Source organism: Dromiciops gliroides, chromosome 5 (genome assembly GCF_019393635.1).
Source record: "Dromiciops gliroides isolate mDroGli1 chromosome 5, mDroGli1.pri, whole genome shotgun sequence".
Lineage (NCBI taxonomy): Eukaryota > Metazoa > Chordata > Mammalia > Microbiotheria > Microbiotheriidae > Dromiciops > Dromiciops gliroides.
The window spans coordinates 291,346,019-291,448,289 of NC_057865.1; the positions used below are offsets into that span (position 1 = coordinate 291,346,019).

At 46.7% G+C, this 102,271-nt stretch overlaps 1 protein-coding gene across 2 annotated transcripts; it reads left to right on the forward strand.

The window, feature by feature from the left end:
• Positions 1 to 5,993: 5,993 nt before the first annotated feature.
• Positions 5,994 to 99,086, forward strand: GRAP2 (GRB2 related adaptor protein 2). 2 transcript variants are annotated; one of them, XM_043968205.1, is made up of 9 exons: positions 5,994 to 6,129; positions 61,432 to 61,538; positions 70,793 to 70,876; positions 81,785 to 81,876; positions 84,426 to 84,545; positions 92,650 to 92,818; positions 95,091 to 95,303; positions 95,825 to 95,938; positions 98,330 to 99,086. In XM_043968205.1, the coding sequence occupies exons 3-9, from the start codon at positions 70,799 to 70,801 to the stop codon at positions 98,507 to 98,509; spliced, it is 966 nt and encodes a 321-aa protein (XP_043824140.1). In that variant the 5' UTR covers positions 5,994 to 6,129; positions 61,432 to 61,538; positions 70,793 to 70,798; the 3' UTR covers positions 98,510 to 99,086. The 2 variants fall into 2 exon arrangements, with proteins under 2 accessions (XP_043824140.1, XP_043824141.1); XM_043968206.1 differs by lacking the exons at positions 5,994 to 6,129; positions 61,432 to 61,538 and having other exon boundaries at positions 70,631 to 70,876.
• The last annotated feature ends 3,185 nt before the right edge of the window (positions 99,087 to 102,271 follow it).

Below are 102,271 nucleotides of genomic sequence, written 5' to 3' on the forward strand. Positions count from 1 at the left end.
CCCTGTTCTTCCAGTCCAGACCTTTGCTCAGACCTCACTTCCCTACCTTCACAGCTCTGACCTCTAGTTAACCAGTATCTTCCACATATTATCAGTGACCTTGGGACCCCCTTGCCCGACCCAGGTTTACTCTTCCCCTTCACATTTTCCATTCTGTCTTGCATCATGCTGAAGGGAACTGGAGGGAGTCCATATGCATGTTATGTAATCTCATCTAGGCTTTCCCTGTCTTGCAGGAATCCTTTTCTCTTGCCCTGACTGACCTTCACGCTCCCCACAGCGATTATTCCAAGCTTTCTCTTCTCCCCTCACACCTCCCTCACCCCCTTCACGCTCCTTCTCGGGAGAAGAACCTTGCTTCCTATTTGACCAAGCCAATCAATCGAGGTCCTCTTGTGAGGTCATTTTTCTCCCTCTTCCCAACTTTAAATTCTAGCCTCTCCTTCGTTCTTTGTTGACCTTTCACCAGCCAAGGTCAATTCTTCTTATGCCCTTGTTCCCATTTCCTCAGAGAGCAGGGTTTCTTCAACTTTTCCTGTGTGCTGGGCTCCTTGGGCACTTTGGTGACACCTAGAGACCCTTCTCGAAAGAATGTTTTTCCATGTGTAACGTGGTGGCTCTGGTCTTATTCTCTCAGAACCTGTTACACCTCCCTTCCCACAGAGTTCTGCAGAACCCTGAAGAGTTTGGGAAGTCTAGTAAAATAAAATACATAGGATTATTTTTAAATGATCATCGTACATGTATAACATATATCTGATTGCTTACCACCTCAGGGAATAGGGAAGGGAGGGAGGGAATGAGGCATAAAAATTGGAACCCAAAACCATAAAAAAATTCATTACTTTAAATACATGAATGAATAAGAATTTATTTTTAAAAGCAATTCTATTAAATTATATAAAATTGAATTATCAAAATATTAGCTGAATTAAAATAAATTTAAATTAATTTATCAAAAATAATTTTAAAAAACAAATGCATGTATCCCCTGAAATCTGTGCAATGACCTTTCTGTGGACCCCTGTCTTAGACTTAGTCCCTCCAATGAAAGGGTCCCTGAGGCTCCTGGAAACCAATGATCCCTCTCCTCCATCTTCAATCTCTCCTTAACTAATGGCTCTTCTCATCACCCAGGTCCCATCCAACCTTAAAAAATCCTCCCGTGACCCTGGAGTTCCCACAAACTGTCGATCTATATCTTTGCTCCATTTCAGACAAATTTCTAGAGAAAGACTGAGGGCTTGTAGCATCCTCTCCTAGGCCACACTCTCACTTCTCAGTCCCTCCAGTCTGCCTTCTGCCCTACCTCCACGGCTCCCTCCGGGATTAACCAGCCATCTCTAAAGCATTAAATCCAGTGGCTCTTAGTCCCCATCTTCCTGGGCCCTTCTACAGCCCTTGATGCCGATGGCTGCCCCCTCCCCCTACAGAGCACAGCGATTCCTCCCTTCCCTCATCACTCTCTGTCTCAGCCCTCCTCCTACCCTTCTCTGCTTCCTTCCCCTCCCCGACCCCTCCACCTCTTTCTCAGGAACTGTGAAGGGCCTGGCAAGCTACTGACTGAAGTTCCACTGAGAGTCTCTGCCTAGGCCAAGAGTCCCTTTCCTAACCAAAACTCCTTTTCCATCCACCCAGGTCAGCCCCATCCCTCTGGTGACCCTATCCCCACAACCCTACCCCATGTCCCCTAGAATTTTGTTCTGTTATAAACAAACTACTCTTGGATCACATCAGATCTGCGCTTAGCCCCCTCCCCGAGTTGTTTTGTGTTTGATGTTCTTCCCACGTGTTCAGGAGTAATCCCCTGGTGAATGTAAGCTCCCTGTGGGCAGGGGCTGTTTCTGTTTTTATCTTTGTGCAAAGTGGTGGCTCTGACCTTACTTTCAGGTCTCTCACATCTCCCTTCCCACAGAGTTCTGCAGAACCCTGAAGGGTTTGGCAAGTCTAGCTATCTACTATCCAGGGGGTACAGATTAGGGCTCACAATTTTAGCTCAGCCCCTATAGTCCAAAACCCAGGTGACCCAGCGTCCCCAGACCCATCCTCCTTAGGGCTTTGCTACTGGGTTGGCTACAACACCCAGCCTGGATTCCTGGATTCAGACAACTGTGGCTCAAGATCCTGGACCAGAACCAAAGCTCCATTCCGCCTGGCATGGGGTGGGGAGAAGCACTCTCTCCTCTGCTGGGTCATCTTCCACATCATGCTCTAATATCACGGGTGTCCCCCCAGCCCCGGCCCTCTGGATGAGCTCAGCAGTGTCCACAGCTTCATTTATCACCATTGTCCAAATGGTGGACTTGGAGTCTGAAGGCCAGGGTTCAAATCCTGTGTCTGCCACTTACTCCATGTGTGGAGTAAGTGTTTGGGCAGGCATTGAACTTCTCTGGCTTTCAGTTCCCTCATCCGTAAAATGAGGGGGTTGGTCATGACAACCTCCCCCTCTCCATCTATGGTCCCAAGACTCACAGATCTACACACTCAGGTCTTATCTCTCCTGACCTCTGATCCAACATCCCCAGATTTCTACTGGATCCCTACCTATGGATGTCCCATAGACATTTGCACACATCTGAAACAGACCTCATTATCTTCTCCCTCCTTATTTCTATCCAGGACACCTTCCCCGCCCCCCTCGCCCCGGCAACCCCCAAGTCTTCCTTGCCTCTTCTGTCTCTCTTACTCTGCCACACATCCAATCAAATGTCAAGTGTGGCCAAGTATTTCTTCTCAACATCTCTCACATCTGTCCCCTTATCTCCATTCACATAGCCATCATCCTGGTTCTTGGATCTGGTCTTCATCACTTATCACTCATACCGTCACCACCGTTTTCCCACTTCCTGTATCTCCCCTCCCTAATCTATCCTCAACACATTTACCAAAAATAAGCATCTGAAGGCACATCTGACCGTGATGTCACTTCCCCCCTCAAAAGCCTTACCCTGTTGACTTTGGGATAAAATAGAGTCTTTTCATCCCGACATTGAGAACCGTCACAGTCTGTCTCTAGCTTGTCCTTGCTGACTTATTTCACATTCGTCCCCTATCCATGCTCTACGTTAGAGCCATGTTGGCCCACTCGCTGCCCTCCAGCCCAAGCATTCTATATCTTCTTCTCTGCCCTTTCCTCACCCCATGTCTTCACACTGACTCCCCTGCCCCACCCCCAGCTCTGCCTGGAGTGGGTCTCCTCGTCACCGGTGCCTCTTGGGATCCCTATGCCCCTGCAGATATAGCTTAGGAGACATTTGCTCTCTGAAGCCTTCCTTTATCCCCTTGTTTGCTAATGCTGCCCGCTTTCTCATTATAATGCAACAACAACAACGACAATAATAATAGCTAACATTTTTCTAGCACTTTACCCATATTATTTCATTTGCTCCTCACAATAACCTTGTGACATAGGCAGGTACTATTGTTGTTATAATTACAATATTATTATGATGTTGTTACTATCTTACTGATGAAGAAATTGAGAAGTGAAGTGACTTGCCCAAGGTAACTTGCACAACTACTGAGCACCTGAGACAGGATTTGAACTCAGGTCTTCCTGCCTCCAAGTTGAACACGCTCTCCCTTCTGCCATCCAGCTTTCTTTAGGTAAGTTCCTTGAGGCCATGGACTATATCTTGTTTTTTGTCTTTGCATGCTCAGTACCTAACAAAGAACCTTGCACCTAGTAAAGATTTACTATGGATTTCTTTGAAAAATCATACTGGCCTGATTTTTTTTTTTTTTGGTGAGGCAATTGGGGTTAAGTGACTTGCCCAGGGTCACACAGCTAGTAAGTGTTAAGTGTCTGAGGCCAGATTTGAACTCAGGTCTTCCTGACTCCAGGGCTGGTGCTCTGTCCACTGTGCCACCTAGCTGCCCCATGGCCTGATTGAGGAACAAGAAAGGAGGAGGCTGGGCTGCACTGAGCACAGAGAGGGCAATGTGTCAAAATCTCTCTGGGTTTTCTGTTTGTTTGTTTGGGTCTCATCTGTTTCAGAGAAGTCTTCCTCTTGCCTAGCCACCATCTCCATCCTCCCAACCCCACCCTTTTCTGGGATCTTTTGTGTTCCCTTTGGCTGGGGTCTCCACTGCCTCCCCGCCTGTAGTACCCCCACACCCCAACCTTCTTGGACTCCATGAGCTACCCCGTTGTGAAGATGCTAGGACCCCATCCCTACCCCAGATAGAACAGGATGAGTGATGGAGAACTGGGTATGCTAAGTCTAAGGACAAACTCTCCATAGGATCAGCACTGGGGGCATTTGGAATCTGCACACTTGGGTTCAAATCCTGTCTCAATAACTTGTTTTCTGTCCAATGTTGGACAAGTAAGTTCCCCCTCTGGGCCTCTATAAAATGAGGAGGCTAGATTCAATGGCATCCGAGGTCCCTTCCAGCTCTGACTCTCTGAGCCTTTGTTCTATTCTTGCCTGCTCACCCTCTGGCCCAAAAACCATCAAACCCGAGGTTCTGGCTGCCTTGCTGGCGGACCCTTCATTACCTCTGCTCCTGGCCTGGCTGTCTCATGTTAGGCTTCAGGCCTTCCGTGTTCGAGTTATAACATGCTGTCATAGAGGGCTCTTTCTTTGTGCATCGTTGGCCTGCCTGACCTCTTTTGTGACAGCCTCCTTCAAGTACCCCAGCTGCAATGGCAGACAGGGACAGAGAGGAAGGTTCTGAAAGAGAGAGCTGCATGAGCGTTACAAAGTCTTGGAGGCAAGCAGGAAGGGTGGTGAATAGGCCAGTGATGAGGGAGCCTTGGAAGCCCCTGAAAAGCCTTCAGATCACACAGAATGTCAGCTCCGGGAGAGGAAGAGAGAAAAGCACTGGCTCTGAAATTAGGAGACATGATTCAGACCTGAGCTCTTCTCCTTAACGAGATGTGTGACCTTGGGTAAGTGACCCGACCTCTCTGGGCTTCAGCCTCACTCCTCTGCAAAAAAGAAGGGAGCTTCCCCAAATCCTTTCTGGCTCTAATGCTTATCATCCTTTGAGATCCCCACTTGTTAGCTGGGGAAACCCAGAGAGGTCTAGTGACTTACCCCAGGTCACCCACCGCTTGCAATCGTTACCAGGGAAACTGAGACCAGAACCCACAGCTTTCCCTTCCTGGGCTTTTCACTGTACCCTGCTATCTTTTGTAAGACATGCAATGTGGGGTCTGGTAAATGGGAGGAGAAACTTTTTCCCGCAAGTTAATTTTTTTCAGGGACAAGATTTTCTTCCGTGGGCTAAATGCCCCCTACTCCAGTCTTCAGTTGTCCTTCATGCGTCAGTCTCTGGCCTCCCTCATAGTCCTGGTGGCTCTCCCAACTGTACAATATCCTTCCTACAGGCTGGCCCCCAGCCTGAACATAATACTTCAGGTGGGTTCTGAGCAGGGTAGAAAACAAAAAGGACTGTCACCTCCTTAACCCTCTTCCTCTCCCACCTCAATCTAGACTTTCATTTGTTTTTCAGCCTCCATATTGAGCATTCATTTCTTGTCTTACCCTGTGTTAGAAGTGAAGTGGATTTTTAAAAATTTACATTTGTCTCAATTAGATCTCATCTTATTCATTTTATCCTGTTGAGATTCTTTTGGGGGAGGATCCTGATTTTTCATTTGGACACATGACTATCTGTCCTAGTTTTGGGTGACCATCTCTTGAGGAAAACACGGTTATGAAGGGAAGCTTCATGTTTAAGGAAAACGCTGTAACCCAGCAAAAAAAGGGGGAGGCAGGGGCTCATTTGAACCACGTTACAGTTCAACATTGGCAGCAAGGAAACCAAACCACATAAACTGAGACGCACACCCAGCTCCCTGAAGCATCGAGCCGGCGAGTTCCTGTGTGGTTAGCATGCTGATTGCCTGGCTGACGGGCGGTACTCCAGGGGAGGGGGGACGTGTGCACACATGGGTGTTTGGGGGAGGGGGGGTGAGCCTGGGCCCCGCCGTGCTCATCAATGGGGGTGCACACTCACCAGCCAGCTTTCAGTTAGTGCTCAGCTCTGAGGAGAGCAAGGGGACATGGAGCCCTAAAATACAGGGCCTGGGGATATTGGATGTCATTCTCTTCCTCCCTGCAAAGGTGGACCACAGGAAGCGAGCCAGGAAGTAGAGTCAGCTTCAGCTCCCCAGAAAAGGTATGTTATCACAGATACATTAGTGAGCCGTGTCATTATTATTTCATTGGGCTACCTTGACCTTGCTCTGCTTAGACTCAGGGAACAGGACCAAGAACAGTGAGTGAAAGTTACAGGAAGGCAGCTTGAGGCTTGGTGTCAGGGGAAACCTTCCTAACACTTAGAATTGTCCAAAAGTGGAATGTGCTGCCTCAGGAGGTAGTGGGTTTCTCATCCTTTCAGGTATACAAGTTGAGGGTGCTGGAGTACTTGTCATAGGTGCCAATCAAGATTTCTCTCACAGTAGAAAGCTACGAAGGTCTATTCTAACCCTGAAATTTGGTGATTCTTGGACTGGCCCATCTGACAGCATTCGATCTTCTGTAACTCTCCTGCCTTCTGTACAAGTCACCCTTCATTAAAATGAACCCCAAGGGGTAGTTTAGATTCTTCTGTCTTCCCAAACTCCAGTCATACCCACCTTATTCCTTCAGCCTGGCAGGCCACTGGGCTCTGCAGAGACTTCTTTTACTGGCATGATCTTTATTGGAAGATGATGTCTAAGCAAGGTTTCCTTCTGAAAGATCATGGAACAGGGAGCCCCTGCAATTGGTGCCACAAGCCTGGCTTTTTAGTTGAGCTTTCCTTGGGCCAGTTGCTTCACCTCCATGTTCTCGTCTATAAAATGGGGAAATGAGGATTCCACCACCCATCCCACAGAATCATTGTAGGCTGCAAATGAGATAGTGTCTCTAAGATGCATCGTAAATAAAACGGCACTTAAATGCCAGCTGTTATTATCTAATGGGATGCACATCCATGCTCCAAAGTACCATTGGAATCTGGGGTGAAAATTAGCCTGGGTCTCTGGGTACGTCTGATATAGTGTAAGGAGCAGCCTCATTATCTTCTCTCTGTGCACCCCATTACAGAGGTTGCAACAGCGTTAAGAACACTGGCTTTCCAGTCAGGAGACCCAGGTTCAAATCCCCTCTTTCATGCTTCCTACCTGCATGACCCATCTCACTGGGCCTATTAAATGAAGTAGATTAGGTGACCTCCAAGATTCCTTCTAGACCACATAGTAGTGGGTAAGTCACTTTCCCTCTCTCTAGGTCCCAATCTCCCCATTTGTAAAATGATGAAGTTGAATTAGATACCCTCTAAAATTCCTTCTTGTTCTATATCTAGAAACCTCTGACTTGGAGGGGCAGAACATGGAAAATTCATTCCTGCCCTCCCCACCCCAGACAGAATTTAGTCCAACAGTGGGAAGGCAGAGGACCTTTGCATCCCCAAGGCCTAGAACAGTGCCTGGCTTAGAGTGGGCACTTAATAAATGTTTGTTGGTCTGGATTAAATTGAACCCAAGTACTTGAAAATATGTCAGATGGAGGAAAGGTTGAATTTATATTAGATTTCTTCTGCTTAGTCCTATAAGGCAGAGCTAGGAACAATGCGAGTAGGGAGGGGGAAGTTATAGAAAGGTAAATCTAGACTGGGTGTCAGGGGAGATTCCCTAACAATTGGAGCTGTCCAAATGGGGGGTGGGATGCCTTAGGAAGTTGCTGTTAGAAGTCTTGAAGCACAAGACCAGTGGCCACTTGTCAGCTGGAAGCCCACTTGTAGGAGGGCTGTGGAAGAGCCTCCCAATTTTGAAATTCGGCCAGCCTGTGATCTAGGTTTGGGTCCTGCCCCTGCTGCCACTATCCCATGTGACCAAGTCACACAAGTCACTTTATCTCTTCATTTCTTTATCTATAAAATAACAGAGTTGGACCAGATGACCTCCAACGTTCTTCCAGGCTCCAAATCTATCGATATCATTGCCATTTTGTCATGGTCTCCGATGTCTCTTTTGTTTAGATGTCTGTTGCTTGTTTCATATTCCCCCCAGTAAAAAGTAAGATCCCTGAAGTCAGAATTATTTTCCTTGTTTTTTTTTTGTCTCTGTATCCCCATTGCCTAGCCCAGCATCTTGCAAATAATAAGTGCTTAATAAATAAACAAATGCTTGTTGAATTTGGATTAAGAAGGATCCCAGTTTTTAGTCCTTGCCTGCTAGGTGAGGGAGTTAGATAAGGAGATCTCAAAGATTCTTTACATCTCTGATACCTATGAGTCGGAAACATTTCAGCTGAAATCAAATAATGCTCATGTTCAGGAGACTCTAAGAGCAAGGTTATCTTCCCAGATCTCAGCTTAGGATCATAGGACACTAGTAGCTTGAAAGTTGGCAGGAACCTCAGAAGTCCATCATATCCAACACCTTTTTTTTTTTTTAAACTGCCGAGGAAAGCTGAGGCCCAGGAAGGTAGAGGAACTTACCCAAGGTTACTGAGGAAATAAAACTCAGAGAGGTGTTTTAAACAAAGGCCTTCTCCTTCCCCTTGCCTTTTAAGTTTTCTATGTGTCAGTGTGCAAGCCTGTGCTAAAGTTAACACCATTTCTCCAGGCCAGCCCAGCTTGGGAAAACAAGCTGAGGAAATGAGCACTTTTCATTCTCCTTGTTCCCTGTCTTTCTGATAAGTGGCTTTGAATAAATGTCCTGAAATCGACACTGACTTTCTAGACAAATTCTGCTTGCACATTTGACGTTAGGCCCTTTGTGACCAGATCATGAAAGTAAGCGTAGATGAAGGAATGTGCACCCAGAAGTAAAATCCGAAGACAGTATCAGCACAATGTAATGGGGACCAACCTGCGTTTGGAGACCAAAGAGATGGGTTCAACTGCTGTCTCTGCCCCTTATCTATGTGACCTTAGCTGAATGACTTAACCTCATGAGACCCAGAGTCTTCCTCTTGACATCTTTAGATGAGATGGCTTCTAAAGTCTCTTCCTGCTCTAGATCTGTGATACTATAGTCATAAATGAATTAATTTTTCTAGGCTTTAGTTTCCCCATCTGTAAAATGGTAGGGAAACTGAGATAGCCTCGTAGGTGACTTGCACCTCTAAATCTATGATAGTAGGTTACATTTTAAGCCTAGCCATGTGGAAGACTAAGGAGAATTTAGACAAACTGTGGCAAAAGGCCCTGAAAGTCCCTATCGTCCCCCTAACTGTTTGGGCTCAAATATACTTTCTGTGTGATGCAGCCCTTCTGTGCCTAGGTTTCATCACCTGCTGGATGAGAGGGTTGGACTGTATGACCTCTAACCTTTCCAGCTCTAGGTCAATATTGCTTAAATGTCTTCCACACCTACCCGAATGGAAGACAGGAGCAGACTTAGGTGAGCTGTGTCAAAAGGCCCCCAAAGTCAGTGTCACTCCCTGCTACTCACTGGCTGTGTGACCTTGAGCGAATTGCTTAACCTCTCTGCCTCAGTTTGTTCCTCTGTAAAACAAAGCCTCTAGGGCTCCTTCGGGCTTAAGATCTATGACTCTGTCCTCAGATAGGCTGAAGGGATAGGGACTCTCTGGAGACAGAAGAGGAGACGAGATTATCACACGTGCTCCGGTTCCCCCAGGACAGCAATCTCTGGCCTCACAGAAACCTTTTTTTTTTTCTTTTTGCGGGGCAATGAGGGTTAAGTGACTTGCCCAGGGTCACACAGCTAGTAAGTGTCAAGTGGCTGAGGCCAGATTTGAACTCAGGAACTCCTGAATCCAGGGCCGGTGTTTTATTCACTGCGCCACCTAGCCACCCCCTCACAGAAGCCTTTTAATCCTTTACACTTTTATGTTCCTTGGATGTCAGCCACTCATGGTTCTCTGGTTAGTATCTGCCTCGGGACCATGAAGGGGCAGGGAGGCGAGTACACTTCATGGAAGTCCACCTCCATTCTAAACAGCCCCAATATGGCAGCTAGTCAAACCCTTTCTCTTTAGTGATAAGGGAAGAGTGCCTACCATGTGCCAGGCACTATGCTAAGCCATTAGTATTCCCATTTCACAGTTGAGGAAACTGAGGTGAAATAACTTGCCCAGGTCACACAGCTTATTAGCATCTGTGGCCAGATTTGAACTCTGGTCTTCCTGATTCCAGGTCCGGGGCTCTATCCACTGAACCACCAAATAACTGTAAGGAAAACTGGGGCTCAGAGAGGTTATGCAACTTATGCAAAGTCACAAGGATTAAGTATCAGAGGTAGGTTTTGAATTCAGGTCCTGTACCTCCTGCCTATGGAACCATAGATTTCCCAAATGTATACACAAGATGGGGAGCCTCCCCTTCATATAAGAAATCAATCGGAGCAGCTAGGTGGTGGAGTAGATAAAACACTAGCCCTGGATTCAGGAGGACCTGAGTTCAAATCCAGCCTCAGATACTTGACACTAGCTGTGTGACCCTGGGCAAGTCATTGCCCTGCCAAAAAAATCCCAGAGATCAATCAGTCAATCAATAAGCATTTATAAGGAACCTTCTGTGTTTACATTTAGCAAGTCGCTTAAGCCCAATTGCCTCCCAAAAAAAGAAGAAGAAGAAAAAGCTTGCATTCAACTGCTGGGAGAGGGGACAGGAAGAAACAAGATAGACTTTACATAGATAAGTAAACACAAATTAAATACAAAATCAATCAACAAAGATTTATTAAACACCTACTGTATGCTAGGCACTAGGAAGTGGGAATACAAAGACAAAAGAGAGAAAGTCCCTGCCCGCTTACCAGAAAGACAACTTGTACTTCGGTGCTTACATAAGCATATATATATATATATATATATATATATATATATATATATACTTATATAAATAAGTGAAGTCTGGCATCATGGAAGGAGGACTGGACTTGGATTTGGAAGACCTGACCTCTCAGCCTTTCTGAGCATCAGCCTATGAAGGGAGGCGGTGGTACTTGTTTCATGGGGTTGCTGGGGGCAGAGAACTTTTTAATTGCTGCAGAAATGGGAGCCATGAGGAACATGATGGGGGAGGGAAAGGGCAGGAAAAGAATAACCATTTATATAGCACCTACTATGTGTTAGACCTGGGCAGCTGGGTGACGCAGTGGATAAAACCGGGCCTGGAAGACTCATCTTCCTGAGTTCAAATCTGGCCTCAGACACTTACAAGCTTTATGACCCTGGACAAGTCACTTTACCCTGTTTGCCTCAGTTTCCTCTTCTGTAAAATGAGCTGGAGAAGGAAATAGCAAATCAGTCTAGTATCTTTGCCAAGAAAACCCCAAATCGGGTCACAGAGTCAAACACAACTGAAAAAAATGACTGAACAACGTGTTAGATGTTGCTAAGTGTTTTACAAGTAATATCTCATTTACTCAGATTACTGTTGTTGGGTTGGGCTTTCAGCAACCACAAGGACAGAGAGTAGAAAAATGAGATGGGAAAGGCTCTGGCAAGAATAACTGGTTTTTTCCTTTCCTTTTGGGTGAGAACCTACAAATTTATCGGTGAAGGGAGCTTTCCTCTAAGGAAACTCTCTCTACCACTGCAGATTGACAATCTCTCTGCAACTTTGAGGCTTGAAGAGGTGACAGCTAGTGGCTATAGTGAACTAGCTTCAGAGTCAGGATGACCTGGGTTCAAATCCTGTCCCTGAGCCTCACTGCCTGAGTGACCCTCCACCAGTCACCCAATTCCTCAGAGTGTATTTATTTTCCCCAGTTTGAGTATTTCTCTATCCTCTCCCAACCAATAATTATCTAATGCACCTGTGCCCTTGTAGATGAGGAGAGTCAGCATGCTGCTTTGGATAAGGCACAGGGCTTGGCAGCAGAGGGCATGGGTTCAAATTCTAACTCAAATCCTTACTCCTGGTGTGACCTTGGGCAAGTCATTTTCCTCCTCTGTAAAATAGGGGCCTTGGACTCCATGGCCTCTGATGGCCCTTCTAGCTCTATCTCTATGAACTAGATAGTGTCTTTGGCCAAGTTACTCCACTGTCCCGGGACTGTTTCCTCATCTGTAAAATAAAGATGTTGGATGTTTGACGGCCTCTGAGAGCCCTTCTAGGGCCCCATCCTGCCTGGCCACCCAGTGTAAGTCTATGCTCTCCCATAAGTTTGCCATAGGCAGGCCACCCACCATCCACCCATATGAAAACCAAAGGTGTCTGTGGACCATCCATCCACCATTTGTCTCCTTTACCATGTGACTACATCTCCCTGATGAGAGGAGCGAGGAGATCTCTCTGTTTTAAGATGTTGTCAGCCTAGAGAAAGGATGCGGCAGATGGGCCCTGAACTTCTGCTGCTAGCACAATAACCTTTAGAATACCGTCAACACTTTTGGTCTTAATGAAAATCCTTTTTTTGGCCTTAATTACTCCAAGCCTACCTGGCTGATATATTGGGAGAATAAATGAGTTTACCGATGTGAAGTGAAGCATCCCAGGACAAAAATACATCATGAGACTGCAGCGGCATGTCCTTGTTAATCCATTCGTTCATTCATTCATTCATTTTCTCTGCCACCCAAGGATGGTTTGTTCTCAGACTCGCCCAAATTTAGCCCCTTTTCAGCCTTGGGTGACTCTTTGCTTCCACGACCTTCAGAAGAGCAGAAAGGGAGCTAATTTCCCTCTTTACTCCCAGAGAATATAGCCTGCTCAGGGAAGTGTTATTGCCTTTGGAATGTAGAATTCACCCTGACCTTCGGGAGAGCTCACAAGGTAGGGTGGCTCAGTGGAAAGAATGGCCTGAGGTCAAGCCAAGCACTGCTGCTCACACAGCCAGGCCAGTGAACCCCCAGGTAATTCTCTGAGATTGGAGTGTGTACTAATCAGCCTTGGTGGAGGGAATTTACTCACTGTGAGTTCCCATGAAAGTGCCAATAAAAGCACAAGTTTAGCCAACCCACCCACATTGATTGGTAAATGATCATTACACAGATAGATGATAGAAAGATGTGTGTGTGTCACTTACAGATAGAGAAGACCTTAGCGACCATTCAGTCCAATCTCTTCTATTCCAATAAGAAAACTGAGGCCTAAGAGATTGACTTACCCAAGGTCACACAGGTATTTGTGGCAGAACGGGGACTTGAACCCAGATCCTCTAACTCTACGGCAGCTACGAATCCACTTCAGATCAGTGATATCTTCCCCCTGGGTTAAGAGAGTTCCATACGTCTTCAAGTCTCACCCTGGGATTTCTTAACTGTGACCAACAGCTCTCATGGAAGGTTTCTCTTAGAATCTGCATCTGGTGCCAGCCCCAGCTCAGAAGCCTCCGTGGGAGGGTGTGAAGCATTAGGACAGGTCTCATAGGTGTCCATCCTGTCGGAAAGATGGTCCCTGAAAGCTCTGAGCCCTCAAAAGAAAGCACAAACCCAAAGACCTGGCTTTGCCTTCTCTTTGCACAGCAAGCATGTTTGCCTGTGTTCATGATGTATTATTTCTGTAAGCTGATGGAAGCAGGTTTGTAAAAAATTCAGTTCCATGAGCAGAAATCTATTAAAAGCCAGCTCTAAGCAAGCACTGTGCTGGGCACTGAATCATAGAGGTTGATAACACTCCTGGGACTGATGCGGGGGACATCATGATGGAGATGTCAGTAAAAGTGTGTGCAGATAAGATACAAAGAGAGATAAGGGTGAGAGAAGAGATGAGACCTCACAGAGGAGACGCACCCAGGAAGAGGGAGGAGAAATGGGAAGAGAGGTCAGTTTTTCAGGCTCCAGCCAAATCAGGGAAGCTTCTGGAAGAAGGGTGTTTGTAACTCGGGCCTCAAAGGAAGGGAAGGTCTTGCAAGAGATAGAAAGAGGTGGGGGACAAGGAAGGCCCCCAGATGTTGGGGTGGAATGAATGGGGTGAGGGTGGGATGAGAAGGGGCTAGTTTGGGTAGTGGGAGGGAAGGGGAAATCGATTCATCTACAAGCATTTATTAGGTACCTACTATATAGTAGGCAGCGTTCTAGGCTCTAGGGTTATGGAGATGCAAAAAGAAACCGGAGGAAGGAGCATGAACTCTGGCCTCTGGTTCCTGGGCTAGTGATCTTTCCACTGGACCATGCTGACCTTTGACTCTGTGTCTCCCCTTCTTTCCACTGATCAGGTTGTCTCCCCTTTTGTTTATACTTTTGCAGATAGATACACACATGCCTGTATGCACGCACATCTGTATATACACATGTGTATACATGTTATATGCACACATGCATGTGTGTGCACACGTGTGTTGGTTGTGTGTTGTATTAATGACTAGGAAAATCACAAAAGCAATAGATTCATAGAATTCTGGACGTTAAAAGGACTTTAGAAATTATCTAAGCTAATCCTCCCATTTTACAAATGGGGACACTGAAGCCCACAGGAAGGGAAATGATCCGTGGCAAACACTAGCAGCTGAGTTCCCCAAGTCACAATCCTTGTGCTCTTTCTGTTAGATTGGGTAGATAAATCTATTCTGCCTTTCTGAAAAAAGGTAACATACAAACAGAAATTAATAATAATAATATAGCTAGTATTTACCTAGTACTCTACAAATATAATCTCATTTGATCCTCATAACCACCCTGAGAGGCAGGATGGTTTTTATTATTATTATTATTATTATCACCTCCATTTGACAGATAAGGAAGCTGAGGGGGAAAGAGTGAATCCCCCAGGGTCACTCAACTGGTAAGTGTCTGGGGCAGGATTTGAACTCAGGGCTTACCTGATTTCAGGCCCAGGATTCTAATCACTGAGCCACCTACAGAAGGGACCTCACTTAAATTCCATACCACCTTTGATCAGTAGCAGCATGTGTGGGATCGTTGGGGTCCCCACAGTGACAAGTGACCTTGACCATGGTTGAGACCAGAAATTGGGCCAAAAACCTGGACTGGGAAGGGAGCCAGTGGAGAGTAAATGGCTGAGGTTCTGGGAAGCTTTGTCCCAGGCCATCTGCCATAGGCTGCCGCCCTCTGGATCCGGATTCCATATGACTGGGCCCAGTTGGGTGGATTACACAGCAGGGTCCAACCTCGCTCCACAGTCAGCTCTCATCAGCTCCCTTATTAGGTTTACACAGAGTCTGGCCTTTCAGAGAGGAGGATGCAGTAGAAAGGACTTTAAACATAATGTTATAAAACAGAAAAATGCAGAAGAATTATGGATGAGTAGGATGGGGGAAAAGATGACCAGAATAGCAGAAGAGGGGGAGTTACAGAGCCTTCCTCAAGCCTCCGGGCACAAGATGATATTTTGATATGGCCAAGGGGCCAATGGGGAAAGGCCCTCTCATTTTGCAGTAACTCTCAGAAGTCACATCAAGTGCTGGTAAATGTCAGAAAGAGAGAGTGGTCCACTGGAGGAAGAGCTGAATGTGGGTGAGAATCTAAGCTCTGCCACCTTAGGCAAATGACTTCATTTCCCAGCGTCCCAGTCCCATCATCTGTAAGGTGCCAGGGCTGGACCAGACGTCCAGTTGGGGTCCCCTCCAGCTCCAAGCTGGTCGTGCCTTGACTCAAATGAATCCATTTCCCAGGGACAAGGGAGGGATCGTTGTTCCCACCAATGGAGTAGACACCCAGTATATTTTGAGTTTTTACCCCATAGATCTCATGCATCAAGCCATGTCCTCTGAAATATCGTTAACAACCTAGATAGAAAAGAAGTCAGAGGATGTGGTAGTGAGCCCGCTGGATTAGGGAACCTTGGGATGGATTTGGGTCTGACACAGTGAATTTGTGCTCATGGGCTTTTGTAGAACGGGGATCATAAAACTTCAATAGTAATTGGCCTCATCATCATTAGGTAACTACTAGATAATGGTGGTTATTAGTTATGATAATAATAATAACACACAGAAACTGGAATTTCTAAAATAACTTATTTGTAAAGTGCTTTCCAAACAGTATTTCATTTGAGTCTCCCAGTGACCCTGTGAGGTAGGTGCTGTTACTGTCCAGCACTGTATCCTCATAGGGGTATGAGGAAAGAGCTCTGTAAAACATAAAGTACTATAAAAATATTGTCTGTCTGGGGCAGCTAGGTGGTGAAGTGGATAAAGCACCGGCCCTAGATTCAGGAGGACCTGAGTTCAAATCCAGCCTTGACACTTACTATCTGTGTGACCCTGGGCAAGTCACTTAACCCTCACTGCCCCACCAAAAAAAAAAATTAAAAATCATCTGTCCTTGTTGCCATTGCTAATTATTACATCTGGTTCCTATATCTGATGCTTTATCTCCCACTTCCATGCCTTTGCATACCCCCCACTCAGGTCTGGAATCCCACCTCCCTTCAAAGCATAGCACAGTTGTACTGTCTCCCATAAAAGGACTTTCCTGATTCCTCCAGTTCTTAGCATTCTCACCCTCTTGTAACTGCTTCATATAAGACTTTGCCTCATAACTAACTATGAATATATTTTCCCCACCCCCCACCCTCCCAGGTAGAAAGTGAGCCCCTTGAGGGCAGGAATTCTTTTTTTGTCCTTGTATTCTCAGAATGTTGTGTGCACACATTTAGTGCTTAATAAATGTTTCTAGAATCAAGTGGCGACCTTTGTTCTTCTCCTGGTTGAACTCTCCAAACGCTGCTCCTCAGGAGAGCTCAGAACTAATGAGGAGAAATGAAACATCCATCAGGCCTTCACTTGTTCCCCATGCAGGCCTCCCAAAATTGGCTCTGCCTCTTGCTTTCTCCGATGAAAAGCCTGCCTAATTGATCAATTGGTCATAAATAATCTTTTCCCTTTATTCCATCCCCCCCCCAACTCCCCCTCAAGTTTCGCAGGCTTAATGGGAAGGGTGGTTTATGGTCTTTCTTCTTTATCTTGGACTTTGCATGGCAATGTTAGCAATGGGAAGCTGAGTGCTCTGTGGGTGTTCAGTAAATAAGAGGGAGATGCCTCCCATCCTAATGTGCTTTTTGTAAAGAGAAAAGAAAAGACAAGAGATCTTTCAAAGAATAAAAAGGAAAACACTTTAACAGAAGAGCAGAAGCAGAAAAGGCATTCATTTTGAATTGGAATTTCATTGTTGTTGCTTTTATAGTTCCATATCTTAGGCCTGTGGGGATGCAAGTAGAAGGTGGGACGGCCACAGCTGGGGGGTTGCTTTGCTTTTTGTCCTGGTACCCTAGTCCCTAACACAGTGCCTGGCCTTAATAAATGCTTACTGAGTGTTGATCAAGTGAATCCTATTTAAAAGCTAATACTGCTGCTGCTCAGTCTTCTCCCCCCCCCCCCAATCATGTTCAACTCCCTGGGACCCCATTTGGAGTTTTCTTGGCAGAGATACTGGAATGGTTTGCCATTTCCTTCTCCAGCTCATTTTCATGGATAAGAAACTGAGGGTGACTTGCCCAGGGTCTGAGGCCAGATTTGAATTCAGAAAGATGAATCTTCGTGACTTCAGGACCAACACTCTATCCACTATGCCGCTTAGCTACTCTTAATGGCTAATACTTAGTTTTGTTTTGTTTTGTTTTGTTTTGCTTTGTTTTGTTTTGTTTGGGTGGAGCAATGAGGGTTAAGTGACTTGCCCAGGGTCACACAGCTAATAAGTGTCAAGTGTCTGAGGCCAAATTTGAATTCAGGTCCTCCTGAATCCAGGGCCGGTACTTTATCCACTGCTCCACCTACCTAGCTGCCCCTTAATGGCTAATACTTGGGTATTTAGATCAAGCTTACTTAGGTACCAGGCAATGTGCTAAGTGCTTTACAAATATTATCTCATTTGAGCCTCACAAAAATCCTTCGGGCACTTTTATTGTCCCCGTTTTGCAGATGAAGGAACTGAGGCAAACAAAGGTTAAGTGACTTGTCCAGAGTCACACAGCTAGTAAATGTCTGAGACTGAATTTCAGCTTAGGTCTTCCTCTCCACTGCACCACCTCAAAGGGACAGCTGGGAAGGACCTTCGTTGCGATTTGTTACCCAGTTGTTTCAGTCATGTCCAACTCTTTGTAACCCCACTTGGGGTTTTCTTGGCAGAGATACTGGAGTGGTTTTCTTCTCTGGCTCATTTTGGGCCTTAGAGATCACATCTAATCCAAGGGTTCTGAACCTGCGGGTCCATGAGCTTGGATTAGGAAAAAAAATGAGAGTTATTTTTGTTAACCTCTAATGGAAATTGAGCATTTCCTTCAATTACTTACGAACATGATTCTAAGAAGGGCGGGTGCTGGTGGCTTCACCAAGCTGACAGTCATAGGGATCCAGGATACAATAGAAGGTTAAAAAGCCCTGATATGATCCAACCTCTTACTTTTACAAGGGAGGAAACTGAGGCCCGGCATCATATTCTCAGTCTAGAGATGTGGGGGCCCTCTGGGGCTACCTAGTCCAATCCTCTCAGGAGGCCTGAGGTTTAATCAGGTTCTGCTGCTTAATGTGTGGCCTTGGACAAGTCACTTCCCCTCTGAACTAGATGGCCTCCAATTGCAGGTCACCTGATGAAAGTGGGCAGCTAGGTGGTACAGTGGATAGAGCACTGGCCCTGGAGTCAAGAGGACTTGAGTTCAAATCTCACCTCAGACATGTATTAAATGTGTGACCCTGGGCAAGTCACTTAACCCCAATTGCCTAATTCAAGTAATAAATCTCAAATCCCAGATCCCTCCTCAAGACCCTATGTATGCCATGCAAGTGCTCACTCACTTACTTTCTCCCTTCCTTTCTTTCTCTTTCTCCCTTTCTCTTCCTTCTTTCTTCTTTTCTTTTTTGTCACTTTCTTCCCTTCTCTCTTTTTTCTCTCTTCCTCCCTTTCCCCTTTTTTTTTGGGGGGGGGGGACAATGAGGGTTAAGTAACTTGCCCAGGGTCACACAGCTAATAAATGTCAAGTGTCTGAGGCTGGACTTGAACTCAGGTCCTCCTGAATCCAGGACCATTGCTTTATCCACTAGGAGCCCTAGCTGCCTCCTTTCCCTTCTTTTCTTTTTCAGTCTTTTTCTTCTTTTATCTTTCTTCCTCCTTTTTCCCTTCTTCCTTCCTTTCTTCTTTTCCTTTTTTTCTTTCCTCCCTTCCTTCCTTTCTTTGTCTCTTTTTCTCTTTGCTTTCTTTTCATCTTCTCTTTCTCTTTTCTCTCTTTTTTCTCTTTTTCTCTCTTCCTTCCTTCTTTCCTTTCTCTTTTTTCTCTTCAGTGCTGAATGACTCACACCAGCTTTGCCCACCCTAAGCTTTGCCATTGGCAAATACATCCTGGCCTTTTATTTATTTTTTCCCCAGATCATTCTGTCTCTAACATGAAAAGAAATAGTATGAGCAGCCTTCTGTTGGGGGCCTAAACAGCTGCCTTCTCTGGCAGAGGTGATTCTCTCTGAAGGACACACAACCTCCCATCTAAGTTTTCATTACTAAAGTCAGCCTTATTAATGTCGTGGGGATGTGCTAGTGGGTCAGAGGCCCTTCTGAGATTGTGCAGCTCCCAGACTAGAGACGCCCTGAGATTCAGGCCTTGGGGTTGTCTGGTTTCTTTCATTTCTATGGCATCTGGAGAGACTTGGTTTCAACAACAGCAATAATCACAGCTGATATGTGTTTTATAGCAGATAAAGACCTGGACCTGGAGTCAGAAAGACTTTGGTTCAAGTCCTTCTTCAGATGCTTACTAGCTGTGTGACCCTGGGAAAGTCACTCACTTGCTGCATGCCTCAGTTTCCTTATCTGTAAGATACGGGAGTTGAACTTGTTGGCCTCTGAGTTCCCTTACAACTCTAGATCTATGAATGAATGAATGAAAAAAGCATTGATTAAGTGCTTACTGTGTGCCCAGAACTATGACCCTATGATATTAGTAGGGCTTTAAGGTTTGCCCCACACCTGGCCTAGTCTCCCATCTGAGCCTCACAAGGGCCCACTTTAAATGGGCTATGATGAAACCCATCTGCACCCAGAGAAGGCAGCTGTGGCTCAGAGAGTGAATTGGATTCCCTGAGTCCTGTGGCTAGTTGTCACTGAAGGCTGAACTTGAACCCAGGCCTCCCTGAATGGCCTCCCCATTCAACAGAGGTTACTTACCTAAGGTCCCATAAAGAGTTAATGCCAGCGATGGGGCTGGACCTGAAGCTCTCTGGGCTCTAAGGCCAGCTCTGTAACCACTCTGCTCCAATGTCCAATCCTTAAAGTTTTAATGTATTACAGATTGATTTTAAGTGTCCATGTCAAGTATTATTGGCACACACAAACTTTTTAAAAAAAAAACCCTATTAATTTATTTTTCCTATCACAATCACTTTTGGATGTAGTGTCCACCCCCCTCCAAGGCCACCCAGATTCAAGGGGCCCTCTTCTGTAACAAAGAAACAGGGTAAGGATAACTAGCCCACACAGTGACCACAGCTGACATCATATGCCACATTCGGCATCCAGAGTCTTCCACCTCATCTTTTTTTTTTTTTTTTCAATTTTGTTGAGTCAATTGGGGTTAAGTGACTTGCCCAGGGTCACACAGCTAGTAAGTATTAAGTGTCTGAAGCCGGATTTCAACTGCGCCACCTAGCTGCCCCTTGTCCTCATCTTTTACTGGGAGTCAATTGGCCATTATTATCATTACTTAGTAGTAGTTCCTTTTGTCTCTGTGCTCTTCTCATTTATATTATTGTAGTCATGGAGAAATAAACATTTTTAGCTGCCCTTTGAAAAGCAAAAAGGCATTTCATTTCTAGCAGATCTCTCCTGCATTTGACAATAGCTTGATAAGAGAAGTGGGCCCCAGTTCCCACTCCACAGGTCAGCCAAAATCCAGCAGCCTTGCCCAGATCACAGCACACACCTGGCCTCTCTCGTCCCCACCCCCTCCTTTCTTTCCCACTTTCTCTTTGTCTGATCTCCACCGGGGACATCGGCCAGAGCAGTCTCACTGGGCTCTACTTGGGCAGGGAAGTAATCTTTCCTGGGCATTTATAGAAGATGGGAACAAATTGGGAAGCCTGTTTATCGGGTCCTTTCGTTCCTTCAATTGTCCAAATGAATTTCAGGCCAAGAAAATGGGACTGTAGCTACTCTTTACAGGGGGCACAGAGCAGTGGCTGCTTTCTGGGTCAGCTTAGTGGGCTGTGATGAGGCTCATGGTCCATTGCCTAGAGTGGCAAAACATGAGCTCAGCATGTCCTCCTCTCAGCAGCTCTGGGGCTTGGCCCTTCCTCTGGGCTTTTCTCCAATTGCTCCATCCTCATCTTTTCCTGCAGAGAGGACTGTGTGGAGAGCAGAAATTATGTGCAGAAAAGCTTTAACATCATGTAATAGAGTTAGAACTGGGAGGGGGCTCAGAGGGCACTCCACCCACCCCATTTTACAGAGGCCCAGAGGGGGGAAATTCTCAAGGTCACACGGGTGACATCAGAGTTGGGATTTGAACCCAGCTCCTTTTATTCTGGTCTCAGGGCTCTTTCGGTTGTACTGTGTGGCATCATTCTAGAAAAAGCATGGTGCGCCTACTTTCCCAACTCCTTCAAATATAGAATGATTTGACAGCAGAAAGACTCAAAAGATTAGGAGACACTGTTAACCGTATGATCTTAGACAAGTCACTTAACTTCTCTGGGATTCGGTTAAATGCCCTCTAAGACCACTTCCAACTCTGAAGGCTGCCCGGGCCCATTCATATAACTGGTGTTTGAGGGTGGGACTTGAACCCAGACCTTCCTGACTCCTGGGCTCTCCAAAGACAAAATAGTTACAAAGTATTTTTGGAACCTAAGGGGGACAAGCAAGGCTGGTGATAATCACCAAAGATTGTATTGAAGGTAACATCTGAGCCAGGTGGCAAAGTGGCCTAAAGTCAGGAAGACTCATCTTCCTGAGTTCAAATCTGGCTTCAGATACTTACTGTGTAACCCTGAGTAAATCACTTACCCCTATTTGCCTCAGTTTCCTCATCTTTAAAATGATCTGGAGAAGGAAATGGCAAACTACTCCAGTATCTTTGCCAATAGTCAGACGTGACTGAAAATGCCTGAACAGCAAAAAAACAAAAACAAAAAAAACCGAGAAATATCTGAGCTGTGCGTTGAAAGGAGCTGGGTTTCGAGAGGGGGAGGTGAAGAGGCCGCACAGGGGGAATAAATAGGTTGGGCAATGGAACGGAGGCAGAAGACGGAATATCATAGACAAGAGAGCAGGGAGGCAGCCAGTCTGACTGGGTAATGCAAAATTAGTTCATAATGAGAAAAAAGTAAGGGCACCCTTTTTCAAATGATTCCTGGTGGCCTAGAATTTTAGCCTGAAGTCCCTGTCTGCTGAGCCTCCTGCAGAGAGAGAAGATCAGAACGTGGCTGGCTGTCTTGTGACGGTCATTAGGGCAGAGGGGGCCAGCCAGGCCAGCTGAGGGGCTCTCTGCCCCCCCCCTTTCCCTGAGCCTTGTTCCAGCACGGGCCTCCTTCCCACCTCTCCCTCTTTTTTCTCCTCACATCTTCCTAGACCCACTGGAGTCCACTGGCCCTGAGAGACACTTGCCTGCCCTACTTTTGGTTCAGAGAACCAAGGCCTAGGTAACGCAGCAGACACAGTCACTTTGGTAACGCCTGGCTGTCCACACTGACAAGCCATTGCTACTTGCTTCCCTCCTGAGCTGCCCCAAATCCGGGCCTCCTCCTGTGGCAGCAGAGGTCACCACCCTCCCCATCTCTACTTTAGAGAATCCCTTCCAACCATAGCTCACATATGGCCCCTCGGTAATGAGAACTCTGCCTCTCTTGAAATGACTTTGTTGCTCTGTGAACGCACTGGGTGCTCCCCACCAGTAGAATGTAAACTCGTTGAAGGATTCTTGATTTTTGTCTTCATATAGCCAGCACCTGGCACTGTGCTTGGCATATAGTAGGCACTTAATAAGTGCTTGTTGAATTCAATGGAACTTACCCTCCCTCAACTTTCCCATCTGTAAAATAGGAATGGAAATGTTTGCCCTCACTTCCTTCACAAGGCCGAATTAATGGCGCCAAGATCCTCAATAGGACACAAAGGTCCATGAAAATGCAAGTGGGGAAGGGGGAAATCATTCCTCCAACAGCAAAATTTCTGAGTTCTAAATCTGGACTGCCTTAGTTCTATGAGGCAGAATCAAGAGCAAATGTCCATCACTGTTGTAAAAACAAGCCCAGCCTCTCAAAGATGGAGCCGGCTTGTAGAATCTCAGAATGTAGTGAGATTCCCGTGGTGGGCGCATGAGGCATTGTGGGCCATCACATTTCTTTTTATCACAGAATGAATTATTTATCGTTTCAGTGAGCAGATAAGGAGTGGCATCTGTTTCCTTGAAGGGCCTCAGACTGCCATTCCTGAAAAACAGAATATTCTCAGTTAGTTGGCAGAGGGGCAGTGTGGCATAATGGTAAGAACCTTGAACTCAGTGTCAAGAAGATCTGATTTTGAATCCCAACCCCAATGTTTATTCTAACTGTTTGATGGTGGGGGGAGTCATGGAGCATCTCTGAACCTCCATTTCTTTACCTATAAAATGGAGTATATAATATGATGGTTCTTATGAGGATCAAATAAGTCACTGCAAAAAATTTTTTTTGCAGAACTTAAAATGCTGCTGAAATGTTATTTGGGGAATGAAAGAATGAAAAAATATTTATTAATCTCTTACCATGTGCCAAGCACCTTGCTAAATTCTGGGAACATAAAGACAAATAAGGCAGTCCTTGTGTTGTCAAGACATCAAGTATCTGGACTTCATTTGTAGTCCAAAAGTTTCATGAAAACACTGCATCTATCTCTTTCAAACACTCTCACTCTCCCATCATGCCCATCAATTATAAGAACTTATCACCTGTAATTGATGTTCAAAAGGTATTTGTTAAGTGAATAAATAAAAGCAGAATGAATACGTTAGGAGTTGCAAAAATGCAAACATTTGATTTTTTTTTTGCTCTGCAAAAATCTTCTGGTCTCAGGATGAATCAGAAATCTCACATATACTGCTTGGTTTTAGGACTACTGTGGTGGTGATTTTCAAACTGACAGAAATGTTATTTCCAAAACATGGTTTCTTTGGCAATTTTGGTTCATTTGAGATACAAATTTCACTTTTTTTTAAAAAAAATCTGGTGACATAATTATCATATCACAACTTTGATCTCATCATTATTAAGTCAGTCCACCTGGATATTCCCCACCCACCCCATTTTCCCCATCTTCTGCCCATCCCCCCCCAGAACTTTTTGTCACCAGGGTTATTTGTTCACTGATAAAGGAGGCAAAGAAAGGAGGGTGAAGGACTATAAAAGTAAAGCCATCTCAGCCCCTTGTTTTCCAGATGAGGACTTGGGGGGATTGAGGTCAATGTGCTATCAGATTATATGAAAAGCATGGAGGTCCTGTATTCTATTTCCACCCTCCCTCTGTGACTCTGGGCCAATCGCTCATCTTCCTAAGCCCAGCTTTCCTCGTCTATAAAATGAGGAAGTTGGAGGGGGTGGCTTCTGAGTTCCTTTTCATACCTCTGACCTGTGTGACCTTAGGCCAGTGACTTCTCTCTGGGCTACACGTTGCTCATCTGTAAAATGAAGGGGCTCCACTGGAAGGCTTTGTGTGTGTGGGGGGGGCAATTGGGGTTAAGTGACTTGCCCAGGGTCACACAGCTAGTAAGTGTTAAGTGTCTGAGGCTGGATTTGAACTCAGGTCCTCCTGAATCCAGGGCCAGTGCTCTATCCACTGCGCCACCTAGCTGCCCCCACTGGAAGGCTTTTAAGATTCCTTCCAGCTACACAAATCTATGATTCTCAATCGCTTTGCCCCCATTTCCTCACCTGTATAATGGGGATAATAACCTCCCGGGGTGGTTGTTAGGATCCCATAAGATGATATTTGGAAAGCGTTTTGCAAACCTTAAGACATTATGGAAACGTGAGCTCTTATTGTGAATGTTGTTATTACATAGCACCCTGAAGTTTGCAAAGCACCAGACAGGTGTTTATCTTATCTTTATGCCTGTGCAGAGGGCACCATTACTCCCATTTTGCAGATGTGGAAACTGAGGCCTAGTGACTTAAGAACATAAAATCCCAGGGGAAGCTAGGTAGCGCAGTGGATAAAGCACCGGCCCTGGATTCAGGAGGACCTGAGTTCAAATCCAGCCTCAGACACTTGACACTTACTAGCTGTGTGACCCTGGGCAAGTCACTTAACCCTCATTGCCCCCCACACAAAAAAAAGATCATAGAATCCCTAGAAGGGACCCCAGAAGCCATCTAGTCCAACCCTCCCACTTTACAGAGGAGGAAACTGAGACCCGGAGAGGCCAAGTGTCTCATCTGGTACAAGTTTTGAACTTAAGTCTTTGTGACTCCAAACCCAGCACTATACCACCCTCTCTCTGACTCTTGGCTATGTCTCCGGGCCAACCCACATAGATCTGTGGAGTACCTGGTGTGTGTAGACTAATTTCCTACGTAGCATAGGGAATGGCAGGTTGGAAGAGAACATCATTGTCATCTCGGGAGAATTCACAATCTGACAGAGGACAAGAGCCTTTAAACTCCCACTGATGAGTAGTGTGACCCTTCACCTCAAGCTGGCCGAATATAGATGGGCTATAAAATAGCCATAATGTGGATTTATCTCCAAATGAGACTCCGGCGGCAGCCCAAGGGAAGGCATGACTCGGCCAGATGGGTTAGGGTTCAAATGAATTATAAAACTAAGCCCTCGTTCTCCAAAGGGAAGGGTTCAGACGGCGGGGTTAACTCACTTGGCCGCGGCTGGATCCAAATCCACCATGGCAACCAATGGGAAAGTAAACTGATTTGTGGCAGATGGAGCGCTGTTCAGGCAGCTCTGGGCTCAACGGGGGATTAGAGAATAAAAACTGGAGGGGGCCTCCCCCCCCCCCCCACCACCACCACCACCAGGCTCACAGAGAAGAGACTTGCTCCGAGTTATACAAGGAGTGTGAACAATGGAGAGGATTCCAAAGGAGAACCTGGCTCTGAATCCAATGCCCTTGACCACGATATAGATTAGGGCTGTGGTGACTCCCTGGAAGGTTAGCATTTATGCCAGGAGTTGCAAAAATGCAACACTTGGCTGACTACCTTGAAACACTGGCATCTACAGTATATTAAATTCTCTTAATAGAATGATTTCACTACATGAAAATAAAAATGACCCACTATGATCCTCATTGCCCAGAACAGGGATGGAGTCAGTCCCTGGCTCTCTTCCTCCCCCTCCCCTAAAAGTCTGTCTACCCTTATTTCACCCTTATAACAACATACCACTTACAAGCCATTCCCTAACCCTCTTTATTCTGTTGCCATCTCTCTGTTAATTATTTCCTCCTTATCTTGTATATATTTTGTTTGTATGTAGTTGTTTGCTTGTTGTCTCTCCTATTCAATCGTAAGCTTCTTGAGGACACTAAGCACAGTGCCTGACACTTAGTAGGTGCTTAATAAATGTTGATTGATTGATCTATATGTAGGTTTTCATAGATTTCAAGAACCATTGTGCTCAATTATGCCAAGTTCCAACACCTACAATCAATTAATCGATAAGTATTCATTGAACACCTGCTCTGGCCAGGGTCCTAAGATGGGCACTGTTGTCCTTTAGCTGTGGGTCATTCATTCATCAATTAACCATTAACTAAGTATGGGCAAGGACAAAGGACCGTGCTAGGCCCCGGGGGAGCTCCCAATGAAGACATTGGCCAAGACTCCAAGTTGCTCCCAATCTAGCAGAGAGGACATGGGAGCATCACAGATAAGAAAAACAGATTCTTGGCCACTTTGAGCAATCGGTGATTTCCTTGGTTTGGCTACTCCCTCCACTGCTGTAAATTGTAGCCCTGCCAGACCTTCTCATCTCATGGGATTCTTGCCCATATTTTCCCACAAAACATCTATAGAGGATCTGCCCATTCCCTGTTCTAAGGCCCCTCCCAGCCCTGACATTTCCTGTTCTAAGCTCCCCACCAGCTCTGGCACTCCCTGTTCTAAGTTCCCCCACCCAGTTCTGACATTCTCTGTTCTATAGGCCATCCCAGCCCCGACGTTCCTTATTCTGAGCCAAGAAATATGGCTCTGGTTTTCTGGAGGGCCTGGCTGATCTTCAGAGAAGGTGAAGGCCTTATGCCTCACCCATCCTGCTGTCATAGCTAGATAGAAGAATTAGATCATTCTCCAGGAAGGGAAAAGCAGAGGAAGCAAGTCTGGCTGGGCCAAGGCCTCTGCTCATCCCTAGGCAATGAGTGAAGAATCCATTGCAGTCACAGTCCTGGAAGGCCCTGAAGCTGAGCTCAAACACAGGAGATCTGCCTTAGTCCCCAGTCAATCCCCCACGCTGTGGAGAATGGAATTTTCTGGCATTAGGATTGTAAGTGTCCCCCAAAGTCTATAAAGCTCCTGCTTGGTCTCCTGCATGCCCATCTCTCCTGCAGATTGTAGGCCTCTGCTGGCCTTTTCCAAGGCCTTGCTCTGACAAGAAGGGCTCACCATCCCTTAGTTTCTCCTGCTTCTGTTTGTTGTTCCTTGGATCCTTCCCCAGGGAGGGAAGAGGACCTGAAACAGTTAAACTCGGGGAACTAGGGACATGGCTGTGAAAGATGTCCCCGTTCCAGCTTTGGTGCCTGGGCTGGGCTGGACACCCTGACACTAGGAGCTAGCTGGCTGGGAGAGAATGGGGAAGAAAGAGGGATAACTGTGACTGCTGAGGTCTTAGGCTCCTCGTCCTAGACTTGGGAGAGAACTCAGAGGCCCCTCATCTCACAGAGGTGGAACATGAGGTCCAACAAAGCGAGATGACTTGCCCCAGGCCACCAAAATCATCAGAGTGGGATTCAAACCCAGGGCCTCTGACTCCAGAACCTGTGCTTGCGATGCTACACTAGACTGCCCTGCCTTGAAAAGTCCTTCCTTGTATGAAAAGAATTATTATTACTATATTATGATATATTATTATATTCAAATAGTAATTATTCCAATAATGGGTAGCATTTATATAGCACCTACTATGTGCCAGGCACTGTGCTAGATGCTTGACAAATATTATTGCATTTGGGGGCAGCTAGGTAGCACAGTGGATAGAGCACTGTCCCTGGAGTCAGGAGGATCTGAGTTCAAATCCAGCCTCAGACCCTTGACACTTACTAGCTGTGTGAAGTCACTTAACCCCAATTGCCTCACCAAAACAAAAACAAAAATATTGCATTTACAATCATCCTGGGAAGTAGATGCTATTATTATCCCCATTTTACAGATGAAGAAACTGAGGCAAACATAGGAAAAGAAACCTGCCCAGGGTCACAGAGATAGTAACTGTCTGAAGCTGAATTTGAATTCAAGTCCTCCTGACTCTAGGCCCAGTGCTCTGTACACTATGGTGTCCCCTAGTGGAGTAGATAGAATCTTAGAGTCGGACTTCAGATGACTTGAGTTCGAATCCTGCCTCAGATTGTTGTTGCATAACCATAGGCGAATCACTTTTTCTCCGTGGGCCTCAGTTTCCTCATCTGTACAATCAGAGGGCATTGGCTTGGGGGACCTCTAAGGTCTGCTTCCAGATCAAAAGCCCCATTCTGTGAAAATCCCTCTCCAACATCATGTTGTCTCCTCCAATAAAATGTAAGCTTCTTGAGGTCAGAACCTTTTCATTTTTGCCTTTGTGCCTCTAGAGCCCTCTAGTTAATGAAGTCATGTTAATTAACTGATTGATCGATTGATTGATTACCTGATACCCAGGTGAAATTGATTGATTGATTGATTACCTGATACCCAGGTGAAATGAAGAAACCTCTCTATGAATAAAGGGAGTGGGATATGGTAGAAAGACCTGTAGACCTGGACACGAGAGATCTGGGCTCAAATCCTGCCTCTCCCACTTCCTAGCTGTGAGCTCCTTGGCAGGTCACAACATCTGGGACCCTCAGTTTCCTTATTTGTAAGATAACTCTCATAGTATGTGTGTCAGAGAGTTGTTGTAAAGAAGTCTTTTGGAGGCAGCTAGGTGGCGCAGTGGATAAAGCACGGGCCCTGGATTCAGGAGGACCTGAGTTCAAATTTGACCTCAGACACTTGACACTTACTAGCTGCATGACCCCAGGCAAGTCACTTAACCCCTATGAGGGGGTCCCCCAAGCCAATGCCCTCCAAAAAAAAAAAGTCTTTTCTCAATATCAGTTAATTGAATCCCTTGTCTCCTTGACCATGACCTGCCAAACCCCAGCCCTGGATCATTCCCATCATCCACCTCCTTTGCTCCTCTTCGCATGCTCCCCTCTTCCTTCTCCTCATCACTTGGATGTCTTATTTCCTCACTATCTCCTTCATTCTTGACTTACATTCTCTTGACCATGGCAAACCCAACACAGACCCTTCACCCCAGGAATAATAATTAAAGGTAGCATTTCTATAGCACTTTTAAGGCTTACAAAGCAATTTATAGCTGTTCCCTCACTAGATCCTGACAACAACGCAGCCAGGTAAGTGCTATTATTATCATCTCCATTTTACAGATAAGTAAACTGAGGCAGACATAGGTGAAGTGACTTGCCCAGGTCAGCTGGCTGACCTGAGGCTGGATTTAAATACTTGGGTCTACCTGACTCAAGGTCCAACATTCTATCCCCTGGGCCACCCAGCTGCTTCTGAAAGGAAAGGTAACACTGGTTGTTTTGAACTAATAGGCAATGAACCCTCTCCAAAGTATCTTATTCTTTGTTAAATAAGAGTCCTAGAATTTGAGTAAGTCAGGAGAACTATTTCATCCAAGAGTCCTCAAGAGAGCTTATCATAATTTTGTTTACAGTCATTTGGTATGGAAATATTTTCCAGAGTGGCTGTTATCTTTGATTCTAATCATATTCCTTCTGGAGCAGACACTTGGCTTAGAGCCCCCATCTCATTCCAAGGCTTACCACCTGCCCTATTGCCTTTCATCGAGGCCCCTGTTCTTCCCTTCCAATTGCTTAATATAATGTCACCCTGGCATGCCACCCCCTCCCCCCAGCCAAGATTTCCCAACCTCCCACCCCCTTCCTTTCTCCTGCCAAGAGTTATTCATTCTCAGGGACTCTCTTCCCTGGAATCAGGATGAGAGAGGCAGCAAGTTAAATGAGGAAACTAAATTGCTGAGGCACTCACAGCTCAGGGGCAGCCGGGAAATGTCTCCCTGCCTACAGCAAGCATGGTTAACAAAACCACTGAACCCTTCCTGGTGAGCAGCTCCTTCTGTTCCCTCTTTGACTGAACTGTCTGCCCTCCTTCATATTTGACTAGTTATTAACTGAAGTGGGCCCTGGACCATGGGAAAACATAATTAGTAGGAATACGTTGTAATGGGAGCAGAGCACCCTGGGCTAGCATCTCATTAGATGGTACCTTTTCTGGGCTCAGGGACCACTAAGGAAAACCCTAGAACTTGGGAAAATCAGATGGGTGACTATGAGGCCTCCCTTGTATCCCCCATAAGTCTGATCTCTAAAGTAACGCAAGGAGCTATGGGGAGGTGGACTGAATAGTGGTAGAAACACTAATTTCTCAAATGGATTAAAGAGATACAGATGGAAAGGAGAAGTCAGGCCCCAGATGTTAGCACAGCCTCCCCTGTGTGTATTTTTTTTAATAGAAATGTCATTTTTCCCCTGGAGAAGTTTACATTTTAACTCAGTCCAAATCAAGAATTCCATCTAACCCAGGGGCCATCTGAAGTACTGGGGATATGGAGATTAAACTGATATAGGCCCTGCCCTCAGTAAGCTTACACTCTCCTGGTGGGAGGCAATATGTGCACAGGTAGATAAACACAAAGGAGTTCAAGAGGGAGAGGGTGCTGATAAGCAAGGGGAGGGTCAGGAAGGGGATCCTGGAGGAAGGTGGCACCTGGGAGCAGCTTGTTGGGAAGGCAGGGGTGCCAGGAGGCATGCAGGACCATTTGTCCGGCATTAGGATCGCAGTTAGAGCTGCCCAGGACCTCAGAGGACACCGTTAGGGGTGAGACGGTGAAGGCCTGGCAAAGTGACTGGCCTAGAATCAGTCAGCTAGTAAGGGTCAGAGACAGAACCGGAGCCTAGGCCTTCCTGAGTCCAGGCCCAGCGTTCTACCCACTGCACCTCCTGTGTCATGGGAGGCAGGGAACAGAGGATTGGGAATGAGGCTCAGCAGCAGGCCTGTTTAGACAGAATGGAGAGTGTACAAAGGGAAGAAATGTGAAATAAGGCTGCAAAGGCAGGTGGGCGCCAGACCATGAAGTGCTTTAAATGCCACATTTCATTTATTCTTGCAACATTCCTGAGAGGCAAAAAAAATGTGGGTAAATCAGAATATACCATTGTGAGGCAACTCTGTGGGGGGTGCCTAAACGGCACAGACGCTGATTAAGCTGTCGTTACTCTATGCAGGACAGTGCGGGGCAGGCAAATATCACCAGGCCACACACTGGTCAATAAGGGTTATGAATGTATACAAAACCAAAAAGGAAATAGTCCCTGGCCTCGGGGAGTTTCCATTCAATAGTCTCTTCATTTTCTGTCAGTCAACTAACTTCTGTTATTAGAAGATCCAGGCAGCTAGGTGGCACAGTGGACAGAGTGCTGAGCCTGGAGTCAGGAAGATTCTTCTTCATCAGTTTAGATATGGCCTCGGACACTTCCTAGCTGTGTGACCCTGGACAAGTTACTTCATCCTGCTTGCCTCAGTTTCCTCATCTGTAAAGTGAGCTGGAGAAGGAAACGGCAAACCACCCTAGAATCTTTGCCAAGAAAACCCCAAATGAGGTCCCCAAGAGTAGGACATGACTACAACTAATGGACAACAAAATCGTTAACCCTAAATCTTTCTGAACCTTGGTTTTCCTTACTCCAAGCCCAGCCCCCTGTCCATCAGCTGCCTCTCATTAGATAAATGGTTGTTAATGGAATGATTAATCCCAGAGGGCAGGCCCAGGAACACCTGGAGAGAGGTAGACTTCAGATCCTCATAAGGAAAACTTCCTAACCAGGGGAGCTGTCCTCAAACTGGAAGGAGCTGCCTCAGTTTCCCCTCACTGGAGGTCTCTGGGATGGTGGAAAGTGGATTCGAATTCAGGTACTGGTTGGTCTATCTCAATCAATCAATCACCAGGCACTGTATTTGTGTGTCAGACCCTGTGCTAGACTCTGGGTATAGAAAAATTAAAAGAAAAAAGAAATAATCCTTGCTCTTGTTGGGGGGAAGTTACATTCTCTTAGGAGAGAAATATAAGTAAATATAGAACAAACATGGGCAGTAAAACTGCATGTCAGCTTTTTATGTGAAGGAATTGTTTCATTCATTATATTTATATCCCAGTACCTAGCAGAGTTCCTGGCACACGATAGGGGCTTAATAAATATTTAATTTACTTTTAAAAATAAATACAAAGGAGTTTCTGAAGGAGAGCACTAACAGTTGCTGGGACCGGGAAGGATTTCATGTCGAAAGTGGCACTTCAAGTACATCTTGAAGGAAGGGAAGGATTCTCTGAGGCAAAAGTGGGCAGGGAGTGTATTCCAGGTATGAAGAACTGAGAGAACACCGATTTAGCTAGACTGGAATTCAGGGAGGAGAGTAATGTGTATTGACGCTAGACAGGTAAGTTGGGGCAATGTTGTGAAGAGCTTGAGAAGGTTACAGTTGAGCCTAGCTGTAATAGGGAACCACTGGAATTTATTGAGTAGGGTAGTCCTGTGGTCAGATCCAACAGCATCATAGGGGAATGGATGGAAAAGGGAAGAGAATGGACGCAGGGAAAACAATGAGTCCAGGAGAGAGACCCACTTTGGGGTGGTGGGTGTGGGAAGAGGTCAGATCCACCTGTGGAGGTGGAAATGGCAAGATCTGGCAGCAGATATTTGGGGGTGAGGGATAATCCCAAATTTATGAACATGGGATACTGGCAGAGTGGTGTTTTCTCTAACAGAAAATCTGAATGGGGGAAGGCTAGCTCCCATCAGCCTCTCAGAATCTGCCCGTGGTCCCATTACCTGAGAGGAGACATAAAAAGAAGTCAGACTTCAGAGGCTGGGGTTGGGTGGAGTCCTTGGGGCAACAGAACTGAGAGGAGTGGCGACTAGCCTTTGGCTCTGAATGAATGACAAAGGGCAGGTGACCTTGGCAGGCTCTGTCTCACCAGCAGATGCCAGGCTTGTCACCTTATCTAAGAATACAAATCAAGAAATAAGCGCAGTGGGCACTGTGGGGAGAAAGAACAAACCCCCACCCTGTGGATATTAGGGCCTCAGCTGGGTGAGAGCCCTGCTGCACCCAGAGGAGCTTGGGTCATAGAATCATTGGTGTAGGGCTGGAAAGCACCTTAGAGGCCAGCTAGTCCAACCCCTTAGTTTACAAAAGAGGAAACTGAGGCACAGAGAAGGGGCACAGACTCAGGTTCCCACCTTGCTTTTTCCTCCCAATATTCTGCACTCCCCATTCATCACATCTGTAATTCTATCAAACGCTCAAGAGCCATGAGAGGTACTATGTAAATAATACCTTCTTGGCAGAATTTCCATCAGCTCCCTTAATTGTGAAAACACCTCTGGTCTAAATTTGCATTTTTCCCCTTACTCCAAGAACTGGGCAGGCAGGGCCTTGTCTGATCCTGCCATCAATTATTAATAATATATTAATTAGCTGCCCCAACAAGGATCAGATTACCTTTATGGAAATCACAAAACCCAGAATGGAGGAACTATTGGCTTCGGTGTGTTTCTTAAAAAAAACCAAACAGCATCCACGGGTAATAATTGGGTCCACAAAGGGAGGTATTTAATTTGAGTTAGTAATGGAAGAGTAGAAGCTTTTAAGAATCAGGCAAAGGAAACACAGCAGAGGGATCGGGACAAGAATAATTGGCCCATTTAATTTGGTACTCATAAGAGAACAGGACAGGGGCAGCTAGGTGGTGCAGTGGATAGAGCACCAACCCTGGATTGAGGAGGACCTGGGTTCAAATCTGACCTCAGACACTTAACACTTACTAGCTGTGTGACCCTGGGCAAGTCACTTAACCCCAATTGCCTCACTAAAAAAAAATAGAGAGAACAAGACATAAGAGAAAGTTTCAGTTGTGTTTTATATTATTTGTGTATTACTTTGTTTTATTTATATATTTAGTTATATATTTGATATGATATTTTGGTATGATATTATTGAAATGTTCAACTTTATAGCAAATATCATTGGAGTTATAATGTTCAACTTTCACAAATGTATAGGTTTTAGTCAATTCCATTAGCTGTTCATTAAAGTCCCACCTAATGTTCAGTACATAGGCAGCTAGGTGGTAAAGTAGACAGAGTGCCAGGCCTGAAGTTAGGAATACTGAATTCAAATTGGGCGTCAGACACTTACTTGGCTGTGTGGCTCTGGGCAAGTCACTTGACACTGTTTGCCTCAGTTTCCTCATTCATAAAATGAGCTGGAGAAGGAAATGGCCAACCACACTAGTGTCTCTGCCAAAAAAAAAAATGGAGGTCACAAAGAGTTGGACAGCCCGGAAAAAACAACAAAACTGCATGTTCAGTACACTGGAAAAAGTCAAAATTAAATAGGGCCTCCCTTCAAGATGCTTACAGTCTACCTGTAAGCATCCTAAACCCAGATAAGTCAATACAAGGCAACTGGAGGAGCCTTAGGGAAGGCAAGCTCTCAGCTGAGCTTTGAGGGAAGAGGACTCTGTGAGGCAGGGATGAGAACATGCCCTGTGGCCCAGATAAGCTGCTCTCCATACTGATATGCCATCTCTCGACGCCATTGCCTAGGCTGGTCCCATGACCATAGCGCTCTCCCTTGTCATGCATTCCAGGCATGGGGCAGATGTGAAGTTGGTGATGGCATGGCCCCCACTAGCAACGGAGGGGAAAACCCTGTCTGAATTTAGCTGGCATTTGTCGGAGGTGGGGCCATCTTCCTCCCATTCCCTCCCTCTTTCCACATCCCACCATTCACCTCCCTGGTCTCTTACCTCTCTGCAAGCATTCTCAAGGCAGCTGCTTCTCCTCTCTTTCCAGACAATTTTTCCATTTTCAAGCTTCTCTGTCCAATCAATTGTTTTCTCTTTGTTCAAGGTAAAGTCAGTTGTCCTGGGTTACCTTTAGAAATCCTCTCTCCTCTGAAGTTAGTGTGAAGCCATCATCTTCTTTGCACAGGCTACAGACAACTCCATGCAGTGGCACTGAATGTGGGCCAACCTGGGGGGAGAATGAGACCCAGAATACTTGTGGTAAGAATCCCACACGTGAAAACCTGGAAGTTACTGCTTCCATTAGCCTCCTTCCCTTCCTGTCTTAGAGATCCTTTAAGAGATATGTAGGGGGGGAGGCAGTTTTTTTTTAAAGGGTGGGACAACTAGGTGGCACAGTAGATAAAGCACTGGCCCTGGACTCGGGAGGACCTAAGTTCAAATCTGACCTCAGACACTTGACACTTACTAACTATGTGACCCTAGCCAAGTCACTTAACCCCCATTGCCCTGCAAAAAAAAAAAAAAAGAGAGAGAGATACATGGGGCAATGGAGGTGGGGGGCGCCAAAGGGTAGGGCACAGTGCTGATGTTTATGGGCTTTTTCAATGTTTTTGCCAGTTTTGCTGGGTTTTCTCCTCTTGTTATTTGTCATATAGTCTTTTTTACATGGGATGCCTCTCCAAGAGAAGGAAAAGGGAAGAATGTTGGGAGAAATTTTGGCAACACAAAACAAAAGATGCCAACAAATTGATATGTGGGATCGTAGAAAGGAAACTAGACTTGTAGTCAAAACAGCTGGAGAAGGATTCAAACTCATATCTCCCTGACTTTCAATGCAGCACCCTCTCTCTTATTATAGAAGAATAAAAGGACTGCCTTGCCAAGAGGGAGGGACCAGGGAAAGTTGGATCGCATGAATTCTCCACGTCCCCCAGGTCCTGCATAGAGGGTGATTACCTCCAGCTGGATTTAGGCTTTGAGGTGTCACGGTGGTCTGTGGCCTGCTTCAGAATGCTTTGGAGCTCTGGGACCCTAAGCAAGTCACTTCACCTCCCTCAGCCTCAGTTTTCTCATCTGTAAGATGGGAATAATATTAGCACCTCCCTTCCTCGGATGTTATGAGGCTCAACTGAGATGAAATGTGTAAAGAGCTTCGAAAACCTTTTAAAAGTGCTCTATCAATGCTATTGCTGTTGTTATTATATGAATAGGCATGTAGGAGGCCTTGGGATGGGGGGATTTATTTAGCCTCTGGTTGGCAAGGACTCCTTTCCTAGATGGCCACCTGCAAGCTGCCTTGGAACCATCAGTACCAAGGTCACAGCAAGGACAGGACTTGGAACATCCTGCTTTCCATAGCCATCTGTTCCCTCTGGGACAGAGATCCAGACAAGAGCTGCTCAGCTGAGTCAGTACCACAAAGAGGCAGCTCTTGGGGCTGGGCCCGAGTCACTCGGTGTTTCAGGTTGACTGGGATACTGCCGCCGCCGTTTCTTTGAATTTTGATCTATCGGTGTTCTTACGTTGAATCTAACAGGAAAAGGTGGGGGTGAACATGTAGTCTGAGAGGGGTGCGCTGTTTTGCTAAGACCTTACAGTCTGTGATAACATGAGAGGCAGTGCTGCATAGTGGGTAGAGAGCTGGCCTTCAAACCAGGAAGTCTTGAGTTCAAATTCTGACTCCCACATATAATAGCTGTGTGACATGGGAAAGTCCTATCCCTTCTCTGTACCTGGGCAGCTCTGCAGAGCAGGTGCTGACCTACATTGGTGAAAGGAGTTTCCTCCCAAGAAAGATGATAATACATCCAGTCTTTCAAATAAAAAGCCTCTGGGTCAGATATGACTCTTCAGGAATCAACATGTTGGAAGACCCTGGCTGGTGCATCCTTTGGAAAATATACCAGGACAAATGATGACAAGATGGATGACAGCCATATTCTTTTTTTTTTTTTTAGTGAGGCAATTGGGATTAAGTGACTTGCCCAGGGTCACACAGCTAGTAAGTGTTAACTGTCTGAGGCCGGATTTGAACTCAGGTGCTCCTGACTCCAGGGCCGGTGTTCTATCCACTGTGCTACCTAGCTGCCCCCTATTCTTAAAAAAAAAAAAATACTTTGTTTTTTTTTCTTTATTTAGTGCTTTATTCCCCCCCCCCAAATTACACGTAAAAACATTTTTAACATTCATTTTCAAAACTTTGAATTTCAAATTCTCTCTTTTCTTCCCTTCCCCCACTTTGAGAAGGCAAGCCATTCGATATAGGTTATGCATGTGTGTGGTCATGCAAAACATTTCCATATTAGTCATGTTGTGAAAGAAAACAGACAAAAAAACCTCAAGAAAAGCAAAGAAAGTTTAAAAAATATATATATGCTTCAATCTGGATTCAGACACCATCAGCTCTTTCTCTGGGCACAGTTAACATTTTTCATCATAAATCCTTTAGACTTGTCTTGGATCATTGTAATGCTGAGAATAGCCAAGTCATTCATAGCCGATCATCTTACAATATTGCTGTTACTTTGTACACAGTACATTTCACTTTGCATCAGCTCATGTAAGTCTTCCCGAGTTTTTCTGAGAGCATCTTGCTCATCATTTCTTATAGCACAGTGGCATTCCATCATAATCGCATACCAGAGCTTGTTCAGCCATTCCCCAATTGATGGATATCCCCTCAATTTCCAATCCTTTGCTACCAGAAAAGAGCTGCTATAAATATTTTTGTATCTTTTCTTTTCCTTTTGGTTTTTTATCTGTTTTTGGATACAGACCTAATTGTGGTATTGCTGGGTCAAAGAGGATGTTTGGTTTTATAGCCCTTTGGGTATAGTTCCAAATTGCTCTACAGAATGGTTGGATCAGTTTACAATTCCACCAACAGTGCATCAATGTCTCATTTTCCCTATGTTCCCTCCAATATTTGTCATTTTTCCTTTTCTGTTCTATTAGCCAATCTAATAGGTATGATGTAGTACCCCAGAATTGTTTTGATTTGCATCTCTCCAATCAATAGTGAATTAGAACATGGTTTTCATATGGCTAAAGATAGCTTTGATTACTTCATCTGAAAATTGTCTATATCCTTTGATCATTTATCACTTGGGGAATGGCTCTTCTTTTAATAAATTTGGCTCAGTTCTCTATATGTTTGAGAAATGAAGCCTTTATCAGAGTAACTTGTTTCAAAACTTTTTTCACAGTTACTATTGCTAACTGTATTTCCCTCCGCCCTATTCCCTCCCCTCATTTATTCTATTCCCTCTCTCCTTTCATCCTGCCCTTCCTCAAAAGTGTTTTGCTTCTGATTACCCCCTCCCCCAATCTGCCCTCCCTCCTATCATGCACCTGACAGCCATATTCTTGAGGGAGCATCAACAGTTATTTTCCAAACATGGAGAAAACAGAATTTAGGAGCATCCTCTGGTCCCAAACACTAATGGTGACCAACCCAAATGGAAATAGAGGCCAATAAGCTGTATATAAGGTTCCCCGTAGATACATGTTGACTCAGAAAACCACGTGATAATACCATCTATACTTTATTGTATTTCTATTTATTTGACTAAATATTTCCTAATTACATTTTAATCTGATGCTAGCTGTACTCAGGAGTGTTATGGGTCACCCATGGCCCCTTGGCCTATGTGTTTGACACTTCTGCTGTTCACAAATCAGCCTCTCAAAGGGCTGGAAGGGAGTTTAGAACAGCAGAGGTCAGAGCTGGGAGAGCATTACCACCCAGAGAGAGTTGGGAGAGGCCTTAGAACAGACCATGTCAGGGCTGGGATGGCCCTTAGAACAGGCAATGCCAGAGCTGAGAAAGGCCTTAAATGTGAAATCAGATCTAGGATGGGCCTTAGAACATGGAATGTCAGAGTTGGGAAGGATCTTAGACCATGGAATATCACAACACAACTACCCACCTCTAGTCTGCCCATCTATCCTGAAAAGTGGAGACACTATAAAGGCCTCAGTATGAAGCATTCTTTTTTTAAAAATTCTTTGCAGGCAAAAAAAAATTCTTTGCAGGGCAATGAAGGTTAAGTGACTTGCCCAGGGTCACACAGCTAGTAAGCGTCAAGTGTCTGAGGCTGAATTTGAACTCAGGTCCTCCTGAATCAGGTCTGGTGCTTTATCCACTGTGCCACCTCACTGCCCCCAGTGTGAAGCATTCTAAAAAGACTGAGGCATAGGGAGAGATGGAATGATAGGGGAGTGTGTCCAGATAGGGGAATGTCAGTATTTCTTTTCTTTCTTTCTTTCTTTTTCTTTTTTTGCGCAGCGCAATGGGGGTTAAGTGACTTGCCCAGAGTCACACAGCTAGTAAGTGTCAAGTGTCTAAGGCCGGATTTGAACTCAGGTACTCCTGAATCCAGGGCCAATGCTTTATCCACTGTGCCACCTAGCCACCCCAGTATTTCTAATTAAGGAAGTGTTTGACTTGTTAGTGATGGGGAGTTCCAGGGTGTGGTCATCCTGTCATGTGGCTGAACAAAGGACCTGGGCATGGGATTTGGGAGGCTGAGGAATTGGGGGTGTTGGAAGGATCATGAGCATGGATGCTGGAATACCTGACCATAAGGGCAGGAGTTGGGGAGAAGACACGATGACCCAGGTGCTAAATTCGATTGAGGAAAGAAGGAGAATGAACCAGGCACCTGCATGTGGATTGGGTGAAAATGTTTAATTGAGTGAACTTCAAAGGAGGAAGGGCTGCTGTTGATCAAGGGAGATAAAGGGAGAGTCCCACTGTCCCTCAGTATCCCACCTCCCCTCCAGAATGAGTGTGAGAAAGTAAGGATTAGTAGTCAGGTCTGGGGTGGGGGGGGGAGAGGGAGAGGGAGAGGGAGAGGGAGAGAGAGATCCATTCTTTCTCTTTCTCCTATCTTTTGGCACAATAATATTCCATTCCATTCAAGAATGACAATGAATTCAGCCATTGTCCAATCCATGGGCAACTGAATAGCCTCTGGGTTTTTGTTACCCCCTAAAATACTGCAATGACTATTTTAGCATTAAATTGAATTCTAGCTCTGGAACTAGAATGAATCTCAGAGACCTCCTGGTCCAAGTCCTCATTTTACAGAAGGGGATGCTGGAACTGGTGGGGGGAAGTGACTTTCTCCAGGTCACAAAGTTGACTGAGTTGAAAGCTAAACAGAGGTCACACAGGAGCATAACAGACTTAGAGCTGGCAAAGACCCCAGAGGTCATCTAGTCTGACACCTTCATTTAAGAGACTGAAGAAACATGGTCTGAGAGGGGAAGCCATTGGCTTAACAATCACATGGGTACTAAGAGGTAGAGTCAGAATTTGAACCCAGGTCTTTGACCTGAGATCTAAATTCTCTCCATTTGCTTGTCACTTTCATAAGATGGATTGCCATCGTGGAAGCCCTTAAGGACCAAGTTGAATTCAGACCTAATCTGGTAAACAACTGGGGGCCATCAAAGGGGAGGAGGAGCAAACATTTCTTAGGCAAGATCTCTGGATTGAAATGCACCCTGGGTCTGGCTCCTTTCCATAGAGAGAGAAAAAGGGAGCCTCCCTTGTATCTGGGGGTGAGGACAAAGGCTCCACAAAGAAGTCATCTCTCTGTTGCTAGAATAAAGCACAGGAAAGGAGGCACTCCCGGAAGCCTTTTCATCAGGTAATTAAAACAGATGAGAGTAATTATTCCAATTAACAAAGAGGCTGGGTACTGACAACATTTCATTCTGTTCAGTTCAATTCAGGAAGCATTTATTAAGCAGCTGCTTCTTGAAAAACACTGTATTCAGTACGTAGGTTACAAAGACCAAAAGAAACAGTTCCTGCTCTCAGGTAGCTTACATTCAACTGCAGAGAACAACCTATATAGGTCATTTGAAAGCCAGGCTCATAACTAAGAAGAGCTGGGAAGGCTTCGGGGAGAAAGTGACACTTTGAAAGAACGTGATGATTCTGAAAGGTCTTGATGTGGGAGAAGTATATGGGGTGGTGTAGTAATATCTTTATGGTTTGCAAAACTTTTTACAAATATTTCATTTGATCATTACAATAACCCAAAGAGGCAGATGCTATTATTATATCCATTTTACAGATGAGAAAACTGAGGCAGACAATTGTTAAGTGACTTGCCCAAGGTCACACTGCTAGGAAGTGTCTGAGGTCAGATTTGAACTCAGGTCTTCCTGATTCCAAGCCCAGTGTTCTGTCCACTGTACTTTCCTCTACCCAAAAAGGCTGTGACATGGAAGGAGTTTGAGTGCATGAAGGGGAATACTATATGATTGAGGCTGGAAAGATTGTAGTCCAAGAGTGAAAAGACTTCCCATTAGGTACTAGATGCTCTCTTAGAGGGCACAGGGAACCACTGAAGGTGTTTGAGTGAGGAAGTATCAGAAAATGTCTTCCTTCAGATACAAACACGAGGCCAGAGATGAAGGCTTTCTGGGATGTGGGCTTCCTCCCCACCATATCTTGGTAGTGAATTTCTTAGCGCCTCAGTTTCCTCATATGTAAAATGAAGGTGTTGGATTTGATGACTTCCAAGATCCCGTCCAATTCTAAAGTCACTTGCTCTCCCTCTCTCTATAGGCCTCAGTTTCCTCATGTGTAAAAGGAGGGCCTCTGAAATTCCTTCCAGCTCTAAAGTCTGTCTCCCCCTTTCGTCTCTCTCTCTCCCTCTTACCTCTCTCACTCTGCCCCTCTTCCCCTCCTCTCTGCGTCTCTGTCTCCCTCTACCGCCCTCCTTCTCCCTCTCCCTTCTTCAGTTTCCTCATATGTCAAATCAGGGGGCTTCTCTTCGGAGGTCTAAAGCTTTGATCTCCCTTTGACTCCCTACCACTCCGATTCAGCTTTTTCCACTGTGCCCTTCCATGGATACCAAGATCCAAAGGAGCTGTCCATGGTTATGTCCCTCCCACACTCTGACCAAGTTTAAGGGGAGCCTTGTTTGCAGGCAGCAAAAATGTGACCACCTTGGTTTTTCATTAGCCGTCCTTGAGATGACAAGATGTTGGACAGCTCATGCCCAGGTGACTAAAAAATAGTGATTACTCCCATTCCCTGGGTATCTGTTTCCACATCTACTTGTTCAATTAGTGTTTCTAGAGCACCTATTATATACCTTTTCTTCCTAAACTAGGTGAGTGATAGTAAAATGTAAGCTCTTTGAGGTCAGGAATTGTTCCCCTTTTGCGTCTGTGTCCCCAGTGCCTAATGTTTCTTGGCATGGAGTAGGTACATAATGTGTGCTTGTGGATTAATTGATTGAATATAAGTTCCTGGAGGGCAGGGGCTGTTTCACCTTTATTTTTCTATTCCCGGCACCTAGGATAGTGCTTGGTGAAAGATTGATTCAAGAATTAAAGCCATGCTGGTATCCTTGTGTCTAATTTCAATCTTTCTTGTTGACATGCAAGGCTCCTTCCTCTCATTCTGTGTTTTGTAAAGCTAAAGAAGCCATCTGGGCGCTGAGACAGCCCATTTCCCAAGGGATCGTTAAATCACTTTATAGCCATCTCCTCCAGGACAAATAATCTGAATTCCTCAGGAGGCCTTTTACTCAGATTCTTGATGTTTCCATTGACCTTTCTAAGCAATCCTCTCAAGACTTAGGATATACAAAGACATTTCTCATGAAAGTCTAATTCTTGGGTTCCTCACCATCCCTCCTCTGACTAGCTAAGGCCAATGAGGCCAAGCTCCCAAACTCAGGCCCCTGTAGGCCTTGGCCAGGCCACTCCTATGTATCTTTCATTTGTCTTCACCCTCATTAGTGTGGTAAGCCCTCCAATTCAATTTGACTCCTAGAGCTACAAAGACTGAAACTGACTTCGAGGAGCTGCCATTTTGCTGGGAGGGGAGGGTGAAACAAAATGTATGCAGACAATCACAGCCCAGGTGTAGACTGCCCCTCCCTCCAGAAATGTTGCCATGGAAACTTTGGGATGGAGGATGTGTGTGGGGGTGTACTCACATAACCCTGAAATTTCCCTAGGTTCTGGGGCCTTTTGACTGAAAGAACATCCTTTAGGGGAGAAGACCTAAAAGGAGATGGAAGAAAGCTAGAGGGAGGACTATGCCTGTTATCATGCTTCTCCAGCCAAGCAGTGCTGCAAGTTTGGGATGGGTACCTAGTCCTCCCACCACTAAAGGGCTAACCAGACTAGAGCAAGAGCTAAGAACCCACTGGACACAGGAGGTGAAAGCAAAGAACAGATTGGGCCAAAGTAGCAGACAAATCATTGGTGAGATAAGAGTTCAGACCACAGGCCAATAATGTGCAGGTAAATATTTTATAACCAGGTCTATGGTGGAGGGGGGGGAATGGAAAGGACTCTCAACACATTTTTAAATCTAATCTTCATTATTAACTTTCCTCTATCACTTTTAAAAGTCTAGATAATAAATAAAACAATAAATTGAGCCTTCATCTGTACCATTTGTCAATTTTCAAAGTGTAAATGCTCACACTGAAAATTTAACGATCAACTTTCCTGAACCTGATTAGAGCAGGTTATAGTACACCAGGGCTGCTTTGCTTCTTCTTCCCTTGAGCTCTGCTTGGGGAAATTCCCTATCTCTTTTACCTGTTTGGCTATGTTTCTTCCCATTGGAGAAAAAAGGGTAGGGAAGAGGAAGCAAGAAAGAACCAAGTCCCCTCCCTCCAAACTGGAAATCACATTGCAGCCTGCTATTCCTCATTTAAAAATGTATCTGTATTTTTATAAAGACTAGAAATGGATTTAATTTGTAGAGAAAACTCCTGGGAGAAAACTCTGTCTTAACATCTGTTCTGTAACTTGGTTTTAGAGGATTTCCTGGGGGCACTGAGAGGCAAGTGACTTACCCAGGGTCATATAGCCAAATGTGTCCCCATTAGAACTTCAACTTATACTGCTATTAAAATACATGGCAACCAGGGCAGCTAGGTGGGCAGTGGATAGAGCACTGGCCCTGGAGTCAGGAGAACCTGAGTTCAAATCCGGCCTCGGACACTTAACACTTACTAGCTGTGTGACCCTGTGCAAGTCACTTAACCCCAATTGCCTCACAAAAAAAAAATACATGGCAATTAACAAGGACTGGTGTCCAAGCCCACAAGTGCAGTCTGAGATTAAGATGAGAGAGAGAGAGAGAGAGAGAGAGAGAGAGAGAGAGAGAGAGAGAGAGAGAGAGAGAGCACGAGCGAGCGCTTTGCATTTGGGGTAATTTTCAAGCTTATCCATACCCACTAGACTGCTTTTGAATCTGGAGGAAACTTAGCACAAAGAAATAAGCCCATAAGCAAAGATAGGGGTGGAGAGAAGGGGATGGTGCAGTTGTATCCACATAAGCATACATAGAACATGTTCAAAATTAGTCATTTCAAAAGGGAGAGAAGGTTAATAACTGGGAGGGTTGGGGGAAGGCCCCATATAAGAAGCAGCCCTTGAACTTGAGGGAAACAAGAAATTCTAGGAGGCAGAAGGGAGAAAAAAGATTGTATTCCAGATGTGGAAACCACCTGTGCAAAGGCCCAGGCAGGAGATGGAATATTATACATGGAAGAAAGCCAAATATAGAATTCCCTTAATAAACATCTGCTGGGTTGCTGGGTTTCCTGTATTTTTCAGTAAAGAAAAGAGATAGGGAGGAAGAAGGCTGCAGTAAGACCAGCTTTTGCTGGCAACTCCAATTTGCAAAAGTGAGTCTGCGGTTAAACTGATTTGAAAAGCCATTTTTCTCCCTGGTTTCCTCATAGTCGTATCTCTAGACAAACCCCAGCCGGCCCAGAGGGTGGTCCGACAACACAGTTCGTTACAAACGCTACACCAGCCTGTGGCTTGGCAGGGCTAGCTCCCCTCAAGCTTCAGTATCAGTGACGGAGTAATTCTTCCTCATTGGACTCATGCCAGTTTCTCTTTTGTAAATGACCCCTGGCATCGCCACAATGCTGGCTGCACATTGGGAGTCAGGAATGAAATTGTCACAGGCGCTCAGCGGTAATTGTGAGACTTTAAACCATTGCTACTTTCCGTTCCCATCAGCTCCTGTCGTCAATCATTCCCCTCCCCACGCATTTAGCATCTGGGAGACTTCACATGTGCTCCCTTTGAAGGGAGCTGTCACTCATTCCTGAATGAATGTGAAGGGCTAAAGAAGCAAGGAGGAGATGATTCTTGCCAGTTGTGGGGGAAAAAGATGTTTCACATTCCTCTTTCCAAAATGGCCTTCTCTCACCAAGTTTTGTGATGGTGGTGGTTGGTATGAAAAGGGAAAAAACAGTTTAGAATCCAAAATTAATTTTTAGAGATTGATTCCACATAAATTATAAACTTTGCCTGGCATATTGTAAAGTTTTAATGAATGTGCTGTCTATCCATTTATCTATCTATCATCTCTCCATCTGCCTATTTATCTATCCATCTCCCCATCTATCTATCTACCATCCTGCCTATCTATTTATTATGGTCCCATCACTACCCAGATATAGTATGAATAGACCAGAGTTCAAGTTGAGCCTCATGGGAGGTACCCCAGTCCTGAAAGTCAGATTTCCCCTCATCAGTATATACAAATACACTGACCAATCAAGAAGAATGAGGAACCAAAAATGAGGCACAGTTAGCTCCATGAGTCCTCATCCTAAGGAAAAAAATAGAAAATTCTCCTAGAAAATAGGGTGAAAAGGGGGGTTGCCTTGCTCTCCTTTTTTACTTTTGAGACTCAATCTCCCCATCTCATCCAGGCTGCAATGTGCAGTGGCCTTATGCGGGTCTAATCCCCATGCTGATTGGCATGGAACATTTGGATTGTTCTGTTGCCAACCTGGGCTGGACTGGTTGATGATGCACACTTTAGTGCAGACACCCCATCAGCTTCAGCCTGCTGTAGCCTCATAATTCATGAGCCCAAGTAATCCACCATTGTCAGTAGGGATTACAGGCATGTACCACCATGCCCCTTTTGCTTTCCTATTTAAAAACTTTTTTATGTGGGGAGAATCAAACCAACTCAACAAACATTTTATAAGCACCTACTATGTGCCGAGTGCCGTGCTCAGGGCAGAAGACACTGGCTTCCCAGGATGTTCCCCCCCAGATTGGATTTCCCAAAGGCTGGTTCTTTAGGGGTAGCTTGGAAAATCTGTCACCATGCACAGCTCAGGGGAGCTGGCTTTGATATCCTGGTGTATTGTAAGTGGGGCTGGCTTGAGCTGTCTATCATGAGCAGACCAGGAAGCTTCAAAGCCCTGATGAAAGGTGTCTACTCGGTACCTTATCTGGCTATCTTCATCCAGTGTATATAATTAGAAAGGAAAACTGAGGCCTGAGGTGGGGGCAGGGGAAAATGACCATCCTTGATGGTAAATGAAGGCAGAATCTGGCCCAAAGAATGGCTGAGCCGCTTGAAAGCAACCATTGACATTTGTCCAGGGGCTGCCCAGTCGTCCTTGTGACACAGGGCCTGGATGTATATTACCTGAAGAGGCCTTGTGTCCCTTGGCCCATCTCCCTTTCACTCATTCCCATGAAGTGCAAGCAACTAAGAAACAACTGCTGTCTAGATGGGTGGGTTCTTTGAGTTTTTGTCCCATTGACCACACTGCCTTCCCTTAGCTTATCTGGGACGAGGGCTAGCAGAGGATGTGGGATGATAGGTCAAGTTCCATCATGTCGAGGGCATCCCCATCATTTACCAGGGTTGGTCACAGATTAATCTCACTGTGGCACCTCCATAGGAGTATCTGCCTGGGAGTTAGGTGCAGAGGACAGGTAAATACAATGTCTTTACTAACAGCAGGAGGGGATTTTTCAGGCTGAAACCAAGCTGAAAGGGGGCCCCATCCAGCATCTCCCTCATGGCCTGGGAGGCAAAATGGAGCCTGTTCCAGGTTCGATTTGGCTTCTGATTTGAGAGTCTGTCTCTAACCAAAGCCAAGAAATGGAGGAGGGAAACCCTTTGGTCGAGGTGTGTTTGCAGGGAGCAGCCTGGGTGTCTCTGGAGCTGTCCCCCTTTGCCATCTTTATTCTGTTCCAGGGAGGCAGAACAAAAGAAGGCCTCCTTCCTCTGAGGCTGCCCCCGCAAGAGGCCTCCTCTCTTTCTTGTGGCTCCAGAGCCCTCCCTGTCTTGGGCTGCACCCATCCTCACATCTTCAAGAGAAGGCACCTCTCACTTTCGGGTTCGGCTCCTCAAGAATAACAAAGACAACTCCAGAGTTAGGAGAAGTGAGGGCATGTTCTGTGGGGGGATGTGAGCATTGCAACCAGAGCAGGAGGAGTTATCTGGCCATGTCCCCCTCCAGGGACTCCCTACCGCCTCTGGCAGACGTGTTCAACTCATGGCCCATGAGCCACACAGGACCCTCCACACTACCAGTGTCCCCAGAGCCAGATTCCAGTGTATTTGGGAGATACTTAACAGAATACTAAATACTAAACTAAATAAAAATACAATAAAGCATAGATAATATTACTTTTTGCGGGGCAATGAAGGTTAAGTGGCTTTCCCAGGGTCACACAGCTTAGTAAGTGCCAAGTGTCTGAGGCCAGATTTGAACTCAGGTCCTCCTGAATCCAGGGCCGGTGCTCTATCCACGGCACCACCTAGCTGCCCCCTAATATTACATTTTGAAGTTAAGTCAATATACAGCCCAGAGGGATCCTTACGTGTGGCTCTAGCGGCCCCCGTTTCTATTTGGGTTTGATGCCACTAACCTACAGGATCAAATAGAAAATCCTCTGTTTGCCATTTAAAGCTTTTTATAACCTGCCTTCTCTGCCTTCTTGGACTTTCTCCCTTCCACGGACTCTCCAATTTCAAAAATGTGAGGTTGCAAATCTGGATTCCAGGGAGGATGGGGGGGTGCCCTTGACAGATATCGAGAAGCTGAGAAGTAGGCTAAGTTTAGGAGGAAAGATAATGAGTTCTGTTTTGGGCATTTTGAGGCTGAGATGCCTAAAGGAGATGCAGTTCAAAATGACAGTCAACAAAGCATTCAGTAAGCACCCCTCATGCAGCAGGCACTGTGGTAAGCACTGGGCAGTTCCTAATTCTGGCCTGGAGCTCAGGAGACAAACTGAGGCTAGATATCCAGGTCTGAGAGTCAACTGCAGAGAGATGGTAGTTGAACCCGTTGGAGCCCAGGAAATCTCCAAGAGAGAGTGTGGAGAGAAAAGGGGATCCAGGAGAGAGCCTCAGGGGATATGCATGATTAGTAGGTGCAACATGGATGGAGATCCAGCAAAGGAGCTGAAGACTGGTCAGATGAGAAGGAGGAAAGCCAAGAGAGTGGAACATCATGGAATATTTTGGAGAAGACAGGATGAAAACTAGGAAAAGACATTATCAAAGGACTTATCAATTTAGTCATTCATTGGAGACTTCAGAGATGTCGATTTTAGTTGAGAGATGAAGTCAGAAGCCAGACTGCAGAGAATTTAGAACTGGGTAAGAGGGGAGGAAGTCAAGGTATAAGGAGAGGAAGGAGAGAATAAGCATTTTTATATAGCACCTACTATGCAACGGGCACGGTACTAAGCACAAATATTATCTCGATTTGGAATTCAAAACTTTTTTAAAAGCCAGATGGTAAAAATTGTTTTTACATTTAATTGGAAAAATATTATTCAAGATTTAAATATATCTGTAACATTTGATCCTCACAACAATCTTGTCCTAAGGATAAACCCCCTATTTTACGGATGAAGAAACCGAGGCAAATAGGTTGAATGACTTGCCCAGGGTCGCAAGTTCAGTAAGCATTAGATGACTCTTATTACTTTAGAAATTCCATTAGTTTAATGGTTTTAGTGGAGCTGCCCATGCAACTGATCTCCTCTTGGCCCATTGTTTTAATGCTTTCTAGATCACGGGTTCAAAGATTCAGAACTTGAAGTGTCTGAGAACAGATTTGAACTCAGCGCTCTATCCACTCCCTGCCAGGTATGGACTAGACCTGGATCTTCTGCTGAGAAGGAGAGGGGAGAATAGGGGATGATAGCTAGAGAGGACAGGTGTGTCTAGTTTTTGAGGATGAGGGAGACATGAGCATGTTTGTAGGCAGTAGGGAGAGATGGAAGAAAAGAGAGTGTGGTGGGGGCAATCTTTGGAAACAGACAGGATCGTGGGTACTTGTACGGGTTTGATGGTTGGTCTTCTGACAGTTGCATACACAGAGAGATGGAAGATGTGCTTCTGATTGCACCAAAGGCATCCCACACTCAGGCACCTGCCACCGGTGATTCACCACAGGCCCCACCCCCACGGGCATGGGAACCGGCAGGTTTCCTTCCAACCCCAGCCTCGATTTTCTTTTGTTGGTTTTCATTTCTCTGAAGCCGTGCAGATCCTCTGCTTTCAGTCTGTTGGGTTTTGCTTTTGAAGGACAGGCAGGCAGGCGCACGTGCATGTGCGCACGCACACGCACACACACACACTCACACTTAATTCACCTTTGGGTCTCTATTGCTTGGTGTCTGAAAAGGAGACTGGAGAGAGGGGCTGCCTGGTCCCATGAGTCACCACTCCGTGAAATCAGACTCCCCTTGTACCTCACATTCTGCCATGTGTTCATGCAGAGGCTCCTCTGTGTATCACAAGACCACAAATCTGGAGCCGCGGAGGACCAAAGAGGTTATCTTTTGTTTAACATTCTCACTTTACAGGAAACATGGAGGCCAGAAGGAAGTGACTTATGCAAAGTCACGCAATCATGGGAGCCTTGGGCTAGGGCCAGAATGGACCTCACAGGCCATCTAGTTCAACCGCTTATTTTACCTATGAAGAAACTCAGGCCCGTGGAGATTAAGTGAATTGCCCTGTTTTTCCAGGTAGCAAGTACAGTCAGGGTTTGAACTCCGTTCTTCTGAGACGGAACCTCCTTCATCTTCTTATTCTTGGTAGCAACTGGCATTTCCCCCTTGCAAATAGAAGGAGGTCAACGAACATTGGATGAGTGGCTAGATAATTATTATTCCTTCAGAAATTCCATTAGTGTAATGGAGCTGTCTGTGCAATCGATCTGATCTTGGCCTGTTTTTTGGTTTTGGGGGGGTGGGGTTTGGTTTTGGCTTTGTTTGTTTGTTTGTTGTTTTTGGTGAGGCAATTGCCCAGGGTCACACAGCTAGTAAGTGTTAAGTGTCTGAGGTTGGATTTGAACCCAGGTACTCCTGACTCCGGGCCGGTGCTCTATCCACTGCACCACCTAGCTGCCCCTTGGCCTGTTGTTGTAATGCTTTGTAAACCACAGATTCAAAGATTTAGAGGCAGAAGGGCCTTTAGGGGTCATTTTACAAATGGGGAAACTGAGACCAGAGATGGTAAGTGACTTACCCAGAGTCACACAGCCAGTAAGTGTCTGAGGCAGTATTTTTAACCCAGGCCTAATAATCTAGCTACCATGTGATGCTGCCTCTCACAAAGCATCCATGGTCCTCGGGATGGAGAAACCAGGAGGGACCTCATGGGTGATGCTGTTGTTGACTGCCTCCCCTAGGCCCACTCCCATCTTGGAGCTATAAAGAAGGGGCTTAGGCCCCTTCCCAGCCACAGAGGAGGGAACATCAGTTCCTAGAATATTTGTCAAAGCAGCCCTGTGGGCAGACTGTGGTGGAGTAGCTGCTGAGAGACTCAATTGTGTGGGTAGCAGCACTTAGAATGTGTGAAGTGAGAACGAGCTAGGGCCACTTGGATGATGAGAACGCGGGGTTCTTGCCCCTGAGCACCAATAAGAAGGAGCCTGTGGGGAGAGAGTGCAGATTCATGCTCAGCTTGACTAAAATGGGGAGGGCATTTCTGCCCTTCAGAAGTGGCCTACCGGAGGCTGGGATCTTGGAGAGAGGGGAGGCTGGGGCTGGTGGAGGCTGCCTCCCTTCAATGATGCTCCAAGGCCAGAGCAGGTTGGAGTGAGCCTGCCCACAGCTAATGCTCAGGCCGACTTGAGTGGGACACACGCCGCATGTTCAGAGCCCCTGGGGAAGCCAGTGCTCTTGGAACTTGGAAAATGTGTGAGATAAGTGCCGTGGCCACGGGTTGCTGCGATCCTAGAAACCCACCTGGGGGACCACCAACTCCCAGTCCCTCATCCTCTAGATTGTTAGGACACCCCTCTGGTGGGCATGTAGATCCTTCCCGATCTCACCACAGCCTATTTTTCCAAATTAAATGTGTGCTAGTTCCTCCCTATGCCAGCATGGTCTATTTGCTATTCCCCCATCTGTCATCCCATCTCCTCCCTCCATGTTTTTGCACAGGCTGTGCTCTCTGCCTGGAGTGCTCTCTTCACTTCTGCCTCTTGGAACCCAAACTCCCTTTGAGGCTTAGCTAGAGGATCACCTCCTCCAAGAAGCCTTTCGTGGGTTTCCCCTCCCCACCCATCACTGTAATCCTATCTTTATTTGGGGGGAGGGGGAGGCAAATGGGGTTAAGTGACTTGCCCAGGGTCACACAGCTAGTAAGTGTCAAGTGTCTGAGGCTGGATTTGAACTCAGGTCCTCCTGAATCCAGGGCCAGTGCTCTATCCACTGCACCACCTAGCTGCCCCCAATCCTATCTTTATTTAGCTGAGAATGTGCACCTCACTTGTAGAATGTAAGCCTCTGTGCAGGCATGGTGTGGTGCACAGACCGTTGGACTTGAACCCAGGAAGACCTGGGTTCCAATCCTGCCTCAGACATTTACTGGCTGTATGACCCTGGACAAGTCACTTGACCCTATTTGCTTCAGTTTCCTCTTCTTTAAAATGAGCCAGAGAAGGGGCAGCTAGATGGCGCAGTGGATAGAGCACCAGCCCTGGAGTCAGGAGTACCTGAGTTCAAATCCAGCCTCAGACACTTAACATTTACTAGCTGTGTTACCCTGGGCAAGTCACTTAACCCCAACTGCCTCACTAAAAAAAAAAAAAAAAAAAAAAAAAAAAAAATGAGCCAGAGAAGGAAATGGCAAACCACTCCAGTATCTGTGGGGTCATAAAGAGTCAGACATGACTGAAAACAACACACACCAAATCTGAAGATAAAAAAGAACCCCTTCTTGAATAAGGAAAAATAGAGGGACTCCTTTTTAGCCCCTCAATATAAAATGTAAAAATTAGCTTGGGAAGCAACGTGATGGGCGTGTGGTTAGAAACACGAAGGATTCTAATTCTCGGGAAGCAGGGCTGCCAGGAGCTCTGTGACCCCTGGAATTGACTGTGATCAGGGGAGAGCCCCAAGGAATAACCCTCATTACCAGAAGGGCTTGTCGTGGGAGGAGAGAAATGAAGCGTTTCCCAAGACCATTCCCCACTCGATCCCCCGAAAAGCAAGCTCATGGGAGAAGGGGAAGGGGAGTGAAAGAGGATGGAGAGAATGAAGGGAAGTCCATGCAGGAGAGGAGAGACTGTTCTAGGCATTCATACCTATCCACACCCACCCATTCCCAACCTCAGGTGTTGAAAGGCAGTGTTTAAACTCAGAGGATCTGGGTTCCAATCTTGACTCCTTGAGAAAGTCACTTCTGCTCCCTGGGCCTCAGTTTACTCATCTGTAAAATGATGTGTGAGGTCTTCCTACTTTGGGTCATTTTCTGGACAACTTCAGAACCTCCCTGCCAATCTTCTTGTCACCTGAGGCATCCCCTCCCCTCCTCCAGGCCTGGGACCATGATTGATCAACTTTGCCTTTGCTCCTGGAAGGAATGCGTCCATCTGCTCTCCCATGGCCCTACTCACCATCCCTGCCACTTTCCAGACTAAAACACCCCTTCCCTTAGGCCTTTCTTCCCCCCTAGAGACTAGCCTTGGAGCTGCCTGGTCACTGAGAGGTGAAGTTCCTTGCCCAGCCTTCCTGACTCCAAGGTCAGTTCTCCATTGGCTGTGCTGTGCCGCTTGTTCCATGACTGTGATTATGCACATTTGGCAGATCAGGAAGAAGGGAAAAAACTTCCCCAGGTCATAATAATAGTGTCAGAAGTGGTGTCTGAACCTAGATCTTTCCTGAGTGCAGCCAGTCTTTCTGCTCTCCCATCCTGAACAACAACAAAAAACCCTCCTTTGACCTGATAGCCCCTCACACTACCCTCACGTGCCTCTTGGCTTCCTTGTAACCGTCACACCCTCATCCTCAGTCTATCCTGATCACCAGCTGTGTGCAAGGCACTCGGATGGTAGTGGCTGCAGTGATTCTTAACAGGTATCGAACACTGACCCGGCCCCCAAAGCACTGCTAATGTTGTTGGCGAACCTGGACACAAACATATAGAGCTAAATAATTATGTGAGCCAGGAAACCAACACCTGGGGGTGCTCTTGCACCCCAAGAGAGGACACTTTCCTTCCTTCCTCTTTGTGGTGACCACAGACCCCACCTGCCCCTTTGCCTTGTGGTCCCCCTGCAGCAAAGAGCAGAACCCCTCCATAACGAATACCTCAGATGACAGGCCATGGCCACACTCTCTCCACTGGGCCACACTGTCACATGGGGATGTCCCTAGTGCATGTCCAAAGCAGTGAGATTCCCACCAGCTACTAGCACCTCCTCCCAAAATGATCACTCAAATGGCTCCCTGACCATGTCTACCTGGTTGTTTACCACAGTGGGGTAGATGGCTGACCGAATCCCCTTTGACTCTCACCCTCTTTTCATTAAAAAACAGACCCTGAATTTGTCTCATATTTATCTTGTATATGTATGGTTGGCTATAGCCTTGTATGCATCCCCACAGCCTGGGAGGTGGGAGGCTAGGTGGTGCTGTGGATAGGGCAACTGGCCTAGAATCAAGAAGATTCATCTTCTGGAGTTCTGATCTGACCTCACACACTATTTTTTTGTGAGGCAATTGGGGTTAAGTGACTTGCCCAGGGTCACACAGCTAGTAAGTGTTAAGTGTCTGAGGCCAGATTTGAACTCAGGTCCTCCTGAATCCAGGGCCAGTGCTTTATCCGCTGTGCCACCTAGCTGCCCCTAACCTCACACACTATTTATGTGATCCTGGGCAAGTCACTTCACCCTGTTTGCCTTGGTTTCCTCCACTGTAAAATGAGCTGGAGAAGGAAATGGCAAGCCACTCCGGTATCTTTGCCAAGAAAACCCCAAATGGGGTCATGGAGAGTCAGAGAGGACTGAAAAAAATGACTCAACAAAACAACCCCAGCAACTAGCAAGGGCCTGCACACAGCAAGCACTGAATGAATGCACGGTGATGCATTGATTGACTTCCTTGCCTGTCATTCCAGACTTTCATGAAGCCACTGCCAGAGCAGTAGACGCAATGACATTGCATGAATCAAGAGGAAGCGAATGGAGGCTGACAAAGTAGTTGATTATGTTGGCCATTACGAAGGGAGAAGTAACATTTGGTCCTTCTCTTCTCGATTATTTATAACCCTGCTGTACTTCATCTTCCGCATCTGCATTTAAATACAGAATACTAACATGTCCCGGCTTACCTGGCTTTGGGTTTGGGACAGGTTTTTTTTTTTTTTTAAGTAACTCAAAGCATACCACATAAAATCTCATTTATCATCCTCTGAGATTTCTTATTAGAAAATTGTTTTCAGCCCCTGCATACAAATGCCCGAGAGCATTTTCTAAACCCAACAGAGATTCCATTTGTTCCCTCATGAGTTACTACCGGTGGCATACAGCCATTTCAACTGCTAATCTATTCTTTCTCTTAAAGATTACCTTGCTCGCCTGAAACATAACAGAAAATGGTGAGCATCTGTCTCCCAAGCCTGCCACCTTCACCTGCATCTATAAAACATCTACTGTGCCAGACACGGGACTGGGGTCTAGGGGTACAGAGGCAAAGTTGAAGATGGCCCTGTTCTTGAGGAGCAGGGGAGGGGGAAAGGGCACAGACAACATGGACAGATAGATAACTATGTACAAAATAAAACTGAATTCATTGGGGGAGCAGCGGAGCACCAGCACCTGGGGCAGGAGGAAGGGTCTCTTGTAGAAGGTAACACCTGAACTGAACTTCAACTGGAGATAGGGATCCTAAGAGCCAAAAAGGGGAAGAGCAAAAGCGGAGCCATCGAGTGCATTAAGGGGAAGAATGGATAAAATGACTGGAAGGATAACCAGAGCCAGGTGGTGAAGGGCTATAGATAGCAGGTTATAGGTAGCAGGGAGCCACTAAGGATCTTGAGCTTTTCCACTTCTTAATATAAATTCATGCACTCTCTCCCTCTCAGATTACTTATCTCTGTACCTGAGGGGGTTGGACTAGACAAAGGTCCCCCTCAATCTCTATGTTGTATATTCCCTCCTCTGCCACCACCACCAATAGATTATAAGCACCCTGAGGGCAGTGTATGTTTTGTTTACAGAGAAATAACTATAATTTGCACAATGTATCCCTCAGTTGATAAGGTCAGGTCTCCCATTATAGGAGACAAAAACCTTGGAACTCTAGTCCAAGGCTGATGCTGAAGACCCTGCTATTGGGAAAGGGGAAGAAATAGTGAAGGGAGGAGATAGACTGTCCCACCCTCAATCTGGTAACTTATTTTCGCTAATTATTGTTGCTAGCTAGGTCTATTCCATTGCTAAATTCTGTCGTTTCAATCAAGCACTCGATAAGCATTTATAAAATGACTACCTTGTACCAGATAGTGTGATAGTCACTGGAGATACAAAGTAAAAAATGAAACAATCTTCCTCTCAAGGAGTTTGCATTCTATCCTGTTTCTACACTTCTGAAAAGATCAAAGTCCTGTAAGTACTCTCTAAATTTGGCACCCTGAGACAAATTGTAAGTTGTTCCACCCTAGTTCTGTGTCAGATCCTTAACACTAGGCACCGTGCTTTACATACAGCAAGTATTTAATACATGTTTGTTGAGTCAAAGTATTCAGGTTTTGTTTGTTTTGTTTTTGCAGGGCAATGAGGATTAAGTGACATGCCCAGGGTTACACAGCTACTAAATGTCAAGTGTCTGAGGCCAGGTTTGAACTCAGGTCCTCCTGAATCCAGGGCTGGTGCTTTATCCACTGTGCCACCTAGCTGCCACTGAAGTATTAGTTTTTTATCTCAAGCATTCCTTCATCCAGACATCAATCACCTTTTGTGTTATCACCAGAAGGGAAAAAAGAAATGTGTGAGCATATGTAACATTAGCCACATGTGCTCCATGTCCAGGAGCAAGTAACAACCACTAGCAGATCCAGTATTTCAGGACACCCTGTTTGTGACAGAGATTTTTCTTTGAGACATCACAGTCTAGTGGAAGGAGCGTTGAGAGTAAGAGGATTCTGACTTGAATCCTAACCCTGATGCTGGCTTCTTATTTACTTCAGGCAATAGGCAATTATTCTCCATTAAAAAATTATACATAGATGACAATTCTTGGCCATTGGATGAAAAATGATAAGTTTTGGAAAATTATAATTGGGCTGTAAGTCCTGCCACGGTCGCCATTCAAATGTAGGAATATTTTTGATGACTAGCCTAATTTGGGGGCTAATTTGACTGGAGGACTAATCTGGGGACTCTTGACTATTTGGCTATCTGACTGGTATTAACTTTGCATGGGCCGTTTATAAAGTTCCACCACTCTGCTCCACTCCCAAATTGATAAGCAAAATATTAAGAAGCTTCTTAACTAAATAATCAAAGCAGAGTTTATTTATGAGATACTATTTAAAATTAAGAATACAGGGAAATAAAATGTACAACCTGACTGCATTGCTGTCAGATACTGCGTCTCTTTCCCACCTGCTGGGCTTGGAACTTCTTTAATACAATAGGGCCTTAGCCACCTGTTGCCTCAGGGTATTTTCACTTGCTAAGCTACTTTCACTAACTCCACCTGTACCCTTTTACTTTGTAAATCCCCCTGCTTCAAAATTTCCTCTCCTTGCTGCCACCGCTGAACCCCTGTGTTTCTCTCTCACCGACCTTCTGTCTGTCTGCTCCATCAGTCTGCCCTCTGCTGCCTTTGCTGCCCCTCTAATCTTGTCTGCCTCTCTTAATCTTGTCCACCGGCCTTTCCTCCTTGCTCCTAGTCCTGCGTTACTGTTTGTCTCGTCCCCTGTCTCCTTGTCCGAACTTCTTCTCAGCCTCTCTCATCCCTCCTAACCCCTTGCCGTCTAACTCCCAGGTCTATATATACCTTTTCTTCTCTCCACCCAAATCTCGGGGCTTCCTGCACCCCCACAGAGCAAGCTAATCCTCCAACCAGGGCTGTGGCTGGTGTGTGTGGGGGTGGCGGTGTGCTCCAGCCTCACATGCTTCAGCACAGGCTATCCGGGATCTTTAGGATAGCTCCACTCAGGTCGGAGGGAGCTGGGGGATTTTTTTCCCCCAGCTGTCTGACCTGGTGTCTTATACAGCCCACGGGGCTTTTTGGCTAAACTGAAGCAGAGGGGAAGGGGCACCAGCACCTCCCACACAGAAGAGACCCTGAGGGCCTAAGGCTTTCTGATCTCAGCCTAAAGGTAGGGTCCCCAAATCAAAATAAATTTCCACAGTTGGTCAAGTCAGGAAGAACTGGACTGGAATAAAACAAGGTGGAATGCCTTCCACAGAGGTTATGGTTGTCACAAATGTAAGCCCAGCCCTAACTGATACCTTGTCCAATTGTCATTTACTGATGTAAGCCTTTTCCAGCCATGTATCAGAAGCTCCCATCTGGGGCAGGGGGAGGGACTGCTCTTGGATTTTGGGAGTTATGAATTCAAATCTCACCTCTACTTGTATAACGTTGGGCAAGTCACCTTCTCAATGCCCTAGGAAGCTCTCAAAGATGCTAAGTCAAGGAATGGGGTGCTGATCTATATTAACAGAGAGAGTGCCCTGGGCTGCACCAATGAAATCGAGGTCCAAGGCCATCCATCATCCATCTTTCTCATCATTGGGTTGGTTTGTCTTTCCATTTCTTATACTGTTATAAGATCTTTCTTCCTTCTGCTTTGAGGGTTGAGAGACATTTAACTTCTCAATGAGGGCCAACTTAACTTAGCTAAGGGTCAACTTACCTTTCCCAGGAAATTCTTGAAGACCATAAGACCTTACTAGTTTCCTAGTCAATATGCATTGAACAGCCCTATGAAAATATAATAGAAGGTGCCTACCTGTACCAGTAGAAGGAGTTTCCTCACTTGGGAATTCCTATACCAATGAGATCACCGGTCATTTCCTGTTCCTGTCTCTGGTCATTAGATCACCATGATTCTAGGCAGGAAAAGATAGGACTGAACATCTTTTCTCTTCTTTTTTCTACGTGTGATTTTAATTACAAGTTTTGGAGATGGTTGGCTTTGTTTTTCTTTAAGCAATTCATCATTTCTGGCAGATTATTTGAGCTACATGCTTCCTGCCATTCTTCATGACACCATAGACCAGTGAGTGAGCCCTTCTCACAAGCCCTCCCCTAGCATCAGGTCGGTGAGTACATCCTTTGACCATGACACCTCCCCAGCCTGCTTGGAGGAAAGCAGCTGTTAGCACAACAGGGAGGACAGGGCAGCCAAAAAGCAAAGGCAGGAAGGAGGAACTGGGATAATAATAAGATAAATAATAGCTGGCATTTCTAGAGCACTATTAAGGTTAATAAAACACTATCTATCTAGACATACACACACATAGAATTTATTTATATAGACATATGTAAGTATATGTGTATGTGTATACATGTGTGGGTGTGGGTGTGGATGGCAGCTAGGTGGCACAGTGCTGGGCCTGGAATCCAGAAGACTCATCTTTCTGAGTTCAAATCAGTCTCATACACTTACTAGCTGTGTGACTGAGTAAATCACTTAAGGGGCAGCTAGGTGGCGCAGTGGATAAAGCACAGGCCCTGGATTCAGGAGGACCGGAGTTCAAATCCGGCCTCAGACACTTGACACTTAACTAGCTGTGTGACCTTGAACTCTTTGTCAACATACAAAGAGTCACTTAACCCCAATTGCCTCCCCCCCCCAAAAAAGTAAATCACTTAACCCTGTTTGCCACAGTTTCCTCATCTGTAAAATGAGCTGGAAAAGGAAATGGCAAACCACTCCAGTATCTCTGTCAAGAAAACGACAAATAGGATTATATAGACATGACTGAAAATGAATGAAAAACAATATAAATGTGTATCTCTCTCTCTCTCTCTACACACACACACACACACACACACACACACACACACACACACACACACCCCACCTTACTAGTATTTTCTCCATTTTACAGATGAGGAAACTGAGGCTCAGAGAACTTCAGTGATTTGCCTGAAGTCAGAATGGGAACCCAGGTGCTCTGACTCCAAGTCCACTGCTCTCTTTCTTATACCAAGCTGCCTCTCCATTTCCCCCCATTCACCCATCTCTTAGGCAAGAAGTTATACAAAACTGAACCCTGTATAATTAAAATGGCCAAGCCTGGCCCTAGAAAAGAAGAAGAAAATGCACCCCACCCTTATTTTGTAGAGGTGGGAACCTATGGGTGTGAAACATTGCATATACTGTCAGCTTGCATCAAGGATTAGTTCTGATGAACCGATGTCCTCCACCCACCCCTGACCCCTTTCTTTTTTATTTTTTGCTACAAAGCATAGATGGTTTTCTAGGGAGAGAGATTATTGGGAAATGAAGATTTAAAAAATATATATCAATGCAGATTAATATCAAAGAAAAAATATCTAAAAGAATCTGTTATAGATGAGTTGCTGGTCTGGGCTTAACTGAGGGAGTTTATACACCAGGAGTTTGAATATGTCTCAGGTCTGGACAACAAAAAGTCCCTATCTCTCCCCACTGACAGGGCTTTTTCAAGAAAAGTGCTCTCTTAGGAAGCTAGGGGGCACCATTGTGCACAGGGCTCAGTGCCTGAATTCAGGAAGGCATGAGTTCAAATCCATCCTCAGACACTTAACTGTGTGACCCTAAACAAATCACTTCATTTATGTCTACCTCAGTTTCCTCAACTGTGAAATGGGGATATTAATAGCTCCAGTCTCCCAGGGTTACTATGAAGATAAAATGAGATAATATTTGTAAAAATGCTTAAAGTGCAGTAAAAAGCCCAGTTAAGTGGAAAGAATGCTGGATTTGGAATCAGGACAAAAAATTCTAATTCTTCTTCTGCACCAGCCCCTGCGTGACTTTGGCAAGTTATCTCAGCTCTGTGAGCCTCAGTTTCCTCATCTGTAAAAGGAAAGACTTGGAGGTCGTGGCCTCTGAGGCTCCCTCGAGCTCTGTATGTGATCATAGGCCGCTAAATGGTTATCAAATTGGAGGAAAGTGAACACCACGGGCTCTGCCCCATTAGGAAACTGTGGCATCGGTTTATTAAACTCATGACCCAAAAACATCAATCAAAGGAAAAAATCTGGGCTTGTCAGTTGTAGCCGGGGCCCCACCCCCACAGGGGGCAAATATGGCAGCCAACATTTAAACATCATGAATAATGATTATAGCAGCCAACATTAACACAGCCTCATTAAGGCCTGCAACGTATTTCCTTCAATCCTCAGAAAAACCCTGTGGAGTCATAGTAGGGGAGAGGGGGAACAAGCATTTATTAAGCACCTACTATGTGCCAGTCACTAGGATCCAGAAAAAGGAAAAGAAAAAAACCAGTCCCTGTTCTCAGAGGAGTTCACTCTAACAGGGAGACAACATACAAAGAGTTAACGAACAGACAAGATTTACAAAGGATAAATTGAGGGTAGTCTCAGAAGGAAGCACTAAGATAAAGGATTTACAGGTGGGGAAACTGAGGCTCAGAGAAGGAAGTAACTTACCCAATGACACACAGCCGGGGGGCTTGGGGAAAGCTCCTAATGATCTTCCCACCCCACCCGAGGCAGCCTCTAAGAAGGCATTGAGGAGCCTCAATGGGGATCCCAGAAGCCTGCGACCACTCGGGGTCTTTATAAACAAACTAGTGAAGAGCCACCTGCCCCCCCACACAAGAGCTGAGGCTGACCCCCCTCCCCTTTTCCCCCTTCCCCCTCCTCTCTCCCCCCTCCTTTCTTCCCCTTTCCCCTGCCCTTCCCCCCTCTCCCAGACCCCTGGTCTGGAGGAGAATCATGGCTAAGTGCTTGAGTCAAGTACATGGGTGACCCCAGGAACTGGTGGGTTTGGGAATGAGGGTTAATTAATGTTTACATCAGATAACCATCCAGGCTCAGCCCATCATGAGTGGGGCTTTCTCTTAGCTACCACAGCCTCCCAAGACTACCTGGTATAGCGATTTAGTCTTTTTCCTGTCGATGACTTCTATTTGTCTCCTAAGTCTCTTGGGGGAATAGGGACTGATTCATTCCTTATCTCGGTATCTTCCTTGTCTAGTACACCAGCAGACTACCATGGAGCACCTTAGGATGCCACACCACTCTCTCACTGAAACCTCAAATAATGTTAGCTTTGTTTTTTAGCAGCGGCATCATATTGTTGATCGATGGGATCATCGATTTAGAGATGGAAGAGGCCAAGTCCAAACTCTTCATTTCCAGGAAACTGAGTCACAGAAATTAAATGACATGTCCAGGATCATGCAGCTATAGCATCTCAAGTTAAAAGTCTGAGATCTTTTACACATAAATCCCTGTACTTGAGCTGTTGATTTTTTGAGCCTGAAAAAAGAAGTTTACATTTGTCCCTCTTCAGTTTTGTCTTATAGGTTTGGCCCACCATTCCCACCCAGTCTGGGCTCCCTGATCCTGACACCCAGTGTGTTAGCTTCCCCTGCTATCCTCAAGTCATCTGAGTCATTGGTAAGCATGCACTTGGTGTTTAATTAATGACTTCAAAGCCATTATTTTAATGTCACACGCAACAGAGCTAAGGACAGAGCCCAATGAGATGTGCATGGAACATCTGCCTAAGACACCAATCCATTCATTCCTTTGGGAAGAGATCATTCAGCCAAGTGTGAGTCCACCTTAATGTAGAATCATCCATCACTCACCTCCACATCTCAGCCAGTATATGATGAGGGACTTTGTCCAGTGGTTTGCCAAAATGTACCCAAGATATCCATTGCATACCTGGTAACCTGGTTGAAAAGGGAAAGATTTAATGTCCATGGTGCATAAAATAATCAGAGAAGTCTTCAAGGAGGAGGCAGAACCTAAGATGGATGAGCCTTGGAGCATAGGTAAGATGTGCAGGGGAGACAGGAGGCCATCCTAGACATGAGCAAAGGTTTGGAGGTGGGAAAGAGCAGGACACGTTCTGGGAACAGTGACTAGACCTGGATCCCTAGAGCACAGGGCTCTTATTGGGAAGGAGTAGAAAATGAGAAAAGCAAATCAGACTCATACTATGGAGGGCCTTGAGGGCCAGATTAAGGAATTTGACTATTACCTTGAAATAAAGGGAGACATGGGGGCAGCTAGGTGGCTCAGTGGATAAAGCACCAGCCTTGGATTCAGGAAGACCTGAGATCAAATCAGACACTTGACATTTACTAGCTATGTGATCCTGAGCACATTACTTAACCCTCATTGTCCTGCCACCCCCCCCAAAAAAAAAACAGAAAAAGGAAATAAAGGATGGAATGGTAGAAAGGGGGCTAATTTTGGAGTCAGAGATACTGGGTTCAAATCTTAGCAAAGACATTAACTACTTGTGTGACCTTGGGCACACACTTTACCTCTAGCCCTCAGTTTCTTCCTCTGAGAATGAGCAAGGTGGTCTCTACCCCCGGGGCCCTGCCATAGGTAACAATTTGTATAACACTTACTTGGGGGCCAAACCTGTGATTTCAAACTCTACCAACACAAATCAGCACGTGCTCTGCAAATTATAGCCCCGAAGCATTTCCTGGGCCACTGTGACTTGCCCAGGATCACGCACACTGGTAAATATCAGGGGCAGAACTAGAACACAGGTCTCTGTCTAGGCCAGCTCTCTACCCATTATACCACACTGCCTTTGAAAGTTACCAATGACCTTACATCCATGCACCCACTGCGGCCTCATAACAAAACCTGTGAAGTCTAAGTGTCTTGTACCCATTTTATAGATGAAGAAACTGAACCTGAGAGAGGGGAAGGGGTTTGCTAATGGTGTGTGAGGTAGGATTCAAACCCAGATCTCACCTGCCACCAGGTCCAACCCTCTTTCCACTAAGCCAGGAGTTGTGTCTTGGTCTCCTTTGACTGTTGGTCTAGTGAAACCTACAGGCCCCTTCTCAGAACCAAGTTTTTAAAGGCAAAGAAAAATGCAAAGAAAACCGATTCTCCTGAAATAGTCACCCGAGTATTTTTAAAAACAAGTGGTGGCCTTGATGTCAGAAAGCCCAGACTAGTGCCAGGGCTTCCCTGGTTCCTTCAGGGCTTCTGAGCAGGCCCACCCTCTGCCCGCCCTCCCTTTCTCCTCCTTCACTCTCTCAGGAAGAAGAGGGAGATGATTAGAAAAGAGAAAAAGCATTCAGGAGAAAAATGCAATCTAGGGAGCCAGGAGAGAGGGGGCTGATTAAACAGGGATGGAGAATGCAGAGGAGCCAAGCATCATGGGCCCGCCAACTTTCCCTTTAGTGGTGGCAAGACTGCCCCCACGCTCTCAGAATCCCCAGACGTGGGGAAAATCAGAGAGAAGGCCAGCAGAGGGAGGAGGGACCCCAGAGCTGACAGGGCCTGGTACTCAGGGAGAAGGCACTAGATTTGGAGTTCGAGGGCCAGGGTTCGAATCCTGACTCAGCCACTTCCTATGTAGCCTGGAGTGAGCCATCTTCCCACCTCTCCTGGCATGGAAAATGAGGGGGTTAAGCTGGCTGGCCTCTGGTCCTTTCCCACCCTGTGTCTGCTACTCTCTCACCCTAAGTCCCCACATCTCTCTGGGTCTCGGTCTCTTGGCTTCTGTTACTGTAGAGATTGCAGGTGGTGGCCTCTCAGGCAGATGCAGGGGCAGACCCATCTAAAAGGTTCAGCTAGTGGTCGCTACCCAGTCACTGTGGATGGACTGCCCATCTGTCCACTTGGAAGGCAGTGAGGAAATGCCACACGGCCCAGCCCCCTCTTCTCCCGCCCACTGTCAGCAGCTCTCCATCCCTCCCCAAAGAAGTCACTGCCCATCAGCCACTTGTCACGGCAGACGTCCCTGTGACTACTCACAGAAAGCCCGGAGCTGGGAGCACGGATGAATGGCTGTTTGGGGAACCTACCTGAGCACAGGACAGGGATAGATGGGCCACGAGGAAGGGCCTACGGGCGGCCTCCCCTCCTAGCTCAGTGTGAGCAGATCAGCAGCTAATGCACTACAAACCGTGGAGAATCACCTCCCAGTCCCAGCTTTCCCTCACGCTGCTCCTTCCAGGGATTAGTGCCTTCCCGGGGTTTAAAAGGAAAAAATGAATGGGTTAGCCATGGGCAGGAGGAAAGGCAAAATGTCCACAATGTGCAAAATCATTTTTAAAAGGGAAGTTTCTTAAAGCGAGACGAACATCAGTCTGGGCCTCCGGAGAGATGGATTCTCATCTCTGCTCTTCCACTGACTGATTGTGTGACCTTGAGTGGGTCACCTCCCAGGCCCTGGCCTCCTCCTCTGTCAGAGAGGGTCAGAGTGGACAATAATGGCTGGCACTTATAGACAATTCTAAGGAAGTGCCAGCCTGGTACCTTCCAACCCCGCCGAATGGGCCGGCTCTCCCTGCCAAAACAGGGGATTGGCCTCCATGGCTTCTCAGGACCTTTCCAACTCAAGAGTCTTCTATGGGCATGACTGCCCCCCCTTTGCAGATGCTGGAAAAGACCTTCAACGCCACTGAGTCCAGCCCCCGCCCTCCCCCATTTTACAGATGAAGACACTGAGGCCCAGAGAGGGAAGTGATTTACCCAGGGTCACCCAGGCAGCAAGTAGAAGAGCTGAGATTTGAACACAAGCCATGGGATGGCCAGCTTAGCTCTGGAAGGGACCTCAGAGGGCTCTCTCGTTTTACACATGGGGAAACTGAGGCCCAGGGACCTGAAGCAACTTGCCCAAGGTCACGCAGGGGGATGGTGGCAGAACTGGGATTTAAACCCAGGTATCTTTGACTTAGGTTCTCTGCCCCCTCCCCAGGCTTATACTCTGAGTACCCAAAGAAGAAAACGCTCTGAACCCAGAGGCTCTTTAAAAAAGCAGGGCAGGGCGGGGGTGGGGGGGGGGAGGCCTTCCGGGACACTATTGCTCTGAACCCACCCCTGCCCTCATGGTGGGGGGTGGGGGGAGGGAATCAATCACTCAATCACAATTCCCCAGTGGCTTTGCTTCATTAGCTGAAGTCTTTCTGTGGGAAAAGGATGGGTTTGGAGGCTGGCTCGGTGTGCCCTGCTGCCCCCTGCTGGGCAGAATCCACCCAACCTGCATCTCTGGGTACCACCTCTTTTTTTGAGCCAGAGATGAGTCAGCTTTAAGACCCCTTGGTCTGCAGGAGCACTTAAAAGAGTGACCATCTCCTGATGAGCTTCCCTGGAAAGGCAGCTGCGGGAAGAGCCCTGGCTCTGGCCTCAGAAGCCTGGGTTCTAATCTAGGTTCCTGGTGCACACCCTCCCTGTGACTCTGGGCTCACCTTTCTGGGTTTCAGGTTCCCCATTTTTCAATTAAAGAGGAAGGGGGAGGGGGCAGCTAGGTGGTGCAGTAGATAAAGCACCAGCCCTGGATTCAGAAGGACCTGAGTTCAAATCCAACCTCAGACACTTGACACTTATTAGCTGGGTGACCCTGGGCAAATCACTTAACCCTCATTGCCCAGCCTAAAAAAAGAAATTTTTAAAAAAGGAAGAGCAGAATGGACACAGTGGAGTAGAAAGAAGCCCAACCAAGTTCATAACCCAATGAACATCTTCCACAAAGACCTAGAAAATGCACTAGAGCAAGTCCTGATTGAGAATCTTTCTTTTAAAAATCACAGTGTGTTAATTTCCAGTATAGATTAGCATAGGGAGACAGGCAGTGAGGTCTTGGGACACCAAGGTGGCATTTAGGCAGGAGAACAAGAACACCATGCACTCAGGATGTAGGTTGTGCACCAAGGCAAGAGATCCCAGACCCATAGATGGGGCACAAGCTTTGGGCATTATGTAGGACTGATGGGCAGTTGTGTTGTTCACTGCTCAGATCCTGGTCACAAATCCAGAATGGAAGGAAGGGGGGACCTGTGCCTAAGAATGACGGTTGGGCAGATGCAAGCCCTGGGCTGTGTAGGGAACCAGGAGCAAATTCAGAAGCAAACAGTAACTGGATGGCTCTGCCCCCAGGACTGGACTGAGGCCATCGGTATGATAACCAGGGCAGGAATCCCAGACCAAAGGAGAGCCATCTGAACCAGCAGAGCTCTCCAAATAGGGGATAATGGCTAAGTCCAGCATCAGTCTACCGGAACTTCAACCAGGGCAAACCCACATGCGTGCTGCTCTGACCCAAGTTCAGACAAGATAATACCACTTAGGAGGCATTGGAAACTTACAGGTCTCCAGCTTACACTGTCCCTGAGATCCTGTACTAACCTCGATATCCCAAGAAAATGACAGAATGACCCAAGAGGAAATAAGCTCAGAGGAGACATTTCCTCCATAAGTGCACAGCCCTAACATTAAGTCCAAAGTCAGGAGGAAGAATAAACAAACCTTTCCAATAAGATCAAGGGGGAAAGCAAGGATGACTGCTATCACCAGAATTACTCAATATTTAATGCTAGGAAAAATGTTTATCTCAATAAGACAAGAAAAAGAACTTGGGGAACAAACATAGGCAAAGAGGAAGCAAGATTGTCACTTTTTTGCGGATGGCATGATGGTTTATTTAGGAAATCCTAAAAAGCCAACCAAAAAACGAATTAAAACACTAGGATGCATAGGATTAAATGGGGAATTCTCTTAATACAAGTAGCATTCAGGCAGAAGTCCCTCTGGGCATCCGATAGCTTTTCAATATCAGTTCATTAATTAAGAGCCAGAAGGGACCTCAGATGCCGTCTAGTTCAACTCCTTCTTTTTTACAGATGAAGAAATGGAGGCCTAAAGAGAGGAAGTGACTTGCCTAGGGTCACGCAGCTATTAAGTAGAAGAGCTGAGATTTGAAGCCAAGTTCTGGGCTTCCAATTATAGTTCTCTTCATTATGTTACAGGAAAATATCTCCCTAAGGAATTTATACTTTATTCAATAATGATAATAGCTAACATTTATATTGCATTTACTAGTGCAGCTAGTCAGCTAGGTGAGGCAGTGGGTAGAGTGCAGGGCCTGGAGTCAGGAAGACCTGAGTTCAAATCCAGCCTCAGACACTTACTAACTGTGTGACCCTGGGCAAGTCACTTCACTCTGTTTGCCTCTGTTTTCTCATCTGTAAAATGAGTTGGAAAAGTATCTCCAATATCTCTGCCAACAAAACCCGAAACAGGGTCACAAAGAGTCTGAAGCAAACTGAACAACAATAACAACTATGTGCCAGGCACTGTGCTAAGTGCTTTACTATTTTTTTTTTGCAGGGCAATGAGGGTTAAGTGACTTGTCCAGGGTCACACAGTGTCTGAGGCTGGATTTTAATTCAGGTCCTCCTGACTCCAGGGCCGCTGCTTTATCCACTGAGCCACCTCGCTGCTCTCCAGTGCTTTACTGTCTATTTCATCCTCACAACAGCCCTGGGAGATAGTTGCTGTTATTATCCCCATTTTACAAATGAGAAAGCTGAGGTTAAGTGACTTGCCCAGGGTCACTGAGCTAATAATTATCCGAGGCATATTTGAATTCAGATCAGCTCCAGGCCCCAAACTCTGACCACTGCCTCACCAAGCTGCCTCAGGCAGCAGTAGGGATCCATCAAAGGCTTCTTGAGCAGTGGAACCAGCCGGGCCCCACATGAGGCCTTCCCTCAAGGGTCTCCGGGCCACTGCAAATTCTCCCCTCCTCTCACTCCTCACCCCCACATCGGCAAGACCCTCTCTCCCTTGGTGGCTTCCCAGAATTCTCTGGACTCAGCTCAAGGGCCACCCCCAGGGGAAGCCTTTCCTACCACCTCTGTATGCCCAGCATAGGACAGGGCACTGCACACAACAACAAACATTGGCATCTGCACGTGTACCTGTCCTCTTCTGGAGGGTGTTGGGGGGCGGGGCAGCTGGGGCCTTGCAGTCACTCCCAGGGCAGTTTTACATCAGGGGAAACAGAGGCCCAGTAACTTAGAGCATCATAGATTTGGAGCAAGAAGGGGCCTCAGAGGCCAACTGAGTCCAGTCCCTCACTTTACAGAAGGGGAAACTGAGGCCCAGAGAGAAGAAAGTGATTGATTTGATCACAGAACCCAAGCCCTCCTGACTCCAAGTGCAGTGCCTCGTCCACCGGGCCCCAGGGTGCCTCCCATGATCACAGAGAGGCCCAGACGTAAAGGGTGGGATCCGCCCCCATGCATGCTTAATACACGTTTGAGGACCTAAACTGGACGCTTGAAATGAGTCGACTGGAGACCTGGTGTCTGCCATGACTCATGACCAAGCTCCGGATTAGATGCCAGGGGCCCCGGCGTCTCTTAGGTCACACAGAGAGGCATCCATCAGAGGCTCACCAGACTATGGGGCAGAGCGCCCCTGACATCCCCAGCTGCTCCTGCTCCAACCTAGGAGGCTCCCGGGCTCCCCTTCCCTTGTCTGCGTGTGTCCTGGCCCCCAGGCCCAGACGGGATGCTGCAGAAGCTGGGGACACTCAGAACCGCTGCCCCAGTTTACTAGTGAGTGAAAGTGACTCCTGCCAGGGTTGTTTGTTAGCCAACCTCCAGCGAGCATCTGAGACGCAGTCACATGTGCAGCAGCGTCCGCAGAAACGCTTTTGCTGCCAAACTGCAGCTTTGAGGGTTCCTGTCTTCCTGACGGCGAGCCTCCTGCCCTGGGAGCCCAGGGACTCTGAGGGTCGAGGGGCTGAGCCTGGCACCATCATAAAATCAACCTCCAGATCTGCTTCAACAAACAGTTACCAAACATCTGTCAGAGCCCCACCCCGCCCCCAAGCCCTGTGGGTAGATTGTTTCATTTGATTCTCAGAGAACCCCTGGGACATCAGAGCAATGATTACACCCACTTTAAAGATAGGGAAACTGAGGCAGGCAGGGTGAAGTGACTTTCCCAGGGTCACCCAGCTAGTCAGTGTCTGAGACAGCATTCTCGATTACCCCTTCCCGCAGTCAGGCCCAGCACTCTGCTCTGGGCCTAGCACTGTGCTCAGCACTGGGGATACACCGATAAACCAGGCCTTCCAATAGCTTTCATTCTCCTGGGGGCAAGCAGCCTTGCGCACAGCATGGCACGGTAGAGAGGGCAGATGTGGAATCAGGGGACCCGGGTTCAAATCCTGACCTTATTGTCCCAAGACAAGCCATTTCACTATCCGGAGCCTCAGTTTCCTCATCTCACCAGATGCCTGCTAATATCCTTTCCATCTCTCAGATCTGTGAACCCATTTAAGAAACGGGGGGAACAGACAGCAAAGGGGGTGAAGAAAGGCTTTGTGTGTAGGGGATGGCACTTCAGCTGGGCCTCAGAGAGAGCTAAGGGAGCTCAGAAGCAGAGGTGAGGGAGGGCTTTCCAGCCCAGGCAAAGGCTTGCCACGTACCGGGAACCGTGTGGTGACTGTAGGACGTCGTCCATCTGGGAGATTAATGTAAAGTCAGTTTGGAAAACCAGGTTGGAGCCAGACTGAGGAGGGAGTTAGACCAAACAGAGGCTTTTGTGTTTTCTCCTGTAAGCCATGGGGAGCCATGGCAGCTTTTTGAGCAGAGGAGTAACTGAATCAAAGGGCCCCAGGGGCCATCTGCCCCAACCCTTTCTTTTCACCCATGGGGGGGGAGGGGGGGAGGGGGGTAGTGACTTAGCCAAGGCCACACAGGTGACAAGCATGACAGGCAGGGCAGCTGACTCCAAACCCAGCTGTTTTTCCCCTCAACCATCAGGCCTCTAGGAACATCCGTGTGGCAGCTGCATGAGAAATGAACTAGAGGCAAAGAGACTAATTAGAAAGCTAATGCAATAATTTAGCCAAGGGAGGGAGAGCCTTAGGCACACTGGGTGAGGATGGAAAAAGACTTTCCCTGCTGCTTGTGGGGGTGGGAAGGGAGGAGAAGACAATAATTCCAAGAATTTAGAAAACACTTCTCTCCAGAAGTATTTCATGCAAATGAACTCGCTTATCTCCAAAATGATCTCAATGGATTGGAGTTTGTTTATTGAGCACCCACTGTATGCATAGCACGTGCCTGGTGCTGGGGTTCGGAGCTAATTAATGATGAAATAAGCCCCTTGTTCAGGGAGTTTACTTTCACCAGGAAGATACAGTGTGCAAACAGACAAAATAATAGAAGGTAATCGGAGGAGGAGGAGGAGAAGAGCAGTCACCTCCATGGGCGTGAGGGAAGGCCCCTGAGTGACAATTGGCTAGAGGACAGCTATTAATAGCCCCTTTTCAGAAATGATAAAAGCAAGATCTTAAGAGGCAAGTAGACTTTCCCAGAGAATTTCACTGAACCTGAGACTAGTTGATCCAACTCTCCCAGAAGGTGTCTTTCCCTTCCCTAGACCATAAAAAGGCTCCCTTTGACCTAGTTGCCATGGAGAAACCTTTATGAAATTTGTAGGACAGTCTCACTGGTCCCCTCTGGGCTGTAATGTAAGGCCTATCCCCTTCAAGTCCGAGGGAATAGCCTTGCCCCGGGCATTATCAGAAGGAAACAGACTTGACAGAAGATGTGGGTGGCAGGCCTGGAGACGCCCCCCCAAAGGAAAAAAAGATAAAGGGGAAATGGAGGCGCTGAGGAGAGCTCGCCTCCCTGGGCCCTTGTGGTCAACAGCCAGCCATTGGCAGAAGCCCCGGAAGGCGGGGAATGTCTTCCCAAGGATTCTAGAGCCCGCGTCAGAAGCAGGCACCCTCCCCGGGTGGCGTTTCCCCCTCTGAAATTCCAGAAACACCCAGATGGTGCTCTCTCTGACCCGGCCCCACCAGCTGGGCAGCTGCCCCTCCCCAGGCACAAAAGAGGACTAACAGAATTGTCTGTCTCCCCCAGCCCAGAATGGAGGCTGTTGCCAAGTTTGACTTCAATGCCTCAGGAGAAGACGAGCTAAGTTTTCACACGGGAGATGTCCTGAAGGTAAGAGACAGAACACCGGAAAACAGTTTTGTGTTGTTGCTGTTGCTGTTGTTGTTGTTGTTTAGCTTAATGGAGCACAGAGAGTCCGAGTCATCAGTCCAGCACTCAGTGTCTGGGTTCATTAAGAACCCTAACATTTTCCTCTAAGAATGAGTTTGATGCATAAGAACTAGACCAGCATGAGCAAAAACAGCACAGAAAAGTGGCTGAACTTGGAGTCATTGCAAGCTTGGTCTTGGAGAACAAAGCATATACATGCATCTTTTTTTCCCATAGAGAAGTGGAGGCCTATGGGGGTGGAATGTTGAATACACTGTAAGATCCATTCCCTAAGCCTAGTCCCTCAGCTTTAGTTTACTCTTTACTTTATTAAGAAGAGGAATTCTACTGTGAGGGGGTGTGGAATATATTGGGAAATAACTTTTAAAAGTGTAAGAAACTAAAGGCATCAAGAAAACATTTTAAGTGGATAGAGCACTGGCCCTGGAGTCAGGAGGACCTGAGTTCAAATCTGGCCTCAGACACTTGACACTTACTGGCTGTGTGACCTTGGGCAAGTCACTTAACCCCAATTGCCTCACTAAAAAAAAAAAAAAAAAAAAAAACAACCATTATTTGGGGGCGGCTAGGTGGCAAAGTGGATAAAGCACCGGCCCTGGAGTCAGGAGGACCTGAGTTCAAATCTGGCCTCAGACACTTGACACTTACTGGCTGTGTGACCTTGGGCAAGTCACTTAACCCCCATTGCCCTGCCAAAAAAACCTAAAAATATTTATAAAAAAAAGAAAAGAAAACATTTTAAAACCAGTTAAATGCAGGGTGGAGTTTCAAAAAATAAATAGATGAGGTGTAGCCCAATAAACCCCGTGTCATCAAAGTCTGTTTCTTGGTGATGAAGTACTTTGTTGAATCACAGAAAAAGGAACCCACAGGAGTTTGAGCTAGAAGAGACCTTGTGGATTATCTAGTACCACTGCCTCATCATCTGTAAGATGAGGCAGAGAAAGGGAGTAACCTCCCCAAGGCCATCTGACTAAATGGTCAAGCCCAACCTCGAACCTGGGTCACTTTCAGTACTTCCGGAGACCCATAACTTCATCCGTGTGGTCACAGCCCTTCCTGGCCTGCATCAGCAGGTGCCGTGGACGCTGGATAATTCCTCAGCTGTGGGGCCTCTGCCTTCTGACCCGAATGCTGACCACAAGGGGCAAAGGGCCATGTCAAGGCCTTGCCATCAGCAGCCTCTGGGCTTCCCCTTCCCACACTCTGCAGGCTGTCTCCAGATCTGCCTGACCTTGCTCTCTGCTGCTGTCGCTCCTCCCTCCCCCATTGGACAATAAGACGGGGGCGGGTGGGGAGCCTCCCTTCTAGCATCCTTGCCCAATCATCCCAATGGTACCACTGCTCCCCAGAGCCTCAGGCTCCAAGAGCTCACCAGGCCTTTCCTCCTCTTCCCAGAAGCATCTCTCACTGTTGGTCTACTGTCCAGGAGCCCTCCCCGCCCCCCACCCAGGGGAAAAGGACTCATCAGCATGAGCCTGAGGCACAGGGGAAACATCAAAGACAAGCAGCTGTGTTACCATGGACAATCCACTGCACTCCACTCCACTCATTAAGCCTCAGTTTCCAGTAATTCTCCTCAAAAGGTTGCTGTAAGACTCAAATGACAGAGGCTATCCCCTCAGACTTGAAGTGGAGAGGGCTAGCAGCCCGGAGGGGACCAGGGAGACTGTCCTACACATTTCCATGGCAACTAGGTCAAAGGGAGCCTTTTTATGGTCTAGGGAAGGGAAAGACACCTGGGCTTCACAAACCTGGAAACACCATGCAGATAAATATTGTTTGTGTTGTTGTTGGTCCCTTGTTTTCAGTGGCATCCCAGGTGATGCCTTGACTTGCGCTTGGACTGGAGTTTAGTGAGGCAGAGTTACACAAGTCCTAGGTATTATTACGGGGGGGGGGGGCAAGGGAGGGGAGACACAATGGTGACGAGAGTTATTCAACCAACCCTAATTGCCCCCTCTTTACCCCACTACTGGTCCATTGCCAAGTTGAGTTTCCCAGTATAAACACTCTTTCTTGAGTCTTAGAAATTATAACAAAGGATTTGTTATTCTCTCTCTCTCTCTCTCTCTCTCTCTCTCTCTCTCTCTCTCTCTCTCTCCCCCTCCCTCCCTCCCTCTCTCCCTCCCTCTCTCTCCTCTCCTCTCCCTTTTCCTTCTCCTTCTCCTCCTCCTCTTCCTCTTCATCTTCCTCTCTTGGCTTTGATAGTGATGCTAATTGGACAGAATATGTGGAAATTTTACATACCCCTTCAAGAGCATGTGAAAATCCTCACAACAGTTAGCCCTGGGAACACAAGTAGACATAAACATACCTGACCACTGCACGGAAATCTGTATATCCTGTATGGGTGTGATAATAAAGCAGAATGGGGTAAGAGTGTGGTACAGTGGAGAGAACCTTGTATTTGGAGTTGGAAGATCTGGATTCAAATTCTGCTCTGCTTCTTACTACCCATGGGACTGTGGACAGGTCAAATCAACCCCTCTGGGCCTCGTTTCCTCATCTGTATAATAACTGATCTCTAAGCTCTCTCAACAAGAGAGTACAGAGAGAAAAGAGAAGAGAGCCCAGAGCAGAGAAGGATGTGCACACTTTTTTTTCACACACAATCTCTACACTCTGCTTCCCATCCTGCCTTGAGGCAGACGTATGAGGACTTTTAGAAGTTCAATGGAAAGTTCTATGTCTCCAGAGCCAGGTTCAATTACTCCCTCTGCCACTTACTATCTGTGTGACCTTGAGCAAGTCACTTCCCTTCCCTGGGCCTCAATTTCCCCATCTGGGAAATAAAAGGGTTCAACAGAATGATCGCTAAGGTCCCCTCTGGCTGAGTCCATGGTCTTGGGTCTTCAGGAGCTCCCCAGTTCCATCGGGCCCTTCTACTGCCCATGATGCCTATCTCCTCCCTTCCCCTTAGAAGGGAAGGAAACCAGAGTTAAGTAAGCACCTGCCATGTGCCAGGCACTTGGCTAAGCACAAATATACATCTCATAGGATCCTCAAAGCCTGGCAGTTTTATAGAGGTGAAGGCGAAGACGTCACTCGCTTACCTTGAACTCTCTGCTGGCGTTCAGATAGCGGGTGTGTTAAGATAAGGAAGCCAAACTGATGGGGAGATGAGAACCGGAAGGAGGAGGCCTCTCAAAACAGCCCTAGAAGGAAACTGCCACGTGCCATCCCCTCAGACCCTGGCACAGAAAGAGGGATGAGAGCGTGCCCCCACTGCAGCCTGAATGACCTGCAGATGAACTAGGATGAACTAGGTCTTGTCAAGTGGTGGGTGGACAGGTGGGGCCTTGTGGGATCGAAGCCAAGAAAAAGAAAATGGAAGGAAGCCTCGGAGCAAAGGTCCTGCAACACCCCCCCCCATGGGGTGTGGCAGGGACTGCGGGCATCTTCTAAATTTGGCACCCTGGGGCAAAGGACTAGTTGCCTGCCCTAGTTATGGCTCTGCTTCTTCCTACCCGCACACCACTAGACAAATCTTTTCCTCTCTCTCTGGTCCTCAGTTTCCCCATCTGTAAGAGGTTGTCAGCCTACAGTATCTCCAAGGTCCCTCCTCACTTTAAATCCTGCCATCCAGACGTGCCATACGTTTCTGAATTACTTTCCCTGTAATAGCCTTACTTATCTATGCACAGAACATCGGCTGCCCGGACTGAACTCCCTGGGCCTGCCCACCAGGGAGGAAGGGATTCTCAGGAATGAGATGCTCCCGTGTCTTTGATGTCAGCACCAGCTCCCAGGGTTGGAATGCCGATTGCCTCTTTCAGGTGCTCGAACACGCACACTCCCCGAGACTCGCCAAAGTGTGCAAGGCCCCGAGAAGCTCTTCCTTAGCAATTTCTCGGGCTGTCAAAAACAGGACCCATTTTTATTCCTTCAATCCAATCTATTAAGTTCAAAGCTTCCGCACACAGCATTTCGAGAGAACTCCTGACCCCGTCCTTGCCCCTCCAAGCTGCGGTTCTCCATCATCATCAGACCTCCCATCTGGAGAGTACTTTATAGCCAGGCATCATTTTCAAATACATTCTCTTGGCTTGAACCTCACAATAGCCCAGAGAGGGAGGGAAAGCAGGTAGGGACTTGGCCCATTTTTTCAGATAAGAAAACACAGAGAGGTCCTAGTGATTTATTTAATAGCAGGAGTGTCGGTAAGTGCTTTAAGGTTTGCAAAGCTCTCTACTTATCTCATTTCATCATCACAACCACCCTGGGAGATGAGTGCTCTTATTGTCCCCATTTAACAGATAAAGAAACTGAGGCATAGAGAGAGAAAGTGATTTAATCAAGGTCACCTAGCTAATAAAGATCAGTTCAAGATTTGAACCAGAGCTTCCTTTTTTTAACTTTCGGTTTTTATTTTATTTTTTCTCACATGTAAACAAAAATTTTAAACATCCATTCTTAAATATAGCTCTATTTCTACATCTTTAACTCTATCTATATTCATAAGACTGATAAATGTGCTTTGAAAAATATTTAAAGCATACTTCAGTAACCCATCATCCTTTTATGCTTTCCTTTCTTTTTTTGTTTTGTTTTGTTTTGGGTTTTTGTGGGGCAATGATGGTTAAGTGACTTGCCCAGGGTCACACAGAAAGTAAGTGTCAAGTGTCTGAGACTGGATTTGAACTCAGATCCTCCTGAATCCAGGGCCGGTGCTTTATCCATGGCGCCACCTAGCTACCCCTTAAACAATCATTCTTTAAAATTTTGAGTTCCAAATTTTCTCCCTCTCTCATCTCTCCCCTTCCTGAGAAGGCAAACAATTTGGTACAGATTATACATGTGCAGTCATACAACACATTTCCATATTAGCCATTTTGCAAAAGAAAATGCACACAAAAACCTCAAAATAATAAATAAAGTAAATATATATGTATATACATATACATATACATACATACATACATACATACATATATATATATATATATATATGCTTCGATCTGCATTCAAATTCCATCAGTTCTTTCTTTGGAGGTGGATAGTATGTTTCATCATGAGTCCTTTGGGATTGTCTTAGATCATTGTATTGCTGAGAAGAGCTAAGTCATTCACAGTTGTTCATTGTGCAATATTGCTGTTACTGTTTACTGTGTGTTCTCCTGGTTCTGTTCACTTCACTTCATATCAATTCATATGAGTCTTCCCAGGTTTTTCTGAGAACATCCTGCTCATCATTTCTTAAAGCACAATAATACTCCATCACAATCATGCCACAACTTGTTCATCCATTCCCCAAATGATGGGCATCCCCTCAATTTCCAATTCTTTGCCACCACCACAAGAGGTGCTATAAATATAAATTTGTATATATAGATCTTTTTCATTTTCATTTGATCTTTTTGAGATACAGATTTGCTGGGTCAAAAGGTATACACATTTTTATAGCCCTTTGGGCATAGTTTTAAATTGCTCTTCAGAATAGTTGGATCAGTTCACAACTCCACCAACAATGTGTTAGTGTCCCAATTTTCCCACATCCCATCCAATATTTAGCCAATCTGAAAGATGTGAGATGGTACCTTAGAGTTGTTTTAATTTGCATTTCTCTAATTTGTAGTAATTTAGAGCATTTTCCCACAGGAAAATAGATGGCTTTGATATCTTCTTTTGAATACTGTCTGTTCAAATCCTTTGACCATTTATCAATTGGGAAATGACTCGTATTCTTATAAAATTGACTTAATTTTCTATATATTTGAGAAATGAGGCCTTTATCAAAGAAACATGCTGTAAAATCCTTTTTCCAGTTTCTTCTTTCCCTTCTCATTTTAACTACATTCTAATCTTAGCTTTGTTTTAATTTGATATAATCAAAATTATCCATCTTATATCCCATAAAGCTCTTGTTTAGTCACAAATTCTTCCCTTATCCAGAAATCTAACAGGTAAAATACTCCACTCTTCCCTAATTTCCCATTTATGTTCAAATCATGTGTCCATTTTGACCTTATCTTGGTATACAGTGTGAGATTTTGGTCTATACCTAGTTTCTGCCAAACTGTTTCCCAGTTTTTCCACGAAATTTTTTCAAATAGTGATTTCCTGTCCCAAAATCTTAGATCTTTGCATTTATTAAACAATATGGTTGTTTACTAACATATCTTGCATACCTCATCTATCCCACTGATCCACCACCCTATTTCTAAGACAGTACTATTGTTTTGATGATGACTGCTTCGAAGTCCAGTTTGAGATGTGGAACTGCTAACCCACTTCACATTTTTTTCAGTGATTCCCTTGATATTCTTGACCTTTTGTTCTTTCAGAGGAATCTTGTCATGATATCTTTCTAGCTCTATAAAATAATTTTGAGGTAATTTGATTGGCATGGCACTGAATAAATAAATTAATTTAGGTAGAATCAGCATTTTTATTATATTGGCTTGGCCTACCTGAGCAATTAACATTTCTCCAATTGTTTACATCTGACTTTATCAGTATTAAAAATGTTTTGTAATTGTGTTCATGTAGTTCTTGGGTTTGTCTTGGCAGGTAGACTCCCAAGTATTTTATGTTATCTGCAGTTCTTCTCAATGGAATTTCTCTTTCCATCTCTTCCTCCTGGACTTTATTGGCAATATGTAGAAATGCTAATGATTTATGCAACTTTGCTGAAGTTGTTGTTATTTTAGCTAGTTTTTTAGTTGATTCTCTAGGATTCTCTAAGTATTCCATCATATCATCCATAAAGAGCAATAGTTTTGTTTCTTCATTGCCTATTCTAATTCCTTCAAATTACTTTTCTTCTCATTGCTATAGCTAGCATTTCTAGAACAATATTGACTAATACTAATTGGCATGCTTGCTTCACTCCTGATCTTATTGGAAAGATTTCTAGCTCATCCCCATTACAGATAATGCTTGCTAATGGCTTTAGATAGGTATTGCTTATCATTTTAAGGAAAGCTCCATTTATTCCTATGCTTTCCAGTTTTTCTAGTTGTTTTACTACTTTTAAAAAAAGGAATGGGGGAGGGGCAACCTGGTGGTGCAGTGGATAAAGCACCGGCCCTGGATTCAGATGGACCTGAGTTCAAATTCGACCTCAGACACTTGACATTTACTAGCTGTGTGACCCAGGGCAAGTCACTTAACCCTCATTGCCCCACAAAAAAAAAATAGGAATGGCTGTTGTATTTTGTCAAAAGCTTTTTCTGCATCTATTGAAGTAATCATATAATTATTGTTGATTTCGTTGTTGATATGGTTAATTATACTGATAATTTTCCTAATATTGAACCAGCCCTGAATTCCTGGCATAAATCCTACCAGGTCAAAGTGTATGATCTTTGCAATATATTGTTTTAATCTTCTTGCTAATTTTTTTATTTTAAAATTTTGCATCAATATCCATGGGGCAGGGGCGGGGGGAGCAGCTAGGTGGCACAGTGGATAAAGCACTAGCCCTGGATTCAGGAGGACCTGAATTCAAATTTGGCTTCAGACACTTAACACTTACTAGCTGTGTAATCCTGGGCAAGTCACTTACCCTCATTGCCCTGCCAACAAAACATATCATTGGGGAAATTGGTGTATAGTTTCCTTTCTCTGTTTTTGCTTTTCCTAATTTAGACATCAGGACCATATTTGTGTCATGAAAGGAATTTTGCCTATTTTCCAAATAGTTTATGTAGTATTGGAATTAATTGTTCTTTAAATTTTTGGCAGAATTCACTTGTGAATCCATCTGGTCCTGGAGATTTTTTTTTACAGAGCTCAATTATGGCTTGTTCAATTTCTTTTTCTAAGACAGGGTTATTTAAGTATTCTATTTCTTCTTCTGTTAATCTGGGTAATTTATATTTTTGTAAATATTCATCTATTTCACTTAGATTGTCAAACTTATTGGTATATGTAATTGGGCAAAATAACTCCTAATAATTGCTTTAATTTCATCTTCATTAGTGGTGAATTCACCCTTTTTATATTTGATGCTGGTAATTTTATTTTCTTCTTTCTTTTCTTTAATCAAATTGAGTGACGGTTTATCTATTTTACTCGGGCGTTTTCCCCTTAAAACCAATTCCTAATTTTATTTATTAGTTTAATGGTTTTCTTACTTTCAATTTTATTCATCTCCCCTTTGATTTTCAGGATTTCCAATTTGTTGTTTAATTGGGATTTTTAATTGGTTCTTCTTTTTTAGTTTTTTTGGTTGCATGCCCAATTAATTGATCTGCTCTTTCTCTGTTTTATCGATATAAGCATTTAGAGATATAAATTTTTCCCCAAGTACTGCTTTGGCTGCATCCCATAAATTCTGATATGTTTTCTCATTGTTGTCACTCTCTTTAAATGAAATCACTGTTTCTAGGATTTGTTCTTTGACCCACTCATTCTTTTATTTATTTAATTATTTATTTATTTTACTGAGGCAATTGGGGTTAAGTGACTTGCCCAGGGTCACACAGCTAGTAAGTGTTAAGTGTCTGAGGCCGGATTTGAACTCAAGTACTCCTGACTCCAGGGCCGGTGCTCTATCCACTGCACCACGTAGCTACCCCGACCCACTCATTCTTTAGGATTAGATTATTTAGTTTCCACTTAATTTTTAATTTATATTTCCCCAGCACTTTGTTGAATATCATTTTATTGCATTGTGGTCTAGAAGGGATGCATTTAATATTGCTGCTTTTCTGCATTTGATGGTGAAGTTTTCAATGCCCTAATACATGGTCAGTCTTTGCAAAGGTGCCACATACAGCTGAAAAAAAACACACCATACACTCCTTTCTATTCCCATTAAATTTTCTCCAGAGGTCTATCATCTCACTTTTCTAAAATTCTATGTCTTCATTTCTTTCTTATTTATTTTATAACCTAGAGCTTCCTGACTCCAAATCCAGTGTTCTATCTGCTCTGACACACTGTCTAGATAGCCTATTTTATGCGTAGTTACTAGAGACTCATATCATTTTGACCTGGAAGGAACTTCAGAGATCCCCTGGCCTGACCCCATCATTTTGCAATCGAGAGAGCTGAGGCCCTATGACTGAAGATGCTTGTCCACATTCACAGAGATACAGCAATGAACTTGGAGTTACAATAACCGAGTTCAAATCCCGGCTCTGTCCCTTACTATCTGTGTGGCCTTATGTGAGTCCCTTAACATCTCTGGGCCGCCACCTTCTCTTCTGGACAATGAGGGGGTTGGAATAGAGGGTCACTGAGGTTCCTTCCTGCTGTAAAGCTAGAAGCTCATTTCCATCATCCTATGGAATAGGGGAGTCAGGATAGGAACCTACCAGGAGCAGCAGTTGCTCTGGCATTCCCTGTTCTGAGGTCCTTCCTGGCTCTGACATTCCATGTTCCAAGTCCTGCCCCTGCTGTGACATTTGGTCTTCTATGGCCTCTCTCAGCTTTGACGTTCTGAATTCCTCTCATCTCTGACTTTCTGGGTTCTAATGTCCTCCCACCTCTGACATTCCCTATTCTCAGGGCATTCTGAGTTCTAAAGTTCCTCCCAGATCTGACATTCCCCATTCTAAGGCCCTTCCCAGCTCTAACATTTCCTGTTTTAAGGCCCCTCCCAGCCCTGACATCCCCTATTCTAAAGCCTCTCCCACTGCTGACACCCTGTTCTCAGGACTATCCTATCTCTGGCATTCTGAGTTCTAAAGTTCCTCCCAACTCTGACATCCCCTGTTCTAAAGCCCCTCCCAGCTCTGACAATCAGCCTATGACTCTATGACCTTGGCATTCTAGCTCCTCTCTACATAACAGTAGAACAACAAACAGTTTTTCTAGGTCTCCCCAAGTCTATTTGTTCTCTGCTCACCCTTCGTTGCCCACACACCAAGAGAACATGGGGTGTTTGTGTGTGTGTGTGGGGAGGGTTCCAGGGGCTCTGGTCCTTGCTTTGCTCACACAAATAGCTGGATCTCACCAGACTGCCAAGGCCTCAGCTACTGTCCCATAACCTCCCCATTAATCTCCCATGGTACCAGCCTCACCCCATCCAGGTCCCTCCTAGGGATGCTTAGGACAATGTCTCCAGAAAGTCATTGTTAAAATGAGGTAGAGATGAACTGATTCCCCCCACACACCTTTAAAAAACAAAAACAAAAAACCTTACTGTTTGTATCATCTTTGGTTTTTATATCACCTTAATTTTCTGGACACTAGGTGGCGCAGTAGATATAGCACTGGACCTGGAGTCAGAAAGACCTGAGTTCAAATTTGCTTCAGAAACTTACTAGCTGTGTGACTCTGGGAAAGTGACTCAAATGTTTCTTTGCCTCAGTTTCCTCATCTGTAAAATGGAGATATAATAATAGCACCTATCTTGCAGAGTTGTTGCAAGAAGAAAATGAGTTAATGTGTATAGAGCTTTGCAAACCTTAAAGTGTTCTATAAATGCTAGTTATTATAATTATTTCATTAAATTGCAAGCTCCTTAATGGAGCCTACTACTACTAATTTATTAAGGGCCTACTATGTGCCAGGCACTGGGTTAAGCATTTTACAAACATCAGCTCATTTGATGATAATTTGGTGTAAACAACTAAGTAAATGCAAAATATAATCAAAGATAAAAAGTAATTTCTGGGGAGAGGCACTAGCCACTGTCACTCTATTACTGAGCCTCAGTTTCTTCATCTGTTAAATGAGGAAGTTGGAGTAGATGACATCTAAGGTCCCTATGCTCAGGATAGGCTCTATAGGAGGTAGGCTTGGAGTTGATTTTTGAAGGAAGCCAGGGGAAGTGCATGCCTGGCATCAGGAACAGCTTGTGCAAAGGTTTGGTGACAGGAGATGGGATGTCAGGCATGTGACACAGCAAGTAGCCTAGTCTAACATTTGGACGCTTGGTTCTCTTCCCTACAGATTCTCAGCAGCCAAGATGAATGGTTCAAGGCTGAGCTGAGAAGCCAAGAGGGCTACGTGCCCAAGAATTTCATAGACATTCACTTCCCTAGGTAAGTACATTGGGGTATCAGTCAGAGAACTTTCTGAAGTGACAAAGAGAAGTGTGTGTGTATAGAGGGAGTTATATTGTATTATAATGTGTAAATATATATGTGTGTATATATGTAGTTGCTGTATACCACACTTATTCTGTTCTCTGGGCAGCTAAATTCATAGAGTGGGAGGCCTGGAGTCCGAAAGACCTGAGTTCAAATCCTGCCTCAGACACTCCATAGCTGTGTGACCCTGGGCAAGTCACTTTACCCTGTTTGCCTCAGTTTCTTCATCTGTAAAATTAAGGAAATAGCAAACCAGTCCAGTATTTCTGCCAAGAAAACTCTTGAAGAGTCTGACATGACTGAAAAACAAAAGAATTTGATAGTTAGATAGATATAGATATAGTTGCTCTAACTCAGGTAGCCAGCTAGGTGGTACAGTGGATAGACCTGGACCTGGAGTCCTGAAGACCTGAGTTCAGATCTGACCTCAGACACTTACTAGCTGTGTAACCTTGATCAAGTCACTTAACTTCTGCTCAACTCAGTTTCCTCAACTGTAAAATGAAGGTAATAATACTACCTATCTATCTCCCAGGGTTGTTGTAAGAATCAAATGAGAGACTATCTAAAGTGCTTAGCCCAGTGCCTGGTACACAGCAGGTGCTTAATCAATGTTTGTTGGTTAACTTGCTGTCTGAAGTCTTGGTGAGTTCTTGGCCAATCAAACTGAGCTCTCCCCATTCCAAGTTCCCTTCTTTTTACACAGCAGTGTGGCTTTAGAAATGATGTGTTGTGTTTGGGCCCTGGAGGCAGCAGGCCTGGGTTCAGATCCTGTACTCCATGGCTTATCAGTTGGGTTAATCATTTCTCTTTGAGACTCAGTTTCACTACCAGTAAATTGGGGCTAATAATCTCCCAAAAGGATGCTGGGAGGAAAGCAGGATGGAGAGCAATGCAGTCACTCCACATTTCTTTAAACATTTGTTATTCAGCCTGTTCCTTGCAAGGACTTATTACTCTTTAGAGTAATAAGTCTCTTCAGAGACTCTTTAGAGTCTCTGAAAATCTGCCCCAGATGTGCCCCCTCCCACCCCTCTGGTTACACCAGAAGTCCCCTCCCCTCCTCCCTAAGGCCAGTTATGTCTAAGCCCAGAAGCTCATCTTCTCCCCCCTTCTCCAGGCTCCTGCCCCAGGGGTCACTTTCCCTGTCTCTGTCTCTCTCTTTAGCTTTATCTCTCTCTTTGTGTCTATCTCTGTCTCTGTTTCCCGGTCTCTCCCTCTCTGTGTCTCTTTCTATCTCTGTCTCTCTGAAGCTGCCTCTGTCTCTTTATCTTTCTCTCTGACTCTGGGTCTTCATCTTTGTCTCTGTATCTCTGTCTTTCTCTGATTCTCTCTGTGTGTATTTTTCTCCCTCTTCAAAGACTATGCTCAACAGTTCCTTCCCAGAGCTAGATACACATCTGCTAGAACCATTATTTGTTGTTGTTATTACTCTTATTCCCTCTTCCTATTAACACTCTTATTGGATATAGGCTCACAGTTGCAGGAAATGACCTCAAAGTTCACCTAGCCCAACCCTCTCATTTTAGAGAATGGGAAACCGAGGCCTCAGAGAAGTCACAAAGGCCTCCCTGATCTTAAAAAAAAAAAAAAACGCTTCCCTTGACCCTACAAGCTCAATTCTCTGCCCTCCTCCTCATGCATCTTATGCCACTCCGGGGAGGATCTGGCCAAGTCAGCGGTCTGCAGGCACTAGGAGCCTAATAAATGTGCCTAGCTTTGTGCTGTCAGTCCCCTGCTCAGAAATCCTCAGCGGTTCCTTAGTCCCCACAGATCTTCCTCTATGTAGTAGAGGGGAAAGAGCAAGGGAGTTGGAGTCCGAGGACCCGAGTTTGAATCCTGCCTGACTCTGCCATAAACTACCTGGGTGACCTTGGACAAGGCTCTGGGCCTCAGTTTCCTCCTCTGTAAAATGACGGGTTGTACTCAGTGGCCCCGGGTCCCCTTGTGACTCTAAATCCAGGCTCCTCCGCTCATTCGACGGCCCTCGATCAATCACTGAAGACTTATTAAGCAGCACTCAGCCTCCCCATTGCAGTTTTCCTGTCCTGAGGCCTGTGCCCAGAGAACCATGGACAGCGGCTCCTCCCTCTGGCGCATCCCCCGGCAGCCCTTCTTCCACCGCGCCTGGTCCTTGTGCCCCCTCCAACAGTGACTCACTCCCACACTGTCCCGATTCTGTCCACAGTATATTTCCATGATTCAAGGCTGCCCAGCTGGAGAGACCTGTCTTCAGGGCTGGAAAGAAAAAGGGGGAGAATTACTCACTTCAGGAAGATTTACTCCCTGAAAAAAAGCGGAGGATCGGTTTTGTTTCTGGGAGACTGTTTCCTCCAGTCCCTCTGCTGTCTCTGCCCCCTGCCCTGGCCCGTCTTCCCCCTTCTCCCCTAGTTGTGCCCTTAGGCTCTCCTTCCTCCCCCTCCTCCCCTTCCTCCCCCTCCTCCCCTTCCTCCTCCTCCTCCTTCTCCTCACAGTCTCCCTTCTTTGTCCCCCCCTTCCAGCTGGTTTCATGAGGACATCTCCCGGCACGAAGCGGAGAGCTTGCTCATGAGTAAGGACGTGGGCTTCTTCATCATCCGAGCCAGCCAGAGCTCCCCTGGGGATTTCTCCATTTCTGTCAGGTATTGACGGCTGATGCCCACCTAGCGCCCGCCTGGCATAGGATGTCTTGTCCCTTCAGAATCCTGGCCACTGAGCCAAGGAGATGTCTCCTTGGAGGCAATGAGATGTGTGAACAGATATCAGAACACAGGGAGGGAAAAGGTTAAAGGCCAAGGGAGGCTGGGAGAGCCCAGGACTCCCAGATAGGCCCTCTGCCTGAGAGCTGTAATTCTGACATGTCTGCACTCACACTGACACTCCCTCAAAGGACCGGCAGGTAGTAGCCTTGTTCACCCATTCCAGCCTGCCAGAAAGGCTTTGGGGTGGGCCTGGCCTCTGTCCGCCGTCCCAAGGCTGAGCCACGTTCGATGCTCAGCTTGGTCACAGCTGGATGGATCTTTCAGAAACAGCATCTCCTGGGAATGTCTACTGAGTCTACCCATCACTTAGTCAAGCAACAAGCACTTTTAATGTGCTCTCCAAGAGAGCTCCTCTACCAACATAGAGGATCTCAGGGAAGGGAGAGTTGGAGCAGATGGTGGTATGGGGGTCTCCTCTAACTCTAGAGCTATTTGCTCCTGTGACTGTTAAGCTAAGTGGCCTTGGGTAAGTCACTTAAAGGTTCTGTGCCTCCATTTCCTCATCTAGAGCAGATTAAATGAGATCAATAATATCCGAAAAGTGCTTTAGAAACACGAACCTTTATTATTGTTATGAGATGGTCCCTGAGGTCTCTCCCAGCTCTAAATCTATGATCTTACTCACAAAAGTATTGACAAGACTAATGGCCAGCTTTGCTTAGCATTTGAAGGTTTGCATCCAAGTAGAGAAGTGGTTGGAGTCAGGAAGACCTGAGATCAAATGGTAGCTCAGGCTAGCCGTGTGACCCTGAACAAGTCACTTACCCCCTTCCTGCCTCAGGTTCTTCCCCTGTAAAAAGGGGATAAGAGAACTAGTTCCCAGTGTTGTTGTGAAGATCCAGTGGGGTGATATTTGTAAAATGCTATAAAAATGCTAGATATTGTCATTACCATCACCTCACTGTATCCTCACAAGAGCCTTGTGGGTAATATTACTACTCCCATTTTCCAGATAAGGAGACTGAGGCTGAGAGATGTTACATAAGCTACACACGGGGTCACACAGCTAGCAAATGTCTGCGGTGGGATTTGGACCCAGATCTTGCTGATGCCAGGTTCATTGTTCTATCCACGACACGCCCAGCCACCTCCCCAATATGACCCAGGTACAGACCAAAGCCTGGAGAGCTGGGCACTGGCCACGGGACACAGCATCTGTGGTCTGTTGGGTCATTCATTGGTCAGAGACAGAAGGTCCTGCGCTGCTTTTGGGGACCATATCCAAGTGCACTGGGAGGAAGCCAAGCTTTGCCTTCAAGGCCAAGGGCAAGAAGAGCAGACTCACTAGCTCATTAAGTCCCTTTGATGGGGGTGGGGCTCCTTCCAATTCCACCGATTTCTTAAACAATCGCTGCTTTATTACTTTTAAGCACTCCAATCACAATCTGAGTTAACAAAGTGCTGCCAATTAGGAGCCCTGTGGAGGTCTGTTTTAATATTATTGTTATGTTGATTGCAAATCATTTCTATTTCCATCCACAGAGAAATAATTTGTAATTAGCATAACAACAACTCCGATCCAACTGTGGGGTCGACTGCACGTTTGAAGATTGTCTCAGCCCCTGAGCAGGTTAAACATTCCCCTTGAAAGTTTGCTTAGGCCGTGCAGTAGGTGTGTAAATAAAATCGATCAAGCAGAACTGAACCGAATCGATCGGAGATGAGAAAACACTCCAGTGCTACATATATTCTCAGACAAGTGTCTGAGGCTCAGTTTCTCCATATGTCACTGGAGAAACACAGACTAGTCCCAGCTTGATGATTAATCAATGCGGTGCTTCATACATGTATATATGTGTGTGTGTGTATATATATGTGTGTGTATGTGTGTATATATGTGTGTATGTATGTATATGTGTGTATATATGTGTGTGTATCTATGTATGTATATATATATGACATACACACAAAAAAGGCAGAAAGGGCAGGAACCTCACATAGCTTACACTCTACAAAGAGAGACAGCATCCCAATTCGTTTTCTTAGTGGATGCATTGTCCAGCCTGGGTCCCGTGTGAAGGATCACAAACTCCAAATCAGCGACAGCTAAATTAATGAGGTTTGATTGCCTTCAGAGCCACAGCTGAGCCACATTGCTTCCAGCTTTGCCATAATACATATCAGTACCAGGGTTAGAGTGAAGAAGATTTCCCAATCCTAATCCCTTCTTTAACACTCAAGGGCGGCTGGGTGGCCCAGTGGATAGGGCACTGACCTGCAGTCAGGAGGACCTGACACTTACACTTACTAGTTGTGTGACCCTGGGCAAGTCACTTAACCCTAATTGCCTTAAACATCCGGGGCCATCTCCAGTCATCCTGATGTATATCTTGCCATTGGACCCAGGGGCTCTGGAGGAGAGTGAGGCTGGTGACCTTGCACAGTCCTCCTCACTTAGATCCAATTCACTGCAAGTCATGACATCACCTCCCCATGTCATGGCCCTCTTCGAAAATGAAGGACCAACAACAACTAAATTATCAGCAGCTGGCTGGTGGCCAAGTGGTAGAGCCCCAGGGCCTGAAGTCAAGAAGAGCTGAGTTCAAATTCTGTATTAGACACCTACTAGCTATGTAACACTGGAATAGTCAGTCACTTACCCTATTTGCCTTAGTTTCCTCATCTGTAAAATGAGCTGGAGAAGGAAATAGCAAGACACTCCAGTGTCTGCCACGAAAACCCCAAAGGTGGTCACAGAGTCACACAAGACTGAAACAACTGAACAAAGCCATAATCAATTGTAATATGCCTCTGTGAAGGGAATTTTCACACCAGGAGCCTCCTCTCCCCCCCCCCAGTGTGATCTAGAGCAGCAATGCATAAGAATGGATTAACACTGGAATGGATCTAGAACAGCAATGCATAAGAATGGATTAGCACTGGAATGGATCTAGAACAGCAATGCATAAGAATGGAATAGAACTCCACTAGAACTGGAGTTAGGAGCCAGGAGACCCTGCTTAGAATCCTGGTCCCAAAACTAACTTGCTTTGTGACCTTAGGTAAGTTTCCTTTCCCTTCAGGGCCTCAGTTTCCTCATATGCAAAAGGAAGAAATGGAATCAGATGGTGTCTAAGGGCCTTTCAAACTCTAGCACCCAACATCCTCCCTGAGTTTCAGTTCCCTCTTGGGTAAAATGAGGGGTCCTGGTGTATATCAAAGCCCCGGATAAGGGCGGGGAATTCTAAGTTGCTCACTCCAATCCTAGAGGGACCTTGGAGCTCTCATCCAGGCCCCTCATTTTACAGTTGGGAAAACCGAGCCCCCAGGGAGACTTCATTGATTTACCCAGGGTCTTGCACCCAGAACATCCTGAGGCTGGATTTGAACCTGGGTCTTCCTGATTCCAAGTCCATTCCCACAATCCCACACTCTTCTCCTATACCAAGGTAGATGCAGAAGTACCTTAGATGTCAGAAAGTCCAAGGCATCAATGTGTCAAGGATTGTCACTGTATTGATAACTCACATTGAGATAGGATCTAGGATCTTGAGCTGGGGGGGGGACCTCAGAAAATCCACCCACTCCCTTACAGAGTAAGAAGCTGAGACCCAGGAAAAAGAAAAAATGATTTGCCCACATAGATGAACTGCAGAGGCAGGAGCTGAACCCTAGTCCTTGGGAGTATGCTGGTAAATGTTTAACAAGCTGCTCCCTGGGGGAGGAGGGTGGAGTTTCACCCACATTATTAACACTTTCTTAAAACTGGACAATCAACTGAACAGTAAAAATAAGTCCTGATACATAGCATTTGCCAATTTCTGAGGTGTAAATGCTTACAGCACATTTAACTATCAACTCTCATAAGCCTGAGCCAACTCCAGCCTACTTTGGGTGTAGGGGGCTTAGAGTCCGGAAGGTATGTGTTTGAATCCTGCCTCAAGCACCTCCTGGATGTGTGACCCTGGGCAAGTCCCTACCTCTGAGACTCACTTTCCTCATCCATCCAGAGGGAGGGGGTGGGCTGGATGACCATCCCTCCACCAATGAGCCTATGACAGCTTAGACACACCTTTCCCCAGCACCCGAGGAGGTCAAGGGGGCATCTCCCAGGAGCCTTTTTATCTTGGCATCAGAAATGTGTGTGGCTCCTCCCTCAGCCCTCAGTCCTGTTAACTGCCTACCTATAATACCAAAACCATCTGCAGTGACAGCCTGCAAGGGCCGCCTCCCTTTGCTGTAGCAATGCGGCACCTCGTTAGCTCGACTGACGTTGTTATTGTGGTCCTGGACAAGTCATAAATCCTAGGTGGGAACATCACGTCACGCAGCCCAGAGACCCAGCTCTTCATATGAATTCTCTTATTATTTGTACCTCTCTCCCCTTCCTTAGCCCCTATAACCATGCCCAGCCAGCAGGCATCTGAAATAGTCTCCCAGACAGCCAAATCCGGCCTTAGTTCCGGTACTTTGGTTTCTAAAGGTGCCCAGCTGGCCACTTATAACCAGCAACTGGAGCCAGAGCTGTAACTAGCACTAGGCAAGCAGGGCTCCTCCCCACGAGGCCAGCATCCGGAGGGGCACATCAGTTCAACTCACCATCCTAGCTTGCTGAGGCTCAGCCAGAACTTTGTCCATGATCCCTAAAGTCCTGTAGCCAGGGTGCCCCTGCCCAGGGTCCAAGGCAAGCAAAGCTGGCCTCCACCGTCAACCATTGCCTTCCGTCTCTCCTTCTTCTTTGCCTTCTCTGTTTCCTCTCAAAGAGGACTATTGGCCAAGTCACAGGGACTCAGCCCAGCCTCAGCCTAGGAGGGACAGATGACTTTGCCTGGATGCCCTTTCCCTCATTGCTCTCTCCCACCCCTGCCCGCTACTCACTTTGCTGCAAAAATTCCAGGTTTATAATCTATTTAGATAATTCTTACCCTGACCTTCAACCTGGAATCCTCCTGATAATAAAAGGGCTGTTGTTTATAAGCTTGAACCCTTAGATTAAAGATAGCAAAAGAATGATCAGAACTTTCCTTGGGATAATATCCTCCCCCTCCCTCCCCAACTGCTCCTCCTCTTCCTCCTCCTCCTGAGCACGTTAGGAGGCTTAATGAATGCCAGCCCCATCACGTGGGGTTGAAATGGAAGGAGCTGCCTCCCCGAGATGAAGTTAATAACAATAATAACTGACAGCCAGAGAGCACTTAACAATTTATAAAGTCCCTTCCCATCCATAATCTCATTTCAACCTCGATGCAGCCTTGTCAGACAGGCAATGCAGGCCGGACACACATAGAGGGGGAAAGAGGAAGGGGTGGTCTCAGAGTCAAGACCTAGCTTGAGGATCAGATCTAGTACCTACTAGCTATGTGACCCTGGGTGGGCCCTTCTCTGGGCCTCAGTTTCATCAGCTTCAAAATGGGCATAAACGGTTCAATGACTGACACCCGAGAACACCCATCTCTCACCTCCGAGCCTTTGTCCTGGGTATCTCTTATTCCTAGGCCAGATTCTCTCTTCACTTAGGCTTCCTAGAAAGCCTGGTTCCCTCCAAGGTTCAAGTCCTACGTAAGGCCTTTCCCAACCAACTTGTTACTTGAGAGGCAGTATGGTATAGAAGATATAGGGCCCTGGACTCGGATTCAAGCCCTGGGTTCAAATCCTACCTCAGATGCTTACTAGCTGTGTGACCCTGGACAAGTCACAACCTCTCCGTGACTCAGTTTCCTTGTCTAGAAAATGGGAGGATTCGATTCCATGGCCTCTAAGGTCTAAATCTAGGATTCTAGTGCCTTGCCCCACCCCGGTTATCTCGTCCCAATTCTGTATGACCCCACATAGGCCCATATTATCTCCCCCCACCAGAATGTAGGTTCCCTGAGGGCAAAGACTTTTGGGATTTTTCGTCTTTGTGGTTCTAATACCCAGCACAGGGCCTGGATCACAGTAGGCATTTAATCAGTGCCCATCCATCCATTGATTGATGGAGTCAATTCATTAGGCACCTCTGATGTTTCCATCACTATGCTTTATGCTATGGGGCAGCTAGGTGACGCAGTGGATAAAGCACTGGCCCTGGATTCAGGAGGACCTGAGTTCAAATCCAGCCTCAGACACTTGACACTTACTAGCTGTGTGGCCCTGGGCAAGTTACTTAACCCCTATTGCCCCACCAAAAAACAAAAAAACTATGCTATATGCTCCAGGCATAAAGAGACAGACCATTCTCTGCCCTCAGGCCCACCTCTCTCAGTGGATTTGTGTCCGTTTCTTCAAGCTTTCATCCTCTCTTGCTCCTGCCCCCTCCCCTCATTGAACACATTTTGGAAAATAAAAACAAAAGCTTCATCACAGACTTTCCTAGTCCACAAGATAACTCCCCACACCGGCCACATCCGGGGTGGGGGGGGGGCAGGTCTCATGCTACTTCCTGGGTCTGTCCAGGACTTCTGATGGCTCATGGAACCATCACACAGGCTCTCTGTTGGGAGGGACCCTGAGGCCGCCGATGGCCGAGACTCCTCCCTTAACCATCCCCACCCTTTCTTTGAGGACCTCCATCGAGGGAAGGAGGCAGCTCTCCTCCTGGGGAAGCTTCTTCTGACATCCACGCCCAGATCTGCCTCTGTGCCACTTCCCCCCTTCCTGCTGATGCTACCCTCTGGGGTCAAGTCGCATCCTTCTGCACATCCTGGGACTATGGACTCCGTAGGATCTATGCATAGGTATCCCACTCTCTCTTACAGTGCCTGGTTCATAAAGGATGATTAACAAACCAGACACAAGGGGACGATATAGCACACAGATAATTGGGTTTCCTAGCCTCAGAGACTTGTCTGCTGAGTGACCTTGGGCAAGTCACTCTCTGCCTTAGTTTCCTTATCTGGAAAATGGGGGCAGCTAGGTGGCGCAGTGGATAGAGCACTGGCCTTGGAGTCGGGAGTACCTGAGTTCAAATCCAGCCTCAGACACTTAACACTTACTAGCTGTGAGACCCTGGGCAAATCACTTAACCCGAATTGCCTCACTAAAAAAAATAAAGAAAAAGAAAATGGGGATAATGACAGCACCCACCTCCCTCAGTTGTGAATATGGTTAAGGGCTAAAATTCTAGCTAGTCTGTCTAAAATATCTAATGAGTGGTCGCCAATAAATTATAAGCTTTAGCAAGAGTTAGACTTTTAAGCGTTTATTAAGGAAAACAAGAATTTGGTAAAGAGAGAGAGAAAGGCCTAGATTCCTATCTATTAAAGGGAGAGCACATTTCTAGCTCCGCTCTCCACCAGAGTCCAAAGGAAAGAGCGCCAGAGTCAGCGCCAGTCTCTTCCTTCCTCCTTCCACTCGCCTGCGTCACTTCCTCATGCCAAAGAAAAGACTCCTGGTCTTGCCCTCAAAGACCTTCCCTTCATGGGCGGAACTCTTCTACATTAAGTCTCCAGCAGGTGGCGTCATTCCGATCGTTACAATATCAAATAAGAAAGCTGACTTTCCGAAGCAGCTTGTTTTGGGGGGTTTTTGGTGGCTCCAATGGTAAGAGAAGTTTTCCTGACATTAAGCTGGAATCTGATTCTTTGCAATGCTCCTGCCCCAGCCACTGCCCTAGCACGGTGTGGGGCCAAGGAGAATCAGGCTAATCCCTCTTCCCCCAGAACAACCCTTCAGATACTTCAGCTACCAGAGGAGTTTTGAAACTGGTCCTTGACTCCTCTTGGACCTCAGGGAATTCCCAGCAGGGTTTGTCAGTTGTTCAGGTTTATGTTACTGTGTTGTATCTTTGTTTCTAGGAGAGATGCTTGTTTGAGTGTCCTTGACAGAATCTGGCTTGTAAAATGGCTTTCTGCTGACATAAACTCTCTCCTGTCCTATGGGGGGAAACACCCCTCCTACTTACCCCCTCCTGCTGTGCCTTCTGGGTTGTGGCCTGGGCCATTGCTCTCACCCTCCCCAGACAGAGCTGCCTGCCTATTCCAGCTCCCCCGGCGAGGGTCCTGGGGGTGTGTATGCAGGAGGATCTCCTTTTCTGATGGACCCTTTGGATTCTGCTTGGGTCCAGGCACGAAGAGGATGTCCAGCACTTCAAGGTCATGAGAGATGCCAAGGGCCATTACTTCCTGTGGACAGAGAAGTTTCAGTCTCTGAACCAGCTGGTGAATTTCTACCGGACCTCCTCCATTTCGAAGCAGAAGCAAATCTACCTGAGGGATGGGAGTCGAGAAGACCAGGTAAGACATGGGAACACCCCTGGGGGACTGAGCATCACACTTCAGGGCACCATTTCTACAACAGTTGGTCAGTCAATCAGTTTACAAGCATTTATGAAGCACCTACTGCATGGAAAACACTGTAGTAAGGGTTGGGGCAAAAACAGAAGAAAGGTAAAAAAGAAAGAAAGGCAAAAGCAGTCGGCCCTTGAAGAGTTTACATTCTAATGGGATAGAATAAAGCCTTGCATATGGTGGGTGCTTAATAAATGCTCACTGAGTGAAATTGAATTTGAATAGGGGAAACAATGTTGCAATAACTGGATACATACATAGAGGGTAACTGGGAGGTGATAGAGTGAAGGCCCTGAGCATGGGTGGTGGGGGGACCTAGTGGGTCTTGGAGCCAGGAAAAACCTCCCACAAAAAGTAGAGTTTGAGCTGGGTCTCTGGAAGCCAGGAGGCTGAGGGGAAGGAGGAGGAGCCTCCCGGCTTGAGGGAGATCAAAGGTATAGGCAGGAGATGGAGTATCTCCAACCCTTCCTAGCTCTGAGTTCCTAAGAGGCTCACATCACATCGCCTCACTTTCCTCATTTTTAAATTGGAAACATAATGGTACAATGGACAGAGAGCCAGCCCACAGGTAAAGAAGACCTGTATTCAAATCTTGACCTCTCTGAGCCTCAGTTTCCTTTTCAGTAAAAGTGGCAGCATTGGAGTGGATATTAGAAATATCAGAGTGGGGAAAAAATAGTGGGGAAAAAAAAAAAGAAATATCATAGTGGTGGGGAAAGAGCCCTGGGTCGGGAGCCAGAGTCCCTGGATTCTGCTACTTATCACCTCTGCTACCTGGAGCAAGTCACTTTCCTTTCTGTGACTCAGTGTCCTCCTCTGTAAAATGAGGGAGGTTGGGATAAATGACCCCTGAGGTCCCTTCCAGGATCCTTCGACATGACCTCCAAGCTTCCTCAGGAGGACAGCGCATTGTAACCCTTAAAATGAGATGCGGAAATACGAGCAGTTCTTATTTATAGGTTTAATTAACAGAACCGTCCTATCATAAACTATAAACTAATTTTTGGAGGAAATAGCACAGGGCTAAGAGGCAGTTCCTGGGAGGGGTCATTAGCTGGAGCTGCAGACAGTCCTGGAAGGCCCAACTTCTGGAGAGGAACAGTGAAATAAGGACAAAGGGGAGGGAAATCCTCCCGGTCCAGTGTCTAACCTGAAAACCTGAGGAGAAGAGACAAGGGAGTGTGTTCCTTCATAACTATAGTTCAGGAAAGAAGAAGGAAGGCAGCTTCAGTTTCTGAAAGGTTCCAGTGTAAAGGGCATTGACTTTGGGACCAGAATACCTGGGTTCAAATCCTACCTCTGACTCTCACCGGTTATGTGTCTTTGGATAAGTCACTGTACCTCTCCTGAGGCCTCAGTTTCCTCCTTGGTAAAATGAGAACATTTGGACAAGATGGCCCCAGATGGCCCTTTCGGGTCTAGGCTATGGAACTGGAAGTGAATAAAGGCTTCAAATGACTACAATGTGTACACAGGTACCTGGGGCATGAGCTATGACCGTGTGCCTCTGACTGAGACAGGTAGGGCAGAATTGCCTAGACCATCCTAGAATAAGGAAAGAACCTCAGATCTAGAGTGGGCAGGGACCTTCCAAGGGGGTGTGTGGATGGGTTGGCATGACCTGATGCCCAGGGGAAGGTATGAGTCTGTGAGTGAGGGTACCAGGCATGGGAATCTCTCAAGTTTCAAGCAGCCTTAGTGAATCAGGGAAGTTTGGAGGCCCCCTTGTGAGGAAGTATGGGGACTGGGATGGATCCCTTCCTTTGAGCCAGCCCTCAACACCTACTGCTTGGACTTCTGGTGATCCTGGAAGACACGGGAGACCTGAACCCAATGTTTAGCCAACGCTGTGTGTGGAGCATAATAGGCACTTAATAAATGCTTGTTGACTTGCTTTGGATCAGGAAAAGGCTGGTGCTGGGAGCTTGTGGGAGGAGATGGCCCGAGTCACTTTCCCTCTGTGAGCCTCAGTTTCCCCATCTGTAAATTGGGAAAGTTAAAATTTGTGCCACCTCCCCCCTGGGTTTGTGTGGTAAATTGTGACTTTGGGGAGTCATGAGCTCAAATGCCCTCTTTGCCATTGTTTCCCATATGACCTCGGACCTCAGCATCTTCCTCTATCAAATGAGAGGTCTGATGACATGGCCTCCAAGGTCCCTTCCAGTTCCAGATAGCAGGTGCATGATGTGACCCATGCTTCCCTTTGGTACCCCTCCAGGACCGGTGGGGCGGGAGCCTGGATCGGCGGCTGCAGGAAGGGCTTCACATCAGTGGAAGTGTCACAGAGGAATCTCGGCCCTCCCCAAACAGGAAGCTCTCTGATCAGCCTCCTGTCCTACAATCACATTATCAGGTGCAGCCACCACCACCGCCACTGCACCAGCACCAGCAGCAGCAGCAGCGATACCAGTCACATCATCATCTTCAGCCGGTACCCTTGGAGAAGGAACCTGGGCTGTGGCAGGGGACAGGGGGGCAAGGAGGAGGGGTAGTTACAGAGGGCAGGAGTCTGTAAAACCCTTTCCTCACAACACTATTGGGGGGTGGTTGGGGAAAGGTCAGCAGATCATAGCATTAGAATTGAAAGGGGCAGCTAGGTGGCGCAGTGGATAAAGCACCGGCCCTGGATTCAGGAGGACCTGAGTTCAAATCCAACCTCAGACACTTAACACTTACTAACTGTGTGACCCTGGGCAAGTCACTTAACCCCAATTGCCTCACACACACAAAAAAAATGAAAGGAACCTTAGAGGTCACTGAATCCCACTCCCTAATTTTATAAATTAAGAAACTGAGGCCCAAAGGGCTTACAGAGCTTGCCCAGGGTCACACAGGCAGCAATGTCAGAATGCTATTATGCCCCTTTTGCAGATGAGAACATTGAGTCCACCCCAGATCAGGTCTTTTTTCTCTGGCTATCAGAGAGAACTAATTAGCGATCTCCCTTCCTAGGACCGGCGGGGCGGCAGCTTTGACATCAGCGAGGGGCGCCGGGTGAGCCCTGAGATGAACCCTGCCCTCATGCATCGGAGGCACACAGACCCCGAGCAGCTGCAGATGGTGGGGGTAGGTGTCGGGCCTCAGTGGAGCTGAGCAGGCTGGGAGCGGGAAGGAGGAAGAAGAAGGGAGCATTGTTCTTCCCTTGGGGGGGAGGGGGTTAAGGGGGAAGATTATCTCCAAATGTTGAGGGCACTAAGATCAGTGGGGCAGCAGCAGGAGCCTAGAAGAACCATCCTAGGCCTAGAGCAAGCCCTTTTGACCCCAGCTGATAGAGGCAGGAGGATTCAGCCTGTAGTCCTCACATTATGTTGCCCACTCTTGTACCTACTTGCCTAGTTCCTGGCCTCGCCTCTGCTGAAATAAGCCCAGATACCCCCACATGGGCACACCTGCTGGGACTCCTCCCCACCCCAACTCCCTGGGCCTGCTCAGGATAATAGAAGTGCAGGACTGAGCTGGATGCCAGCATCCTGCAGCGTCAAGATAGAGCGGCAAGGGCCTTTGGGCACAAAGGAGACCCAGGGGAGGGGCTCCCGCTCAGGCCCTGGCAGGCCCTGGATTTAAGGTTCTCTGCCCAACTACATAAGAGAGAGCAGACGGGGCCACAGCCGAGGAGGTAGAGGGCTCCCCACAGGCATGGGAGGTCTTCAGACGAAGGCTGGCTGACCACGGGGTGGGGGGGGGTGGCTTTAGTGAGGCTCCATCATCCACCGAGATCCAGTGATCCTTGGCCAGGGTCCCAGAAGCAAGCCTGAGATTGTGGCAGGATGGGGCCTGGCCTGGAGCATCACCAGCTCCTCGATTCAGCTCAACCCAGGAGCTTGAGGCACCGATATTTGCCAAGAGAACTCTCCCAGGTGAGGCATTGGCACCCTCAGGGCAGCATCTGCCGTGGAGACAACTCATCACCCATCTATGCTGGCTCCGGGACAGGAACTAAGAGCTCTGTTATTGCAAGCTTGAGGCCACTTTGTTTCTGTCACTGAAAGAGACTCCCCAGTGATTTAGAGGGATTAGTGGGAGGGCAGAGACCTCTCAGGGCTCCCAAGCTCCGACTGGGCACCGGGCTCCGTGCCAGGCCCGGGGGTACAAAGACAGCCTCCGTCCTCAAGCACATTCTTCCCAATTAAGAAGGGACGGCTAGGTGGCACAGTGGATAAAGCACTGGCCCTGGATTCAGGAGGTCCTGAGTTCGAATCCGGCCTCAGACACTTGACACTAGCTGTGTGACCTTGGGCAAGTCACTTAAGCCCCATTGCCCTGCCAAAAAACAAACAAAACAAAAAAACAAGAAGATACCCAGATTAGATAACAGGAGAGCACTGATGTGGGTAGATGCATCTTGCCCAAGAGACTTTGGACAAGTCACATAACCTCCCTGGGGTTCAGTTCCTTCCCATGGAGGGTGAGGAGGCTGGGCTAGGTGGCTTCCCCAGTCCTTTAGAAGTATGCTCCTTAACACAAAATAACTTCACAATAAGAACAGTAATGTGGGGGGGGGGTGAGAAAAGGCCCCCCCTGGAGGAGGCCCCCCCTGAGCCCTGAAGGAAGCCAGAGAGACCAGTGGGCACAGCAGAGAAAGGACCATGCGGGCCTGGGAGCCCAGCTGTGCAAAGGTTCAAGGGCAGCAAAGCTGATGTCCTCGGCAGGGAACAGCTGCCAGGCCCAGCTTCCTTATCTTTGTTTGAAGAAGGTCCTTCTGTTTGAAGTTCTCCTTCTGTGGTCTCAGGAGGTCAAGGACACTCTCACACAGGAGCCAGGGTCAAGAATTAGCCATTTCCCTTCCTGTGTACTCACCATCTGGCTGCCCCAGAGCCCACCTACCCTCAAACCTCGATCAGTCAATCAATGAACCACCAAGCGTTTATAAAGCACCTACTAAGTGCCAGGCACTAAACATTCCTTGCCCTCAAAGAGTTTACAATCTAATGAAATGTACTGAACAAGAATCTCTCCATCATACCCCCAAGGAAGGGCCCTCCAGCCTCAGTCTGAAGGCCTATGCTCAAGGGGCAGCCCAAAGCTTCACTTTGGATAGTTCTAATGTTTAGAACAGGGGCAGCATGAGTCATGGAGTCAGAGAGACCCGTGTTCGAGTCTCGCCTCTGACACATGCACAGTGCTCTGGCCCCTCTAAGACTTTATGTTATGAGAGAGTTGCTGATCTGCACAGGGGGGAGCATTTCCACACTAGGAGTCCCCAGATCTGAGCTAAGCCTTGCTAGGAAGCTTTTCCTAATGGGGCAGGAAGGGTTTGTCAGAGGAGGAGGCGGGCTGGAGCCTCCCATGGAGATGCCAAGCCTCAATTTACCTTAAAGTCCTCCTATGGTTCCTGGTGCTGGTTCTCAAGGGCTTGGAGCCCTGGGGAGGGAGGAGGGAAGAGAGGAACGTGGGAGAGCCCTGACTCAAGCCTAGTCCTTTCTTTCTTTCTTTTCCCCATCCCCCTGCTCCCCACAGAGAGTGCGCTGGGCCCGAGCCCTCTATGACTTCGAGGCGGAAGAAGAGGATGAGCTGGGCTTCTGCACTGGGGAGGTGGTGGAGGTCCTAGACAGTTCCAACCCCTCCTGGTGGACCGGCAGACTGCACAGCAGACTGGGCCTTTTCCCAGCCAACTATGTGACACCCCTCCTCCGCTGAAGCCTCGGACCCCAGCCTCCAGGCCAGGGCCTGCCCAGGGGATTCTCTTGCAAAGGCACAAGATGCCCCTTTGCAAGCACACACTGTTTTAGTACTGTAATTTATTGCTGAGGTGGCTGGGAAATTAGTCAACATAAGAGGCACCCGGGGGGGGGGGGGGAGGTATTTTCATCCCATTTCCCCTCTCCTTCAGGAAGAGAGCAGAGGGTAGGGGGCAATTGTCCTCCTTAAAGCATCTCTGCTTCCTTTTCCTGCTGCCCCACCCCCACCCCTGCTTTCCCTAAGCACAGGGAGGCAGAGATCTCCCCAAAGCAGGGGTGGAGAATAACAGGGGTGCCATGGTGTTTGCTCAGGGCAGGTTTCAGCCCGTCACCCACTCTCCACCTGCCCCAGCTCTACCCCCCTGCAAAGGTCATAGCAGGTGCTGGCTCTCTCCTCAGGAGGGAGATAGGCTCTGGGTCATGGCCATGTGGGACTAAGCAGGGTTGTAGGCCTGGGAGTCAGGATTAGCCCTTGGACAGACTGTCTGGGGAAGCTTCTTTTTAAATGCATACAATAAAGAGCAGAGGATTACAAAGGAAAGCAGGTGTCAATATACATATTTTTTAAAAATTCAGAGTTCCCAGCATGAGAATCCCTTGGTTCTAGAGATGCAGAAACTGAACCCCAGGGAGGTCACCCACATCATAAGCACCAGAGTCAGAATTTGAACCCAGACCTTCTAATACTCTTATGACTGCTTCCCATATGGTGTAGTGTAGAGGAGGAGGAGTGAGTCCTAGGGATTCTGTCCTGGCTATCTTAGGCAGCCCTGGCTTTCTCAAGCCTCTCTCAACTCTGAGCTGAGATCAGTTATAAAGCTAAGTAGTTCTTATGTCCCCATTGAACAGATGGAAAGACTGATGCATAGCGAGCCTCAGGAGACCCAGGGACTCCTCACAGACCAAGTGAACAAGAGCCTCCTTTTCCTTAGGAGGTTTTCAGTGGGTTTTGCCAAGCGTCCCTCTCCGTCGGGAAGAGAGCAGAGGGTGGGGGACAGCCGTACTCCTTAAAGCATCTCTGTGTCCTCTTCATTTTCTGTTTTGGAGACACCTGACTCAGTAGCACCCGACAGGACACCCGGCTTCACGGGCAAATCCCCCGAGGAGCAAAAGGGAATCATTTGAGGGCCCAATTAAATGTGACTCTGGGGGGAAGCGCCCCCAAACCTGCCTCTGTGAAGTGACCATCATCGCTCGGGGAGAAAAAAACCTGGAGAGCCCCCCCACCCCTGCTCCCCATCCCTGGCTCTCCTCCAGAAGATCCCCGGGCACAGGACATTGGCATGAGACCTGGGGGAAGGAGGAGGGAGCCTGTGGATGGGGCACACATTGAGGGCACTGGGAGAGGGCCTTGAAGCGGCCGGGACAAATGTGTCAGTATGGCAGTATGGGCAGAGGGGAGGGCATGGCCCTTCTCTCTCTTCTCTCTTGTCCTACTTCCTGCTAGAGGACAGGCGGGTTGGGGGAGGGACGCAGCTCAGGCCCAGAAGAATGGGCCCCAGCTTAATGTGCCTTCTGCCCACCATGGGCCTTTGGAGAAAAAGAGAGAAGAAGAATGGGACCAGCGGTGGGTCTGCAGGGAAGGCGAGAACAGTGCCGGGAAATGGTGGGGGCAGGAGAGGATGAGTGAGGAGTGCTCAGCAGCCCCGGGAAAGGGAAGCCATGAAAGGGGGGAAACAGGAGGGGATAGATTTCAAAAGATCAGGGCACAGTCTGGTGCTCAAAAGAAAAGCAAGGTGGGAGAGGTTAAGTGGGATCAGCCAAGAAGAAATGGATTTAATGAGTGAGGTGGAGGGGAGGGAGGAAATAAGAGACAGACAGAGGGAGGGAGAGAGAGAAAGATAAAGGGGGAGAGGAAGAGAGAGGGAGGGAGTAAGAGAAAGAAAAAGGAAGAAAGGAAGGAAGAAAGAAAGAAGGAGAGAAAGGAGGGAGAGGGAGGGAGAGGGGGAAGGGAGAAAAAGGAAGAGAAATGGAGGGAGTGAATGAGATACAGAGGGAGAGGGAGAGAGAAAGAGAAAGGAGAGACGGAGAGGGAAAAAGAGAAAAAGAAAGAAAGAAAGAGGAGAGGGAGAAAGGAGGGGGGAGGGAGGGAGAGGAAGGGAGAGAAAACAAGAGAAAGGGAGGGAGTGAATGAGAGACAGAGAGGGAGAGGGAGAAAGAGAAAGGGGAGGGGAAAAGAAGGAAAATGAGAGAAAGAAAGGGGAGAGGGAGAAAGAAAGAGAAAGGAGGGAGAAAGGGAGGGAGTGAATGAGAGAGAGAGAGAAGGAGAAAGTGGGAGAGACAGAGACAGGGACACAGAGACAGAGACAGGGGAAGAGAGAGGAGGAGGAGGAAGGGACCCTTTAAAATGAGAAATTGCCCTCATGGAAAGGCCCACTGAGCCACTGAGGAAGACGGGGTGGGGAGGGGGGAGGGGCTGAGGAGCAGGAGGGCACGGGAGGAGGAGGTGCTGAGAGAGAAGGGAAGGGAACAAAGGCTGAGAGTGTGGAGCTGTTTCTGTGCCGAGCGCATCACTGGAAGAAAACACGACAGTAAATAAAAGTCAGAAGTCATGTTTGGTTACGTGGCATCTGCAAACCGCATGTTTTCTGTAGGCCCAGGCCGCTGTCTCTCTGGGGGGATGGGAAGAAGAGGCTTAGGAGAGAGAGGCTGAGGCTGAGCTGAGGGACACTGGGGGATCTGGCTCTTGCCTATAAATTGCACTCCCTGAGACATTACCCAGGAAATCTGGACTGCCGTCGAGGGGCCCTGGCAGGCCATGCTGCTGGATGCGCCCTGGTCAGAGGCTGGACCCTGGGGACCAGAGTGGCGGGGCTCATGCAGAAGTAGATGACAGGTAGTTGGCCCTAATGTTCAGGGCTTCCCGAATTCCTCCAGTGCAGACTTTATGGTAGGATTGGTTCAAATGCTATTTTTTTAAAAGCTCCTGTCTGTGGCCACAGGAATTGAAGATGCCTGGTGACATCACCCCACCTGAGGGCTTCCTTGGCCTCCCACCACAGTCTCACCAAGCTTGGGGGCTCAAGGGGGAGGTTTGGCATGCCTGCACAGCTGAGAAGGCCTGGCCTCTCCCAGAGAAATCTGTCCCTAGGGAGGAGCTGAAGGAAGCCTCCTCCCTCAGAGACAGTGCCCAGGCCTTGGGAGGAAGCCCGGCTGCCCCAGGGGCGAGTTAATCTGGCCCCTTTCACCAGCAGCCCGTTGTATCTGGGTTCTGCAGAAGGCCCCATGCGTGTCTGGGGAGCCGGGGACTTCCAGAGAAGAGATAAGCTCCTGTTAGACCAGTTTATGGTTGGGCTGCAGAAGCTCCACGGGCGCTTCTGCACTTGGCCCACGCCACCCCCTTCCACCCACCCCTGGAAAGCCCATCCCAGGGCGGGATGTTCAGCCACCTGCCCTCCGGTGGAACAGATGGAAAGAGGACTTCAGGGGCGAGATCCCTCAGGGTAGGGCCTTGCCTCTTCTTACTGACCCTGAGACCCTCTCAGGGCCTGCCCAGGCAACCCTCTGGGACCCTGAGTTCCATCGAAGGCACCCACTTGCATTGGTGGAGGGAGCGTCCTCCTTTGGAAGTTTCCTCGACCAATGAAATCTCCTCTAGACGTTATCCCTCAGAAGAGAAAAATCGGGACATGTTCATACTTGCAGGGCCGAGTGAAAGAGTGGGTGGTGTTTACAAACCCTCACTGGGAGGAACGATCTACTTTAGAATCCTATTTAAAAA

Excerpts from the sequence above, each read along its gene's own strand:
- GRAP2 (XM_043968205.1), top strand. The coding sequence starts at position 70,799 with ATGGAGGCTGTTGCCAAGTTTGACTTCAATGCCTCAGGAGAAGACGAG. Across the intron at positions 81,877-84,425 it reads ATAGACATTCACTTCCCTAG|CTGGTTTCATGAGGACATCT; the intron begins GTAAGTACATTG and ends CCCCCCTTCCAG. Across the intron at positions 95,304-95,824 it reads CACATCATCATCTTCAGCCG|GACCGGCGGGGCGGCAGCTT; the intron begins GTACCCTTGGAG and ends CTCCCTTCCTAG.